General features: G+C 47.3%; 1 protein-coding gene across 2 annotated transcripts; it reads left to right on the top strand.

Moving 5' to 3' along the window:
* Positions 1-30,299: 30,299 nt before the first annotated feature.
* Positions 30,300-107,180, top strand: GNS (glucosamine (N-acetyl)-6-sulfatase). Of its 2 annotated transcripts, XM_075344855.1 has the most exons (14): positions 30,300-30,538; positions 54,984-55,043; positions 57,336-57,539; positions 60,469-60,534; positions 67,676-67,774; positions 68,060-68,227; positions 70,047-70,129; positions 83,841-83,959; positions 84,949-85,052; positions 88,086-88,187; positions 99,523-99,627; positions 100,139-100,249; positions 100,416-100,576; positions 103,189-107,180. In XM_075344855.1, the coding sequence occupies exons 1-14, from the start codon at positions 30,404-30,406 to the stop codon at positions 103,280-103,282; spliced, it is 1,611 nt and encodes a 536-aa protein (XP_075200970.1). In that variant the 5' UTR covers positions 30,300-30,403; the 3' UTR covers positions 103,283-107,180. The 2 variants fall into 2 exon arrangements, with proteins under 2 accessions (XP_075200970.1, XP_075200971.1); XM_075344856.1 differs by lacking the exon at positions 99,523-99,627.
* The last annotated feature ends 9,971 nt before the right edge of the window (positions 107,181-117,151 follow it).

Below are 117,151 nucleotides of genomic sequence, written 5' to 3'. Positions count from 1 at the left end.
ACCGCCTGCGTCGCAATAATTTAAGAATTCTGGGAATGCCGGAGAGGGCAGAAGGGAGCGACCCATGTAAGTTCATGGAAACATGGCTCTCTGAAACTTTCCCTGATGCGACGCTGTCAGCGGCATTCGCTATAGAAAGAGCCCACCGGGTACCGGCCAGACCTCCTCCCCCGGGAGCGCAGCCTAGACCTCTCCTGGCCCGACTGTTGAGCAGCAGGGATAGAGATGCGATCCTTGGTGCGGCGCGACGCAAAGGCCCGATCCTACATAATAACGCTCCCATACTGATTTTTCCTGACTTCTCTGCGTCTCTCCAGAAAACGAGAGCCTCCTTCATTCAGGTGAAAAAACGCCTTAGAGATCACCATATTGCTTATTCCATGATCTTCCCGGCTCGTCTCAGAGTGGTTCATCAAGACCGATCCTTGTTCTTTACATCTCCTGTGGAGGCGGATGACTGGATCAATACACTGAAGAGGAAGCGCTGATGCGTTACAGCCATGAGCGACGCCGAGAGGATCGCTGTTGTGATGGCATCGAGGTTCTGATTGTTTATTTCATCTCCTTTGGATTGAGGTCGGTGATACGATTCCTTTTCCTGGGACGTCTGAAATCGCTGTTGCGATAGTTTTAGGATCATCCTATGCAGATATTCGGCGTCCCTCGATATTGAAGGCGCGATATATTTTTGTTCTTCCATCCCTCCTACCATGCGAGTGGAGCGATGTTCGGGATCGCAGTTGCGTCTGCGTCCTGCTCCTTTGGTTCCAGTTTGTGGAGAAATTGACGATTCCATCAGGATGCGCTGGTGCGCTTGCGTCCCCCGGAAGCATGTGAGTTACTGGATGTGTTTATTATTGGCCTTCCATTGTGCCGGTTTCCAGGTTGGCCCCCCCCTCAAGGCTGGGCAGCTGGAGGTGGTGCCTCTGAGTGGGTCGGGACCGGAGCTCACTGCGATTATTACTAAGCCCTGTTTGAGTTCTGGAATACTCGTCGCTGGTGGGACCGGATTGAACTGTCTTCAGGCGGGACATGTGCCAGAACGCTGCTGCGGCGCCGTGACCACTGTCATGCGATCCTGAATTATCCTGCATCTTGCGATCCAAAAGGGGACTTTACTCCGGGTTTGCAGTATTTGGCAACGCACTTAAGTTCAGGATGCTGAATTCTGTCTTTAGAGCTATACTAAGGTTTTTTTGGGGTCACCATACATGATAGTCAATTATAATTTGAGATTGCCTACAAATTCTCCTTCCATTTCCTTTACATTCCTCTCTCTTCTTCCCCCCTCTCAGTCTCAATTACTTGTTTAATCCCTCAGCCCCTTTATCTCATCCTCATACCCATCTTTGCTATTCTATTCCTATCTACCTCTAAGTCTTCTCTGCTATTTTCTCCAATTTCCCTCCTCAACCTCCCTCTCTCTTCTTCAGTTTCCACCCAGTATGCCCTCCGTTACCTCTCTTCTTCTTATATTTCTATATTCCCTCCTCCTCACACTCTCTCTTCTTCCGCCCATCTTAATTTCTTTCCTCTTTCTTCTCTTCTCTTACCCCTTTCTCTCTTCCTTACCCCTCCCCCCTTTTTTTTTTTTTTTTCTCTCTCTCTCTTTACTACTTTCCTTCTCTTCTTTCTTCTCTTCCTCTCTTCCCATATTTCTATGCCTACTCACTCTGGGTTCTCTTACCTACGTACGATTAAAGGTTATGTTGCAGGATAACTCAATACGTTGGACTGCAGGAGAAGCTTAAGTCCTTGTTTGAGGACACCCCCGTACCAAGTACACCATCTTGCCACGTTGGTTCACCCTGGTCGTTACTAGGGACACCCTCTCCTGGTCACACTACTGGATCAGTTCTTTCGGCTGTGTGTTTGCAACCGATAGTTTGTATTTAAGGGTACGTTTACCCAAGTTCTACTGTGGGTTAAGTTTTTGACATTTCCCTATTAATTCAGTACGAGATACATTTCAATGGCTTTAAGCTTGATGACATGGAATGTTAGGGGGCTGGGCACATCCAGGAAACGGGCGGCAGTATTTGCACATATCAAAAAATCCAAAGCTCAGATTGTATGTTTACAAGAGACCCATTTGTTGTTGGAAACCACGAGAGTGCTCCAGAAGCCTTGGGTTCAATGGTCAGCTCACTCTGTTCATTCCTCATATTCGAGGGGAGTATCGGTACTAGTCAATAAAGCATTGCGGTGGGACCCGGGTAAGATTATAAAGGATAATGATGGGAGGTATGTGTTTATCCAGGCTCACATCGATGGGATCATGATAGTGATCTTGGCCATATACATCCCCCCTGCGATGGGAATCTCAATTTTGTATGAAGCGGCTAAGTTTGCCTCACAATTCCCACAAGCCTTGGTGCTCTGCATGGGGGACTTCAATTTGATTAGTAACACAGGGCTGGATAGATTCAACACCCGACAGGTCCCGATCTCCCCCACGATGCAAACTAGACTGAGTGCATTCCTACAGGAGGTGGGGTGGTGTGACATGTGGCGGTTTTTTAACCCAGTACTAAGAGAATATACATGTTATACCCCAGGGAAAAACTCATTGTCTAGAATTGATTACATCTGTGGAAATGAAAGAGTCTGTGCCCATATACATTCGGTGTGTCATCTACCCAGATCAGTCTCAGACCACTCTCCGGTATTTGTCAGCATTAAGTGGGAGGGTTGTAAGTCTCGTAAAGTGTCACGGAAGATTAACCCTTGGTGGCTGTCACTCTTTGGTACCAATGATAGGATTCCTGATCAGCTCAGGGCATACACCGAGACGAACTCCGTGGAAGAGAATCACTCGGCCTACTGGGACGCGCTTAAGGCGTATTTGAGGGGATGCTGTCACTCTTCTATCTCTTATGTCAAGAAACAGGCGGCCAGGGAGGAGGAGGAATTGGCCACTCAAAATAGAATGCTTGAACATAGATTTACCTCAGACCCTTCTGAAGGAAACAGATTCCAGTGGCTACAGGCTGGGAGGAAATATCTTTTGTTCCTGCAGGATAAGGCTAAGAGGCATGTCTTCTTCATGAACCAGAGATATTTTGAGCAAGGGAACCAATCTAGTAGTTTACTAGCGTTCCTGGTGAGCCAATCCACTAGCTCACCTGCGGTCCTTAAGATCAGAGACTCCGGTGGCGAATCAATCACCTCCGTCACTGGCATCCTGAAGGTGTTTCTGGACTTCTATAGGAACTTATATGAGTCCAGGCTGACTGTGTCAAGGGAGGAGATCACTGAATACTTGCGGGATCTGGAGCTTCCCAGATTGACTTTGGCCCAGAGGTCGGCCTTGGATGAGCCCATTAGCATGGAAGAGATGGTGGAGGCGATGGGAGCCCTCAATAGGGGTAAGGCGTCTGGCCCGGACGGACTCCCGATTGAGATATTCGATAAATATAGGGGGGAGCTGATTCCAGCTCTCCTGGAGACGGCTGAGGCTTCGTTCCGCAGGGGACGGTTGCCTGATTCCTTCTATGAGGCAACCATCGTGCTACTATTGAAACCAGATAAGGATCCGCTGGATTGTGGCTCATACAGACCGATCTCTCTGTTGAACTCTGATTACAAAATTCTTACCAAAATTCTAGCAACTAGACTCAATAAAGTGATCTCCTCCATAATACATGAGGATCAGTCTGGATTCATTCCGGGTAGAAGTACCTCGGATAATCTGAGGAGGGCACAGGTGATTCTACAGATGGGCACCAAGTTAGAGGAGGATTGGGCTTTGGTCTCCTTGGATGCGGCCAAGGCCTTTGACTCTATAGAATGGCCATACCTGCTGGAGGTACTGCGGGCATTTGGTTTCGGCAACGATTTTATTAGATGGATTGAGATTATTTATAAAGCCCCAACGGCTAACATTCAGGTGGGAGGCGGAGTATCGGAAACCTTCCATTTGGGGAGGGGAACTAGGCAGGGATATCCTCTATCCCCTCTTCTGTTCGCCCTCGCCATGGAACCGTTGGCAGTGCGCATTCGGACGGACCCAATCTACCGGGGAGTGAGACACCGTAAGGGAGATGAACGTTTGTCTCTGTATGCAGACGACCTGTTATTGTTTGCTTCTGATCCGGATTCCTCCATTCCTAGAGCCGTAGAGTTAATCGACCGATTCGGGGAGTTCTCGGGCCTGTCAATAAATTGGTCAAAATCGTACCTTCTCTTCCTATCCCGGGACCGGGAGGAAATGATGAATACCCACATCTGTAGAGTTCCAGTGGTGGATCATTTTAAATACCTGGGGATTATATTGTCGGGAAACCCTTCGGAGATGATAGCAAGAAACATTGCCCCCTTATTATCACACCTCGGGGAGAAATTTAATAGATGGAGCCAACTCCCGCTCTCAGTGGCGGGAAGGATTAATCTTCTTAAAATGATAGTGCAACCAAAGTGTCTTTACATAACCCAACATGTATTCGTACAGATTCCCCGCTCTTTCTTTCGGTCCCTGGAATCTTTGATGATCACCTTTGTCTGGGGTCCTTCCAGATCAAGGGTCCAGTTGGCCAAATTGCAGAGACCCAAGGACATGGGGGGTATGGCCCTTCCTGATCTGTACTTATACTATTTGGCCAGACAATTGAAATATTTGGGACATTGGACACTTCCTGGGGTGAGGGGTTCTCCGGAGGGTCTTCTGGCAGAGTTCACAGGTATGGATCTCCTATGGCCATTGTTGACGGACCACAAGAGGGCTCCTGAGGGTCGTGTCCTCCCAATACACAAACTGGGGGCCAGGGTCTGGAGGGAGGCTAAAACCATTTTTGGTTTCCATGATATGCCAACTGAGATACCAATATGGGATAACCTGGACCTTCCACACTTTTGTGGGCTGCCGGGGTTTGGCGAATGGAGGAATCGAGGAATAGTCTCCTTGGGATCACTGGTCCGGGATGGTGATCTCCGCCCCTTTGCGCAGCTGCGTGCAGAATTTGACTTGCCGGAATCTCATGGGTTTCAGTATCTTCAGATTAGGCACGCCTTTCGGGCTCAGTTCTCTGGTCGTGGGATTAGATTCTCTTCCTTTCCAGTCATTGGAATTATCAGATCACAGGGCCCTGGAGGCCTCATTTCCAAACTGTATTCCTCCCTTATCCGGGCCAAGGCCATGAACAGTCCTCTTTCTGTCCGGGAGAGGTGGAGTGTCAGGATCCCTGAAATTGATGATGTAGTGTGGGACGACATTGTCGAATCCCACACGCTAGTCTCTCCTGCAGTCAATAATAGACTGATTCAGCTATACATAATACACCAAAGTTATATGACTCCTCAAAGATTGAACAAGATGAAAAAGGCGAATAATCTGGTGGGGGTGGGTTGTCCAAGATGCGGGAGAGACGGTGCTGATTTCTGGCACATGATATGGGATTGCCCGGTCATTCTCTCCTATTGGAGCGAGGTTGTAACGACTCTATCCACCATACTTCAGAAGGGAATTGCTCTGTGCCCAATCCTGTGTCTGTTTGGGGTGGTGGACGTACGCTCCTGGTCCCAAAATGAAAATTTACTAATAAAAAAGGTATTATTTTTGGCCCAGAAGGGCATTATACTAAACTGGATGGGCATCCACCCGCCAACTAGAGCCTCATGGATTGCGTTGGTAAATGCTATAATTCCGTCAGAACACTATGTTTATAAGATAAGGGGATCATTAAATAAATTTGACAAAATATGGGGTGGATGGATGGGCTCGCCCTTGACCGGTGGATCGCCCGGCTCCCTAGCTGATAGCCTACAGTCGGTACTGGCGTGATAATAACTAATGGTATTCTGATGGGTGGAAAGGAGAAATACGTGATTTATGATATACTGTATTGGGGATATTACGAGACCTCTGTAATCTGGGTTGCGCTTCTCTTATTGAGGTGGGCTTCTCGCCCCAGAATGGATATGTTTCATGAACTGACACCTCTGCAATGATTAATATGCTAAGGCCAGATTGAATGTAATAGTTGTGGATTTAATTGATGTTGCTTTATTACTATGCTTATCAAACGGTATACGTGTATACTTGTAATGTACAAATTGCTGACTTATCCTATAATGTAATGTCTTACTTAACCTTCAATAAAACGAGTTTAAAAAAAAAATATATATAATGGCCAGGGATGAGGTGACTAGGACTGCCTAGGCACAGAGTTATATATGTCTCTGCTGGCTTCTTCTTTTCATGCTCAGCTAGACTGACTAGTCTCTCCTTACACACACACACACACACACACACACACACACACACACACACACACACACACACACACACACACACTTCAGAAGATACTTGTCAAACTAGATGAGCAAGGCAGGGAGAAGCCAGTGAGGACATGCCTTTGTGACTACTGATCCTAGTCACCTCGTCCCTGACTCCATAATAAACTATGTTTTTATACGTAATAGCGGAGCTGGTCTGTGCTTCATGCTGTTCATGGTTCAGGCAGGATAGATCAGCTAACAGGATCTATTAATCAAGTTTGCAAATTTATTATATTCTGCATCAAATTAAAGTGTTTTAGAAGAGTCACATCACTCCCCACTCTTAAACATGCTTTAGAACAAAAAAATACTACCTCAAGGCAACATATTTGTGGTATTGTCATAAGATGTATTTTTCTAAAGGATTCGTATGGTTCCTTGTGATTGAATAGCATTGCTATAGCTACAAGAGGCATGTGTTACAATAGATATCATTAAACAGCTTTCATAATCATATACTTATTGTGCTAGTTTCTTTTATAGATTTTTTCTTTTCATTGCAGTCTGATTAAAAAACATAAAAATATATTGGTATGTGGCGCCCCTGACCTGGTCAGGCACCACTGAGTACTGCACCCATGCTGGGGACAGTACAATACAGGTAATCCAGAAGGCTGACCGAGGTGTGACTACACAGGCGCATAGTGACCAGGTCTCACACATGTACCTTTGAGAGGACCCCTGGGGATCCCAGGAGGGGGCAAAGCCTTCACCTCCACTGGAATAGTGGAGGGGGCCAAAAGCCTCCATCTCCACTCAAGGGGTGTGGTAAGAGAGCCTGGTTGCTAGGTGGCGTAGGCAAGAACAGGAGAGGAGGAGCAGTGAGCCGGTTCAGTGCAGAGTCCAGGGAGCTCCGAGAGGAGCAGACCCCTACCCCTGGGGCTGTTGCAGTCTGACAGCGTCCGCGCAGTGGCTACCGACGGGGGAGAACGGTCACCTAGGAGTGCTACCCGAAACCCATCTCCAGCTAGAGAGAGAGCACAGAGTGGGAAGTAAGGAGACTGCTAGGGAGAACCAGGCCCAAACGGGCGGCAGATCCCGGAGCGGGGATAGATCCACCTTTCCCTGCTAAACCTGCCGGTGTGGGGCCCTCAAAGCCCACACCACAACACCCAAAAGCCGCAGCCACGTAGCCACAGTTAGGGCCCATAGTTCACAGGAGGCAAGTAGCTGGAGTGATCTGGTCCAGGCGACAAGCAAACGGCAAACGAAGGGGAGAGAGGCTTCAGCAACTTCCCTGGGTGACCCCCATAGGGACTAAAAGTCGGGGTTACCCCAAACCACCAAGGGCTAAGGAAGGCGAGTTGGTAGTCACCATCAGAAGTCAGCCTGAAGGATACCTGGTTCCAGCCTGGTTCATCCCAGCTACGCCCGGGTTACTCACCCTGCCATCTAAAGTGAGTAAAACCCCTGAAAGCCAATCTGCTTGTGTGGAGTTATTCTGCGCCTTGTGGTTCTACACACCTACACAGGGCCCTGGGGCTTGCCTCACTCTCAGGAGGCTATTACAACCGACTGCACCCACCATCAGCCCCAGGCATCCCTTAATCTGCAGTGGCGGTCCCCACTGACCGCAATTCTGAGAGTGGCGTCACGACAAATAGAAGATTCCCTACCTGTAACAAGATCCAGCCGAGTGGAGTCCCTGAAGGTAATGCACCGACACAACACCTGTGGGGCTTCACATCTGGCGTCACGAACAGGATAAGGACTAGACCTGTTCAGACAGGTGACCATGTGCCTGGGCGGTCCGCTTGAAAAATTGGAAGCGCCGCCATATTGCCACCATGAAAAGCGCGCTGAAAAACAACAGCAGCCCGCGCTGGGAGAAGTTACCGCCCACGAAGAGGTGTGGCTACCCAGAGATCCCCTGCAGAGTTCTGACCTCGCTGGTGAAGAGAGCGGAAGCGTCCAGAGACGGCGGAACGGAAAAGAAGCCAGCAGCTTGTTGTTAGAGAAAATGGCGTCTGAATGCAGAGACCCAGAGCCAGGCTCCGCTGCCTGGTGGTGTCGGGAGCTCGCCGAGTTCTGCGATCAACTGGAGGCCAGGGTCGGAAGGCTGATCAGAGAGGGACGTGCGGAGTTCCTGGGAATGACCGCGGCGGTGCAGGCCTATGAAGAGAGAGCCGCGCGCCGAGTGCCAGACCGGGCGGTGACGACTCAGACCCCGATGCTGCCACCGATGGGTGAGTCCAGTGATGCCCCTGCCCGCGCGAGTGCCCCGACCCTTGCTGCCACGTCCGCAGTCCCTGAAGAGGCGTCCGGCGCGGCGACGCTGAAGCAGGCCGCAGCCACGCCAGGTGCAGCCCGCCAAGCCCAGGCCGCCGCAGCGATGCCCTGCTCGGCTCACCAAGACCCGGTCCCTGCAGCAACGCCCAGCCCGGCCCGCAAAGATCCGGCTGCCGCCGCGACCCTAATCCACGCCGCAGGCGTAACGCTGACCCAGGCCGCCGCCATGCTAGGCCCGGCCCGCCAAGCCCAGACCGCGGCAGCAACGCCCAGTCCGTCCCGCCAAGATAAGAAAGTATCACCGTTTACCCCGGCCTGCAAGGCCAGAGCAGACACCGCTCCCCAGTCTAAGGAGGTCCCTGCTAGGAAGTCCCTGGTAGGTGAGGACCCCGCATACTGGCAGCTGAAGGCTGACCTGGAGGCCAAGTTCCCACAGGAGATGGTGGATCGGTACATGCTCCCTCCGCATACCCCCAAGAGGATTCCGGCAACCCCTGCAGCAACCACGCCAAAGAGTCCCCTGCCTGGGCCTGCTGAAGAAAGTCCATCCCCAGCACTGCCACCAAAGGAGTGCTCAGAAGAACTAAGGGGGAGGGGAGGCCAGGAAGCTGAGGAGCTGACTCAGGAGCCACCAGCAGTGGATCCATGCCCAGAGCCGGAGATGTTGCCATATTCCCGCTGGGATGAAGAAGACCTGACACCGTCTGCTGCAGAAGATCTGCCCAAAAGCCTCACCTGGGAGCTTGTAAGCTGTACCTCGCAGAATCCAGTCCGCAAGACACGGCGCCGTAGCAGAACCCAGTCTTTCCCTGCACCGCCATCCCCAGAGCAGAGAGAAGTCACGGCCAGAGACCTAGAAGAAAAACGGTTCCTGAGAAGAGCCAAAGCACAGGTCAGAGGACCCCTTTGTAGAGGAGTTGTGGAAGACTTTAATTTGAAGAGCGGATATGGCTTTATAGTGGCACCAGGTATGAAAGAGGGCATTTTTGTCAACAGAAGAGACGTTAGAGCTCATTTGCCCAGAGGACATCCGGGAAGAAATCTGCGAACAGGAGACACAGTGCAATTTACCATCCATCAAGGAGAAAGAGGCTGGTATGCGCTTGATGTAACACCATGTCCTAAAGAGAAAGAAACAGACACGGAAGAAGAAAGGAAAGACAGAGATAGAGAAAGACCAGACAAAGAACCTACTGACGAGACTACCACAGATGATGAAAGAGGTCAAGGAAGCAACAGGTGCCGCAGCCCTACAGGCCCAAGCCCTGGTGAGGAGGAGTCTGCATAAAGTTCATGTAAAGTAAAGCAAGTTACCAGTTTGAAAAGTTTGTTTTGCAACGTTTTACAAGTTTAAGAATGTGCCCACATAAACTAATGTGAGAAATGAACCTTAAGGCTATGAACTGGCTATAGCCACAAACTCTCGCAGTGTAAATAGTTACACCAGAGGGCACCACCACCACCAGAGTCAGCCTGTTTAGGGGCTTGGCTCGTCTGCAACCAGGGAGCACGTCCGTATATAGGGCCTTGGCTCACCTGCAACCAGAGAGCATGCCTGTTTATGGGGCCTGGCTCTCCACCACAAAGAGGGTACCTGGTCAGCACCAACTGTGAAGGCCGCCTCTGGATCCTGCCAGAAGTGGCTGAAGGCGCGGCTTCACCAGGCCAGGTATGCCCTGAAGACCACCAGACCATGAAAGCCGCCTCTACATCCTGCCAGAAGTGGCTGAAGGCGCGGCCAACGTGAAAGGGTTTTGGGTGGGTTAACGAACTTGTGGGTGGAGAGTGGTGATGCATGGTACCTGGTGCTTTTAAAAATGTTTTACATGTTTTAATGTTTTATGCATTTTAAAATGTTGTCTTGCAGCCCGAGGACGTGCTGGTGATAACTAAGGGGGAATGTGGCGCCCCTGACCTGGTCAGGCACCACTGAGTACTGCACCCATGCTGGGGACAGTACAATACAGGTAATCCAGAAGGCTGACCGAGGTGTGACTACACAGGCGCATAGTGACCAGGTCTCACACATGTACCTTTGAGAGGACCCCTGGGGATCCCAGGAGGGGGCAAAGCCTTCACCTCCACTGGAATAGTGGAGGGGGCCAAAAGCCTCCATCTCCACTCAAGGGGTGTGGTAAGAGAGCCTGGTTGCTAGGTGGCGTAGGCAAGAACAGGAGAGGAGGAGCAGTGAGCCGGTTCAGTGCAGAGTCCAGGGAGCTCCGAGAGGAGCAGACCCCTACCCCTGGGGCTGTTGCAGTCTGACAGCGTCCGCGCAGTGGCTACCGACGGGGGAGAACGGTCACCTAGGAGTGCTACCCGAAACCCATCTCCAGCTAGAGAGAGAGCACAGAGTGGGAAGTAAGGAGACTGCTAGGGAGAACCAGGCCCAAACGGGCGGCAGATCCCGGAGCGGGGATAGATCCACCTTTCCCTGCTAAACCTGCCGGTGTGGGGCCCTCAAAGCCCACACCACAACACCCAAAAGCCGCAGCCACGTAGCCACAGTTAGGGCCCATAGTTCACAGGAGGCAAGTAGCTGGAGTGATCTGGTCCAGGCGACAAGCAAACGGCAAACGAAGGGGAGAGAGGCTTCAGCAACTTCCCTGGGTGACCCCCATAGGGACTAAAAGTCGGGGTTACCCCAAACCACCAAGGGCTAAGGAAGGCGAGTTGGTAGTCACCATCAGAAATCAGCCTGAAGGATACCTGGTTCCAGCCTGGTTCATCCCAGCTACGCCCGGGTTACTCACCCTGCCATCTAAAGTGAGTAAAACCCCTGAAAGCCAATCTGCTTGTGTGGAGTTATTCTGCGCCTTGTGGTTCTACACACCTACACAGGGCCCTGGGGCTTGCCTCACTCTCAGGAGGCTATTACAACCGACTGCACCCACCATCAGCCCCAGGCATCCCTTAATCTGCAGTGGCGGTCCCCACTGACCGCAATTCTGAGAGTGGCGTCACGACAAATAGAAGATTCCCTACCTGTAACAAGATCCAGCCGAGTGGAGTCCCTGAAGGTAATGCACCGACACAACACCTGTGGGGCTTCACAGGTACATGCAACTGCAGATAAAAGGTATAAATCCCAACAAGAACAGCCTCTGTAAGAAGTTTGTATGTTCTCCCCGTGTTTGCGTGGGTTTCCTCCGGGTACTCCTATTTCCTCCCACACTCCAAAGACATACGGATAGGGAATTTATATAGTGAGCCCCAATGGGGACAGTGATGATGATAAAGCATGAAAGCATAGGGCAATACACTCCACAGAGTCCAGGGAAAGCAGAGTCAGGAACCGAGAGGGAACGTTAAATACTTTGGGGAGTGCGGAAACCAGACTAAGGCCCTGTGCGCACTAGAAAATGGAATTTTCTTATTAAAATTCCACAGGCATTGAAAGATTTCCGCACCCACAGAAAAAAAAAACGCAAAAAAACGCACCGAAATCCACATGCGCTTTATTGCGGTTTTGTTGCGGTTTTTCCGCAGGTTGGTACATATGTTTTAATGCATTCAATGCAATAAAGCACATTGAGAAGAAAAAAAAAAAAGTAATTTCCTTCTGAGATAGATAGAGAGATAGAGTTAGATAGATAGATAGAAGGATAGATAGATAGAGAGTTAGATAGATAGATAGATAGATAGATGTATGGATAGATAGATAAATAGAGGGATAGATAACAGATCAATCAATAGATAGAGTCCCTGTGAGGACACACTGCAGTTCTCACGAGCGGTAATGTGTTCACATTACCGACTGTGAGAAATTACCTGTGGTTACCTCTGCAGGCTTGTTATGAGGCTGCATTAAGTACAGTGTGTCAAACGCGGCTGCAGCAGTCTGCAAGCGTCGTGGGACCTCCGTGGATTACGCTGGAGCTGTGTGTTGGGAGGGGTTAATAAAAGGGTGAAAGACTAGGCTTTATTTAAAATAAAGGGATTTTTCGGTGTGTTTATTCACTTTACTTACGGGTTAATCATGAAAGCTATCTAACAGACGCTGCCATGATTAAGCCTGGACTTAAATGGCAGCGATCTGCTGCCATTTAACTCGTTATTACCTGGATTGCCACCGCATCACGGCAATCTGGAAGAGCCAGGGACACTCCGGGACTGTCGCAAAATGGATGCGACAGTCTAGGGGCAGCTGAAACGGGCTGAAATTCTCGGCTGTGGGAAGGAGGGGCATTAACCCTGGCCCTCGCCCTCCCCAGCCTGAGAATACCAGGTCGCCGCGTGTTTACCTCAGCTGGTTGGTAAAAATAGGGGGGAGCCCGCGTTTTTTTTTTTTTATACAAACGTTTGATTTGTATGTGTATTCTATATGTCTGTCTGTCTGTGTGTGAGTGCAATATGTGTGTGTATTCTATATGTATGTGTCTGTGTGTGAGTATGATGTGTGTGTTTACTCTGCTCCACTTCCTCTTCCTGTCATAATGACATCACTTCCCTGCAAAACGCAGGGCAGTGATGAACATTATGTCCCGAAAACGCAAAATACCCCAGGGAATAACGCAGGAAAACGCAATGAACCGCACAGAATTTGCTACCTGCGTTATTCCCTGCGGGATTTCACGATTATATTACAGTCAATGGAGTGAAATCCCGCAGCTATCTGCGGAAAAGAAGTGGCATGCAATTGTTTTTGCTGCGGGTATCCCGCAGCAAAACATGCAACTGTCAAAATCCACCTAGTGTGCACAGCATTTTTTTTTCCCATAGGATTTGCTGGTGAATCTCTGCAGCGAAACATGCAGAAAATCCGCGGTAAAATCCGGCAAGTGCGCACAGGGCCTTAATAGACAAGCTGATGTCGGGACCCGGGAGAGCAGGTAATAGCAGGGAGTACAGGAGGATGGAACAACAGAGGAGGGAGGATTGGAGTCAGAGAGAAACAGAGGCGGTCAGGACGGACAGTAGGGAGAATGTACACAGGCAGGACAGGAGGTGGGGGAGCGGACACGGTCAGGACGGGAGGCAGGGAGGATGAATGTAAATAGGGCAGGAGGCAGGATAAGAACTCACAAGGGACCAGCGGCACACTGCAGAGCAGAATTATAACTGGCATCGAATGAACGGAAGTGCCCAGAAGATAAAGGCACTGTGAACCCGAGAACAAGGAATGGCGGGGGGGGGGGGGGACACCCTCCGGGGACCTTTCCCCTGGCCACTCTCCAGGAAACACTGACAGCCGGTGGAAGCTGGTAAGATTGTGTCATTATCCACAGTGAAATGAGTACTGTATCAACATGGGTTGAAAGGCAACTGTGCCAGGAAGAAGCCATTACTCCAAAAGAAACATAAAAACCCAGATTAATGTTTTCAAATGCACACAGGAACACAGACCTTAATTTTTGGAGATATGTCCTCTGGTCTGACAAAATTAAAATTGAACTGTTTGGTCATAATGACCATTGCTACGTTTGCAGGAAAAATGAAGAAGCTTTGAAGCCTAAGAACACCATCCCAACTGTGAAACATGGGGGTGGCAGCACCTGTCAGGAGGAATGGGCTCAAATTTTTACTAACTATTGTAAGAAACTTGTGGAAGGATATCCAAAATGTTTGACTGAAGTCATAAAGTTTAAGGGCAATGGTACCAAATACTAATCAAAGTATGTAAACGTTTAACTATGCAGAAATTAATAAAAAATGCTTTAAAACATTCTCTCATTATTTTGGTATTTAGCAAATATAAAAAAAAATTGGTAATCCTAATTGACCTACAACGGGAAAGGTTTATTCTGATTTCATGTCAGATAGTGAGTGTCTTTTTAGATAGTGTGTGTGTGTAGACTTCTGGTTTCAACTGTAAATTGTATTAGTCTTATTGTTATTACTACCAATGCATCTCAATAAAGTAAGATATCATCAAAAAGTTAATTTATTTCAGTAACTGTATACAAAAAGTGAAATGCATATATTATATAGAGTCATTGCACACAGAGGGATCTATTACAAGTGTTTATTTCTGTTAATGTTGATGATTATGGCTTACAGCCAATGAAAACCCCAAAGTCATTATCTCAGAAAATTATAATATTATATAAGACCAACTGAAAAAAGGATTATAAACTCAGAAATATTGGCCTACTGAAAAGTATGTACAGTAAATGCCTCAATACTTAGTCGGGGCTCCTGTTGCATGAATTACTGCAGCAATGCAGCGTGGCATGGAGGCGATCAGCCTGTGGCACTGCTGAGGTGTTATGGAAACCCAGGTTGCTTGGATAGCAGCCTTCATCTTGTCTCCATTGTTGAGTCTGGTGTCTCATGTTCCTCTTGACAACAATCCATAGATTCTCTATGGGGTTTAGGTCAGTCGAGTTTGCTGACCAATCAAGCACAGTGATACTGTGGTTATTAAACCAGGTATTGGTACGTTTGGCAGTGTGGACAGGTGCCAAGTCCTGCTGGAAAATTAAATTTCTATCTCCAAAAAGCTTGTCAGCAGAGGGAAGCATGAAGTGCTCTAAAATTTCCTGGTAGACGGTTGTGCTGACTTTGGTCTTAATAAAACACAGTTGACCTACACCAGCAGATGACATGGCTCCCCAAACCATCACGGATTGTGGAAACTTCACACTAGACCTCAAGCAGCTTGGATTATGGCCTCTCCACTCTTCCTCCAGACTCTGGGACCTTGATTTCCAAATAAAATGCAAAATTTACTTTCATCTGAAAACACCACCTTGCACCACTGAGCAACAGTCCAGTTCTTTTTCTCCTTGGCCCAGGTAAGACGCTTCTGGAGTTATCTATTGATCATGAGTAGCTTGACACAAGGAATGCGACATTTATAGCCCATATCCTGGATACATCTGTGTGTGGTGGCACTTGACGCACTGACTCCAGCAGTAGCCCACTCCTTGTCAATTTCCCCCAAATTTTTAAATGGCCTTTTCTTAACAATCCTATCAAGGCTGTGGTTATTCCGGTTGCTTGTGCATCTTTTTCTACCATACTTTTTCCTTCCACTCAACTTTCCATTATTATGCTTCGATTCAGCATTCTGTGAACAGCCAGATTCTTTAGCAATGATCTTTTGTGTCTTACCCTCCTTCTGGAGTGTGTCAATGACTGCTTTCTGGACATCTGTCAAGTCAGCAGTCTGTCACACTCGTCTCTCTGCTGTAAGAGATTAGTGACAGATCTTGGATCTGAGTCTCACTTTACCTTGTGAGAAACTGCTATTTAAATGTGGTTTTCATTCCTTTGGCATAGAGAGGGTTAATGTCAGTTTGCTTTCCAGCAGCCTCCGATTCCGATCAGATGTTTCCAATTTGGACCACTCCCAGTCCCTTTATATACCCTCTACTACCAGCAGAGGATGCCAGTTTTTTTTTTATTAATTTGGATTCTGGTCTTGGAGGAAGGAGCTGCTGAAACCCTCTCTTGGAGTTTCTGGTGTGGCTGCAGTCTTGGTTCTGACTGGAGCAGTCTATTGTGGTGTTTCCCCTGTCTGTCTTCCTTTCCCAGTGTGTTTCAGTGCAGCGGTGAGGCTAGCGTCCTATACCTGCCCACTCCTCAGCCAGGGACTATTGTACAGTCATCTCAGGGATTCAGGTTCTGCCTCGGCGACAGGTGAGAAACTTGTATAGGGACTGGCTAGGAATGCAGGGTACAGTAGAAGGTAAGTGAGGAGGTGCACATCTTTCCTCTCACTAACGCTAGTGCCTACCGATGTTTAATTTTCCCAGGTGTACCCCTTGTTTCTCATGGTGTTACCTCTGTTTTATTGTGTTTTTTACCACACGCCGGACCTCCTCTAGTCAGAGCATGACACAGTCTTCCCCATGATTGTGTGGCCTACCGAACCAGACTAAGGGACCATTTTAAAAGCTTAGGAAGCATTTCCAGGTGTTTTTTAGTAATTATTCTAATTTTTTGAGATAATGACTTTTGGGTTTTCATTGGCTATAAGACAATCAACAATATTAATAAACACTTAATATTAGATCACTTAGATCATTGTGTGTAATGTCTATAATATATGCGTTTCCCTTTTGTATTGAATTACTGAAATAAATTAACTTTTGGATGATATTCTAATTTATTGAGATGCATTTGCATTTTGTGTAAGAATATTTCACCTTTTTGTGAAAGATGTGGTGTAAAAACGTTTCACAAGGTCTGTGGTGTTAAACAAACACTGTGCAGACTGGGGAAGAAATAATGGTCTACTGGGAAGGACACTCCTTTGTAGATTTCCGCCATTTCATCTGCTTAGCTTGATTATATTGTTTGCCTTCCTTCATTATGTTATTTGTTATTAACCACTGAACACAAGTCTGTCAATGATTTAAATAATGTTTACCGTAGCTTTCCAGTCCAGTTTCACATGAATGGGGTTTTAACAAAGGATCCTTGTTTCACTTAGTATTGTCTGCCAGGCGTCATGTGACTGGAGCTTTCTTTTGACAGCTTTATTATATCTTTGAAATTAAAGCCCATTTAACGTACTTTAGTAGTAAGTCATTTTCTACTTTGAGAATGTTCTGAACTTACAATCATTAATAAAGTATATCTCAATAGAACGTTTGTGTTGTGATTTTTATATTACCCTTTACAGTTTTACTATACAGTTGCGCATCATGGTGCTTAAAGGGCAGGCGCTGTGATTATTGTTTTGTATTAATAATTATTGATTATATACTGTAATCAATTATTTTAAATACAAAGTTACATGTGCTGGTTGAACAGTTATTTATTCAAATTTTTCTGCGGACACTGGTGGCTGCCATTTTCGTTTGTTGCTGTGTGTCTAAGTGTGACACTTACCGCAAAGATGACAGCCCCTTCACATAGGAGACTGATTAGTGTCAAAACGCATCTCAGGCATTGTGACTGCCTCCAGCTGTGACATGGTCACGTCTCCTGGGCTGTCCAGGTCACAACTGTAGGAGGAGATGGACATCATATTTTACCTTTGCCACCCCTCAGAGTTCCAAAGAAAGTGACATCTTAGTACTACTGAGTGTAACTATGTGTAGCAATGACTATAGACAAGCAATACTGCTATGGAAAACATGTACAAATTGAGATACTTAGCACACAAAAATGGCCAGTTCTATGTGAGACCAACAGCCACGGCGACCTCTTATTGTTGGGTCTCTATCAATTAGCCTCTCTTTGGGTTAAAAAAACCCTACAATTTATGGGCAGTTAGGAAACTGCTAATAAAGAATTAAAATCGCCTAAGGCTGAAGAGCAAGAGTGCTCAATCAGAAGGCATGACCCCCTCAGTGTTCAGCATAAGCATTGGCGGGAGGTGCAGGAAAGTGAGTGGTGACAGGTCACATAGGTCTGGGATAAGATGAGTATTGGTGGTGGAGAGCGGTGTTGTTCAGCCTGATATTAGTAGGAGAATACCAGATTGCTGATCCCACCTCACTGCTGCTGTCAACTCTGTGTTCAGAGCAAAGTAGTTTAATTATCACTCTGCTGTGTTCTGAAAATTGATTCACCACTGCTATGACAGGAGGCTTACACTGACATAGCAGAGCTGTGTATCTAAGGCCCATCATGCATGATACAACCTAGAGCCTTGTATGTAATGTCCATTATTTCTGATACAACCCGGAGCCACTAATCTTATCCCACAGACATGTGATAAAACCAAGAGCTGTGCATCTAATCCCAAAGGCGCATAATATAGCCCAAAGCATGCAGGTGTGATACACTCTGCATATTAAACATTACACCACTACCCCCATAGAAGCAGATGGAATGGAGTCACACATTATACTACAGCTCCCATAGAAGTGGACGGAGCTGAGTCACATTAGACTTCTGCTCCCATAGAAATGGCTGAAGCAGAGTGACACATTACACTACTGCTTCCATAGAAGTGGATGGAGTGGGACACACATTACACTACTGTAGTAGGTGGCCGAGTGTTATGGGTGACAAGGGGAACACAGGAAAACCTATACTGGCCCTAAGGCTGGGGTCCCTGCGCTCACCCTAACACCCGGACGTACCCTTAAAGGTAGGAAGGTCGGGCCTCTAACTTAGGCTCTATCTCCTGTCCTTGTCCCTGATGACAAGACCCCCCTCCACAACCCACCACCCGGAGGAAAAAGCTCAAACTCATACACACGGCAACCACACACAAAGGAGCCACTAAAGGTGCACAAGGGAAAAGAACATAAAAGGGGGGAGTAAACAGACTACTGAGTAACTTCCATACCTTAGCAAGCACACCTAGAAATGCTGCAGGAAGAACCAATGTTGAAGCCAAAAGCACAACTGAGAGAGGGTTTCACCAGGCCCTTACACCTCCTGGCCAAGCTTCCAAATGAAGGAAAATAATAGGCACCCTGTGGTGGAAGTTGAGGGTATTTATAGGACCTGGCCATGGTACTAACCTGAAACACCTGACCAGGAGTCAGGAGATGTTGGAAGGAAAACTGACATTAAACCACCCCTCCCCAAAGGACAAGGAATCCATTTAATAAAGAGTCCCACAAGATAAAATGAGACTCAGACTCAGAAACTGTCACTAAAATCTGCAAAAGAGGAACGTCTGTGACATTCCCCCCCACTTTACCGAGAGGCCTCCGGACTCTCAAGGTGGAACCATCCGACCTGCTGTTCATCTCTAGTGCAAACAGTACCTTACCAAAAATGCATGTGGGCTGCAGAGACACCACACATCTCCCAGAGCCCCAAACCCGGACACACTACTCCAAAAGATGATACTAGTGGAAATCCGTACGAGCTGATTTACACTCAGGTCTGGTCCTGGATGTTTATTAACACTAGAAGTCCCAGAGAGGGGTCATTTAACATTTCTACCTTTGGAACTCAGGGTGCTCGAAATTTCTGGGACTTCTAGTGTTAACACACACACACACACACACACACACACACTTGAAAACAGGCACACACCCAACTGAAGAGCCATACTCTCAGGTATCACAACCTCCTCCCTCGGACCACCACCACAGGGAAAACACCAAGGTCTAAGATTAACCTGAGGAGAGGGATGATTTACCCTGCCTCTCTCCACAAGAGGCTTAGAGACCACTGAAAAAGAGACAGGAGTAACGGAATAGAAATATATGCCGAGACCGTCATTCTCCAAACAGGCTGGGGAATTAGTAACCATACACTCAGGGGAGACCTGAAGAGAGGGAAGGGAATCCTCTCGAGACGCCAGAGAATCCTGGGCTGGCAAAGAGGGGATAATGGAGGACACATAGAAGCTCTGGTCGCCTTCCTCCATACGACCAGGGAGTGTGGCTTAAGGGCAGATGACGAGCTATTGGAGATGGATGAAAAAGCGCCAACATAATGACCCTTAAGATCACAGAAAAAGGCCAGGGCCCCAAAAACCTTGTCTGCTGACCGCAAGACAACAGAATCGGTCTGTAGTGAAAAGGCCCAGGTCAGGGGATCTCCCTGTAACCAGGAGACCACAAACCCCACCCACTGTTCCTCACATGAAAAAGAAAGAGGGCAAAGTTTAAAATATAGCCTGCATGCGCCCTCAAAGATGTTAAACTTGTCGCGCTCCCCAGAAAACCTGTGTGGGAGGGCAACTTCAGGTTCAGGCAGCATCTGACTCTCCACCAACAGACCCGCCACATGCTGAAGATGCTGCACCACCTGTGCATGCATCCCAACCACCTCCTGTGACTGGGTCTGCAAAGCAGCTGCCTGACCCATAAGGACGCTACAGGAAAAGTTTGGGCCAGTTATTATGTCACAAATGTCTAGGGGAACATCAGAGTAGCCTATGCTGGCCCTGAAGCTAGGGTCCCTGCACTCACCCTAACAGCCGGAGGTATCATTGAAGGTAGGGAGGTCCAGGCCCCAAAACTATGTCCTATCTCCTGACCTTGTCCCTGATGGTAAGACCCCCCCTCTGCAACCCAACACTAGGGGGAAGGGACAAGAACTGAAGGCAACCTTCCTACTGATAAATATAGACAAGACAGAGGTAACTACTACAACAACTTGTACACACGCAACCACACACACAAAGGAGCCACTAAAGGTGCAAAAGGGGAAATAACGTAAAAGTGAGGGAGTATACAGACTACTGGGTAACTTCCTTACCTTAACAAACACACCTAGAAATGCTGCAGCAAGAACCAATTCTGCAACAGAAAGCACAACTGAGGGAGGGTGTCCCCCGCCCCTTACACCTCCTGGCCAAGCTTCCAAATGAATGAAAATAACTGACACCCACTGGTGGAAGTTAAGTGTATTTACAGGACCTAGGTGTGGTCCCAACCGGAAACACCCGACCATGAGTCAGGACCTGCTGGAAGGAAAAATGACATTAACCCTCTCCTCCCCAAAGAAAAGGGAATCCATTTAATAAACAAGAGTTCCACAAGATAAAGTGAAACTCAGACTCAGAACCTGTCGCCATAACCTGCAACAGAGGAAAGTACATGACAGCAAGCCTCAGTAACATAAATAATGCTATTGTTCTGTATGTTATGTTTGTGTAATAAAGCATTATGAATTTATGTATAAATTATATACAGTGGTTAGACAGGTTTTACATGAAGTAGAGTTTAGAATGTATTTTATAAGAAATGTTGCAACCTAGTGGTTATGTTAGGTAATGCAAACGCAGGACACAACGTAGTAATGGTGTAATTATGATTTTAGATAAGGTAGGGTTAATGAATGGTAGTGAGAGGAAGGGAAAGAGTATCAAAACCGACCATCTTGGGGTTGAGTGGTAGAGTGGGTTCAAATAGGAAAAAGAGAGGATGTGTGCCTGAGTGCGAGGGCCAGTCCCGGAATCCGAGGCTACCTCTAAACGGTCCGGAACCTACGGCTCACCCAAGCAGCCTCGGTTAGGCTGTCCGGAGGAGAACAGACAAGGTGTGGGATGAGGGACAGGAGACAGTCCAGGAGTTCAAAAGACTATGTCAAAATGGTGAGGGAAGCTGAGAGAGAATATCATGCAGTGACCAATATACCCATATTGGGAAGCTTAGGTGAGGAGAGAAAAGGCTACTTTACACACTGCAATATCGGTCCCGATATCGCTAGTGTGGGTACCCGCCCCCATCTGTTGCGCAACACGGGCATATCGCTGCCCGTGCCGCACAACAACGCCCACAGCCGTCACACATACTTACCTGTCCGGCGATGTCGCTGTGACCGGCGAACCGCCTCCTTTCTAAGGGGGCGGTCCGTGCGGCGTCACAGCGACGTCACTGAAACGTCACTGAACCGCCGCCCAATAGCAGCGGAGGGGCGGAGATGAGCGGGACGTAACATCCCGCCCACCTCCTTCCTTCCACATAGCGGCCGGGAGGCAGGTAAGGGGAGCTTCCTCGTTCCTGCGGCGTCACACGCAGCGATGTGTGCTGCCGCAGGAACGAGGAACAACCTCGTTACTGCTGTAGTAACGAGATTTGAGAATGGACCCCCGTGTCGCCGATTAGCGATTTTGCACGTTTTTGCAACGATGCAAAATCGCTTATCGATGTCACACGCAACGGCATCGCTAATGCGGCCGGATGTGCGTCACGAATTCCGTGACCCCAACGACTCCGCATTAGCGATGTCGTAGCGTGTAAAGCCCGCTAAAGAGTATTCCACCAGCTAGGGTGTGAAAGATGTTGGTTACCATGTCTGCCATGAAGGTGTTAAGAACAAGTAAAATAGGTATGGTTAAGATATCGCTGGTGTGGCGTGGTTTCCTCACAGTGGTCTCTGCATCTGAGCACAATAAGGCGAATGGAACACCCCACACAGAGATGTACCCACACACAGGGATCTCTAAGAATAGGAGCGCTGTAACAGAGCAGCCTGGTGCTGTCTTCCTACATTGCTACTCCCTTAGAGGTAGATGGAGCATGGTCACACATAACACTATTACTCCCATAAAAGTGGATGGAGCAAGGTCACACATTATGCTATGGCTCCCATAGAAGTGGAGGGAGTTGGATCACACATTTCACTAAAGCTCCCATAGAAGTGGAGGAGCAAGGTAACACATTACACCACTGCTCCCGTAGAAATGGATGGAACGGTGTCACACATTACACTACTCCCATAGAAGTGGAGGGAGTGGGGTCACACATTACACCACTGCTCCCATGGAAATGGATGGAGCAGGGCCTCACATATGTAATCTCATACTGTGTGAAACACTCCGCTAATCCCTGTATCTAATTCAATCATATGTGATACACTGCGCGTATCTAATAGCAGCGCATGATACAGTGAGCAGCACCAACTAAAAGAATCTACACTGACAGCCATCCTAAGGCTACTTTCACACTTCCAGTTTTTGCTCTGCGGCACAATACGGCGCTCTACAGAAAAACCGCAACCGTTTTTTTTGCCGCCGGTTGCGTTTTTTGCATAGACTTACATTAGTGCCGTATTGTGCCGCATGGGCTTGCGTTCGGTCCGGTTTTTGCCGCATGCGGCAGATTTAGCCGATGCCGCGGCCGGATGGAACGTTGCCTGCAACGTTTTTTGCTCTGGCAAAAAAACCGCATCGCGCCAAATCCGGCCGCTGCGGCGCATTTTTCAATGCATGCCTATGGACGCCGGATGCGGCGTGATGTGGAAAAAAACGCATTCGGCCGCCGCATGCGGTTTCTTCCACTGCGCATGCTCAGTAGCATGCCGCAACCGGAAAAAAACGGACGGGCCGCATGTAAAAACTTATGCAAAGGATGCGGTGTTTTCGCCGCATCCGTTGCATAGGTTTCACAGCCGGATTGAGCCGCACTGCTCAAACCGGATGTGTGAAAGTAGCCTAAAGGCCCCATCACACTAAGCAACATCGCTAGCAACATCGCTGCTAACGAACAACTTTTGTGACGTTGCTAGCGATGTTGCTGTGTGTGACATCCAGCAACAACCTGGCCCCTGCTGTGAGGTCGTTGGTTGTTGCTGAATGTCCTGGGCCATTTTTTTAGTTGTTGCTGTCCCGCTGTGAAGCACAGATCGCTGTGTGTGACAGCGAGACAGCAACAACTAAATGTGCAGGCAGCAGGAGCCGGCTTCTGCGGAGGCTGGTAACCACAGTAAACATCGGGTAACCAAGAAGCCCTGTCCTTGGTTACCCGATATTTACCTTTGTTACCAGCCTCCGCCGCTCTCACTGTCAGTGCCGGCTCCTGCTCTGTGCACATGTAGCTGCAGGACACATCAGGTTAATTAACCCGATGTATGCTGTAGCTAGGAGAGCAGGGAGTCAGCGCTAAGCATTGTGCGCTGCTCCCTGCACATGTAGCTGCAGTACACATCGGGTAATTATCCCGATGTGTGCTGTAACTAGGAGAGCAAGGAGCCAGCGCTAAGCGGTGTGCACTGCTCCCTGCTCTGTGCAGCTGCACCCTGTACTCTATACCCTATATATGTACCCTGTGCAGCTGCACCCGGTGTGCGCTGCTCCCTGCTCTGTGCACATTTAGCTGCAGCACACATCGGGTAATTAACCCGATGTGTGCTGTAACTAGGAGAGCAGGGAGTCAGCGCTCAGTGTGCGCTGCTCCCTGCACGTGTAGCTGCGTGCGCTGGTAACCAAGGTAAATATCGGGTTAATTACCCGATATTTACCTTAAGGCTACTTTACACACTGCGATATCGGTCCCGATATCGCTAGTGTGGGTACCCGCCCCCATCTGTTGCGCGACACGGGCATATCGCTGCCCGTGCCGCACAGCATCGCCCAGAGCCGTCACACATACTTACCTGTCCGGCGACGTCGCTGTGACCGGCGAACCGCCTCCTTTCTAAAGGGGCGGTCCGTGCGGCGTCACAGCGACGTCACTGAACCGCCGCCCAATAGCAGCGGAGAGGCGGAGATGAGCGGGACGTAACATCCCGCCCACCTCCTTCCTTCTGCATAGCAGCCGGGAGGCAGGTAAGGAGAGCTTCCTCGTTCCTGCGGCGTCACACGCAGCGATGTGTGCTGCCGCAGGAACGAGGAACAACTTCGTTACTGCTGCAGTAACGATTTTTAAGAATGGACCCCCATGTCGCCGATTAGCGATTTTGCACGTTTTTGCAACGATGCAAAATCGCTTATCGGTGTCACACGCAACGGCATTGCTAATGCGGCCGGATGTGCATCACAAATTCCGTGACCCCAACGACTCCGCATTAGCGATGTCGCAGCGTGTAAAGCCCCCTTTAGTTACCAAGCGCAACATCTTCCACGCGGCGCTGGGGGCTGGTCACTGGTGAGCTCACCAGCAACTCGTGTAGTGACGCTCAAGCGATCCCTGCCAGGTCAGGTTGCTGGTGGGATCGCTGGAGCGTCGCAGTGTGACATCTCACCAGCAACCTCCTAGCAACTTACCAGCGATCCCTATCGTTGTTGGGATCGCTGGTAAGTTGTTTAGTGTGACTGGACCTTAAGTGACACTGTTCGCATGTCAGTATCACTTTGCTGAAACCAACACAATATCTTATCTCTGCATATAAAAGTGGGTGGAGTGGAGTCAAATTACACTTCTGCTGCCATACAAACAGAATTAGTAAGGTAACACAAGTAACACATTACACTATTGCTCCCATATAAGTGGATGGAGCGGAGTCACACATTACACTACTACTCCCTTAGAAGTAGATTGAGCTGAGTCACATATAACACTACTATGCCCATAGAGGAGGATGGAGTGGGGGTTACACATTACGCTATGGCTTCCAGATGTGGTGGGAACAGGGTCAAACATTACACTACTGCTCCCATAGAAGTGGATCACATACTGTGCGATACACTCCGCTAAGCCCTATATCTAATCCAATCATATGTGATACACTCTGTGTATCTAACTGCAGTGTATAGTACCACGAGCAGCAACAAGTAACAGAATGCGCACTGCCAGCCATCCTCAGTGACAATGTCCACGTCCGTATCACTTTGCTATCACCAACAAAATGTCTTGGCACTGTCATCCTAATCTTCATCCTCCCTTGTCCTTTTGAAATTACCCAGAAGTGGAGGACAGCAGACATTCAGGGCTGGGACAAGGTACTTTGGTGCCCTAGGCAGATGAAGCCAGTGGCACCGTCCTCACTCCAAAACAAATGAATAGGTCAGAGTCAAAGGTAAGGCCTAAGCCACACGGCAAGAAAAACGGTGCGAGTGGAGTGCGATAAAACATAGCATTCCACTCGGACCAATTCAACCCTGTATGTCAGCACACATGAGCGATTATTTTCTCAGCCCTAATCGGACCGAGAAAACAATCGCAGCATGCTGCGAATGTAATGCGTTCCTTTTTTCTCTCGCACCCATTCAAGTCAATGGGGCGAGAGAAAAATCGCACTACACTCGCGGTACACTGGTGTACCGCAAGTGCATTGCGAGAATGGCAACAGCCTTCTATGGAGGAGAGAGGGAGGGAGATAAATCTCTCCCTCCCCTCCTCCGTGTTGGTCTGCCCCTCTGCAGCGCCAGCCCACCCCTCGGCAGCACCGGCCCGCCCCTCCTGAGTGCCGGCCCGCCCCCCGCAGCTGAGGTCCGCTCGCACGATCGGACCTCAGTCGCAGGGACGCTCGCATGACACTCAGATCTGCTGTACTGCCAGCGTGAGCCGAGTGTCATGCGAGGGGATCGCAGTAAACCCCATGTGGCTCCAGCCTAACAGGATTCCTAACGCACCCTCAATCCCCTCCGATGGGTCAGGTAACAAGTTATGATGACCACTTACACTAGAAATATTACATTTTCACAAAAAAATACCAGCAAAAGTAAAAAAATGTATGTACTTTAAGGGTGAGGATTAACAGAGAGTGCAATTTAAAGTGCTCACTACAGTTCTAGATAAATTGCTCAATGTGTAGTTTCCGAAATGGGGGTCACTTGTGAAGGTCTCCACTGTTAAGGCACATCAGGGGTTCCCTAAACATAAAAGGATGTAAAATATCTATTCTAGCCAATTTTGTGTTCTAAAAGTCAAAGGGCACTCCGTGCCTTCCCAACCCTGCCTTGAGCCCAAAAAGTAGATTTCCACCAAGTATGGGGTATCAACGTACTCAGAAGAAAGTGCACAAAAAATTGTATGGTCCATTTTCTCCTGATACTCTTGTGACATTGCAAAATTAGGGGCTAAATCAACATTTTTGTGGGGTAAAAGTACTGTAAAATGTTCATTTAGCCTTCCACATTGCTTTAGTTCCTGTGAAGCAGTTAAAGGGTTAATAAACGGTTTAATGTGGTTGTGAGCTCTTTGAGAGGTGCCTCACTTTTTGGTACTTTGTCACCAAATGTGATGTGGTCCCTCAAACAATTGGTTTTGTAAATTTTGTTTCAAAAAGGAAAAATTGTTGATAAACTTTTAAGCCTTCTAACTTCCTAACAAATTAAGGCTGCTTTCACACTACGTTTTTTTAAAATGCGTCCTGAACGTTTTTTTAACGCAAAAACGGATCCAGTGCAAATGCGTTTTCATTTCAATGCATTTGCAATGGACTCGCGTCAGCATGCGTTCCCCTGCGTTTGCGTGCGTTATAGTGAGGATCCAGCGACTTGCAGTTTTTTTACTTTTTTCAAAAACGCTACTTGTAGCGTTTTTGAGCTGCGTCCAAATACTGCAAATTGCTGGATCCTGACTAAACAGCACACAAACGCATGTGAACGCTGCATGCTGATAGACAGGATCCTGCTTGCTCTACTGAGCATGCCCAGAAACCAGCCTCGGGTGATCAGTCTCTCCCTCCCCCTCCCTCTCTGTCTCTCTCCCCCGCCTGAGAGCTGCGGACACTCGTAACCAAGGTAAATATCGGGTAACCAAGCAAAGCGCTTCACTTAGTTACCCGATATTTACCTTGGTTAAGTGTGCAGACGCTCGTAACCAAGGTAAATATCGGGTATCCAAGCAAGTTACCCGATGTTTACCTTGGTTATGAGCCTCCGCAGCTGTCAGATGCAGGCTCCCAGTCTGTCACGTTCAGTTCCCCTCACTCCCGATCACATGACTCCAATGCCTGCCCCTAAACATCCAGTGACAGGATCCTGCAAAATAACACATGCGTTTGCATGCGTTTTTCTTTGTAAAAGCAGGATCCGCTTTTACAGCAAAAAAATGTTCATGACGCATGTTAAACAAAGGTAGTGTGAAAGCAGCCTATGTTTCAAAAATTGTGCTGATGCAAAGTAGACAAGTGGGAAATGTTGGCAGTACAGCAGGAGCCGAGTCTCATGCAAGTGTCACTGCGACTGAGGTCCGACTGTGCGATCAAACCTCAGCTGCGGGGGGCGGACAAGCAGTGGAGGGGTGGGCCAGCGCTGCGGAGAGGAGGGAGGGATTTCTCTCCCTCTCTCCTCCGTAGCCGGCTATTGCCATTCTCGCCCTGCACTCGCACTGGTGTACTGCGAGCGCAGTGCGATTTTTCTCTCGCCCCATAGACTTGAATGGATGTGAGAGAAAATCTCGCATTACAATTGCAGCATGCGGTGATTGTTTTCTCGGTCCGATTAGGGCTGAGAACATAATCGCTCATGTGTGCTGACACACAGGCTAGAATTGGTCCGAGGGGAATGTTTTATCGCACTCCACTCGCTCTGATTTTCATGCCGTGTGTCTTAGGCCTTAGAGAAAACATTTTATGGCTGCAATATCAACAGGAACCAGGATTGTGCCATCTCCATCCTATTATCTGGTTCACACCTGGAGACTGATGGAAAGAAGGAAAGAAACATAAAATAGCTGCTGGAATCGGCTCTGAAAACACAAAGATAAAGTCTGCATAGAAGAAACAAGGCGCACAGGTACGACAGCTGAGGCTGATGTGACACACTCCCTGCACACACCCTGTGCCAACCCCTTGCACACCACATCCCTGCCCACACTCGCCTGTACACTCCATCCCTGCCCACACCCGCCTGTACACTCCATCCCTGCCCACACCCGCCTGTACACTCCATCCCTGCCCACACCAGCCTGTACACTCCATCCCTGCCCACACCAGCCTGTACACTCCATCCCTGCCCACACCCGCCTTCACACAATATTCATGCACACACCCCATCCCTGCGCGCGCACACCTACCACACTCTCACCTCGCATGCACACACTACCCCTGCACACCCTCATACCCACACACACACTCGCTCTGCATTAACCCCTTCCCACCGCACACATCCTCTGCACACTACTCCTGCACACTCCACCTGCACGCACATGCACACACGCCCCCCGCACACTCCTCCTGTACACTCCACCTGCACGCACACCCCTTGCACACACGCCCCCCGCACGCTCCTCCTGTACACTCCACCTGCACGCACACCCCTTGCACACACGCCCCCCGCACGCTCCTCCTGTACACTCCAGCTGCACGCACACCCCTTGCACACACGCCCCCCGCACGCTCCTCCTGTACACTCCACTTGCACGCACACCCCTTGCACATACGCCCCCCGCACGCTCCTCCTGTACACTCCAGCTGCACGCACACCCCTTACACACACGCCCCCCGCACGCTCCTCCTGTACACTCCAGCTGCACGCACACCCCTTGCACACACGCCCCCCGCACGCTCCTCCTGTACACTCCAGCTGCACGCACACCCCTTGCACACACGCCCCCCGCACGCTCCTCCTGTACACTCCAGCTGCACGCACACCCCTTGCACACACACGCCCCCCGCACGCTCCTCCTGTACACTCCAGCTGCACGCACACCGCTTGCACACACGCCCCCCGCACGCTCCTCCTGTACACTCCAGCTGCACGCACACCGCTTGCACACACGCTCCTCCTGTACACTCCGGCTGCACGCACACCGCTTGCACACACGCCCCCCGCACGCTCCTCCTGTACACTCCAGCTGCACGCACACCCCTTGCACACACACGCCCCCCGCACGCTCCTCCTGTACACTCCACCTGCACGCACACCCCTTGCACACACGCCCCCCGCATGCTCCTCCTGTACACTCCACCTGCACGCACACCCCTTGCACACACACGCCCCCCGCACGCTCCTCCTGTACACTCCACCTGCACGCACACCCCTTGCACACACGCCCCCCGCATGCTCCTCCTGTACACTCCACCTGCACGCACACCCCTTGCACACACACGCCCCCCGCACGCTCCTCCTGTACACTCCACCTGCACGCACACCGCTTGCACACACGCCCCCCGCACGCTCCTCCTGTACACTCCACCTGCACGCACACCCCTTGCACACACGCCCCCCGCACGCTCCTCCTGTACACTCCACCTGCACGCACACCGCTTGCACACACGCCCCCCGCACGCTCCTCCTGTACACTCCACCTGCACGCACACCCCTTGCACACACGCCCCCCGCACGCTCCTCCTGTACACTCCACCTGCACGCACACCCCTTGCACACACGCCCCCCGCACGCTCCTCCTGTACACTCCACCTGCACGCACACCCCTTGCACACACGCCCCCCGCACGCTCCTCCTGTACACTCCACCTGCACGCACACCCCTTGCACACACGCCCCCCGCACGCTCCTCCTGTACACTCCACCTGCACGCACACCCCTTGCACACACGCCCCCCGCACGCTCCTCCTGTACACTCCACCTGCACGCACACCGCTTGCACACACGCCCCCCGCACGCTCCTCCTGTACACTCCACCTGCACGCACACCCCTTGCACACACGCCCCCCGCACGCTCCTCCTGTACACTCCACCTGCACGCACACCCCTTGCACACACACGCCCCCCGCACGCTCCTCCTGTACACTCCACCTGCACGCACACCCCTTGCACACACGCCCCCCGCACGCTCCTCCTGTACACTCCACCTGCACGCACACCCCTTGCACACACGCCCCCCGCACGCTCCTCCCTTCCTGTTGTGAGCAGGCATGTGACTGCGGAGAGCAGCTGACCAGCTCCCTTCACTTCCTCTTTGTATGTGGTGTGAGGAGCAATGAGATAGACGGAGGGGCTGACATTGCTGTGCTGCACCATGTGTGATCGCGGCTCCCCCCCGGCGTGGCTCTGCCTGCTGCTCCTGTGCCCTGCGCTGGTGGCAGGGGAATCCCGGAGACCCAACGTAGTGCTGATCCTGACCGATGACCAGGATGTGACCCTCGGTGGCATGGTAACTATACAGCCCGGGCTATGTGATGCACAGGGTACAAACATGTCTTATGCCAGGTACCCAGGATACACTGTGCCACAGATATACACAGAGGGCATACATGTCATATGCCAGGTACCCAGGATACACTGTGCCACAGATATACACAGGGGACATACATGTCATATGCCAGGTACCCAGGATACACTGTGCCACAGATATACACAGGGGGCATACATGTCATATGCCAGGTACCCAGGATACACCGTGCCATAGATATATACAGGGGACATACATGTCATATGCCAGGTACCCAGGATACACCGTGCCATAGATATATACAGGGGACATACATGTCATATGCCAGGTACCCAGGATACACCGTGCCATAGATATATACAGGGGACATACATGTCATATGCCAGGTACCCAGGATACACCGTGCCATAGATATATACAGGGGACATACATGTCATATGCCAGGTACCCAGGATACACCGTGCCATAGATATATACAGGGGACATACATGTCATATGCCAGGTACCCAGGATACACTGTGCCACAGATATACAGGGGACATACATGTCATATGCCAGGTACCCAGGATACACTGTGCCATAGATATACACAGGGGACATACATGTCATATGCCAGGTACCCAGGATACACCGTGCCACAGATATATACAGGGGGCATACATGTCATATGCCAGGTACCCAGGATACACTGTGCCACAGATATACACAGGGGGCATACATGTCATATGCCAAGTACCCAGGATACACTGTGCCATAGATATACACAGGGGGCATACATGTCATATGCCAAGTACCCAGGATACACTGTGCCATAGATATACACAGGGGGCATACATGTCATATGCCAAGTACCCAGGATACACTGTGCCATAGATATACACAGGGGGCATACATGTCATATGCCAAGTACCCAGGATACACTGTGCCATAGATATACACAGGGGGCGTACATGTCATATGCCAGGTACCCAGGATACACTGTGCCATAGATATACACAGGGGGCATACATGTCATATGCCAGGTACCCAGGATACACTGTGCCATAGATATACACAGGGGGCATACATGTCATATGCCAGGTACCCAGGATACACTGTGCCATAGATATATACAGGGGACGTACATGTCATATGCCAGGTACCCAGGACACACTGTGCCACAGATATACACAGGGTACATACATGTCATATGCCAGGTACCCAGGATACACTGTGCCACAGATATACACAGGGTACATACATGTCATATGCCAGGTACCCAGGATACACACTGTGCCGCAGATATACACAGGGGACATACATGTCATATGCCAGGTACCCAGGATACACTGTGCCGCAGATATACACAGGGGACATACATGTCATATGCCAGATACCCAGGATACACCGTGCCGCAGATATACACAGGGGGCATACATGTCATATGCCAGGTAGCCAGGATACACCGTGCCGCAGATATACACAGGGGGCATACATGTCATATGCCAGGTAGCCAGGATACACCGTGCCGCAGATATACACAGGGGGCATACATGTCATATGCCAGGTAGCCAGGATACACCGTGCCGCAGATATACACAGGGGGCATACATGTCATATGCCAGGTAGCCAGGATACACCGTGCCGCAGATATACACAGGGGGCATACATGTCATATGCCAGGTAGCCAGGATACACCGTGCCGCAGATATACACAGGGGGCATACATGTCATATGCCAGGTAGCCAGGATACACCGTGCCGCAGATATACACAGGGGGCATACATGTCATATGCCAGGTACCCAGGATACACCGTGCCGCAGATATACACAGGGGGCATACATGTCATATGCCAGGTACCCAGGATACACCGTGCCGCAGATATACACAGGGGACATACATGTCATATGCCAGGTACCCAGGATACACCGTGCCGCAGATATACACAGGGGGCATACATGTCATATGCCAGGTAGCCAGGATACACCGTGCCACAGATATACACAGGGGGCATACATGTCATATGCCAGGTAGCCAGGATACACCGTGCCGCAGATATACACAGGGGGCATACATGTCATATGCCAGGTAGCCAGGATACACTGTGCCGCAGATATACATCAGGTACACAGTATATGCCGTACCCATATACATGTGTCTGCTGTACTTTGTGCCAGTTTTCCCCCTCTATCCCAGTGATGATTGTGGCTGAGCATGCTGCATAGTCCTAATATAATCCTCCCCCGCGGAGACTCTCATCTAGGGAAATATTAGTGAGAAGCCTGGATGAAGAAGGATCTCGCATTAGTATGGATATTCTGAGACGTATGAGCTGCCATAAGGCCCTCCCTTGTGTGTATGGGCGGCTGTCCGTTGTATGGCCTGCAGCCACTGCCCTGTTCCTGGCCTGGACTTTACGTCATGTTAAACTGGCAAAAATGAAGGCCAATTTTGAGAAGACTAAACTCGTAAAGTGGCAGCAGTCGCCTGACAGCCAGGCAGATCGCTCCTTTGTTGGGTGCTCGGATATTTGTGCAGCGCGTCGGCCCGTATAGACAGAGAATACCGGTGCTGTATGGCGACGTGACCATTCTGTTCCTGTCGGTTTGCATTGGCTGTGTAAACACTATTATAGCTCGGTAACAGACAGGAATCGGCCCATTTAAACACCCGATTAGCTGGTGGTGGTGTCATTGTGGGTGACAGTAATATAAGCTAAGGGGAAAAAAATAGTACAGAGCTGTGCAATCTATGAGAGAGCCACTGCCCAAATCATCTGCCCGCAGCATAAAAGGATCAACGGTTGAAATTGAACAGGCCAGATCCTTCACTCCGCCAACGTCACTCATGATGAATGCATACATATCTGATGGGAGGTAACATGGAGGACAAGTCTTCCTGGGGAATATCCTGCCATACAGTAAGGCTATATGCACACTTGTTTTTGTCGCGTTTTTTGGTGCAGTTTTGTCAGCAAGTTCTGACTTTTGACTTCCCAGCAAAGTCTATGAGAATTCAGATTTGCTGTTCGCACATTGCAGTTTTTTTTGTCTGCAGTTTATATTTATCAAAACTGACTAAAAGCAGCATGTTCATGGTAGCACAAGGCATATTCAAATAACCATTTAAATTGATAACTTAAATAACTATATAAATAAATAAATAGACACAGACAGAATGTGGATGAAAAGTGGCCGTGATGGTTTATTAAGAGTAACCAATACAATCAAATAAACATTAACCCCATAGCGACGGCCTAACGTCTCAAGACGTCGGAAAAACAGGGTACTTATTCTGTTCCGACATCTTGAGACGTCAGGCCGGAAAAACCCTGTAGCGCCCCCCAGTGACGAAAAATCTCGGGGGTTTCAGCTACCGGGGGTAGCTGAGACCCCCCAGATTATGAATCGGGGTGTTTTGTATGCACCCCGTTAATGCGATCGCCGGTATACACCGTATACCGGCGACAACATAAAAAAAAAAAAAATGGCTGGTAAAATTTATTTATTTCTCATCTGACGTGATCAAACATGTCAGATGAGAAATAAATGTGAGCCCTTAGTGCCCCCAAAGCCCCCGGTACCGGAGAAATCCATCCAACCCCCCCCCCCCCTCCGGAAAATCCAAGATGGCGCCGACGCGCGCTGAAAACTCCCGCCGCCGCCGCCTCTGCATTCATTTCCCTCCGATCTGAAATGATCAAACATTTCAGATCGGAGGGAAATGTCCCCCTCCTGACCTCTCCTCCGGTACACCGGAGCTCTTTGGTCCCTGGAGCCCCCTCCAGTTCTTCAGAGCCCCCCTCCGGAGCGTGCAAGATGGCGCCGACGCGCGCTGAAAACTGCCGCCGCCGGCTCTGCATTCATTTCCCTCCGATCTGAAATGATCAAACATTTCAGATCGGAGGGAAATGTCCTCCCCCTGACCCCTCCTCCGGTCCACCGGAGCCCTCTGGTCACCGGAGCCCCCTCCGGGTCTCCAGAGCCACCCCCCTCCCCCGCATTCATTCTGCTCTTTCTGCCGCATGTGACACGTCACATGCGGCAGAAAGGTGTCCCCAGGTCCCACTAGGTCACCCCCCATCACCCCAGCCCCCGAGCCCCCGGTCATACGTTACCTGGCTGGTGATCCGTCCCGCGATCACGCCGCCTCCTTCTTGAATGCTGACGGCGCATGCGCAGACAGCGGCTGTCAGCTGGATTCCTCCCCCAGTCCACAGTGGAGCAGCCTGTGCATCAGCGACGTCAGTCTTGCAGGGACGCTGACGTCGCTGATGCACAGGCTGCTCCACTGTGGACCGGGGGAGAGTGAGTGCAGTAATCAGCAGTCTCTCCATGTGAGGAGTGTGGTCCTCACATGGAGAGACTGCTGTTCCAGAAAATGGGGGGTACGTTCTGTGAGCGTGCCCCTCATATTCTGGAATGAGGTTACTGCAAGTCACTCTGCCCTAAGTTGGACCGGGGCAGTGTGAGTGCAGTATTCTCAGATTACTGCACCCACACTGCTCATGGAGAGCTTGCTCTTCCAGAAAATGGGGGATACGTTCCCTGAACGTGCCCCCCATATTCTAGAAGATCCAGAGTCGGCGTGGGACCTCACGGATTACAGCGGATTACAGCGACCGTAATTTCTTTATTTTCAATAAATTGGGGAAAGAGGAATGTTTCGGGGAGTTTTTTTTTCAAATAAATTTTTTTTTTGTCTTTTTTTTTTTTTTGTCTATTACTTGACTGGGTTAGTGATGTCGGGTATCTGTTTAGATGCCGTGACATCACTAACCCCAGGGCTTGATGCCAGGTGACATTACAGCTGGTATCAACCCCATATATTACCCCGTCTGCCACCGCACCAGGGCGCGGGATGAGCTGGGGCGAAGCGCCAGGATTGGCGCATCTAATGGATGCGCCACTTCTGGGGCGGCTGCGGCCTGCTATTTTTAGGCTGGGAAGAGTCCAATAACCATGGCTCTTCCCACCCTGAGAATACCAGACCCCAGCTGTCCGCTTCACCTTGGCTGGTGATCTAATTTGGGGGGGACCCCACGTTTTTTTTTTTTTAAAAAAAAACGCCTGGGGAGCCCTCCAAATTGATCACCAGACAAGGTGAAGCTGTCAGCTGTGGTTTGCAGGCTACAGCTGTCTGCTTTACCCTAGCTGGCTATCAAAAATGGGGGGGACCCCACGTCGTTTATTTTAATTATTATTTTTTTGGGGGGCTAAATACAAGGCTAGGCACCCTTTAGTGCCACATGAAAGGCACTAAAGGGCGCCAGCTTAGAATATGCAGGGGGTGGGACGTTATATATGTTTGACATGTATCCATTCATCCATTGTAGCATTTTAGGCTGTGCGCCCACAATCGGGATTTGCAGCGTTTTGGGCGCAGAGTGTTTTCCCTGCGTCCATAACGCTGCATTTTGCAGTAGAAGCACAGTGGAAGGATTTTTAGAAATCCCATGCCCAATGTGCTTGCCCAATGTGCTTCTTTTCTCCGCCACATAAACTGACCTGTGGCGCAGCTTCCTGAGCCTCAGCATGTCAATTTATGCTGCGGAGATCAGTGTTCTCTGCAGGTAGCATAGAGCTCCACAGCGGCCTGAACCCAAATCGTGGGCATGGGCAGCTGCGTTCTCCCGTGGACAACACTCACATCTCTGCAGGAGGCTGACACTGTGTACTAGACGCCGTGTCGCTGGCTCATGGCCACATAGCCTAAAAGTGAGACATTGGTTGCTACAGCAACATTTTTGTGAAGTACCTGTGGATTCAAAATGCTTATTATACTCCTGAATAAAATCCAGTTTCCAAAATGGGGTCACTTGTGGGGGTTTCTAATGTATAGGTACCCAAGGGGCCCTGCAAATGTGACATGGTGCCCGCAATTTATTTCAATTTTTCCAGAATTCAAATGGTGCTGCTTCCATTCCAAGCCCTCCCATTTATCCAAACAGAGGTTTTTGGCCACATGTGGGGTATCCCTGTGCTCATAAGACATTGGATAACAACCTGTTGGGTCCACGGTTTGTTGTTGTCTCTTGAAAAAGTGAGAAATTTTGATGCTGAAGCAACATTTTTGTGAAAAAAATGAAAATTTTCAATATGGCAACCTAAGCTTATCAAATTCTGTGAAGTATTCGTGGATTCATACTGCTCACTATACACCTAGATAAAAGCCTTGAGGTGTCTTGTTTCCAGAATGGAGTCACTTGTGGGGGACCTCCACTGTTTAGGCACCTCAGGGGCTCTCCAAATGCAACCTGGCGTCCGCTATTGATTCCAGCCAATTTTGCAGTCAAATGGCACTCCTTCCCTTCCGAGCCCTGCCATGCGCCCAAACAGTTGATTTCCACCACATATAAGGTATCGCCAAACTCAGGAGAAATTGCACAATAAATGTTATGCTGAATTTTTTCCTTTTACTCTTGTAAAAAAAAAAGCTACCTGGTTGAAATAACAATTTTGTGGTAAAATTTTTTTTTTTTTTTTTCATGGCTCAACGTTATAAAATTCTGTGAAGCACCTGGGGGTTCAGGGTACTCACCAAACATCTAGATAAATTCCTTGAGGGGCCTAGTTTCCAAAATGGGGTCACTTGTGTGGGGTTTCTGCTGTTTAGGTACCTTAGGGGTCCTCCAAATGTGACATGGTGCCCGCAATCTTTTTCAGCCAAATTTCCTTTCCAAAATTCAAATATTGCTCCTTTCGTTCCAAGCCCTCCCATTTGTCCAAACAAAGGTTTCAGACCACATGTGAGGTATCACCGCGCTCATAAAAAAGTGGTTAACAAACCTTGAGGTCAAATTTTTGGAATTACCTCTTGAAAAAGTGAGAAAATTGATGCTAAAGCAACATTTTTGAGAAAATTATTAAAATTTTCAATATGACAACGTAACATTAACAAAATCTGTGAAGTACCTGTGGATCTAAAATGCTCACTATACCCCTAGATAGAAGCCTTGAGGGGTCTAGTTTCCAAAATGGTGTCACTTGTGAGGGGTTTCTTCTGTTTAGGTACCTTAGCGGACCTGTAAATGCAACATGGTGCTCGCAATCTATTTCAGCCAAATTTTGCTTTCCAAAATTCAAATATTGCTCCTTCTGTTCCGAGCCCTCCCATTTGTCCAAACAGAGGTTTCTGACCACATGTGGGGTATCGGCGCACTCATAAGAAAGTGGGGAACATGTTTTGGGGTCCATTTTGTTGTGTTAGTTCTTCTAAAAGTGAATAAATTTGGGTTAGAGCAACATTTTTAGGTAAAATTTAATTTTTGCTTTTTTTCATTCCACATTGCTTTTGTTCATGTGAAGCACCTGAAGGGTTAATAAACTTCTTGAATGTGGTTTTGAGTACTTTGGGGGGTGCAGTTTTTATAATGGTGTCACTTTTGGGTATTTTCTGTCACCTAGGCCTATTGAAGTCACTTCAAATGTGATGTGGTCCCTAAAAAACTGGTTTTGTAAATTTTGATGTAAAAATGAGAAATCGCTGATAAACTTTGAACCCCTCTAACTACCTAACAAAAAAAAATTTTGTTTCCAAAATTGTGCTGATGTAAAGTAGACATGTGGGAAATGTTATTTATTAACTATTTTGTGTCACAGAAATCTCTGGTTTAACGGTATAAAAATTCAAAAGTTGAAAATTGCTAAATTTTCAAAATTTTTGCCAATATTCAATTTTTTTCTTCAATAAACGCAAAAAATATTGTCCTAAATTTGGTACTAACATGAAGTCCAATATGTGACGAAAAAACAATCTCAGAATCACCGGGATCCGTTGAAGCGTTCCAGAGTTATAACCTCATGAAGTGACACTGGTCAGAATTGCAAAATTTGGTCTGGTCATTAAGGTGAAAATTAGCTCCGTCACTAAGGGGTTAAAGATACCAACAAACCTATAAATATCTTTTAAACAAAATTGCATGATGTTACACCATCATGCCACCAAAATAAACCATTACCAAGCAAATCCACCCAGGCGAGCTGGGTGATTTTTCCACAAGGACACGACTAAACAGTCGTGGCCCCCCCCAAACCACTCAGCCACTTCTCAACCACAGACTGTAAACCCACATTAAAAATATCTAAACCGATCTCGGACAGATGAACCCAATCAAGCCTAAATAACCCTGGAGTAAAGCCCTCTAAATCAATGTGCCGATAAGAGAAACCACCCAAAACCATAAACAATTTTTCCAGCTCCCTATTAATCCTCTTTCTAATCTTATTCATGAACGAACACCCCTCCTGACTCCACACTAACCGCGGTATCATCTCCGAATACACCAAAGTAGTGTCTGGAAAAACAGTTTTTATACTCATTAAATCCCTACGCATACTAAATAACATTTCAAGAGTATTCATTTTACTAATGTCGTTTCCTCCCAAATGAATAATGATTAAATCCGGAAGAGGGGCCTTCAAGATCAAATCATTCAAAACATGAACTAAGTTTAACCACCGGAGGCCCCGGTATCCAAACCAAAAAATTTGAATAGATTCCTGCTGGAATGATAAATTTTCGGTGTAGCTCCTGTGCTTGGCTCTCTTCTGAGCCCAAAAAATGTAAGAGTGTCCTACAATCCATACCGTCAAAGGTCCTAAAAAATTGAAAATGATTAAAACAATAAATTAGGACGAATGTACCCCTTAAACCTCCTTGATTCCCAGCGGCCAATACACTTAATTGTGTCATCGCCTAGCCCGAGCATTGCCGCTTCAGTGGCAGCTCCTATCCTAAACGAATGCGAGGAAATTTTTTGAGAGCCAATGTGCAGTTTAGCAAGACATTTCTTTAGCACGCTATTAAACTGAAATATGGTAGCTGGCTCCCCATTGGCATGAACCAAAAAAGAGCCAGGCACCATAGAACGAAAGTGGAACCAGTCACGAACATTACTTACCGGACATACCTCCGCCAGCACTTTATTTAATGAAATGATACGACCCTTACCCAATTGATCCGTTTTTGAACTCCGAAGAGTGATCAATAATCGTTCATTTGATAATACTACATCGCTCAATAGTAAACCAGATAACCGATTCTTACTACGAGCTACTAACTCACTGATTCTTAACGCTGCAAAAAACATCAGGACGAAGGCCGTTCTGAATAAACATGTTTCAAAAGAGTCAAAACACACAAATGGTAGTACTTCCCATAACTTCCCGAGTAAATCAAACGAAATTGGACATCTTGTATCGGGGTGACACCCTGCTCTTTTCAAACCCTTTAAAACCTGCTTAACTGCAAAGAAACTATTCAGTGGGGGGCTGCCATGTAGTTTTAGAAAAAATGAAACACCAGCAATAACCCTTGCAAGTGAAGCATAACTAATATTCTCATTTAATAAACCACTTATGAATAATAAAGCTGCGTCCATATTTACTGCATCAACCTTCACCTTTTTTAGAACACAAAAATCACACCATTTTTTCCATGCGACTGAATAACCAGCCCATGTTCTACTAGCCACTGAATTCATAATTGCCCCACTAATGCCACTCATAGAATGTCCCACAGATGACAAGGGCAAGGAGTGCCGTCTTGATCGGCATCGGGAACCAGATGCCGAAACTTCGCCAACTGCTGGTGAGAGAGACAATCAGCCACAGTATTCCGATTCATCTTCATATCCAATGCTGCTTTTAACCAAATATTAAACTTTAAGCAAATTAAAACGAGATGCCTCAATATCTTTGACGCCCAACCACATTTTGACGATAATGTGTTGATACAGAAAACTAACCCTTGGTTATCGGAGAGAAAAATAATCCTTTTATTCGCTAAAATTTTACCCCAGATCACTACTGCTACAAGAATCGAAAACAGCTCCAACACCGTATCATTCTGAATCACCTTGTTCTGAACCCATGACTCGGGCCAGCAACCAACCGACCAGTGGTTATGAAGAACAATCCCATAACCCAGAGAACTATTGACCCCAACAAAAAAAGACAAAGCTTCGGATGACTGAAACTGTTCCTGCCAACAAGCTACACCGTTAAAATCCTGAAGAAAATCCAACCAAATAGCCAAATCCTCTTTCATGTTCCTAGTAAGCCGAATGTGAGCCCTTGGGGATTTCACCCCTTTTGTAGCGTCATAAAGGTTCCGAGAAAACACCCTGCCCATCGGGATGATCCTTAAGGCAAAGTTCAATGACCCAAGCAATGACTGTAATTCTTTTAGCACTACCTTTTCTTTTACTGACATATCACCGATCAAGCTTCTAAGCTTAGTAACCTTTTCTTCAGGTAACCTGCATTCCATTTTTTCAGAATCTATCACGATACCTAAAAACTCCAACCTGCGGCACGGGAACACCGTCTTCTCATCCGCAAGTGGAACACCAAACAACTTAGCTATATCTATGAACTTCAATAATAACTCCAAACACCCTGACGACTGACTACAACCAATGAACAAAAAATCATGTAAATAATGAATAGCTCCCCCTACTGACATCTCATATTGTAACACCCATTGCAAAAACGAAGAAAAAGCTTCAAAATACAAACAAGATAAAGAAAAACCCATCGGTAAACACATATCAAAATAAAACTTCCCTTCAAAACAAAAACCTAAAGAATTAAAACCTGAAGGATTCACTGGCAACAAACGAAATGCCGCTTTAATATCAGCTTTAGCCAATAATGCATTCCTACCGAAACGTCTGAGCAATTCTACCGCCATATCGAAAGACGCGTATTTTACAGACGTACTAGCAGTATCAATCTCGTCGTTTAAAGACCCACCCGCCGGGTATGACAGGTGATGAATAAGTCTAAAACTCCCTTTTTCTTTTTTGGGCACTAATCCTAATGGGGAGACTCTAAAACTATCAAACGGAGGAACACTAAACGGCCCAGCAACTCTGCCGGCCTCCACTTCCTTTTCAATTTTTTCTTTTGCAATATGAGGAAGCTCCTTTACCGAAGCCAAATTTTCGAACATACAACAACCTAAACCCTTAAATTCTGGTACAAAAAATCCCTCCGTGAAACCATTCAGCACCAAATCACGCTTCACCTTGTCTGGGAAAAGGTCGAGCCATGGACGCATTTTTTCCACCCTCACTGGCGTCAACGCTTTTACTAAGTTGCTCTTTAAGTGAAGTTCCTTGGGCACTGGTTTGGGCAATCTTTTTAAAGCACTTAGCCATGGGATGTGTTCCCCCGCAAAATGAGCACTCATGTCGAAATCGACAATTGTTTAACCATTTACATGTCGTCTCATTATACGCGAAACACACCCCTTTTTTCAAACCCTGAGAATTATGTCTAACCGGATTATTTCTTTGTGGGAGCATCAGATTCAACCATAGGCCTACATCCTTTACACCCCATTTAATGTGTGAATGAACCGCCATCTTTTGTCTGAATGATTCGTCATAGATCAACCATGCTGTGCCACCAAAATTGCGGTAGGCTTCCAGTATGATGTCCACATGTTGAAATAAACCACTACACCATTCAGACCTTTTTTCCCCTAGAACAGCAGCATAAATCGAAAAAGCCTGGATCCAGTTGTTAAATGATTTAAAAGGCTTTTTCTTGTCATCAGCCTCCTGTTTATCATCCCTCTTATCCGACCTATGCTGCTGTTCCCTACCTATTGGTAATAATGTAAACAAATCAATAAACTCCCCATTCCAGATTTTTTCCCTAACAGAAGCGCTCAAATGGAAGCCAAGCGGCGATAAATCACATGTGATTGCTTCCTTAAGGAAAGAATCAGGAATGCCCTGAGTTCTAGAACTATTCAAGGAGTTCACTAAAGATAACTCCTGACTATTACCCTTTAAAATGTCCACTAGTGTTTTAAACACCACATCTTTTAAATTATTAGGGAAAATGTTCTGCACAGGGAAAGGGGTAGAAGGCATCTCACCCCTCCTGCCGTCCTGTTCCTGAAGGCTTGCATCCGACCCGTCGTCGCTGGACCCCGTCCCAGAAGCCGATCGATCCGCTTCAGGGCAACACCGACCAGGCTCCTCTTCATGCCCCGCCGCTGGAGCAGGCGTACCGCCTACCCAAGCCCCGAGTGCCGCCGCTGCCCTAGAGCTGCTCTTTTGCTTGGGCAGCGGCTGAACACTCCGGCCTTTGCTGCGCCCCCGTTCTCTGGGCGCCGCCATCTTCTTCCTGTTGACCGCGTCAGCTGACTCGCCGCGACTTCCTGTTGCGGCCGCGCTGGTCCCGGATTGATGACGCTGCTGTTCTCGCGATGACGCCCCGCGAGACTTGACACCCGACGTCTTCTTCCGCTCCACGGCACTCCTCCGCGATGACGCTGTCGGCGGTGAGTATGCTTCTTTTCTTCTCCTTTTCCTCCGCTGCGTCTTCTCCGCCGACTCCTCCGCTGCCGACTCAGGATTCATGACCGGCGGCGACTCCGCCGGCCGCTCCGCTGCCTCTGGCTCAAACGATGCCGACGGCTCCACGGCTTTCAGGCAGGATCTCAGCCATTCCTCGCCGCCTCGTTCTCCGGCTCTTCTCAACAGCTGCTGCAGGAGGTCTTCCATGAGGTATTTCTTCAGTCTTCATCAGCTGGACTGCCAGCTGACCGATTAGTCACTCATATATATACCAAAATTCTCCCGCACAAAGACACTAACCACCAATCATATTACAGTAAAAAAGGCGCGCAACAGCTGGTTCAAACCAGTTTCCTCAGCTGTCCGCGTTACATCACCTCACTTCACCCTTATCTAATAAGTTAACTCTTTCTTTACCAACTTAAACCTCACTGAACTTTTTCTCTGCCTGTGCGACCATGGCAACCCCTCGATATTGGCTATGGGGTTTTTTCATTCTTATTGCGTTTTGGCCATGTTTTATGACCCATTGAAATTAATGAGGGGGTGAAAAACGCAAGGAAAACGCATGCTACCAAATTTGTGCGTTTTTCATGTGTTTTACTTACGTTTTTGTCACAAAAAAATGCAGGTCACCCACATTATTTTCGGATAAATTCATTTTCTCTCGGTCTCTCCAAGCGCTTCATACTCACCGATCACTGGCGTGGCTGTCATACTGCTCCTGCAGCCTCTCATTCTTCTTTCGGAGCCGCTCATTATGCTCAAACATATTCACTGCTTCTTCCGGCCACCGGCGTCTGTGATTAGTTGCAGTGAGACCCGCCCCCATGCTGAGAGACAACTGTCTGACTGCAACCAATCACAGACTCTGGTGGGCGGGTCTATATCGCACAGTAAAATTAAATAATAAAAAAAAAAATGGCTTGTGGTCCCCCTCAATTTTGATACCCAACCAAAATAAAGCCTCACAGCCGGGGGCTGGTATTCTCAGACTGGGGAGGCCTATGGTTATTAGGCTCTTCCCAGCCTAAAAATATCAGCCAGCAGCTGCTCGGAATTGCCGCATCCATTAGATACGACAGTCCCAGCACTTTATTTGGCTCTTCCCAATTGCCCTGGTGCGGTGGCAATCGGGGTAATAAGGAGTTAAATGGCAGCCCATAGCTGCTCCTAAGTCCTAGATTAGTTATGGCAGGCGTCTTGAGACACCCGTTCATCACTAATCTATAAGTGAAAGTAAATAAACACAAACTTCATTAACCCTAATAATAGCTCTGCAGGTCTGACGTAATCCACACGAGATCCCACAACGCTTCCAGCACTGCTACATCTGACGCTCACAGCGAGCACCATAGAACATGACTCCCCGCTGTGAGTTCCACACAGCAACTGAAGTGAGCCGCGCAGTCAGCAATGACGTCGCTCATGTTGGCCGGTGTTACACCTGGCGTCATCCACCTATGATGGCAATTCACCAGAGTGACTGAAGTGAGCCTCGCAATGAGAGGTGATGTCACTTAGATTTGCAGTCACAGCTGGAGTCCTTCATCTGTGATCGCAAATCAGGGTGTGACTGAAGTGAGCCGCAGGTTGAGGACTCACCTGAGTGACGTCACCACTGATCGTGCGGCTCACTTTAGAGACTGCCTGAATCTCCCAGCGGTGAATCCGTGGCATCACTGCCGCGAAACATGTAGTATTGCGGGGCCCGCAACGGTGATGTCAGGGGTTCACCCAAGTTCATTCTGATCACGGGCCTCTGTCTGCACTCACACCGGGCAGTCATGTTCTATGGTGCTTGCTGTGACAGGACAGGGTTGTTGCAGAGCCGAATCACCGTGGGACCTTGTGTGGATTACGTCGGACCTGCAAGTGTGTTTGGGAGTTAATAAAGTAGTGAAGGAGTGTGCTTTTTGTGTTTTTTATTTTTTTCTTAAAAAAAAAAAAATTTTTTGGGGTGTTTGTGTTTATTTTCACTTAGATTAGTGATGGGGGCGGGTGTCGGACGACTGCTATCACTAATCTAGGACTTAGTGACATATATTATCCCGATTGCCACCACACCAGGGCAACGGGAAGAGACTGATCCAGCGCCAAAATTGGTGCACCTTATCAAATCATTAAAAAAAAAATAAAGTGTGGGATCTCCTCTATTTTTCATAACCAGCCAAGGTACAGCAGATATCTGAGGGTCGCAGCCTTCAGCTGCTGCTGTTCCTGTGCTGGATATGAAAAACGAAGGGGGGCGGGGGGCGTTGGCTCATGTCGTTTTTTTTTGTGTTTTTTTTTATACCCCCACAAAATTTAAAAAACAGCTCGCCAAGTGAGCAATTCCTCTATCTAGCTATTCTGTTATTTCTTTCTATCTGACCTTTCTTATTATCTATTCTATATGTTCTTTCTTTCCATCTGTCTAGCCTTTTTTTTTTCTTTTTTATTCTAGCTATCTATCAATTATCCTATCATAATGCATTCTTTTAAGGAGAAACAAAATTGCAGCAAAACCGGATCATCATTAGACTGCTTTCACACATCCGGTTTTTGCAGTGCGGCTCAATCCGGCTCAAAAACCTATGCAACGGATGCGGTGGAAAAAACGGATCCGTTGCATAAGTTTTCCCATGCGGCCCGTCTGTCTTTTGACAGGTGCGGCTTGATACTGAGCATGCGCAGTGCAAAAAAATGCATCCGGCCGCCGGATACGGGTTTTGCCGCAGGCTAGCATTGTAAATCGCGCCGGATCCGGCGCGATGCGGTTTTTTTCGCCGTACAAAAAGTGCCAGGCAACGTTCCATCTGGCCGCCGCATGGGCTAAGTATGCCGCATCCGGCAAAAACCGGACGCAACGCAAGGCCATGCGGCACAATACGGTGCTAATGCAAGTCTATGCGGGAAAAAACACAACTGGCGGCAAAACAAAATGGTTGCGCTTTTTCTGCAAAGCGCCGTATTGTGCCGCACTGCAAAAACCGGATGTGTGAAAGCAGCCTTAGGCTATGTGCGCACAGTGCGTTTTTCCGCGGCGTTTTTGCGTGTTTTTCGGGTGCAGTTTTATCCTCAAAACTGCATGACTGCTTCCCCAGCAAAGTCTGAGTTTTCAATTTTGCTGTCCGCACACATCTGTTTTTTTTAAGCTCCGTTTTTGAGCTTGAAAAAAAAATGGACATGTTAATTCTTTCCTGCGTTTTTCTGCGTTTTCCCCTCATGCAATGCATTGGAAAAACGCACCAAATCGCGGTAAAAACGCATGTTTTTTTACGCGTTTTTCGACGCAGGTGCGTTTTTAGCGACCAAAAACGCAGCGTCAAAAAGACGCAGTGTGCGAACCTAGCCTTACAAGTGGTTTTTTTTTTACATTTCCAGGCTCTGTGACAATGTGCAGTTTTTGTTGCAGTTTGTGTGCAGAAAAAAAAACTGCAGTGTGCTCATGTTGCCTGATGCCCCTGCAGTCAGGTCTGTTCTTCCTCAGCTTTCTGCATTTAAGAGGGTTAACTCTTACATCCCATTCGGCATTCAGCTTGGGAGGTTTTTCATGTGTTGTCTGGTCCTTGTGGCTTCTTTTCGTCAACCCATGCCCTCCATAAAGTGCAATACTGATTATTTGACCCCCGGCCTGTCGCCTCCTCTCGGCTTCCCAGTTTGACCAGTTTACAAGTTAATAGAAATGGAAGGTAGAACCATCTTAGGTATGTTCACATGTATTGGATCTGTCCCTAGAGGGAGAGCCGCATGACAAATCATGCAGATTTTAGTGTGAATTTTTTGCATGTTTGTCCATGAAAACCAGTCTAACAGGCAAAAAAAAAAAAATTAAAGCCACATGGAACACCACCCTACACTTAGGTTATCCAGGAACATTTTTCTTTAATTTTTTTATTACCATTATGTGCTGAAATCTTAGAGCAGGCAGGTTGTTAGCAACTGCCTGTCTATCTGGTGCTGGCTCAGAATGGTCACCGACCCCTCCTACCGGCGATTCAGCTCCTCCACGTTAACAGAGCTGCCCTTCGTCCCTCTTCTCGGCTGCTCTGCCCTTCGTCCCTCTTCTCGGCTGCTCTGCCCTTCGTCCCTCTTCTCGGCTGCTCTGCCCTTCGTCCCTCTTCTCGGCTGCTCTGCCCTTCGTCCCTCTTCTCGGCTGCTCTGCCCTTCGTCCCTCTTCTCGGCTGCTCTGCCCTTCGTCCCTCTTCTCGGCTGCTCTGCCCTTCGTCCCTCTTCTCGGCTGCTCTGCCCTTCGTCCCTCTTCTCGGCTGCTCTGCCCTTCGTCCCTCTTCTCGGCTGCTCTGCCCTTCGTCCCTCTTCTCGGCTGCTCTGCCCTTCGTCCCTCTTCTCGGCTGCTCTGCCCTTCGTCCCTCTTCTCGGCTGCTCTGCCCTTCGTCCCTCTTCTCGGCTGCTCTGCCCTTCGTCCCTCTTCTCGGCTGCTCTGCCCTTCGTCCCTCTTCTCGGCTGCTCTGCCCTACGTCCCTCTTCTCGGCTGCTCTGCCCTTCGTCCCTCTTCTCGGCTGCCCTGCCCATGTCATGCTGATTGATAGCCGGCTCCCCATAGTTAGGTTGTTGATTAGCATGACGATAGCAGTCATGCCTTGTCAACAGAGCGGAGAAGTAGTCGCTGAATCTCCAGAAGGAGCGGTTTGTGGTTTCTTTGTTACAGCATAGATAGGCGCCAGGCACAACAGGCAGGTAGTTAGCAACTACTTTCTTCTTAGTTCTTATTCCCATAGTAATAAAAAATAAATTTAAAATTATTCCATATAACCTGTTCTACTTGGCTCCTCTGTCAAAATTGCCCTGGTTCTCTGCCACTCCCCCCCCCCCCCCCCCTCTTTATGGCCTTCAGAATTGACGTGTCCACCCTCAAAATAATAAATGTGGGATACCAGCATAACAAAACTGCACTTGAGACTTCTCTGTAAGCCAAAACAGTGTAGTAGGTTGTTTTTTGTTTTTTTTTTGTTTTAACTTCCATGGTGTGGATTATTGGTATGCGGACATCCTATCGTACAACTTTTTTTTTTTTTTAACACTATTGTGTGGAGGGATCTATTTGATGGCTTTATGCATCACTGTTGATTTTGTCGCTGCTTCATATTCTTTTGATTGGCATTATGTATTGACATATGAAGTAATTGTGTAACAACACATTAGGCCTGGATACAGAGTAGCGCTGCTACAGAAGTGCCAGTAAAGAAGGGGGTAGTGTTTTTGGTTTGTCTTTTTATTATTGTAAAATTCAGACTGTTTTGTTTTTTTTGGTTAAAATCTAGATTTTATTTTTTGGCCCCATCACGTTAGGCTTTTGTGACTTAAGTGGTTATGGATTTTCTGAAATTTGCATGTTGTTCTCCGTAATTTAATCCCATCTTGGCAAGTATCATCAGGATTTTGTTAAAAATTCTCGAGAGCCCCCTCCTCTCTCCGGTCTAGATTGGCCGTTTATAGAATGTCCTATCATCATTTCTCCCAGCCCCTCAGCTTCCTGATTTGCTAGGGGTGGTGTGCTCCTGTAGACTAACGGTTCTGACTTGGTCGATCCTTTGGTCAGAGCTGAGTTCTCTCCACAATAGCAGTCAGCTTTGCCTCTTCATCATGAGAGACTCCTAGGATTCTAACCAGTTCCAGATCGCCATGACACGGCTGTAAAGACTAGATCTTGTGGAAAAACGCTTGAGTTCCCCATTGACTTCCATTATACTCCGTAAACGAGTCGCATCCAACTGCTTGTTACAAGTACTGAGCACCCACACATGGTAGTGCTCTCTCATCACTAGTAACCAACCATTCTCAGACTACAGAGTAGTCTGTAACCTAGGCAACAAGATATAAACTTTAAAATTAAGTCCTTTTTTTGTTCTTGACAAAAAAAGTTTTTAATAGGATGTAAATTGCAAAGTTCCTTGTTTTGGCAAGCTCTTTGAAGTTTTACCTATTTACGGTCTTGAGACAACTCCTCTAAGGCCTTGTTCACACGTTAAACGGACAATGTCATCAGGTTTCTGCAATGTAATCTGAAGACAGCGTGCTGTAAGAGTTAAAACAGAGAATTCAGCCCTGTGTGTCTTATGCGTCTTTTTTTTTTTTTTTTGTTAGTTTTTGGCTCTTATCGTTATTGTTAGACCTCGTCCGACTCTGCCCCCCCTCTGCGATTAGCAGCTTCTATCTATTGAAATGTGCACTGAGAGCCTGGTGTGGGCGGGGATAGGTCTCCCAGCTCTGCTACTTACAAAATCTTTCACTGTGTCAGAACGGCTGCAGCCACTAATCTAAGTGATACCTGATTGAACTCAGGGCCTCTTGACCCACATGATGCTGCTCTGAGATGAGGTAGCAAAAACCTTCTGACAGTCTCTTTAAAGTTGGCAGCAATTTGAATGAGGTTTGTTCCAGAAAAAGAATAATCTACAGCAACACGAGAGCAAGCGTCAGATTTTCAAATCTGCAGTATGTTCAAGGGCGGACAGGGGGTCGCGACCGGACCCGGGGGTTCAGGGAGCCAGAGGATCTCAACCAGTGGTGTACTGCCAATGGCAACAGGCCACGCGACCGCTATGGGGCCCGTGAGTCAGTTACGCCAATGAATCTGTTCAATCCTGTGTGGATTTCTCAACCTATTTCACACTGTACAATTCTTTTTAATAGACTTGGGTAAAATCCACCGACAATTCTGCAACGAAATCCACAAGTACCGTGCAGATTTGTTGCTGATTTGAGCTATAAATGGGGTGGTATGACCTTGCGCCCCTGGCAGCATGAAATGAGCGGACAGTCTCCCTAAGTGCAGATGTATATAATCTGTGTGTCCAGGGTAGATTGTAAAATCTACACATTTCAGATTTCCAGTGTGGTTTCTGTATTATAGGACCGTTGTTGTGGGGGACAGGTTGTATGGTTTGGGAATCATATCGGATTTAGTATAACCTTAGTGACTTTGCACAATGACGGCTGTAGATGGGACATAACAAGCTCTTCTATATTTACCAATGGGGAAATGAAACTTTAGCGCAAGCTATATAACAGTCACGACTTCTGCTCTCTGGGTGCTTTTATAATTAAAGGGAATTTCCAGTTTTGGAAGAAAAATCTGCAAGTGTGTAATGATTCCTCTGTATTCCCGTGTCGGTGGCTGGTCATCTGATTTGCTTACATGCCATATACACAGTTGCGATCACATGGCAGCAGTTGGCACAAATGGTGACAGCGTGTGATGATGATTCCTATGTATTCACATGCCAGTAGGTGGTCACCCGATTGCTTATATGCCATATGCTCACCTGCGATCACATACCAGCAGTAGGCACCAATGGTGTTGGTGTGCACACAGTGGCTGCAGACCGTTCTTCAGAGACTAGACAGCCCCTTTAAAGGAGTTGTCCGACATTAGCTTAACAAAAATGTTTGAGTTTATCTGTGCTGTATTGTCATATAAAACACCCCTACATTGTTATTTTTTGTTTTCTAACTTTTGTTCCTCTTGAATTATCCCTTTATTCTCTGCAGCACCTTGTTTACATTCAGCTCTAGCAAACTGACCACTTCCTGTGCTGAACCTCAGTCAGAGCTGTCACCACCCACCCCAGTGTCCATCCCCTCCCCAGTGTCCAGCCTCGCCCCCTGCACACACATTCCCTGTCAGTATTCTTCCCCACCACCTGACCTGGTATCACTACAGCATTGCAAATAACAACCCCACATCGGGCTCTGCACCGCACACATATGGCTCTGTACCGTACACGTATGCTCTGTACCGCACACGTATGGCTCTGTACCGCACACGTATGGCTCTGTACCGCACACGTATGGCTCTGTACCGCACACGTATGGCTCTGCACACGTATGGCTCTGCACACGTATGGCTCTGCACACGTATGGCTCTGCACACGTATGGCTCTGCACACGTATGGCTCTGCACACGCACACATATGGCTCTGCACCACCCCCACCCCCCCCACCCCCTCCATAGGGAACACATGTAGGGAGTACATGCTCACCCATCCTCGGTCCCCGCCGCTCCTGTACGTTCGCACGCTGTCTGTGCTCTGGACATATCAGCACAGTAGTGACGTCACCGCTGTGCTGAAGAGAGCACAGACAGTCGGGCAGTGATTAGAAGCGCTGCGCTGCTTCTCATCATGGAGACAGGAGGACTATGGGAATGGTAGTCACGGGGTCAAAAACTGACCAATTCAAAATAACCACAATTACTGCTTTTTTGCAAAAATATAACAAGTGTTTTATTCATATAATAAATAGCAAAAAAGAGACATCGAAACGTGCGCGTCGGGGCACGTTTTACTCGGGTACCACCTTCCTCATTATGGGTGAGTGCAGCACAGGGACTTTGTGCATAGTAATGTGTTGTATCTTTTAATGCCTGTCTCTGTTATAATTGTGGTGTGGTTAATGGTCTGACTCTTCGGATATTGGACCCCTTATGTATGCTGATCCTCTTTGGTGCACACTTGATAGGTGTGCACATTCCGGATCATTGATGTTTATTTGGGCCCAGTATCCGTTGTTGTTTCTTCTGGCCATGTCCCACCTATTATTTTGGTGATTCTGCTTCCCCAATGAAGGGTGGACTCCTGGTTCTATTGTGTCAGTGACACCTCCTTGCTGTAGCCTGATCACTGTGTAATGTTGTTTTTATCATGTTATGTCACTTTTTTGCTATTTATTATATGAATAAAACACTTGTTATATTTTTGCAAAAAAGCAGTAATTGTGGTTATTTTGAATTGGTCAGTTTTTGACCCCGTGACTACCATTCCCATAGTCCTCCTGTCTCCATATCAAGTAATAGGGTGTAGTCTTTATTGGTACCTTAATTATTGGTCACATCTTGCCCTCATTCTTTTATATTCGCTGCTTCTCATCAGCACTCTCAAATGTACCGGCATCGGTGATCTGCGATGCCGGTACATTTGAATGTGTGATCCTGAGCAGGGGCCCGGTGCTGGCGCTGACACCACGGCAGCCGCCGCCAGGCCCCGCCCCCAGGTCACGGACCCCACAGCAGTGCAGGGGGAGGTTACTGGAGAGTAAAAGAGGTGCGGGGGAATGTGTGGGAGGGTGCAGGGAAGGGGGCGGGGCTCATCGCACTGTACCCGCCCAGCAGGGAGGCGACATGCTGTTCCACATTTGCATGTCAACATGGCCCTGCCCATGTTGACATGAAATGACCGGAAGCAGCAAAATCGTGGCAGGAGCGGTCACATGACCACTCTGAGCCGGGGGAGAGGGGCTGACAGCAGGGCAGGTAAGTGGTCTCTATCTACTTACCTGCCCCAATGTAGCCCAATAGGGAAATAATAAAAAAAAAAAGTCAAAAGAAGCCAGATAACCCCTTTTAACAGTATTGGTTTTTACTAGGTAAAGTCTAAAGCCTACATTGTTAGCTTTTGTTGGCAAAAGTAAACCTGAAGTTATATAATCATTGATTGCACTTGGATTCTGACCTATAGGAAAGTGCCGAGAGAGGAGTCACGTACTGTGAATGTTTGTGGGCTAATTAATGGATACCATGTTCATCCTGAGAGTGTTTTGGAAGCTTTTTGGATTCGTACCATCAATTTTTTTTTTTGTGTTTATCACAAGGTAGAGACTTGGTGACCTAATTGCATGCAATGTAACAATTATTAATGGAAGACATAAATACAAGCTTAATGACAGGTCCTCAACTTATTGTTATACTTAACCCCTTAACACCCAGTGCCATAAATGTATGGCGCTGATTGGCAGAGAATGAATATAGAGGGCTGAGGAGCTGAGCCTGCCCCGTTCCAGGCAGGTGATGGCTGTGTCATTACAGCCATCGTCTGCCTCTTAACACAGGGTTACCAACCGACCAGAAATTCCAGAACCTGAAGAAGGTTATAGTGAATTCAGCCAATGTTTTCATATCAAAATTATGGTCTGTATGTGTCACTTATAATCCATAATGATTACTTGGGGTTTTACAATGTGTCCATAAAAAATATTCTTTGATTATTTTATTTATTTTTTTATTTTTTTTTTTTTTCATAAGCTGTCCAGCAATAATAAAAAGTTGCATTGTCAACCCCTTGCCAACAGCTGCATATGGAGCAGAGCTCAGTTTGTGGCTGTTAACCTTTTAAATGCTGCTGTCATTCTCTGACAGAGGCATTTACAATGTGTATCGTAGGGGGGCATCATTCTAATTGCTCATATGGTAGAAATCACCGTGCCTGTTATGACTGTACTCCTTTGAACATCAACTTCTGTCTGGCGTTTATAGGAGACCATGATTTGTGCTATGTACAGTATTGCTCTAAATAATACAACAAGCGATCAGAGGATTCCAGGATCAAGTCAACTAAGAGGACTAACAAGCACAGTGAAGAGTGTGATGATTTTATTTTTTATTTTTTTTTTTTTTACAATTAAAATCACCCCCTCCATTACTGAGAAATCAGCGTTTGAATTGATGTGCAAATGAGGCTGAAGAACTATTTGTAGATCTGAAGCCTCTGTCACTCCGGCTCTGTTCCCCACACGGCGCTACCTCCTGCTTCACTGATGGCTTCTTTGCCTGATATCACACAGCGGAGACTGTCAGTCAAGTAGAAGGAGGTGGTGATGGGTGGGAATAGAGCTGGAGTGACAGAGGCTTCAGATCTATATTCTCATTTGCATATCACGCCAAGCACTAACTTCTCAGTAATGGAGGAATGAACTGGTCATGTAAAGGTCTTGCTAGACTTAATTTTGAAAGAGCTAAATTAACATATAAATAATTTGGGTGAAATCTTTTTGACAGATTTGCTTTTCACTGTGATGTTTCCTCATTGGCATTAACACCTGACATGCTGTAATAGAAAGGAGGATATCATTAGTTGTCTATACATTTCCAATAAGTCAATCAAATGCTGCATTTCCAAAGGGGGAGAGAGAAGGTCTCTAGCAATGGTTTGTCACCTGGAGAACAAAAGGGTTCGACATTTCACTGCAAACTGTCCGATCCTTTTGGCAACCAACATTATCGATTGGGAGAAGAGTTTTGAAGCCCCCATCCACTTTGGTGGGCTGCTGTTTAGGGTTTTGACTACTTTAAAGGGCTGCTGTCAGTTATTCATGCTGCCTGCACCATGGGCAGCATGATTTGGAGACGTGCCCCAATATCACAGCCATGGAGGTTTTACTCCGAAACACACATTTAGAGGCCACAGAAGACCATGCAGCTAGGGTGACTAGTCCAAGAGGCATGTCCCCAGCAGCTACTCCGTGTCTCTCTCCCCTGTATGAGAATATAGAGAGACCAGTCACTTGTGAGTGGCCCCTGGGGACCTGCCACTTGATCCTATTCACATTGTCCCTGCTGCCTTGTAAAATTATATATGACCTAAATATATTGGTTTGGTTGCTTTTGGCATCTCACAGCACATATGGGAATTTTACGGTACAGCAACTCTATGTAACTGGAGCTCACTTTTAGCTGGTCATAGATGAGGCAAGATTACCCATACCTGCCCAACAGATGCTTTACATTTAGGATACTAGTCATAAAAAGAGCTAATGGTGATTTGATTTGCATGCAGTAGATTGCATATATAAACCGTACAAATTGCCTCTTCAGGGAGGTAGAAACTTTAGTGCCACTTATTGGAAGTGGCAATCCTAAAAGTAAGTATGGAACCTTAACAAACCTTTCCATATGACTTAGGATAAAAGCCAAACCAGAGTATTTTCAGGGTGTTGCCCCTCCTTGGTGAAAAGCAAGATATCTGATTTGGCTGTATGAGAGGCCTCTGGCTGGGAGCTCTCCTTGTGGAGACTGACATGTCAGTGTAAGGAGACTTATAGGCCACATCCAAAAGGTGGCACTAGAGTTCAAGTCCTCCTCTCTGAAGAGTAAATTTGCATATTTAATTTCGTAGACTAGCATTGCATGGCTTATAAGTTTCCTTACACTGGTATGGGAGGCATGTCACTCTCCATAAAAAGTTGTTTCCCCTTATACATGTTTATGCTAATGTAGTCCTGTTCAGGATTTTCATGAAGCTTGGTTATTTCTGTTGCAGCCCTAAAAATTTATTTCTTAATACTTACCATATAATCCAAACAAGAATGATTCTAAAACATTAAAAAAAATCTTTCTATTTTTTTTTTTCCCCTAGACGCCATTAAAAAAGACTAAAGAACTCATTGGTGATCTTGGTGTGACATTTACAAATGCTGTAAGTATATTGTTCTGCGTTACAACTCTATTAATGGGATGTCCCACCCAGTACAGTGATCGCCTCTAGATAAATGTTTGATCCCTGGGATTCCATCACTGGGACCTGCACCAACACCAGGGGTCCCTTTTATTGAGGCGCACTGTTATTCTATTTTGTAGAGGTTAAAGGTGGTGTCACACATAGCGATGACAACAACGACGTCGCTGCTAAGTCACCATTTTCTGTGACGTAGCAGCGATGTCCCGTCGCTGTGTGTTACATCCAGTAACGACCTGGCCCCTGCTGTGAGGTCGCCGGTCGTTGCTGAATGTCCTGCTTCATTTTTTGGACGTTGCTCTCCCGCTGTGAAGCACACATCGCTGTGTGTGACAGCGAGAGAGCGATGAACTGAAGCGAGCAGGGAGCCGGCATCTGGCAGCCTGCGGTAACCTGTAACCATGGTAAACATCGGGTAACCAAGAAGCCCTTTCCTTGGTTACCCAATATTTACCTTAGTTACTAGCGTCCGCCGCTCTCACGCTTCCAGTGCCGGCTCCCTGCATACGTAGCTGGAGTACACATCGGGTAATTAACCCGATGTGTACTCTGGCTAGGAGTGCAGGGAACAGGGAGCCGGCACTGACAGCGTGAGAGCGGCGGACGTTAGTAACTAAGGTAAATATCGGGTAACCAAGAGAAGTGCTTTCCTTGGTTACCCGATATTTACCTTAGTTACGCTTCCACGCGTCGCTAGAGGCTGGTCACTGGTCGCTGGTGAGATCTGCCTGTTTGAAAGCTCACCAGCGACTATGTAACGACGCAGCAGCGATCCTGATAAGATCAGGTCGCTGGTCGTGATTGCTGCTGCTGCGTCGTTATGTGTGACACCATCATAAGATTGGGGTAAGATTTTTGTAGATTAGATTGGGGAGGGGGACAAATGTGGATGATTATGGGTGTTCATTTACTTTTTATTTAACTTGTAAAACTCTAAAAAAATGTTTTAAAAAAATAGAACCGGCGTCCCAAAGATCCTTGTGTGGAGCAATATAGCATGTTGCAAGCTATTAGTCGCCTTCTGAGGCCTTAAGGCCACTTTACACACAGAGATAAATCTTTGGCAGATCTGTGGTTGCAGTGAAATTATGGACAATCAGTGCCAGGTTTGTGGCTGTGTACAAATGGAACAATATGTCCATGATTTCACTGCAACCACAGATCTGCCAAAGATTTATCTGTATGTGACGGGGCCTTTAGCCAAAGTCTACAACTCTATTCAGATGGGGAACTTGGGCACCCATTATCCTGTGATCAGAAGGGTCCCTACAGAGGAGGCCCCCGCAATTATAGATTTATTACCCCCCTAGAAACCGCTCATTTAATGGGATCTTTCAGCACGTTTTTACTATATAATCTGAGTGCAATATAATGTAGGAAAAGAGATCCTGATTCCAGCGGTGTATCACTTACCGGACTGCTTGATAGATTTTTGATACAATCCCTATTTTGCCTGATGCAGATGAATCAGAGTGAAGACTTCTGAGCTGTGTATAACGCCGCCCACACTCCTCCTTGTGTACACTGGAAACTGTCAGTGAGCTGCCTATCAGTGGTGGGGGTGGGGTACACAGATTAGCTGGCTTTATCTCCACACTAATGTAGTCCTGTAGTGTTAATGATTATAAAACTCTGATTATATGGACAGAACAACGCACATCCTAGTAAGTGACACATCACTAGAATCAGACTTTCGTGTCCTATATTGTGCTGCTCCCAAAACAAAAGTTAAAAATCTGACAGATTCCCTTTAAAGTCATGTTGATTTCGGATGCTTTGGTGTTCTACAACAGCAATGTATAGGTCAGTCTCGGACTACCATATTGAAGCCAGTCAATAGGATTCCAGTTCTTGGCCTCTGTCAGATAAAGGGGTCTAGGGATATCTTTGACATATACCGCACAGCTTTCCTGGTGGATGCTACTTCCATACTATCTAACTGCACCTATATCTAGTGGATGTATAGGAGCTGATAACCGAAACATCTGGGAAGGGAAAGATGATGTACTTATTAATACATAGGGCTTCCTGTGTGCGACATATGGCCTGTTAACTTAATGACTAGATTGTGGTTAACGTAGATCAGATAACACAACTGTTAGAGTTCAAAGAATGACAGACACATTAAACTACTACTGAAGCACAATCACGCATGGTGGAAGATGACCATTGCTGTTAGATCACTGATCCAGGTATTTGGTAATTTTGGAGGGGTGTAGGCAGTGAATGAAAAGTTTTCTGTTTTCTTTACAGTATGTTGCTAGTGCCCTTTGCTGCCCCAGCAGAGCCAGCATTCTGTCCGGCCGATACCCTCATAACCATCATGTCGTCAACAACACAATAGAAGGAAACTGCAGCAGTACAGCATGGCAGAAGACGCAAGAGCCATACACGTTCCCTGCACTCCTCCATTTATCTGGTTACCAGACATTTTTTGCTGGGAAGTACTTAAATCAGGTACTGTCTGTATAGTGTGAAAATTAGGAGTTGTCACTTCTATCTTGTGTATGATTTATATTTACAGTGGGTACAGAGTATGCAGACCCCTTTAAATTTTTCACTTTGTTTCATTGCAGCCATTTGGTAAATTAAAATGAGTAATTCTTTTTTTAAGTCATTAATGTACACTCTGCACCCCATCTTGACAGAAAAAAACAAATGTAGACATTTTTGTTAATGTATTAAACAAGAAAAACAAAGCTCACATGGTCATAAGTATTCAGACCCTATGCTCAGTATTGAGTAGAAGCACCCTCCTTTTGAGCTAGTACAGCCATGAGTCGTCTTGGGAATGATGCAACAAGTTTTTCACACCTGGATTTGGGGATCCTCGGCCATTCTTCCTTGCAGATCCTCTCCGATTCCGTCAGGTTGGATGGTGAACGTTGGTGGACAGCCATTTTCAGGTCTCTCCAGAGATGCTCAATTGGGTTTAGTTCAGGGCTCTGGCTTGGCCAGTCAAGAATGGTCACAGAGTTGTATTGAAGCCACTCCTTTGTTATTTTAGCTGTGTGCTTAGGGTCATTGTCTTGTTGGAAGATGAACCTTCAGCAAAGTCTCCCTTCTCCCTACTGTATCTCTGGATCTCAGCCACACTGATCTTGGGGTTCTTCTTTACCTCTCACCAAGGCTCTTCTCCCATGATTGCTCAGTTTGGCTGAATGGCGTGGTCTAGGAAGAGTTCTGGTGGTCCCAAACTTCTTCCAATTAAGGATTATGGAGGCCACTGTGCTGTTCAGAACCTTGAGTACTGCAGAAATTCTTTTGTAACATTGGCCAGATCTGTGCCTTGCGACAATTCTGTCTCTGAACTCCTTGGGCAGTTCCTTTTAACTTCATGATTCTCAGTTGGTCTGACATGCACTGTGAGCTGTGAGGTCTTATATAGACAGGTGTGCGCCTTTCCATATCAAGTCCTATCGGTTTAATTAAACACTGCTGGATTTCAATGAAGGAGTAGAGCCATCTCAGGGAAGATCACAAGGAAATGGACAGCATGTGACTTAAATATGAGTGTTTGAGCAAAGGGTCGGAATACTTATGACCATGTGATATTTCAGTTTTTATTGTTTAAAAAATTTGCAAATATTTCTACATTTCTGGGGGGGGTTTCTGTGAAGATGGGGTGCAGAGTGTACATTAATGAGAAAAAAATGAATTTACCAAATAGATTCAATGAAACGAGAGTGAAAAATTGAAAAGGGTCTGAATACTTTCCATACCCACTGTATGTACATGACCATTTAAACAGCAATAAAATTTGGACTGCACTATTTAAGGGCTCATTCACATGACCGTTCCGTTTGTCCCGGTCAGTTCCTGTTTTTTTTGCGGACCCACAGACAGGACCATCTTTTCAATGTCTTTTGTGTAGGATCGAATGGCACACGGAAAAACTTCCGTATGCATCCGATCCTACAAAAAAATACATCTGATGCCGTATGTCCGTTCCATTATTATGGAACATGTCCTATTCTGTTCCGTAATAACAGACCATGACTCAATACAAGTCAATAGGCCCGCAAAATCCCTGCAAGCCGCACGGAAGCACTTCCGTGTGACCTTCGTCGGATACCCGTGCAGTCTGGGTCCCGCTCCCTGCCAGCCCCGCGGCTGCCCGCACTGCAGTATCCGTTTTCACACTGCAGTGCGTGCAGCCGCGGGGATGACAAGCGCTGCTGTCAGGAGGATAGATGAGCTCATTACATGCTGTGACGATCTTCTGCTCTCCTGACGTCAGCCCTGTCACTGCCTTCTATGAGGCAGTAACGATCAGCGACCTGTATAACGATCTGCTGTCATTGGGACCCTGTCACACAGTGTCAAACATAGCCCAGCAGGACATCGCCTTTGAAGAAAAGAAACCAGAGCAGTGTGTAACAATTTCACAGCAGGCGCCAGGTCGCTGCTTAGTGTCACACTTAACGAGATCGCTTGTGAGACCCCTATTACGTCTCAAAACCTGTGACTCAGCAGTGATCTCACTAGCGATCTCGTTATGTGAGAAGTACCCCTTATGCTAGTGATTAACAGTTCTCATAAAAGGAAGACTATCGATCACTGAGTAGGACCGCCCACTGGACTCCTATGCATACTAACACAATGGATTTCAATGAATAAAATATAAGTTGCACTAAAATGTTTCCCACAAAAATGTACATCAATCCCTCCCACTCTATATAACATCCTACCTGCCGAGCAGCATGACGGAATCCCTTTACTGCACTAAAGATTTGGCTACAGCTCTAAAGGAGCACTAAATAACTAAATTGAACAAAAAATATCCCAGCAAATTTCCCCCCTTTAAATTTCTATTTTTTAATCCTATTTTGTCTCAAATTACAATTAAAACAGAGAAGTGTGCAAAGAAATCTGTGTACCTCACGGTTTTCTGCTTGGAGATGAATCCTTTTATGAGTCGCATTATTTCTATTAGACCGTTTTTCAGTAACATGCAAAAAATTCTGCATCCTGACAAATTAGCAAACAAGTTGTTTTTGATTCTGTGTATGTTTAACAATGGTGTCTAGGTTTAGTTTTCCTTTAAAAAGTCCAATATCTCAGTGAAGTTTTATATCATTTCATGACCTGGAGAGAGAAAACAATAGTCACTTCATTTTAAAGATTTTGAAGTAGATTTGTGAGTGTCTTGACATCTGCTCATCCATAAAAAAGAAATTTGATTACCTCAGCGGAGTGATATGAAGAATTACATTTTCTGTATGGAGCAGTCTATTTTAGCTCACTTAAGATTAGTTTCGCTTGTGATGGGAAATTTGTCGTAGCCAAAAATATGAAGTGATGGAGTGGCAATTGTGAAATTTTGTATGTTGCGCTGCTTTTGTTGGTTTGCCATGCTATAATGTATTACTGTTTTATTGTCTAGTATGGATCAAAAGATGCCGGTGGAATCAGTCATGTGCCTCCTGGATGGAGCTATTGGTTTGCATTGGTGAGTAACATTTTAATAAAAATTTTATACCACGTTACTAACATCTTCTAAAAAAAATTGTTTAAAAGAACTGCGAGTCCTCAGTAGTTGATACCTTTTTAATGGCTAACTGAAAAGATGGTAATAGCAAGCTTTCGAGACTACGCAGGTCTCTTCATCAGGCTCAGTATAACACAAAATCTGAAGTCACTTATTTATACACAACAGGACATAGAAAGGAGCAGTAAATAAGACAAGTTATGTGAAGCAGAACTATAGGCCCCTTTACACACTGAGACTTTCAGCGATTCCAACCTGGCCGGGATCGCTACAAAGTCTCTGGTGAGTCTCTGGTGAGCTGTCAAACAGGCAAACCTGGCCAACGACGCAACAGCGATCCGGACCTGCAGAACGACCTAGCTAGTCAAACACTGGAAACGAGTGATGTGTCACAATATCTGTCAATCACTATTCTCTGTCAGTCGGTCTCTCCCTCTTGGTCTCTATTCTCTCTGTCGGTCCGTCACTATCTCTGTCCCTCTCTGTCTGTCGGTCATTTTCCCCTCCTCTCTCATACTCGCCGATCCCCCGGCGCGGCGCTGCACGGCATTCACACTGCTGCGGCGGCTTTTACTATTTTGAAAAAGCCGGCCGCTCATTAAACAATTTCGTATTCCCTACTTTCCCCGCCCACAGGCGCCTATGATTGGTTGCAGTGAGACACGCCCCCACGCTGAGTGACAGGTGTCTCACTGCACCCAATCACATCAGCCGGTGGGCGGGTCTATACTGTGTAGTGAAATAAATAATTAAATAATTAAAAAAACCGGCGTGCGGTCCCCCCCAATTTTAATACCAGCCAGATAAAGCCATACGGCTGAAGGCTGGTATTCTCAGGATGGGGAGCTCCACGTTATGGGGAGCCCCCCAGCCTAACAATATCAGCCAGCAGCCGCCCAGAATTGCCGCATACATTAGATGCAACAGTTCTGGGACTGTACCCGGCTCTTCCCGATTTTGCCCTGGTGCGTTGGCAAATCGGGGTAACAAGGAGTTATTGGCAGCCCATAGCTGCCAATAAGTCCTAGGTTAATCATGTCAGGCATCTCCCCGAGATTCCTTCCATGATTAATCTGTAAATTACAGTAAATAAACACACACAACTGAAAAAAATCATTTATTAGAAATAAAAAACACACATTCCCTCATCACCAATTTAATCAGCCCCAAAAAGCCCTCATTGTCCGGCGTAATCCACGGACCTCCAGCGTCGCATCCAGCTCTGCTGCATGCAGGTGACAGGAGCAGCAGAATACACCGCCGCTCCTGTCACCTCCACGCAGCTAATTAAGGCAATAGCGCGATCAGCTGAGCTGTCATTGAGGTTATCCGCTGTCACTGGATCCAGCGGTGGATTCTGCGGTGGCCGCAGGTAACCTCAGTGACAGCTCAGCTGATCGCGCTACTCACCGCCGCTCCTGTCACCTCCACGCAGCTAATTAAGGCAATAGCGTGATCAGCTGAGCTGTCACTGAGGTTACCTGGATCCAGCGGTGGATGCAGCGGTGGCCGCGGGTAACCTCAGTGACGGCTCAGCTGATCGCGCTACTCACCTCAGTTGCTGCGTGGAGGTGACAGGACTGGCGGTGAGTAAGCGCGATCAGCTGAGCTGTCACTGAGGTTACCCGCGGCCACCGCTACATCCATCGCTGTATCCAGTGACAGCGGGTAACCTCAGTGACAGCTCAGCCGATCGCGCGGCTGTCTTCATTAGCTGCGTGGAGGTGACAGGAGCGGCGGTGTATTCTCCTGCTCCTGTCACCTGCATGCAGCACAGCTGGAAGAGACGCTGGAGGTCCGTGGATTACGCCGGACATGGAGGGCTTTTTGGGGCTTATTAAATTGGTGATGAGGGAATGTTTGTGTTTTTTATTTCTAATAAAGCATTTTTTCGTGTGTGTGTGTGTTTATTTACTGTAATTTACAGATTAATCATGGAAGGAATCTTGGGGAGACGCCTGACCTGATTAATCTAGGACTTATTGGCAGCTATGGGCTGCCAATAACTCCTTATTACCCCGATTTGCCAACGCACCAGGGCAAATCGGGAAGAGCCGGGTACAGTCCCAGAACTGTCGCATATAATGTATGCGGCAATTCTGGGCGGCTGCTGACTGATATTGTTATAGGCTGGGGGGCTCCCCATAACGTGGAGCTCCCCATCCTGAGAATACCAGCCTTCAGCCGTATGGCTTTATCTCGCTGGTATTAAAATTGGGGGGGGGACCGCACGCCGGTTTTTTTAATTATTTATTTCACTGCACAGTATAGACACGCCCACCGGCTGCTGTGATTGGGTGCAGTGAGACACCTGTCACTCAGCGTGGGGGCGTGTCCCACTGCAACCAATCATAGGCGCCTGTGGACGGGGAAAGTAGGGAATACAAAATTGTTTAATGAGCGGCCGGCTTTTTCAAAAGAGTAAAAGCCGCCGCAGCAGTGTGAATGCCGTGCAGCGCCGCGCCGGGGATCGGTGAGTATGAGAGAGGAGGGGAAAATGACCGACATGCTGTGAGAGAGGGACAGAGATAGTGACGGACCGACAGAGAGAGAATAGAGACCGAGAGGGAGAGACCGACTGACAGAGAATAGTGATTGACAGATATTGTGACACATCACTCGTTTCCAGTGTTTTAAGTCCCGTTTACACACTGAGACTTTGCTGCACAGCGGAAACAAAGGACAAAAGAATGGTTCTGAACGATTTGTAGCGATCAGCAACTTCACCGCAGGGGCCAGGTCGCTGATGTGTTTCACACACTGCAATGTCGCTGGGCAGGTCGCTATTACGTCACAAAACCGGTGACGTTACAGCGATGTCGTTTGAGATGTTGCAGTGTGTAAAGCCACCTTATCACTATGGCAAGAGGGCAAACTGTTGTGGCCATAAATATTGCAGCAGTTCATAGATAAGGAGTGTTAAAGTTTTTTATTGTCCTCTGATTGGGGTGTCTGGTCCGGGCTGTGATGCCTCCAGATGCTCTGAGGAGCACATTTCTTAATTGATGTAAAAATACATAAATCCATGTGACACATTAATTCCTGCTCTGAATGTGTCAAAGGTCATCATAAGTTTGTATTCCCAAACCCCTCTGTCTGTCTGGGACTTGAAATTTCCTTTTAGTACCAGCAATTTCATGTCCATGATGCTGTGATCAGGGTTACAAAAATGTTTGGCCACAGATAGATCTATCCTTTTTTTCTCATTGTATGGCGGGAGAATTCATCCTTGTCCTGAGCTGTTGTCCGGTCTCCCCTACATACAGACCCCCAGTTGGACATTTGGTACATATAATTAAGTACACCACATTAGTTGTGGTGCAGATGAAGGTACCTGGGATCTTGTAGTCCTGATGTGATCTGGGGATCTTTATCTTGTCCGTTGTCAATATAAATGGACATGTCTTACATTTTTTTCTGGTTGCAGGGAAGTGTTCCTGTTGTTGTTGGACAGGGAGCTTCTGACAATGATGCTTCTTAGATTCGGGGGCTGCCTAAAACACAGAAGTGGGGGGGTCTGGAAAAATAGATTTTAATCGGGCATGTTTTTGAAGTAATGGTTGCAGTTCCCGTGCCGCTTCTCTTAACACCTCCAGATTTGGATTGTAGGTGATCACAAGAGGTACGCGGTTGTCTTCTTCTTTAGTTTTATAATGTAGGAGATGGTTTTTTGATGTTCTGGTGGCTCTTGTTATCTGGTTTACAATTGTTCTTGGGTTTTAGCCTTGATTCAGAAAGGTCTTTTTGAGGCCCTCAAGGTGATTGTCTCTATCTGTAGTGTTGGAACATATCCGATTGTACCTGATGGACTGACTGTACACTATAGAGGGGTTTTTTTTTTTTGTGTTTTGGATGAAAACTGTCCCATTTCAGGTATGTTGGACTGTCAATTGGCTTCTTGTACAGGGATGTCTCGATTTCATTGTTCTGTAGTTTAATGATGGTGTCCAAAAAGTTGATTTCAGTGCAGGACTAGTTGAGTGTTAGGTTGATGGTGGGATGAAACTGATTAAAGTGTTCATGGAAGGTCTTCAGCTGCTCCTCAGACTCTATCCAGATGATTAAAATATCATCAATGTAACGATAGTAGGCCATTGGCCTGATAGGACAAGAGGATAAAAAGTCACTCTCAAGCTTGGCCATGAAGAAATTTGCATATTGTGGTGCCATTTTGCTTCCCATTGCAGTCCCAGTCTCCTGTAGATATGTTATCAAATGCAAAGTAATTATGGGTGAGGATTAATTTTGTAAGCTTCACCATAGGATCGGCATTAGTTCATGTATTTTCCAGGAAGACTTTGCAGGCATTCAATCCATCCTGGTGTGGAATATTCAAGTACAAGGATTCCACATCCATGGTGGCAAGGATGGTTCCCTCTGGAAGAGGACCTATTGCTGATGTTTTTTTTCAATAGGTCAGTAGTGTCCTGGATGTAGCTGGTTGGATGCTTTTACCAAGGGTTTTTAAGGATACCCTCGACCCATCCAGAGACTTTTTCAGTGAGGGTGCCCACACATGAAATGATGGGTCTTCCTGGGTTTCCAGACTTGTGAATTTTGGGAAGCATGTAGAACGTGCCTATTCTTGGACTTACCGGTATCAGTTCATCAGCTCTTAAGGATTTGTCAGGCAGACAAGAGGCCAACTTGTTAAGTTCCTTGTAATAGTCCTGTGTAGGGTCAGACCCTACGCAGGACTTTGGTATGATCAGACTATGTCTCAGTACGGTCAGACTCTGCCATTAAATAGCAGGGGCACATTTATTACATTATCCCAGCACAGGCACATTTTTATTAAACACCTCCAACTATGGAAATGTATTATTATTCTAAGATCTATTGATTAAAATCAACTTTTAAAATTAATTTTGAGTGTCGGAAAACCCTTTTAACTCATTAAGTGATTGGCAGTGCCTTTTTAAGAAGCTAAATAACAGCGATCAGATGTCTGATTGCTACTGTAAGGCCTAAGCCACACGGCGAGAAAAACAGTGCGAGTGGAGTGCGATAAAACATCGCATTCCACTCGGACCAATTCTAGCCTGTGTCAGCACACATGAGCGATTATTTTCTCAGCCCTAATTGGACCGAGAAAACAATCGCAGCATACTGCGATTGTAAGCTGAGACTCTTTCTCTCGCACCCATTCAAGTGAATGGGGCGAGAGAAAAATCGCTAGTGCAGTGCGAGAATGGCAATAGCCGGCTATGCAGGAGAGAGGGAAAGAAATCCCTCCCTCCCCTCCTCCGTGCTGGCCCGCCCCCGCAGCTGAGGTCTGCTCGCACGAACGGACCTCAGTTGCAAGGACACACGCATGACACTCGGCTCTGCTGTACTGCCAGCACGAGCCGAGTGTCATGCAAGTGGATCGCAGTAGTGCCCGTGTGGCCCCAGCCTTAAAGGCATGTGTTGGGTGGAGAAAAGGTTACGCTGGCTTGGCTCCACACACCCTAATCTACTCCATGACTGCTATATACGTTATGTAACGTGAAAGAGTGAAAATATTGCAACTCATCCCACAAAATACAAACCCTCGTTTTTGAACAATGAAGAAATATGACTCTTGGACAATGAGGATTGAAAGAAACTAAAGCTGGCTGCAGCGGGAAGGGGTTAAGCAGCAAACAGAACATTGTGTAACCCATAGCTGAACAAGTGGACCATGATTGCACCAGTGTTTGCTGTACGGAGTACAGGTAGGAGAATGATGTAGAATGGCTTGCGTCACATAGTCTAAGTGAAGGCTTGTACAAAGACATCAATTATTCATTGTTTCCTTGTATCATCCTTAATCGGCTGGTGAATTTATTACTTATGTGGTTTCCATCTTTAGAGGGGATGTCCATGGGAAGAGAAGTGCAGCAGTAATGATCCCATCTGCATGTGCGTTCTTTATGTACATGGCATGCTGTTATTTGCCCACCCAAAAACCAGCTTTTCACATTGAGCCCAATAAACATGGCACAACATTGGCATATCCTGAAGGAGTTTTGCTTTTTAATTTGAACATAACCCCAACCAGTGGCATTTACTATTTGTGTATCAAGCCAAGTGTGAGAAGTGGGTAATCTGAAAACTTCTACTGAAGAAGAGTACAAAATTCTGAGCCATCACTAGTGATGTACAATAAATGGGGGCGGTCAACTAGTTTCCAAGAGCAAAATAATCCACAGGTTAAATACTCAAAAAAATGACAATCATGCTAATCAACAATAATAGCCTGGGGAAGGTCCAATTGGGACCTGTTGGGTAACGCTGACAGTGACCCCCTCGATTTTAAATCGTGCATAAGGACTACACTGTAAGATATATAGAGTTCCTCCTAAATCATTAATAAACGTGACTTTATTTCACAACTGTAATGTATAAGAATATCCTATAGTCCAAGATGTGCTATGAAGTGTAACATGGTCCTTCTGAGATCGCTAATGCACTGAGTCGGATCATAACTCTTATCACAGAAGTACCATTGGGACTCCCCGAGACTTGGAAGTTCCTCGTTTCGTGATGGGTGAGAACGTTTCCCTCTTTCTGCCACTATTGTATCTACCATTGCTGTATACTGGAACAATTGTCCCTCCTTTTTCTTTAACGATGCATTATCAATTTGAGAAGTATCATCTCACACTTCATAGCACAATGGGACTATAAGATGATATATATTATAGATGTTTGTTGAATATTTATACTTTGGACGAACCTTTTATATACTTCACTGTATATTTCTTGTGTGTGATTTAAGCTGGGGTCACCGTCACCAAACAACTCCCAGTCGGAAGCTCCTCCATCCATTATTGTTGGTGGACATTGGTGTTATTTCTTCAGTATTGGACCATTGGGACATACTGCTTTTGTAAATGAATTGACCATCTGATTTTATTGTGCATCATTAGTGAAGGCTCTGATTTATTTTTTTTTCATTGTCCTAAGTAAGTTAAAATGTAAGACTAAGCGCTTCACACTTCGATACATACTGGAAACGAGTAACCTGAATTTGTTGGTGAAATAATGATCTCCTGGTTTTATTGGTATTTATCATCCATGTATTTTGCTATGGCAAGAAGACCTACTAAACGCCGAGCCGCTTTTTTTTTAATCCTAGGAAAAAAATTCAAAGTATTACAATTATACTCTCTCAGAAAACGGACGGGCGCGGAATTATGGACAAAACTACAGCGTGGACTACCTGACAGATGTCTTGGTGAGCATTATTTCCCCAGAATGAATGTGTATGGCGTCTTAGTCCGAGTTATCGTATGAGTTGCGGGTCCAGTATCTGAGAAGACCTTTCATTATTTTTTGTAAAACACATTTTTTTTTTTTTCTGCATATTTTTCTAAGTTGTAATGGGCCCTATTCTTTATCTTCCTGGGAAACGAAATCCTGGTTACCGCCTAAATCGTCAGGAAAAGTAGGACTTCATGCAGCATAATTTTTTTCCTCTATTTTTATATAAATTCTGTGTCCTATTTCTTTTCATGATTAGGCCAACATCTCCTTGGATTTTCTAAACTACAAATCTAATAACGAGCCTTTCTTTATGATGATTGCCACTCCAGCTCCGCACTCTCCTTCAACTGCAGCCCCTCAATATGAAGACTTTTACAAGAACGTCACTGCACCTAGAAACAGCAATTTCAATGTCCATGGCAAGGTGAGTGTCAACAGGAGCTTAGAAGATGGCGTACACGGGGTGCAGTATCAAGATCTGTCGCCAACCTTTATTGTGTGGCAGATTGATCTGTCCAAGCTGCGTGCGTGATGTAAGCTTTTGTTAGTCTTACGGAAGTTTTAGATAGTGAAAACCTTTTTACAATATTCTTTTGAAAGAGTACTGTCGAACTATAGAACATCGTCACTCGCATAAGTCTTGTTTCTTTTCTATTTTAATTCATTTTCAAAAAAATTTACAGTGACGCATTTTGGTCTTGTATGTCACATTGTTTGAGAGGTCTGACATGCGAGACTGAAACGCGTCACTGTAAATTTCTTTGAAAATGTAATTTAAAATTCGAAAAGGAACAAGATTTATGTGAGTGCCGATCTTCTATAATTTGATTATCTTGACGTCCATTCTAGGATCCATGCACCACAATAGAGAAGTGCCCGCCTGATTTCTTTTGAACTTGAAAGACTACTAGTGATGAGCGAGGACTAGCCTGCTCGGTACTCATAACCAGCACTTGGTGCTCAGATGGACGCGACTGGAGTACCCCAAATATAATGGAAGTTAATGGGGGACTCAAGCATTTTTACGGAAAAATGCTCAAATTCCCTATTGATTTCCATTATACTCAGGTGCTCGAGTCTCGCCCATCCGAGCATTAAGGGGAATCTGTCAGCAGGTGTATGCTACCTCATCTGGGAGCTGCATAATTTAGACACCCTGAATCTTACGATGTAACCCTTAGATTGCTGGCTGCAGCCGTCCTGATATATAATATGACGTTTTACATTTTGCAAAGCAAGAGATGATGATGCTGCCCACGCCAAGTTCACAATAGAGATTGCACGTTGGCTGTGAGGTGTCAATCACAGCAGGGGGTGTGTCGAACAACATGTTACAAGCCACCTTGTCACTGCAATGATAATCACCAACTGATTAAGCCTTTAATTTAAGTAAACCACAGCACTGAGCCGGATAAGAGATGCACAATTTATTTTTCTTTTTAACCCCTACTGCATGCTGTCCTCAGCCTAGATAGCAAAAATCTCTTGACCGATTGCCTTTAACTGCTCGTTATGAGGACCGAGCATGCTAGAGCTCGCTCATCGCTAAAGAGTACCTATTGTTTAAAGATGATATTGGGCCCACTTACCTAATAAACCCTTGAGCAGCCGGTATGTTTGCCCTTGTGGTAACTATAGTCATCTATGTAAATGTGCAGAATTCTCTGTCAAGCATGTGAAGTTATATAACTGTACTTCCATAATTCCAGTATATAAAGGGTACCTACCTTTTTTACTTTATATTTTACTACATTTTTTGTCCCTTCCTAACATGTAGCTGATCCCCCACCGATTGCTCTTAAAAAAACCGGTCAGTAGCATGCTGCTCAGCAGGCAGGAGAGAGTGCAGGCTCAATAGAAGGGCTGTGCGTCTATATCGAGAGTGTGTGCCCAATAGAAAGTCTAGGAGCCCATAAATCGCTTTGTGTGGGCGCTAATTGTCAACTTAAAGTGGCTTCCTGCTGTTTATTAGATGGCCTGTAAGAGTCGACGTTAATGAATTTGTTGCGGAAAATCACTGTTTGTGAGTTACTGTTCTTTGCCAGGGGCTTCTGCTGATTTTGTCTGCCCCTCTGGCATATCCATAGACTGCTTGCATGTGCAAGCAAAGCCTGCCAAGGAGTACGGTTTGCTTGTGCAATTTTAACTAAATGCATAAAATATCTTGTATATGTATAATGAGAAGTAGGCGTAATATTATACGTTTAATAATAGAAAATCTGATGTAACTTCTCCTCTTTCAGGATAAACATTGGCTAATACGACAAGCCAAGACCCCCATGTCTAACACTTCTATACAGTACCTGGACAATGCTTATCGCAAGAGGTAGGCATATTGACACGGCTTTGACTGGCATCTGTCTCTTCTATCACTCTTATATCATAAGAATAAGCTGACGATATTAAAGGGTTTCAGATTTTTATAAAATTTGGGGCAAAAGCTCCTAAAGCCCTAAAAATATGACCAAAATTCATCTACTGAAGTCCTTTCCATTCTAGTGCCACTTCTGATGCTCTGTTTTGTGTTTTACAGGGAGGCAGCAATGATGTCTCATCTACAACATGTAAACGATGGAGCCAATCACTGGTTTCTGTCTACCCCAGGGATTGACTCCATGATCACGTCTTGTGTATGAGACATAATTGCTGCATCCTTATAAATAAAGAACAAATATGTACAACTCAAGAAGACTGTACACTGTGTGCAGAATTATTAGGCAAGTTCTATTTTAGAGGATTTTTTTTATTATTGATCAACAACTATGTTCTCAATCAACCCAAAAGACTCATAAATATCAAAGTTTAATATTTTTGGCAGTTGGAGTGTTTTTGTTTTTTGTTTTTTTTTAGATTTGGCTATCTTAGGAGGATATCTGTTTGTGCAGGTAACTATTACTGTGCAGAATTATTAGGCAACTTAATAAAAACCAAATATATTTCCATCTTACTTGTTTATTTTCACAAGGTGAACCAATATAACTGCACAAAATTTAGAAATAATTTTCTGACATGCAAAAACAAAACCCGCAAAAAATGAGTGGCCAATATAGCCACCTTTCTTTATGATGACACTGAGCAGCCTACCATCCATTGATTGTCAGTTGCTTGATCTATTTACGATCAACATTGCGTGCAGCAGCCACCACAGCCTCCCAGACACTGTTCCGAGAGGTGTACTGTTTTCCCTCCCTGTAGATCTTACATTTTATGAGGGACCACAGGTTCTCTATGGGGTTCAGATCAGGTGAACAAGAGGGCCATGTCATTATTTTTTTCATCTTTTGACCTTTACTGGCCAGCCACGCTGTGGAGTAGTTGGATGCATGTGATGGATTACTGTGCTGCATGAAAATCATGTTTTTTTTTTTTTTTCTTTTTTTAACGATACCACCTTCTTCCTGTACCACTGCTTGAAGAAGTTGTCTTCCATAAACTGGCAATAGGTCTCGGAGTTGAGCTTCACTCAATCCTCAACCCGAAAAGGTCCCACAAGTTCATCTTTGATGATACCAGCCCATACCAGTACCCACCTTCACCTTGCTGGCGTCTGAGTCGAAGTGGAGCTCTCTGCCCTTTACTGATCCAGCCTCTGGCCCATTAATCTGGCCCATCAAGAGTCACTTTCATTTCATCAGTCCATAAAACCTTTGAAAAATCAGTCTTAAGGTATTTCTTGGCCCAGTCTTGATGTTTTATCTTATGTTTCTTGTTCAAAGGTGGTCGTTTTTCAGCCTTCCTTACCTTGGCCATGTCCCTGAGTATGGCACACCTTGTGCTTTTTGATACTCCAGTAACGTTGCAGCTCTGAAATATGGCCAAACTGGTGGCAAATGGCATCTTGGTAGCTTCACGCTTGATTTTCCTCAATTCATGGGCAGTTATTTTGCGCATTTCTTCGGCGCTCCATTGGGAGACCCAGACGATTGGGTGTATAGCACTGCCTCCGGAGGCCACACAAAGCAATTACACTAAAAAGTGTAAGGCCTCTCCCCTTCTGGCTATACACCCCCAGTGGGATCACTGGCTCACCAGTTTTCTGCTTTGTGCGAAGGAGGTCAGACATCCACGCATAGCTCCACTGTTTAGTCAGCAGTAGCTGCTGACTATATCGGATGGAAGAAAAGAGGGCCCATATGGGGCCCCCAGCATGCTCCCTTCTTACCCCACTTGTGGTTTGTAAGGTTGAGGTACCCATTGCGGGTACGGAGGCTGGAGCCCACATGCTGTTTTCCTTCCCCATCCCCCTGAGGGGCTCTGAGGAAGTGGGATCTTACCGGCCACCAAGCCCTGAGGCCGGGCTCCATCCACAGACCCATAGAACCTGCTGGATGTGGAGCGGGAGTGCCGTTCAGGGACAAGGCCCTGCAACTTTCAGGTACTCTGTGTCCCCGTATGGCAGGCCACGCACACCCCAGGCTTGCTGGGTGTGCTAGTGCGCCGGGGACGGTAGCGCTGTGCGCTGGGCTTATAGTCCCCGCAGATTACTGGGGGACTTTATGTGTGGGGATCGCCGCGCCGACCGCCCCTGGAGCGGCGGCGCAGCTGCGACTTGTAGTGCGCCGGGGACGCGCCGACCGCGCTTTTACGGCGGCGGCGCTTCTAACTTTAGTCCCCGGTTTTTCTGCGGCCTAGCTCCGCTTCGTTAACGCCCCCCACCCTGTCAATCAGGGTAGGGGAGAGACGTTGTTCAATCGGCAGCGCCGAGGGCTGGAGCACGATTTACATGCTCCAGCCCTCTCACTGAGCACAGTAGGACACAGGCTTCGCGCTTTTTCTCTGTGCACGCCCTAGGCCCGCCCCCAGGCTTGCAGCTCCCCAGGACGCCGGCAGCCATTATACACATGCAGTCTGGCTGGAGAACGGACGCAGGCTCTGGGGGACCCAGGCTAGGGGTTTCTGGCGACCACACACCCGCGCTAAGCGGGCGGTAAGCAGCACATACGTGCGGCCCCACTAGTGCCACAGTGTTATATTTTTCGCTGTACCAGATATATTTATATACTGCACTGTAAGGTCGCTTCTTGGCTGTACACCCTATATTGCTTTGAGGAGACAACAGCATGTCATCCGCAAAACGCAAGGGTGCCAAGGCACGGGCTGTATACACGGCTTGTACAGCATGTGGGGCTAATCTACCAGCAGGCTCCAACGACTCTCATTGTGTGCAATGTTCAGTCCCAGTGGCACTTCGGCAGCCAGAGTCTATGGTGATGGTAGCCCAGGCAGAGACGCCTGTGAACCCTGCCCCGGTGACGGGGACAGAATTTGCAGTCTTTGCTGATAAAATGTCTGTGACTATGACAAAAATCCTGGAGACCTTGCAGTCCAGGCCAGTTGCTCAGACCATAGACACTGCTGTGTCTATGTTCCCCGGTCCCCCTCAGTTGGAACTAATCCGTACTTCAAGGGGGTCCCAGGCATCACAGGCTGAGGGCTCTGACTCCGATGACAGTCCCAGTCCGCCTAAGCGAGCTCGCTGGGAGAGACCCTCCACGTCATCACGCGGATCAGGGTCTCAGCGAGAAGGGTCCCTATATGATGGTTCAGAGGTGGGTGATCAGGAGTCTTGTCCTGACGCCGCACTCAATTTGGATACGCCAGATGGTGACGCCATGGTAAATGACCTTATAGCGGCCATCAATAGGCTGTTGGATATTTCTCCCCCAGCCCCTTCTGCAGAGGAGGCAGCTGCACAGCAGGAGAAATTCCATTTCCTGTATCCCAAGCGTAAATTGAGTACTTTTCTGGACCACTCTGACTTCAGAGAATCCATCCAGAAACACAATACTTATCCGGACAAGCGTTTTTCTAAACGCCTTAAGGATACACGTTATCCTTTTCCCCCTGACGTGGTCAAACGCTGGACCCAGTGTCCAAAAGTGGACCCTCCAATATCCAGGCTTGCAGCTAGATCCATAGTTGCAGTGGAGGATGGGGCTTCACTTAAAGATGCCAATGACAGACAGATGGACCTTTGGTTGAAATCTGTCTATGAAGCTATCGGCGCGTCGTTTGCTCCAGCATTCGCGGCCGTGTGGGCGCTCCAAGCTATTTCAGCTGGTCTGGCACAGGTGGACTCTCTCATACGTCCAGCAGTGCCGCAAGTGGCGTCCCTAACTACGCAAATGTCTGCGTTTGCGACCTACGCTATCAATGCGGTACTGGACTCTACGAGCCGTACCTCAATGGCATCCGCCAACTCTGTAGTTTTGCGCAGGGCCTTGTGGTTAAAGGAATGGAAAGCAGATTCTGCTTCTAAAAAATGTTTAACCAGCTTGCCATTATCTGGAGACAGACTGTTTGGTGAGCAATTGGCGGAAATCATTAAACAGTCCAAAGGTAAGGACTCCTCCTTACCCCAGCCCAGATCAAGCAAACCTCCACAGAGGAAGTGGCAGTCAAAGTTTCGGTCCTTTCGAGGCTCGGGCAAGCCCCAATTCTCCTCGTCCAAAGGGACTCAGAAAGAGCAAAGGAGCTCTGATTCCTGGCGGGCTCACTCACGCCCCAAGAAAGCAACCGGAGGTACCGCTTCCAAGGCGGCTGCCTCATGACTTTCGGCCGCCTCCCTCCGCATCCTCGGTCGGTGGCAGGCTCTCCCGCTTTTGCGACATTTGGCTGCCACAGGTCAAAGACCGGTGGGTAACAGACATTTTGTCTCACGGGTACAGGATAGAGTTCAGTTCTCGGCCTCCGCCTCGGTTCTTCAGAACTTCCCCACATCCCGACCGAGCAGATGCCCTTCTGCAGGCGGTGACTTCTCTAAGAGCAGATGGAGTGGTGGTCCCTGTTCCTCTTCAGGAACAAGGTCAAGGTTTTTACTCCAATCTCTTTGTGGTGCCAAAAAAGGACGGCTCATTCCGTCCTGTTCTGGACCTAAAACTGCTCAACAAGCATGTGAACGCCAGGCGGTTCCGATGGAATCCCTCCGCTCAGTCATTGCCTCAATGTCTCAAGGAGATTTCCTAGCATCAATAGACATCAAGGATGCTTATCTCCACGTGCCGATTGCTACAGAGCACCAACGCTTTCTACGCTTCGTGATAGGAGACGACCATCTTCAGTTCGTAGCTCTGCCATTTGGTCTCGCGACAGCCCCACGGGTGTTCACCAACATCATGGCGGCAGTGGTAGCAGTCTTGCACTCTCAGGGACACTCTGTGATCCCTTACTTGGACGATCTACTGGTCAAGGCACCCTCTCAAGAGGCATGCCAACTCAGCTTGACTGTTGCACTAGAGACTCTCCAGACGTTCGGGTGGATCATCAACTTTTCAAAGTCAAATCTGTCACCGACCCAGTCACTAACGTATCTTGGCATGGAGTTTCATACTCTCTCAGCGATAGTGAAGCTTCCGCTGGACAAGCAGCGGTCTCTACAGACTGGGGTGCAGGCTCTCCTTCAAGATCAGTCGCACTCCTTAAGACGCCTCATGCACTTCCTCGGGAAGATGGTGGCGGCAATGGAGGCGGTTCCGTTTGCGCAGTTTCATCTGCGCCCACTTCAATTGGACATTCTCCGCCAATGGGACGGGAAGTCAAAATCCCTGGACAGGAAAGTCTCCCTTTCCCAGACGGCCAAGGACTCTCTGCAGTGGTGGCTTCTTCCCACCTCATTATCACAGGGAAGATCCTTCCTACCACCGTCTTGGGCGGTGGTCACGACAGACGCGAGTCTGTCAGGGTGGGGAGCAGTTTTTCTCCACCACAGGGCTCAGGGTACGTGGACTCAGCAGGAGTCCACCCTTCAGATCAATGTTCTGGAAATCAGAGCAGTGTATCTTGCCCTACTAGCCTTCCAGCAGTGGCTGGAAGGAAGGCAGATCCGAATTCAGTCGGACAACTCCACAGCGGTGGCATACATCAACCACCAAGGGGGGACACGCAGTCGGCAAGCCTTCCAGGAAGTCCGGCGGATTCTGATGTGGGTGGAAGCCACGGCCTCCACCATATCCGCAGTTCACATCCCCGGCGTAGAAAACTGGGAAGCAGACTTCCTCAGTCGCCAGGGCATGGACGCAGGGGAATGGTCTCTTCACCCAGACGCGTTTCAGGAAATCTGTCGCCGATGGGGAAGGCCGGACGTCGACCTCATGGCGTCCCGGCACAACAACAAGGTCCCAACCTTCATGGCACGGTCTCGCGATCAAAGAGCGCTGGCGGCAGACGCCCTAGTGCAAGATTGGTCGCAGTTCCGGCTCCCTTATGTGTTTCCACCTCTGGCACTCTTGCCCAGAGTGCTACGCAAGATCAGATCCGATTGCAGCCGCGTCATACTCGTCGCTCCAGACTGGCCGAGGAGGGCGTGGTATCCGGATCTGTGGCATCTCACGGTCGGCCAACCGTGGGCACTACCAGACCGACCAGACTTACTGTCCCAAGGGCCGTTTTTCCATCGGAATTCTGCGGCCCTGAACCTGACTGTGTGGCCATTGAGTCCTGGATCCTAGCGTCTTCAGGATTATCCCAAGGGGTCGTTGCCACCATGAGACAGGCTAGGAAGCCCACGTCCGCTAAGATCTACCACAGAACGTGGAGGATATTCTTATCCTGGTGCTCTGCTCAGGGAGTGTCTCCCTGGCCATTTGCATTGTCTACCTTTCTTTCTTTCCTGCAATCTGGGTTAGAAAAAGGTTTGTCGCTCGGCTCCCTTAAAGGTCAGGTCTCGGCGCTATCCGTCTTTTTTCAGAGGCGTTTGGCACGCCTTCCTAAGGTGCGCACGTTCCTACAGGGGGTTTGCCATATCGTACCCCCGTACAAGCGGCCGTTAGATCCATGGGATCTGAACAGGGTACTAGTTGCCCTCCAGAAGCCGCCCTTCGAGCCTCTGAGGGAGGTTTCACTTTCTAGACTATCACAGAAAGTGGTTTTTCTGGTAGCGATCACATCTCTTCGGAGAGTGTCTGAGCTGGCAGCGCTATCATGCAAGGCTCCCTTCCTGGTCTTCCACCAGGACAAGGTAGTGCTGCGCCCCATTCAGGAGTTTCTCCCGAAGGTGGTATCCTCTTTTCATCTTAATCAGGATATCTCTTTGCCTTCGTTTTGTCCTCATGCAGTTCATCGGTATGAGAAGGATTTACATTTGTTAGATCTGGTGAGAGCACTCAGAATCTACATTTCCCGCACGGCGCCCCTGCGCCGCTCGGATGCACTCTTTGTCCTTGTCGCTGGCAAGCGCAAAGGGTCGCAGGCTTCCAAAGCCACCCTGGCTCGATGGATCAAAGAACCAATTCTTGAAGCCTACCGTTCTGCTGGGCTTCCGGTTCCATCAGGGCTGAAGGCCCATTCTACCAGAGCCGTGGGTGCGTCCTGGGCATTGCGACACCAGGCTACGGCTCAACAGGTGTGCCAGGCAGCTACCTGGTCGAGTCTGCACACTTTCACCAAACATTATCAGGTGCATACCTACGCTTCGGCGGACGCCAGCCTAGGTAGAAGAGTCCTGCAGGCGGCAGTTGCCTCCATATAGGGGAGGGCTGTCTTGCAGCTCTAACATGAGGTATTCTTTACCCACCCAGGGACAGCTTTTGGACGTCCCAATCGTCTGGGTCTCCCAATGGAGCGCCGAAGAAGAAGGGAATTTTGTTACTTACCGTAAATTCCTTTTCTTCTAGCTCCTATTGGGAGACCCAGCACCCGCCCTGTTGTCCTTCGGGATTTTTGGTTGTTTTTCGGGTACACATGTTGTTCATGTTGAACGGTTTTCAGTTCTCCGAGGTTACTTCGGAGTGAATTTGTTTAAACCAGTTATTGGCTTTCCTCCTTCTTGCTTTTGCACTAAAACTGGTGAGCCAGTGATCCCACTGGGGGTGTATAGCCAGAAGGGGAGGGGCCTTACACTTTTTAGTGTAATTGCTTTGTGTCGCCTCCGGAGGCAGTGCTATACACCCAATCGTCTGGGTCTCCCAATAGGAGCTAGAAGAAAAGGAATTTACGGTAAGTAACAAAATTCCCTTCTTTTTGCCCAACACGCTTCTTGCGACCCTGTTGGCTATTTGCTATGAAGCGCTTGATTGTTCTGTGATCACGCTTAAAATGTTTGGCAATTTCAAGACCGCTGCATCCCTCTGCAAGACATCTCACAATTTTGGACTTTTCAGAGCCCGTCAAATCTCTCTTCTGACCCATTTTGCCAAAGGAAAAGAAGTTGCCTAATAATTAAGTACACCTTATATAGGGTGTTGATGTCATTACACCACACCCCTCCTCATTACAGAGATGCACATCACCTGATTTACTTAATTGGTAGTTGGCTCTCAAGCCTATACAGCTTGGAGTAGGACAACATGTATAAAAAGTATCATGTGATCAAAATACTCATTTGCCTAATAATTCTGCACACAGTGTATTTATTTCAAGGCTCAATGTTTGAGATGAGATGGGCTATTAGTCTGACTTTTGCAGATTAAAGAGGAAGTGAAATTTAAACACACAAATCAATAATGCAGGCAATCAAGATACATTACACAATTTCTTTCATCAAAGAAATCCGCTTCCTCATAAACCTCATAAAAATGCTAAAAATTCCTACTAGAGCTTATTTTTAGGGAAACTGAAACACTATTATATTCATTTGGTTGCGTACACCTCCTATAAGTCTGCGGATGTTTAGGTAGGATTATATCAAAGAAATATATGCCTTTGTTGTGGCTGGTGTGCATACATGAGTTATCCAATTTGTGGGTTAAGTACCTTTTTACTTTATAGTCTATTTGGTATTAATTTGCAAATATCTGGGCACACACTGATTGCTGCAGTATTATTTGGTTACTATATAAGTGTGTGTGTGTGTGTGTGTGTGTTTTATATATATATATATATATATATATATATATATATATATATATATATATATATATATATATATATATATATATATATATATATATATATATATATATATATATATATATATATATATATAATTTTATTTTTTATTATATATTATGTAATAAAAAATAATAAAATTTATATATATTATATATAATAAATTTTATTTTTATTTATTACATAATATATATAATAAAAAAATAAAATATATTATATATAGATAGATAGATTATATATCTATCTATCTATCTCGTATTTTTCGGACCATAAGACGCACTTTTTCCCCCCCAAATGTTGGGGGAAAGTTGGGGGTGCGTATTATGGTCTGAATGTGGCTGCGGGGAATGAGGGTGGAGCGGGTCATCGGGGGCACGAGCAGGCTGTAGCAGCCTGCCGTGACCACGTGGACCCGCTCATTTAATATGCACGCCCATCATCTCTCAGCGCTGACAGGTGGGCGGGATGATGGGCGGGGGATAAACAGCCGGCCGTGATCACCCCTGGCAACTACAGCCTGGAGTGATCATGTGCGGCTGTATTCATTGCCCCCCTTGCATCATTATCAGCGCGGGGTGCAGTGAATCAGTACACTCACCCGTCCCCGTTCCCCTGCAGCACCGCGATGTCCTCCTGTGCCAGCGGCGGCCGCTGAGTGTGGAGACTAGCGGGTCGCACAGCGATGACGTCATCGCTGTGCGCACGTTTCCACACGCAGACGCCAGCAGCCAGGAGGACATTGCGGTACTGCAGGGGAACGGGGACGGCTCCACTCAGCGGCCGCCGGCAGCCAGGAGATCGCAGTACTGCAGGAGAACGGGAACGGCTCCACTCAGTGGCCACAGGCAGCCAGGAGGAGATTGCGGTACTGCAGGGGATCTGGGACGGCGACGGCTAGTCTCAGCGGCGCTGCCGCTGACACAGACTGGAGGAGGAGCGATGCTGCAGGGAGTGAGGTAAGGTGAGTATGAACATTTTTTTTTTTTTAGGTGCCACAGGATGCGGGCCATATAGAGTGGGGGTATATTACGAGCAGAGTGGGGGTATATTACGAGCAGAGTGGGGGTATATTACGAGCAGAGTGGGGGTATATTACGAGCAGAGTGGGGGTATATTACGAGCAGAGTGGGGGTATATTACGAGCAGAGTGGGGGTATATTACGAGCAGAGTGGGGGTATATTACGAGCAGAGTGGGGGTATATTACGAGCAGGATGGGGGTATATTACGAGCAGGATGGGGGTATATACTGTATATACAAGGCATGAGGATCATTACCAGGACAGGGTATCTTAGTAGAGAATTTGGGGACATTACCCCCATAACAGTGTCAGCAGCAGCGCCTGCCCCATAACAGTGTCATGACTCCATTGTTTGCTTAAAATTTTATTTTCCGATTTTCCTGCTCTAAAACCTGCGACTTATAGTCCGAAAAATACAGTGTGTGTGTGTGTATATAATATATTATATTATATTTATATATATGTATCTATTATATGTAATGTAATAAAAATATATATATATATAATAGATATATATCTATTATATATATATTTTTTATTACATTACATATAATGGATACATATAATATAATATAATATATATATAATATAATTTATTTTTATTATATTAGTACGTATGTGAGTATATGCCGAACATTCATCAGACAAGCATGTATTTCTTGTATGGCGCTCATACTTGATACTGCATAAATTGAGATGTTTTGAAATTTGCGACCCTAAATTTATTAGTTATCAAATTTTACTTTTTTTCTGTTTTTTTTGTTTTTTTTCTGGGCTAAAGTAATACAAATTTAAAGGGCATATTAGAGCCAGCACTAATTAAACACAGCTTTATCTTAATTTCTCACATATACTGAATATATATAGTGGGTACGGAAAGTATTCAGACCCTTTTAAATTTTTCACACTGTTTCATTGCAGCCACTTGGGAAATTCAAAAAAGTTAATTTTTTTTCTTAATGTACAGTCTGCACCCCATCTTGACAGAAACAAAACAATTTATTAAACAAGAAAAACTGAAATATCACATGGTCAGGAGTATTCAGACCCTTTGCTCAGTATTGAGTAGAAGCACCTCTTGAGCTAGTACAGCCATTAGTCGTTTTGATAATGATGCAACAAGTTTTTCACCGCTGGATTTGGGGGTCCTCTGCCATTCTTCCTTGCAGATCCTCTCCAGTTCCGTCAGGTTGGATGGTGAACGTTGGTGGACAGCCATTTCCAGGTCTCTCCAGAGATGCTCAATTGGGTTTAGGTCAAGGCTCTGGTTGGGCCAGTAAAGAATGGTCACAGAGTTGTTCTGAAGCCATTCCTGTTCTATATTTCTGACAAGATGGGGTGCAGAGTGTACATTAATGAGAAAAAAAAAATGAACTTTTTTGAATTTACCAAATGGCTCCAATAAAACAGTGAAAAATGTAAAGGGGTCTGAACACTTTCCATACCCACTGAGTATATAATATTTTTTTTCCTTCTGTTATGTTGAGAACCAGATGACTACTCTTTGTTGTCTGCAATTTGCATTTTCCTATTGTTTAGTTTTTGTTCTTCTCATTCAATGAATAAAGCTGTTAAATACAGTAACAGACTTTCTTAAGGTGGCTTTACACACTGCAACATCGCTGTAACGTCATCGGTTTTATGACGTAATAGCGACCTCCCCAGCGACATTGCGGTGTGTGAAACACATCAGCGACCTGGCCCCTGCTGTGAAGTTGCTGATCGCTACAAATCGTTCAGGACCATTCTTTGGTCCTTTGTTGCCCGCTGTGCAGCAAAGTCTCAGTGTGTAAAGGGGACTTAAAACACTGGAAACGAGTGATGTGTCACAATATCTGTCAATCACTATTCTCTGTCAGTCGGTCTCTCCCTCTCGGTCTCTATTCTCTCTCTGTCGGTCCGTCACTATCTCTGTCGCTCTCTCACAGCATGTCGGTCATTTTCCCCTCCTCTCATACTCACCGATCCCCGGCGCGGCACTGCACGGCATTCACACTGCTGCGGCGGCTTTTACTATTTTGAAAAAGCCGGCCGCTCATTAAACAATTTCGAATTCCCTACTTTCCCCGCCCACAGGCGCCTATGATAGGTTGCAGTGAGACACGCCCCCCACGCTGAGTGACAGGTGTCTCACTGCAACCAATCACAGCAGCCGCTGGGCGTGTCTATACTGTGCAGTGAAATAAATAATTAAATAATTAAAAAAAAACGGCGTGCGGTCCCCCCCAATTTTAATACCAGCCAGATAAAGCCATATGGCTGAAGGCTGGTATTCTCAGGATGGGGAGCCCCACGTTATGGGGAGCCCCCCAGCCTAACAATATCAGTCAGCAGCCGCCCAGAATTGCCGCATACATTATATGCGACAGTTCTGGGACTGTACCCGGCTCTTCCCGATTTTGCCCTGGTGCGTTGGCAAATCGGGGTAATAAGGAGTTATTGGCAGCCCATAGCTGACAATAAGTCCTAGATTAATCATGTCAGGCGTCTCCCAGAGATACCTTCCATGATTAATCTGTAAATTACAGTAAATAAACACACACACCCAAAAAAATCATTTATTAGAAATAAAAAAACACAAACAAATTCCCTCATCACCAATTTAATCAGCCCCAAAAAGCCCTCCTTGTCCGGCGTAATCCACGGACCTCCAGCGTCGCTTCCAGCTGTGCAACATGCAGGTGACTGGAGCAGCAGAAGACACCACCGCTCCGGTCACCTCCACGCAGCTAATGGAGACAGCCGCGCGATCGGCTGAGCTGTCACTGAGGTTACCCGCTGTCACTGGATCCAGCGGTGGATGCGGGTAACCTCAGTGACAGCTCAGCTGATCACGTTACTCACCGCCGCTCTGTTCAGCTCCACGCAGCAACTGAGGTGAGTAGCGCGATCAGCTGAGCTGTCACTGAGGTTACCCGCGGCCACCGCTGGATCCAGTGACAGCGGGTAACCTCAGTGACAGCTCAGCTGATCACGCGGCTCCCTTCCTTTGCTGCGTGGAGGTGACCGGAGCGGTGGTGTCTTCTGCTGCTCCTGTCACCTGCATGCAGCACAGCTGGACGCGACGCTGGAGGTCCGTGGATTACGCCGGACAAGGAGGGATTTTTGGGGCTGATTAAATTGGTGATGAGGGAATGTTTGTGTTGTTTTTTTTTATTTCTAATAAATGATTTTTTCAGTTGTGTGTGTTTATTTACTGTAATTTACAGATTAATCATGGAAGGTTTCTCGGGGAGACGCCTGACATGATTAATCTAGCACTTATTGGCAGCTATGGGCTGCCAATAACTCCTTATTACCCCGATTTGCCAACGCACCAGGGCAAATCGGGAAGAGCCGGGTACAGTCCCAGAACTGTCGCATATAATGTATGCGGCAATTCTGGGCGGCTGCTGACTGATATTGTTAGGCTGGGGTGCTCCCCATAACGTGGGGGTCCCCATCCTGAGAATACCAGCCTTCAGCCGTATGGCTTTATCTGGCTGGTATTTAAAATTGGGGGGACCGCACGCCGTTTTTTTTTAATTAATTATTTATTTCACTGCACAGTATAGACACGCCCACCGGCTGCTGTGATTGGGTGCAGTGAGACACCTGTCACTCAGCGTGGGGGCGTGTCTCACTGTAAACAATCATAGGCGCCTGTAGGCGGGGAAAGTAGGGAATATGAAATTGTTTAATGAGCGGCCGGCTTTTTCAAAATAGTAAAAGCCACCGCAGCAGTGTGAATGCCGTGCCGCGCCGGGGATCGGTGAGTATGAGAGAGGAGGGGAAAATGACCGACATGCTGTGAGAGAGGGACAGAGATAGTGATGGACCGACAGAGAGAGAATAGAGACCGAGAGGGAGAGACCGACTGACAGAGAATAGTGATTGACAGACATTGTGATACATCACTCGTTTCCAGTGTTTGACTAGCTAGGTCGTTCTGCAGGTCCGGATCGCTGTTATGTCGTTGGCCAGGTTTGCCTGTTTGACAGCTCACCAGCGACTCACCAGAGACTTTGTAGCGATCCCGGCCAGGTTGGGATCGCTGGTGGGATCGCTGAAAGTCTGTGTGTAAAGGGGCCTTTATTCACGCTGCTCTAGATTTCCCTGCCTATATAGTGTAGCAATGAATAATTTATAGTATTTTAGACTTGATTGCGTTGTTTGGCTGTGTGGTGGTAATACTGTGTGGTTTGCTGAACAGGTGGCAGTCGCTGCTGTCTGTTGATGACCTGGTGGAAAAACTGCTCAAGCAACTACAGGCACGTGGTGAACTGGAGAACACCTTTATCTTCTTCACATCTGACAATGGCTACCATACAGGTAAACACTGTTTTTTCATGTTGGTCTCTCTGATGTTGCCATACTGGTTGAAGTATATGGATTATAAAATGCATAATTTCAGAATCCGTACTATTGGGAAAGTTATTAGACAGTAATTTTCCTAGATTAGTTAGTATTACTCCAGTAATCTCTGCAGACTAAGGCTAGTTTCACACTTGCGTTGGGTTGAATCCGCTGGGTCTGTTGCTGCGTCGTTTTGACGCATCCGTTATTTTTGTGTTGTCAATGGATGCAACGGGTCCGTTATTTCACAGGAATCCCTTAGCTGATTCCTATGAAATAACGGACTCGTTGCATCCGTTTTGGCGTCCGTCTAACTGAATGCGTCAGCTCCGTTTTTGTGTTTGTTTTTATTTCCATTTTTTTCATTCTGGGCATGCTCAGTAGAAATTAGCGGAATCCAGTGGCGGATTCCGTTGTAAAGCACTTTGCAACGGAACCCGCCACCATAGGGATCCATTATAACTATTGACGGATGTAACGGAATCCGCCGCTCGGCGTCATTTTAACGCAAGCAATTAACGTTGCATGCTGCGTTTCTTCCGCTCAGCGGAAGCAACGCAGCGTCAGACAGCGGAAGCGACGCAGGTACTTTTGGCACAATCCGTCATCCATACAAGTCTATGGGAAACAGCGGAATCCGTTAACGGATTCCGCTGTTTTCCAAAAGGGCGGATTGCAACTGAAGGAAAACGCAAGTGTGAAAGTACCCTAATACACACCTTGTCCTAGAAGTAGACCCAAGATTGGATTGTTTGGAGCTGAATTCTGAAACCTTTTCTGTAATTTTCAAGCTCCTCTTATTTTATAGGTTTTCCAGGCAGTCAATATGCAATCAATTCCTAATGTCAGATATTCAGAGAGTTGTTGTTGCAATTGTTCCACTCTTGTGAATATGGTTTGGGGTACGCTCTGTAAGTGCCGGTCATAGCATCTACTGTAGCACATTTATCTTGTCTTTGTTGTAGGGCAGTTCTCTTTGCCAATCGATAAAAGACAACTCTATGAGTTTGACATTAAAGTCCCATTACTTGTCCGTGGACCTGGGGTAAAGCCTAACCAGACAAGCCAGGTAAATTCAATGGACTAGAATAAGTTTTAAACTTTTTGTGCATTTACTATTGGAGTTATGTTTTCTACCCATGAGTAGTCGGTGGGGAGGCCCTCCATAAATGTGGGCTAGAAGAATAAAGGTGCTGCCATAACTAATTGGGTTCCATCTGTCACTGCCCCATTCTGATGTCCGTTTTTCATGTACATGTTGTATGTGGCTTTTCATCGAATGTATACCCACTTTAGTCTGAGCTTGTTCACATATCTGTTTTTGTTTTTAAGGGTACCTGTCACCAGATTTTTCATATGTGAACCAAAACTAGCACCTTCAGCAGCACCTGAGCTGTGTTCCATAAAGGCTTATATTATCCCCTGACTCCCCTTGTACACCTCCCAAAAACCTTTTTATATTCTCCGACGCTGTATGTAAATCTGGACAGTCCGGTCCGATGGGCGTCCTTGCGGCTGTGTCTACCCCTCCTCTCCACCGCTGATTGCCATCCTTTTCCTCTTGCTTGACGTGGATGACACCTCCTGCGTCATCCACATAGCCCGGGGAAATCTCATGCCTGCTCCGAAACATCGCCGGCTTGTGCATGTGCACTTTGTTTTAAGTTCTGCCTATAGTAGGGCTCCTCTGCCCTACTCTAAAGTGAGCAGGCACGGACCAGCAATGTGTATGAGCAGCCATGAGATTTCCTCCGACTGTGGATGACGCAGGAGGTGTCAATTAGAGGAAAAGAAGGGCAATCAGTGGAGGAGAGGAGGGATAGATGCAGCAGGAAGGACGCCATTCAGCCTTGACTGTCTGGATTTACAATTCTGGTTACAAATACGGCACTCCCTATAAACCTTGTTGGTGCTCAGATAGGGTCCAACTCAATAAACAATTAAGTAAGATCCGGCACTCAAACTTGTAGAATTTGCAAAAAAAAATTTGTATTATTTTTTTGACAGGCGTAGTATTCTGTGTGACAATCAATATTCAATATAACGTTTCGGTCATATGTGACCTTCTTCACATTATTTCACACAGGCTGCCTGTGTCAAGGGTCTCTCCACTGATAAGTGCCACTTTTTGCTATTCTGATATGCTGCCACTCAGGTCCTCAAAGTGGCACTTATCAGTGGAGAGACCCTTGACACAGGCAGCCTGTGTGAAATAATGTGAAGAAGGTCACATATTCAATATAACGTTTCGGTCATATTGATTGTCACACAGAATACTACGCCTGTCAAAAAAATAATTTTGCAAATTCTACAAGTTTGAGTGCCATATCTTACTTAATTGTCTGGATTTACATACAGCACCGGAGAATATAAAAAGGTTTTTGGGAGGTTACAGGGGGATTCAGAGGATAATATACACCTTGTATGGAACACTGCACAGGCGCTGATGAAGGTGCTAGTCTTAGTTCACACATGACAAATCTGGGGACAGGTTCACTTTAAGCAAATGAGAAAATTACTGATGAAATGCTGTTGCTAAAAATTAAAACGGAGACTAATCATTGAAAATCTGACCCAAAACACACGAAAATAGTTTTCTACATATGAGAGAAATTCCTGATTTCTGAATGATAAACGTATCTTATTTTACACTTTTTTTTTTTTATAGTGCACTATATACGGAGGGAGAGGGAGAGACGGAGGGAGAGGGAGAGACGGAGGGAGAGGGAGAGACGGAGGGAGAGGGAGAGACGGAGGGAGAGGGAGAGACGGAGGGAGAGGGAGAGACGGAGACGGAGGGAGAGACGGAGACGGAGGGAGAGACGGAGACGGAGGGAGAGACGGAGACGGAGGGAGAGACGGAGACGGAGGGAGAGACGGAGACGGAGGGAGAGACGGAGACGGAGGGAGAGACGGAGACGGAGGGAGAGACGGAGACGGAGGGAGAGACGGAGACGGAGGGAGAGACGGAGACGGAGGGAGAGACGGAGACGGAGGGAGAGACGGAGACGGAGGGAGAGACGGAGACGGAGGGAGAGACGGAGACGGAGGGAGAGACTGAGACTGGGAGGGAGAGACTGAGACTGGGAGGGAGAGACTGAGACTGGGAGGGAGAGACTGAGACTGGGAGGGAGAGACTGAGACTGGGAGGGAGAGACTGAGACTGGGAGGGAGAGACTGAGACTGGGAGGGAGAGACTGAGACTGGGAGGGAGAGACTGAGACTGGGAGGGAGAGACTGAGACTGGGAGGGAGAGACTGAGACTGGGAGGGAGAGACTGAGACTGGGAGGGAGAGACTGAGACTGGGAGGGAGAGACTGAGACTGGGAGGGAGAGACTGAGACTGGGAGGGAGAGACTGAGACTGGGAGGGAGAGACTGAGACTGGGAGGGAGAGACTGAGACTGGGAGGGAGAGACTGAGACTGGGAGGGAGAGACTGAGACTGGGAGGGAGAGACTGAGACTGGGAGGGAGAGACTGAGACTGGGAGGGAGAGACTGAGACTGGGAGGGAGAGACTGAGACTGGGAGGGAGAGACTGAGACTGGGAGGGAGAGACTGAGACTGGGAGGGAGAGACTGAGACTGGGAGGGAGAGACTGAGACTGGGAGGGAGAGACTGAGACTGGGAGGGAGAGACTGAGACTGGGAGGGAGAGACTGAGACTGGGAGGGAGAGACTGAGACTGGGAGGGAGAGACTGAGACTGGGAGGGAGAGACTGAGACTGGGAGGGAGAGACTGAGACTGGGAGGGAGAGACTGAGACTGGGAGGGAGAGACTGAGACTGGGAGGGAGAGACTGAGACTGGGAGGGAGAGACTGAGACATATATATATTTTATTTATTTATTTTTTTTCCTGTTCTCATTTTCGTTAGAAACCTGATGAATGGGGAGATGTTCTTTTTCAATTTATTCTTGGCTTACAACTTTGTGTGTTCACCATAACCTTAAATGAGCTGACATTACCTTCAGTTTATTGGCTTCCACTACTTGGACTATGCATTGTTGCTGTTCAGATCAAGCTTTAACATGGGGCATGCCAAGAGATGTTTATTGGCACCTCCTCTGTACCTGAATGTTTGGGGTTTTTTTTTCTATTTTAGGCACTCATTGCAAACATTGATCTTGGTCCAACCATCTTGGATATTGCTGGATTTGACCTCAATAAGACCCAGATGGACGGGATGTCGTACTTCCCCATTTTGGCAAGTAGAGGCATTGTCTTGTATTGTGATACCTACAACTAGTGCTACAGTAATATTGTAATATAGATTGATTGAATTGATTGGAATAAAAAAAGAACTTATAAGACTTCATGTCAGGTTTAGGGTAGATTAATAAAATGTTATATCAATTTTTTTTTTTTTATGCACTCTAGCGGACAACACATACCATTGAGCTTTATGCAAATGACATGATAATTTTTGTGGACCAAATTAAAGATACCCTACCTCGTTATTTCTACCATTGATCTTTTTGGCCAGTATTTCGGACTATCCATTAACTGGGACAAATCTGCATTAATGCCCCTTGGACATGAATCTATTGGCCACTTGGTCTCACAATCACGTCTTATTGTATTGAATCACGTCAAATATTTAGGGATTATTATTTCAAAAGACACCAAGAAGGAGTTGTCCTGAAATATTCTCCCCATACTGGGTTATGTCAAACACACATACATTCTCTCTCCAGGGTAAACTACCCCAATCCGTATTGGGTCGTATAAATCTAATCTTTGAAAAGGTATTTAGCAAAGGTACCAGACCGTAACTGCTTATTGGGCTTTCTGGAACTAGATAGTCCCTCAGCCCCTAAGATGTTGCCCATACTCAGATTGGCAAAGTTGGTTTGGAGACAATTTTAAGAGTGGTTAATTTTAGTCATACCATAGCCAAGATGCCTCTGTGGTAAGATCATCATTTTCCAGTACTGGTTTCTCGCCCTCTTCTATTTTTGGTGTACTTATATGTTATTTAGGGCTGCTTCTCACTTGCGAGTTTCTCGCAGTAGAGCAATGCGAGAAAAACTCGCATTAGAATCGGACACATGTTAGTGAATGATTCAGCTCTCATCTGCGATTTTTTTTTTTTTTTTTTTTTTTTTTTTTTTTTCTCTTCTCAGTCCAAATCGGACTGAGAAAAAAAATCGCAGCATGCTGCTTTTTTGCGAGTTTCTACTGTGAGTCTCTCCAATGCAAGTCTATGGGAGCGTGTAAAAAATCGGATGTCACGGGACGGCACTCACACCATCCTAGTGACATGCGATTTTCTAAATACATTTCTCACATGTTTCCTAAAACACTGGAAACGAGCGATGTCTCACAATGTCTGTCAATCACTATTCTCTGTCAGTCGGTTTCTCCCTCTCGGTCTCTATTCTCTTTGTCGGTCGGTCACTATCTCTGTCCCTCTCACAGTCTGTCGGTCATTTTCCCCTCCCCTCTCATACTCGCCGTTCCCCGATCCCCGGCGCGGCGCTGCATGGCTTTCTCACTACTGCGGCGGCTTTTACTATTGTGAAAAAGCCGGCCGCTCATTTAAACAATCTCGTATTCCCTGCTTTCCCCGCCCACAGGCGCCTATGATTGGTTGCAGTGAGACACGCCTCCACGCTGAGTGACAGGTGTCTCACTGCACCCAATCACAGCAGCCGGTGGGCGGGTCTATACTGTGCAGTGAAATAAATAAATAGTTAAAAAAAATGGCGTGCGGTCCCCCCCCCAATTTTAATACCAGCCAGATAAAGCCATACGGCTGAAGGCTGGTATTCTCAGGATGGGGAGCTCCACGTTATGGGGAGCCCCCCAGCCTAACTATCAGTCAGCAGCCGCCCAGAATTGCCGCATACATTAGATGCGACAGTTCTGGGACTGTACCCGGCTCTTCCCGATTTTACCCTGGTGCGTTGGCAAATCGGGGTAATAAGGAGTTAATGGCAGCCCATAGCTGCCAATAAGTCCTAGATTAATCATGTCAGGCGTCTATGAGACACCCTCCATGATTAATCTGTAAGTTACAGTAAATAAACACACACACATGAAAAAATCATTTATTAGAAATAAAAAACACAAACAAATTCCCTCATTACCAATTTAATAAGCCCCAAAAAGCCCTCCATGTCCGGCGTAATCCACGGACCTCCAGCGTCGCTTCCAGCTTTGCTGCATGGAGGTGACCGGAGCTGCAGCAGACACCGCCGCTCCTGTCACCTCCAAGCAGCAACTGAGGTGAGTAGCGCGATCTGCTGAGGTGTCACTGAGGTTAATCGCGGCCACCGCTGGATCCAGTGACAGCGGGTAACCTCAGTGACAGCTCAGCTGATCGCGATACTCACCTCAGTTGCTGCGTGGAGGTGACAGGAGCGGCGGTGTCTGCTGCAGCTCCTGTCACCTTCATGCTGGAAGCGACGCTGGAGGTCCGTGGATTACGCCGGACATGGAGGGCTTTTTGGGGCTTATTAAATTGGTAATGAGGGAATTTGTTTGTGTTTTTTTTTATTTCTAATAAATTATTTTTTCATTGTGTGTGTGTGTGTGTGTGTGTGTGTGTGTGTGTGTGTGTGTGTTTATTTACTGTAACTTACAGATTAATCATGGAGGGTGTCTCATAGACGCCTGACATGATTAATCTAGGACTTATTGGCAGCTATGGGCTGCCATTAACTCCTTATTACCCTTATTTGCCAACACACCAGGGTAAATCGGGAAGAGCCGGGTACAGTCCCAGAACTGTCGCATCTAATGTATGCGGCAATTCTGGGCGGCTGCTGACTGATAGTTAGGCTGGGGGGCTCCCCATAATGTGGAGCTCCCCATCCTGAGAATACCAGCCTTCAGCCGTATGGCTTTATCTGGCTGGTATTAAAATTAGGGGGGACCGCACGCCATTTTTTTTAATTATTTATTTCACTGCATAGTATAGACCCGCCCACCGGCTGCTGTGATTGGTTGCAGTGAGACACCTGTCACTCAGCGTGGAGGCGTGTCTCACTGCAACCAATCATAGGCGCCTGTGGGCGGGGAAAGTAGGGAATACGAGATTGTTTAATGAGCGGCCGGGTTTTTCAAAATAGTAAAAGCCGCCGCAGCAGTGAGAAAGCCGCGCCGCGCCGGGGATCGGTGAGTATGAGAGAGGGCTGCTAACTTCAGTCACTCAGGGGATTAGCGGTCACCGGTGAGCCCTTCACGGGTGACCGCTAATCAGGACGCGGCACAGACAGAGCCGCAGCATGACAATGAAGTCGGGTGAAGTTCACCCGAGTTCATTCTGATTGTGCGGCTCTGTCTGTCTGCTGTCATCTGCCATTAAGCTCTGCTACATGGCTGTCTGTGTCTGCTGTCAGCAGCCATGTAGCAGAGCTGAATGGCAGATGACATAGTAAAAAATACGCATTACACACGCATTACACACGCTAGTAAAATCATTAATTTATTCAGAAAAAGCATCGCACTTGCGTTGCACTCGGACCTAACGTGAACTAAAATCAGCCGAGTTTTTTTCAGCCCAGTCGGACCGATTTTACTCGCATAGATGCGTTTCCAGCCTTAGTGAAAAAATATTATATGACCAGAATGTTCTATTGTCCTTTGAACAAATGCAATCTAAATATACCAAGGTCTCAGTTTTTTAGAATTTCCCCAAAACTTCTCTAAAATTTGGAAGTTATGGAAATCTTTGTATATAACAATTACCTAAAGCAGATAATTATACTTCTAGTTTAGGTACGGGCTAACATGAGTGAGATCCAGGGGCTTAAAGGGAACCTGTCAGGTACAATATGCACCCAGAGCCACGAGCAGTTCTCGGTGCATATTGCTGATCCCTGCCTAATTGTCCCTGTATACACTAGGATAGATAAAGGGATCTTTAGAACTTCAAACTTCAGTTTGAAGCCAGGACGCGTACACCCGGCTTCATAGTGAGCATGACCCAAACTCTGGGGTCATGCGCCCTGAGCCGAAATCCAGCGTCGGACACAATGGTGGTGGCAGAGAGGTGAGTGAGATCATCCACTGACACTGCATATGCATTAGCATGTTAGCACGCCCACAGGGGTGTATTAACATGCTAATGGAGCCAACTAGCCAGGGGAACTAAAGCCCAGGGGACTAGTCCCTGCGCTCGTTAGCATACAATAAAAGATCTTTAGAAAACGTTTTCTAAAGATCTCTTTATCCTAGTGTATACAGGGACGGTTAGGCAGGGATTAGCAATATGCACCCAGAACTGCTCATGGTTCTGGGTGCATATTGGACCTGACAGGTTTCCTTTTAATATAGTTTTTTCAGATAGCACACTTGGGGATGGTTGTGGGGTAAATACAGCCATGGTAAGATACGCACACTATATGGAAAACTTTCCCTGGGCCCTTTTCATTTTTTTTTTCCTTTCTTTTTGGGTGGGGGGCGTGTGCAGGCCATTGTTTTTATCTGTTTAATTTGATCTTTACACATTCTTTATTGTATATCTCTCTATGGTATTTTCAGGCTTGCCTAGTTATTAAGATACAGAAGTCTTTAGATACCTACTGGTTGTGTCTTTATAGAGAAATGTGGGATGCTTTGGTGTATTTTGTGCTTGGTATCCTATGCAAGAAATGTAACTAACACACACACACACACACACACCTGGGATTGTATAGTTTGCTTTATTATACTTGAGCTGCATGTAACTTTTCCAGCAACAGTAGTCATTGAAAAAAAATAAAAAAAAAGTGTGTGACAGAGGGGTTTTCCAGAACGTTGATATTAATGGCACATCCCAGGGATAGGTCATCAGCATCAGATTGGTGAGTTCAACGCTCGGAACCACCTATCGCTCTGTTTGGTCAAGTGTACAGAGCCGCAACATCACACCACAGCTCCGTATGTTGTGTTATTTCTGTTCTCAGATGCTGCAACCTGGCTCCCATTCACTGTAGATGATGATCTGCAGCATCTGACAGCAGCCACTACACAGTGGACAGAGCTGTGCTATTCGGCGGTGTACATCCAGCCACTGGTGCATCTGTAAGTGGCCGTTTGCTGGGGGAACCAGACCTTTTCCGATCTGTTACTTTTGTTCTAAAAGAAAAAATGGAACCCGGATGGACCCCAAAATAATTGGTGGAACACATTTGCATAAGAGATCCATTGGATCATCGATTTGGTTTCTGTTTCTTACACACATGAACAGTGCTCTATGGAAGTGTAAACCACTGAGGACCCACAAGTATATAACACAAAGTAATTCGACCTTTGTTTAATATGTTTAGGGCTTTTCTTTTTCGCTCCTAATTGGGAGACCCAGACAGTGGGTGTATAGCTACTGCCCTCTGGAGGCCGCACAAAGAACTACACTTAAAAGTGTAAGGCCCCTCCCCTTCTGGCTATACACCCTCCCGTAGGAGTACAGATTCCTCAGTTTTAGCTTTGTGCGCAAGGAGGTCAGACACGCACGCATAGCTCCATTGTTTTTAGTCAGCAGCAGCTGCTGACTATGTCGGATGGAAGAAAAGAGGGCCCATAAACAGGGCTCCCAGCATGCTCCCTTCTCACCCCACTGTATGTCGGAGGTGTTTGTAAGGTTGAGGTACCCATTGCGGGTACGGCGGCAGGAGCCCACATGCTGATTCCTTCCCCATCCCTTTTTACAGGGCTCTGGGTGAAGTGGGATTTACTGGTCTCCAGGCACTGAGACCGGGCTCCATCTACAGCCCCTGGAGAAGATGCTGGATGGAGCGGAGTACATCAGGGACATGGCCCTGCTTCCTCAAGGTACTCTGTGTCCCCGTGCATTTGGCGCTCACACCGCAGCATGCTGGGTGTTGTAGTGCGCCGGGGGACATCTGCGCTACGGCGCTTGTGCCATGGCCTCATTCAGCTTAGCTGAAGCAGGCACACTTCCAGGAATCGGTCGCGCCGGCCGCTGGGACTGCGGCGCGGCTGGCACTTGTGGTGCGCCGGGGACTTCAGCGCGGCCCGCGCTTTTACGGCGGCCGCGCTGATAACTCGAGTCCCCGGCTTTTGCGGCCTGCTTCCGTTCGTTCCCGCCCCCGGACCTGCCAGTCAGGAGAGGGGCGGGACGCTGGCCACGTTTAGGAATCGGTCATGCCGGCCGCTGGGACTGCGGCGCGGCTGGCACTTGTGGTGCGCCGGGGACTTCAGCGCGGCCCGCGCTTTTACGGCGGCCGCGCTGATAACTCGAGTCCCCGGCTTTTGCGGCCTGCTTCCGTTCGTTCCCGCCCCCAGACCTGCCAGTCAGGAGAGGGGCGGGACGCTGGCCAGTGCATCAGCGCTGAGGGCTGGAGTCGTTTTTACATACTCCAGCCCTCCCAATCGGCACAGAGGGGACACTGTTTCCCGCACTTTTGTTTGGGAACTCCCACGGACCGCCCCTCTCCACAGACGCCGGCAGCCATTCCTGCTGACACGCTGAGCTGCAGAGGGGAGCCGGGGAGACCCAGACAAGGAATTCTGCAGCCTCTTACCCGCTATTCAGCGGGCGGTAAGCAGCCCTCAGGGCTCACCCCCTCTTGTGCCAGTACTATTCTTAGTATTTTGTTGCTACAAATACTTTGTATTGCATAGCGCTGGTCGCCCTTTGGCTATAGACTCTCTCACATTGCAGAGAGCCAGCAGCATGTCGTCCGTAAAACGCAAGGGTGCCAAGGCACAGACATTATATGCTTCCTGCACCGCATGTGGGACTTTTCTACCGGCAGGCTCCACGGACCCCCATTGTGTGCAGTGCTCGGCCCCTGCGGCGCTTGCACAGTCGGGACCTCTGCTGGACGTGACCCAGGGTGTACCACCTGTGAATGCTGTCCAGGTGACAGGAACTGAGTTTGCAGCTTTTGCTGACAGAATGTCTCTCACTATGTCACAAATTCTTGACACATTGCGAGCTAGGCCTGTACTTCAGGCCACGGACACTGTGCAATCATTGCCCCCTGGTCCCCCTCAGCTCCAAGCTCCGGGACGGGCATATACACCTCAGGGTGAAGACTCTGACTCGGATGATGGCCCCGGGCAGCCTAAGCGGGCTCGCTATGACGGGCCTTCACATTCATCTCAATGGTCAGGATCCCAGCGAGATGAATCTATGGGTGATGAGGCGGACGTAACTGATCAGGATTCTGATCCTGGGACCGCTCTCAATCTAGATACACCAGATGGTGACGCCATAGTTAATGATCTTATATTTAACATCAATAAGATGTTAAATATTTCCCCACCAGCTCCTCTTGTGGAGGAGTCAGCTTCGCAGCACGAGAGAATCCATTTCAGATACCCTAAGCGTACTTTAAGCACTTTTCTGGACCACGCTGACTTTAGAGACGCAATCCAGAAACCCCACGCTTATCCTGAAAGGCGTTTTCCTAAACGGCTTAAAGATACACGCTATCCTTTTCCCCCTGAGGTGGTCAAGGGTTGGACCCAGTGTCCAAAAGTGGATCCTCCAATTTCCAGGCTTGCAGCTAGATCCTTGGTTGCAGTTGAAGATGGAGCGGCACTTAAAGATGCCACTGACAGGCAGATGGAGCTCTGGCTGAAATCCATCTATGAAGCGATTGGAGCGTCATTGGCGCCTTCTTTTGCAGCCGTATGGGCACTCCAAGCTATCTCAGCCGGGCTTGCGCGAGTTGACTCCGTCACACGTGCATTTGCCCCGCAGGTAGCACCATTGACCTCGCAAATGGCGGCATTCGCGTCGTACGCGATTAATGCTGTTCTTGACGCTACAAGCCGCACGGCAGTGGCGTCAGCCAACTCCGTTGTTTTGCGTAGGGCCCTGTGGTTGAGACATTGGAAAGCAGATTCTCATTCCAAGAAGTGCTTAACCAATTTGCCTTTTTCTCGTGACCGATTGTTTGGAGAGCGTTTGGATGAAATCATCAAACACTCCAAGGGTAAGGACTCATCCTTACCGCAACACAGACAAAACAGACCCCAACAGAGGAAGGGTCAGTCTGGTTATCGGTCCTTTCGAGGACCGGGCAGGTCCCAATTCACCTCGTCAAAAAAGACTCAAAAGGACCAGAGACGCTCAGATTCTTGGAGGTCTCAGTCACGCCCAAAAAGGGCAGCCGGAGGAACCGTTGCCAAGACAGCGTCCTCCTGACTTGCGGTCTCCGATTCCCACACCCGCGGTCGGTGGGAGGCTTTCCCACTTTGGCGACATCTGGCTGTCACACGTCAAAGACCGTTGGGTGAGGGATATTCTGTCTCACGGGTACAGGATAGAGTTCAGTTCTCGTCCGCCAACTCGTTTCTTCAGAACTTCTCCCCCACCAGACCGAGCCGATGCTCTGTTGCAGGCGGTGGCCGCTCTAAAAGCGGAAGGAGTGGTGACCTCCGTCCCTCTTCAGGAACAAGGTCACGGTTTTTACTCCAATCTGTTTGTGGTCCCAAAAAAGGACGGATCGTATCGGCCCGTCCTGGATCTAAAGTTGCTCAACAGACACGTAAAAGTCAGGAGGTTCCGGATGGAATCCCTACGCTCCGTCATAGCCTCAATGTCTCAAGGAGATTTTCTAGCATCAATAGATATCAAAGATGCGTATCTCCACGTGCCGATCGCACCAGAGCATCAGCGTTTCCTACGCTTCGTCATACACGACGAACACCTGCAGTTCGTAGCGTTACCTTTCGGTCTGGCAACAGCCCCCCGGGTCTTCACCAAGGTCATGGCAGCAGTAGTAGCTGTTCTGCACTCGCAGGGTCACTCGGTCATCCCGTATCTAGACGACCTGCTTATAAAGGCACCCTCTCAAGAGGCATGCCAACACAGTCTGAAGGTGGCACTAGACACTCTCCAGAGTTTCGGGTGGATTATCAACTTTCCAAAGTCTCATCTAACCCCGACCCAATCTCTGACTTATCTTGGCATGGAGTTTCATACTCTCTCAGCGATAGTGAAGCTTCCACTGGACAAGCAGTGCTCGCTACGGACTGGAGTGCAATCTCTCCTTCAGAGCCAGTCGCACTCACTGAGGCGCCTCATGCATTTCCTAGGAAAGATGGTAGCAGCAATGGAGGCAGTCCCGTTCGCGCAGTTTCATCTGCGCCCTCTACAATGGGACATTCTACGCCAATGGGACGGGAAATCGACGTCCCTCGACAGGACTGTCTCCCTCTCTCAGACTGCCAAGGACTCTCTGCGTTGGTGGCTTCTCCCCACCTCATTGTCACAGGGAAAGTCGTTCCTTCCCCCGTCCTGGGCAGTGGTCACGACGGATGCGAGCCTATCAGGGTGGGGAGCGGTGTATCTCCACCACAGGGCTCAGGGGATGTGGACTCTGGAAGAGTCCACCCTGCAGATCAATGTTCTGGAAATCAGAGCAATCTATCTTGCCCTGCGAGCCTTCCAACAATGGCTGGAAGGCAAGCAGATTCGGATTCAGTCGGACAATTCCACGGCGGTGGCGTACATCAACCACCAAGGGGGAACACGCAGTCGCCAAGCTTTTCAAGAAGTCCATCGGATTTTGACGTGGGTGGAAAGCAGAGCGTCCACCATATCCGCAGTTCACATCCCAGGCGTGGAAAACTGGGAAGCAGACTTTCTCAGTCGCCAGGGCATGGACGCAGGAGAATGGTCCCTTCACCCGGACGTGTTTCAGCAGATCTGTTGCCGCTGGGGGACGCCGGACGTCGATCTGATGGCGTCACGACACAACAACAAGGTCCCAGTTTTCATGGCACGGTCTCACGATCACCGAGCACTGGCGGCAGACGCCTTGGTTCAGGATTGGTCGCAATTCCGACTCCCCTATGTGTTCCCACCTCTAGCATTGTTACCCAGAGTTCTCCGGAAAATCAGGTCCGACTGCCATCGAGCCATACTCGTCGCTCCAGATTGGCCAAGAAGGTCGTGGTACCCGGATCTGTGGCATCTCACGGTAGGCCAACCGTGGACACTACCAGACCGTCCAGATTTGCTGTCTCAAGGGCCGTTTTTCCATCTGAATTCTGCGGCCCTGAACCTGACTGTGTGGCCATTGAGTCCTGGATCCTAGCGGCCTCAGGTTTATCTCATGAAGTTGTTGCCACAATGAGACAGGCTAGAAAACCATCCTCAGCTAAGATCTATCACAGAACGTGGAAGATATTCTTAGCGTGGTGCGTGGCTCAAGGGTTTTCTCCCTGGCCATTTGCATTGCCAACTTTTCTTTCCTTCCTGCAGTCTGGGTTGGAAAAAGGTTTGTCGCTTAGCTCTCTTAAGGGTCAAGTCTCCGCGCTATCCGTATTCTTTCAGAAGCGCTTGGCACAGCTTTCTAAAGTACGCACGTTTCTCCAAGGAGTTTGTCATATTGTTCCTCCTTACAGACGGCCATTGGAACCCTGGGATCTGAACAAGGTTCTCATTGCTCTCCAGAAGCCGCCTTTCGAGCCTTTGAAAGAGGTTCCCCTTTCTCGGCTTTCACAAAAGGTAGTTTTTCTTGTGGCGGTCACGTCTCTTCGAAGAGTGTCCGAGCTAGCGGCGTTATCTTGCAAATCTCCCTTCCTGGTGTTTCACCAAGACAAGGTAGTACTGCGTCCAATTCCAGAGTTTTCTCCCAAGGTGGTTTCTTCCTTTCATCTCAATCAGGATATCACTTTACCATCTTTGTGTCCGCATCCAGTTCACCAATTTGAAAAGGGTTTACATCTGTTGGACCTGGTGAGAGCACTCAGGATTTACATTTCTCGCACGGCGGCTCTACGCCGTTCTGATGCGCTCTTTGTCCTAGTCGCTGGTCAGCATAAGGGATCGCAAGCTTCCAAATCCACCCTGGCGCGGTGGATCAAGGAACCAATTCTTCACACATACCGTTCTGCTGGGCTTCCGATTCCATCTGGACTGAAGGCCCATTCTACCAGAGCCGTGGGTGCGTCCTGGGCATTGCGGCATCAGGCTACGGCTCAGCAAGTGTGCCAGGCGGCTACCTGGTCGAGTCTGCACACGTTTACCAAACACTATCAAGTGCATACCTACGCTTCGGCAGATGCCAGCCTAGGTAGACAGGTCCTTCAGGCGGCGGTGGCCCACCTGTAGGAAGAGGCTGTCTGACAGCCCGTTCATGTGGTATCTTTTTACCCACCCAGGGACTGCTTTTGGACGTCCCACTGTCTGGGTCTCCCAATTAGGAGCGAAAAAGAAGAAGGGAATTTTGTTTACTTACCGTAAATTCCTTTTCTTCTAGCTCCAATTGGGAGACCCAGCACCCGCCCTATTTGTTCTTAGGGTTTCGTTTTTCGGGTGCACATGTTGTTCATGTTGTTTCTTAAGTTCTCCGATCATGTTATCGGATTGAATTTGTTTTTGAAACTGTTATTGGCTTTCCTCCTTCTTGCTTTGGTACTAAAACTGAGGAATCTGTACTCCTACGGGAGGGTGTATAGCCAGAAGGGGAGGGGCCTTACACTTTTAAGTGTAGTTCTTTGTGCGGCCTCCAGAGGGCAGTAGCTATACACCCACTGTCTGGGTCTCCCAATTGGAGCTAGAAGAAAAGGAAATTACGGTAAGTAAACAAAATTCCCTTCTTTCTGAATGGGATATTTGCTTATGTTTTCAGAAAAACAGCAATTGCACCTGGAGAACTGATCTTTTGGTTGAATATCAAGGAGAAGGTGTTAATGAAACTGATCCATCATGTCCTTCTTGTGGACCTGGAGTGTCTGTATGTAAAATCGATGACCTAATATTGTAAAAACTGCTTGACAAATAACCCACTTTGTTGTTAGCACCTATCCTTGTAATAAGTATGGTGATGGTAATGATGTAGAAGTAAACACACACATAGAGCAGAAGTGTGTGGCCATATAATGACACAAAGCACCTGTGACTTTTTCTTCAGAGCTGTGGGGGTGATAGATGCCATTACATGGTACTTTATGCAATCATGGGGAAGATGGTTACAACATAACAGTAGTGCCCAACGAGACATGGCAGAAGATACTAAGGATCTATATCTTTTGAAGTCCTATTCATATATTATGTTGTAGGTCTCACCCAATGTGCTTTTTCATAATATGGTGAAAATTCTAAAGTTATTGTTAAATCTAGTCCCCAGTTCTCATGCTGCCCTCATGGGTTGGGTGGGTGGTTCTCCCGTAGGTTTTTGTAACTTGTACAGAAGCCTCGCTCCACACCTCCTATTGATATCAAACTTCAATTTCTTTGACTTCCAGCAATGTTTCCCAGACTGTGTGTGTGAAGATGCGTATAACAACACTTATGCCTGTGTGAGGACGATTTCCAAAGACCACGACTTGCAGTATTGTGAGTTTGATGATGCAGAGGTGAGTTGACCTGTACCATTTGCGTTTTGTCAAATCTGGTAGACCTTTATCTTTTAACTTGTAAAGCATTTCAAGAATATACCACAATGTTTTGATTTACACTCTTAAAACATGAGAAAGTTTGTGTTTTTAAATACTTTTCTATGTCTTAAATATTGGATGCCAGGTTTTTGTTGAAGTCTACAATTTAACGGCAGATCCAAACCAGTTGACCAACATTGCTAAAACCATAGACCAAGAGATCCTAGAAAAGATGAACCATCGGCTTATGGTCCTGCAGTCCTGTTGTGGGGCTTCCTGTCGAAGTCCGGGGGTCTTTGATCCTAGGTAATGCATCTGTACAATGCTATCAACAGTTGGAGAAATATTTTGGTTGGAGATGTCTACATTATAGGACTTAAAGGGAAGGTGTCGCGTTTTTTTATTTTTGTATTAAAAAGTGATTATATAAAGTATTTTTAATACAAAATTAAAATCACCGCTTATTTAGTTTTTTTATTTAATTCTATTTTTACTGGAGGCACTGGGGGCTGCCATGCTGGATTTGCTGTGTGGGTAACGACAGTAACTCACTCCTTTTATGGCAGCTTCTGTGCATAGAAAACAGTGGTCGGGATCCGACCCCTTCAGTAACGTTACAGTAGGCGTCTGCTGTGACCTGGACGCGCCCCCCGGGCTGTCCAGATCACAGCAGGGGGAGGAGATCAGCGCCATCATTGTGGAGCTCACAGCGTATGCCGTTTGCTCCACTTTACCCCTGTCAACCACCAGGATGAGAGTACGGGCCGCCTACCCTCCCCCCGCCCCGCCGTTACCGTCTCCAATGACACCCCCTCCCTCCACTCTACCCAACCCCCGCTACTGCCGCCCCTCCCCCGACATTACAGTCTCCAATGACAGTCCCTCCGCTCTACCCAGCACCCACTCTGCCCGCCGCCGCTGCGCCGTGTATGTGTGATGTGACTCATGTGAGTACCGCCGCTGCAACCATGTCCAACACCCCCCACCCTCCTTCTTCCTGCCACCTTTCGGCCTGTGCGTGAACCGGTGATACTGTATGCAGGGCTGTGTATCTAATCCTATCCTGTGTGATACTGTATGCAGGGCTGTGTATCTAATTTTGTCCTGTGTGATACTCCTGCTGTCCTTGGTGATCCTTTAGACATTTGTGGTCACCAACAAAATGGCTCCGCACTGTGTCCCTACATTTCATTCTTTCCTATCCTTTGTAAACACCCAGGTTGGGAGGGGGAGGTGTGATGTGACACAGGAGAGCAGACTCCGCCCACTTTACTGCAGCTGTAATGTGAGCTATTTCTACAGTGGGATTTCTGAAGGATTTCAGCAGCTGCTCCCCCTAGTGTTTAACAGTGGAAAATATCAAACTTTTTAATTTTTTTTTATATTTTGCTCAATTAAAAACAAATAATATTTAAATAAAACATTAAAACATTAATTACATTTTTTCAGTTATTGAATTTTTTTTTTTTTTTGACGACACCTTCCCTTTAAGATCATAAATGTAAGCTGTTGCTTTTAATGTAATGGTTGTAAGCAATATAAATTCATGGCTTAAGATGGCTGTCAGTGGTGAGGAGTCTTATAGCTGCAATGCTGCTCTGGGAAATATTCAAATCGTCTCTTCAGGAAGGAGACTAACTCTAGTGCCACCTATTGGAAGTAGCAATCCTAAAAGTCAAAAGTGGCTCTGCAAGGAGAAAAGTTCTTCCCTTTGACTCCACTTTAGCTTCTCATAAAGCCAGATCAGACCTCATACTTTGCGCTGACGAGGGACAATCATCCCGAAACACTGTGTCTGCAAATTGAAGTTCTGATCTGGCATAAATCCTAGGTCATATGAAAAGGCTTGTGAAAGAGCCACTTTTAACTTTTAGGATTGCTACTTCCAATCGGTGGCACTAGAGTTTGTCTCCTTCCTCCCTGAAGAGACAATTTGGCTTAAGATGTCCATTAACCCTAGAATGCATACCTGGGGCCTCACAGGCCTGCTAGGTTACTTGTTTTCTATGGTAGATTTCTATGGTTGCGTGTTCTAGGGTTAAATGAAAATCAAATATTCGAAAGTTCATATCCTACAATATCTGAAAGTTTTTCTGCAGTTTTACCCCAGAACGTTGAATACTCCCAGCTGGCCGGTTATTTTTTTTTTTTTTATAGCAAGTGTGATCTGAAAAATCTGTTCTATTAAATATTTTGCAGAGACCATTGTGGCCAGCTCTTTTGATTTATCAAGTGTGTATTATGTTTTATATGTACTAAGCTAAGCAACTCTGAAAAAGGACCACCAAGAACACGCACATCGGCCATCCAATACATCTAAAGGCCCATTTACACGCAACGACATCGCTAACGAGATGCCGTTGGGGTCACGGAATTCGTGATGCACATATTTGGCCTCATTAGCGACGTCGTTGCGTGTAACGCCTACGAGCGAGTGTTAACGATCAAAAATACTCACCTAATCGTTGATCGTTGACACGTCGTTCATTTTCAAAATCTCGTTGGTCGTTTTGGACGTAGGTTGTTCGTCGTTCCTGAGGCAGCACACGTTGCTACGTGTGACATCCTAGGAACGATGAACAACACCGTACTTGTGTCCTCCGGCAATGAGGTGGGCGTGTCTTTCATGCGGCTGATCTCCGCTCCTCCGCTCCTTTTGGATGCCTGCCGTGTGATGTCTCTGTGACGCCGCACAAACCGCCCCCTTAGAAAAGAGGCTGTTTGCCGGCCACAGCGACGTCACTAGGAAGGCAAGTCCGTGTGATCGGGCCTAGCGATATTGTGCGCCACGGGCAGCAATTTGCCCGTGACGCACAAATGACGGGGGCGGGTGCGATCGGCAGCAACATCGATAGCGATGTCGCTGCGTGTAAACCAGCCTTAAGGCAAAACTAGACTAATATGATTTCTTTCTGCAGGTACCAGTTTGACCCAAGGATGATGTTCAAAGATCAAGATGACCAGGGCCATATGTTACGGAGAAAGTCTTTGAAGCAGAGCAGCTTCCTTTAGCGGGTGGGAGCTGCGTCACTCTGAAGTAATAAAGCTGGTCTCTTGATTGCCAACACCCAGCCTTGGAGACTGCCACGATCTGTCTTATTGCTGTCATTTTTGTGCAGGACTTAATCAAAACCTGGCTATCCCTGTTGAAATCTGTGAATTGTGGCAACAATGGCCATGTCAATGTTTTCTTCCCAGAAATGTTACTCTGTAGGCCTCCATGTGGCTGAGTGTCACCACGGTGGATGGTTGGTTGGAGTTATTGTACGGCCACGTCCACACATTGAGTATTTGGTGAGCTTTTCCCTCTGTATTTGGGTGAAAAATGCAGAAGTAGTGCCCGTGTTTCTATTATACTTTTCCTCTGATTTGTTCCACTCCTTGTTTTGGCTACAAATACTGAGGTAAAAATTTCACCAAATATTCAATGTGTGAATGTGGCCTACTGGTGATTATTTCTAAGATAAAGGGAAAAAATCTCATCCTGTTCCTGTATTCTAGTCAATCTAAAAAGCAATGACGCTTTGTTTGATTACGAGCAGATCTAGATATCCAAACTAAACTTTAATGCTTGGCACTAATGTAATAAGATTATTTTTCTAACAAAAATATTTTTTTATTTAGAAATGCTGAACACATATCAGGCTTTCAGGACATCAGAAGACAGCAGAGCTAGTTTAATCTTCAAATTTCTAAATTGTGGTCCCATTTTCTATATTCCATTTGATCTTGTCTTTATCATGTGGTCATATGCATTTACATAGGTGGGTGCCTGACCGGTGGTAATTTCCTGGCCTAGTGGCTGGTCTGGGCTCAGCTATTGAGGATCTGACAAGTCCATGACACAAGACAAAGATTTACATGCCATAAACTGACACTAGGTTACATGATGGTCGCTGATGATGGCTATAGTCATCTGTTACCATCTCTAGAGGAAGACCGTTCTTCCATGCTAACTTTTCATGAATGATTCCTAATAGCATGGCCAGCAATTTAGACTGATTTTCCAGAATTTTAATAAAACCATGGTTGCTTTCGGTTTAAAAACAATGCCATATCTTTCAGTTTATTGACGTTAATAAGGCTGCGCTGCAATACCACATACAACCAGTAAACAGGCGTGGCACTGTTTTTGGAAGCAGATTTTTCTAATCCTGGATCACCACTTTATTCACAGAATCTTAGAATTCTGCATATTTAAGATGCAAAATCTGAAATAAATAAGCATACCCTGCATTATTAACGTTTGCACAACTGACATGCCAATGCATTTATTTGGATGCCAAGAGAGTCAAGATTTATCATTTTGCACAAGTCCGGTTTTGTACAAGTATCTTCATCTCGAAAAGTCAACGTACTTTTGTTTCCTTATGAAGCGCCACAAGAAAATTGAGCAAGAAGATCTTTCACCAGTTTGAGCATATAAAACTGGTCACATTATGGAATAGTGGCTGCTGAGCTGAATAAAATGGTAAAACGTGGTTTTTATTTTTTAATGTCTCGCCTCTGTTGCAGAGAGAACGTGTAATGTTTGTTATAATTTTAAGTCCTAGGGGACGTTGTGAGAGGTCACTGGGGGCACGTAATTATTTTTTGACGTTGACCAAATATACAGGGGAGGAAAATTTAACACACCCCCACAATAGCTTGGAACTGGTTTAGTGTGAGACATGTAATGACAGTCCACTGTCCTCACGGTAATGAAGCATACAATTAGACCAGAGTGCCGGAAGTTGTAGTACTAACATCTTCATCTCACAGGGGTCTATGTAGGCAGAGCAGTACAGCGGAGTTGAGCTTTGTTATATTACAAGCACAGCTGCAGCTCCCCTCACTCAGTGCTGTCAGCTCTGCTGTACTAATCCCAACCCCACACAGAAAAGAGAGAAGGGCTGTGTGTCATTTATGGCTTTCATAGGAGGCAGAATGCTCTTAGTTTATGTGGGGATGTATATTTTTTTTTTTTCTCCCCTGTGAGTTGCTGCCTACTTATGATTGGTCAACCTCATGCAGGGGAAGACGTACATGCCCCCAGAGACAAATCTTGGGTTATAATTTGGTATAGTTCAACTGGATGTTACCAAAACTTTATAAGCCAATATCTCTGCAACGGAGAGGAGAAATTAAAAAATAAAAACTATTATTTTATATAGCTCTGCAGCCATTCTATGATGTGACTAGGTTAGCAACCTCAAATTTGTGACAGGTCCTATTTACTTTAAAGAGAACATTATGGGCATCCAAGTACCTTCTAGTGAAACTTGATGGTATGGCTCTGAATTTATTTTTTTGTCAAGGTCAAATTAAATATTTGTAGAAGAAAGATAGGAAATCTGTTCTTTATGAAGTGTGTTCCTAAATTCTCCTGGGATCTCTCCCAGTTTTTAGCAAATGTAAAAAAACCCCAAACAAACGCAGACGCTAACTGGGTGTGAGCTAAGAGTCCACTGCCAGTTGTTTTCATCACTGTACTGTCTAGTAGCAGCTTGTAAATGTTTGCCCTATCAATTAAAACTTCAAATATATCGTCATAATTTATTATTTTTTTTATTTTTTTTTTTAGTTTAATCATTTATCAACATGAAAGAAAAGCATAAACCACTAAGAGGTATTAAAGGGGTATTCTCACGTTATTAAATTACTTTAGTTACTTTGAAAATAAGGCTGGTTTCACATTAGCGGTATTCTGCCGCATCCGGCACAAATGCTGTAGAGTTCACAGGCATCGCGGCAAGCTCCGGTCACATGCTGTCACATGCTCCGGTCACATGACCGCTTATGACCAGAGCTTGCCAGTGAACTGTATTGAACTGTACTGTACTTATGCCGTATCCGGCAGTGCGGCAGAATACCGCTGATGTGAAACCAGCCTAAGAGAGAAAATCAACTCAATAGTAAACCATCTGCTTTCATACTCCTGCTATGGGAGATTTTATATTTGATAGTGTACAGCTTGTTTCCAAGGGGATCAACAACCAGAGTCTGGCCACTATGCGCAATAGTTACATTCAGGCTGAGGCGTTAACTCATGAGATTCCAGTCGGCTCTCTCCAGCCCACTCATTGACTGCTCACCTTCCCTTTGTCATCTCCTGACTGAAATGCTCTGATTAGTCCTGCATAATCACAATCCCTGGCTAAGGTGACTAAGAGTGTAGACTCAAAACAATAACAGCTGAAGAAACTTCTCTAAAAGAACTCAACGTAATAACGTTAGTATATCACTTATTCCAAGGGGGGTGGGGGGGTTGGCAAGAGTTGTCAATGCTGATTTATGAATCAATATGTAAGAAAAGGTTATCTGCTAGAACAGAACATGGCATTACCGAAAGACATGATGTTCTGCCATTTTTTTCCCCCAACACCGGGATAGCTCATGCACACAGCTGGCCATAGAGAAAAGTATTTACAATAAAGTATACCGATTTATTAAAGTTTTTGGGGTTTTTTTTTACTTTAAAAATGAAGAAATTGTGCCATGTCTGTTCATTTAAGAGCATAAACTGCAGTATGACAACATGGATACAGCTCTTGAGAGCACAAATAAGCACTTTTTATTTTTTCCTTCAATCCTGGAACCCTTTTAATGCCCTAGCAATGATGAAAAGTTTTGTCTTGTGAAGTTCTTGCCTGTCATTCAGGTACGGTGATGCTGGTTCACTTTTAGGGACTCCTCAAAGTATAAATGAACAAGGCCAGTTTTAGCGCTAAATGTATCCAGTCATGTAAAGATACTTTGCACTGGTATTTTAGAGCTGCTCATTGCATTGTATTGTTTTCTTTCACTGTGGTCTTTATATACCTGTAATTTGCTTTGCCCTGTGTGGATTTGGATAACTTGTTTAGAAAGTGACCTTTAACTTGACCCTGTTCACTGCTGCACTTTTCAATAAAATTGAATTTCTCTGTAAGTTTTAAACCTTTTCTGTTATTGTGAAATTCATAGTGGCCTTGTGATGGCTGTGCTACAATCAACCACATCGGTCTATACTCCTGCATACACTCTACAGTTACCATACGTGCCTCCACATATGTATGAGGATATTGTATAAATGGCAATTATCTAATCTGTATCTATTCTCAAACCTGTCCAAACATCAGTATCTGGATAGATTACGGTACATAGTTTTTTCCAGAACCCATGACTGCACCACGAGAGAGGGGATACACCCTTCAAGGACAGGAAACCTCCAGAATAAAAAGGGGCAGCACCTCTCCCCGCATCAGTTGGTTTCCTGTCCTTGAACAGGGAGCCTCCAGGGATCCACTAGATCCAGGATGGTCCTGATGGGCCGAAGATTTAAATCCGGCGCCCGGCCGGTCGACTCTGGCAGCGGCGCGGGTCCTGCTGCGGTCGGCCGAGGTGCTGTGGAGCTGCCGCAGCGGACCCGTGGTACATTGTTTTCCTGCAGATCGCAATTTACAACACACTGTTCTACATATAGAAGCCTGTACACTTCCCCCGTCATCTCCATGTTACATTGTGTCTACTGGTCTACTGATTTAGTAAAAGTAGAAAAATGGCCAAAGGCTACAAAGTCCTAACCATCTCCAGCTTCTTCTTTTTCTCTCTAGTCAGAAGACAGGTAACCCATGAGAGGTGCAGGGAGTGCTTAAGTTTTTTGGGACTCCTGGTGTCTTTTTTTTTTTTTTTTTTTTTTTTTTTTTTTTTTTTTTTCCTTCCCTTGTCTCTTGCTAACTAAGGGCAGAGTCTCATATGGTGGCATCTCCCTCCTGACTTCAGCCATTGCTACAGGCTCAGGTTTTCCTTCCAGCGACTGCCCATGGTGGAGTGTTAGGGAGATGGACACATGCTTGGTGATGCCGGATGTCACAGGACAACAATGAGGATGGCACAAGGCCAACTGTAGACATGTCAGACAGTGACTCAAGAAATACCTCCCCACATACACTGATGACACTTGCGCCCCCCACCATTGCTAGTATATTTTTGGAATATTTATATAGGAGATAAAAGCAGACTTTCCGATCTGTGAACCATAAAAAACAAACTGTTCAAAGTTTTAGATTACATCCTGGAAATAGCTTCAGACTATTAAAAGGATTTTCCAGTGGAATACTCGTAGCCACTGAAAAAAGGCAGAGATTTTTTTTCTTTTTTTGTGGTTCTGGACAATGCAAACCAGAAAGGCATCTGTAAGATGGGTAAATGCTAGAAGAAGGAAAATCTAAAACGTTACCTTTTCTTTGTCGCTCTATTGGGAGACCCAGACAATTGGGTGTATAGGCTATGCCTCCGGAGGCCGCACAAAGTATTACACTCAAAAGTGTTAAGCCCCTCCCCTTCTGCCTATACACCCCCCGTGCTCCCACGGGCTCCTCAGTTTTTTGCTTTGTGCGAAGGAGGTCAGACACGCACAGCACAGCTCCACAGATTAGTCAGCAGCAGCTGCTGACTGTGTCGGTTGGAAGAAAAGTGGGCCCATATAGGGCCCCCAGCATGCTCCCTTCTCACCCCACTCTTGTCGGCGGTGTTGTTAAGGTTGAGGTATCCATTGCGGGTACGGAGGCTGGAGCCCACATGCTGCTTTCCTTCCCCATCCCCCTCAGGGCTCTGGGTGAAGTGGGATCCTATCGGTCTCCAGGCACTGAGACCGTGCTCCATCCACAACTCCTGGGAGCCTGCTGGATAGGAGCCGGGTACCGTTCAGGGACATGGCCCTGCTACGTGAAGGTACTCTGTATCCCTGTGGGGACCGCGCACGGCAACACCTCAGCTTTGCTGGGTGTGCTAGTGCACCGGGGGACCGGGTTAAACTGTGCCATTACACACTCAGCGTCGCTGAGTGTGTTTATATGTAGGGGCTACCGCGCTAACCGCCGCTGCCATGGGAAACTGCGGCGCGGCTGGGACTTGTAGTTCGCCGGGGACTTCGGCGTTGGCCGCGCTTTTACGGCGGCCACGCTTATACTCGAGTCCCCGGCTTGGCTTGCGGCCTAGTTTCCCTTTCTCCCGCCCTCAGCCCTGACAGGCAGGGGAAGGGCGGGACGCTGCACGGAAGAGCAGCACTGAGGGCTGGAGTATGATTTCCATACTCCACCCCCCTCACTGTGCACAGTGTGAGCACCTCGGCTACGCCCACGGCTCCCTCCTCTCGTCAGGACGCCGCAGCCATTTCCTGTCAGCTCCTACGACGCTGCAGAGAGGGACAAACCCTGAGAGACCCAGACACGGTCTCTGGTGGCCTCATAACCGCTTTAGGCGGCTGGTAAGCAGCACCTGTGGTGCTAGCCTCATGGTGCTGTAGTGTACTGATACATTATTTGTTTTTAGTATATATTTTACACTGTATGAGCACAGTTCATTCTGGCTGTATACCCTAGTGTGTTACTCAGGGAAAACAATAGCATGGCGCCCACAAAAGGCAGGGGTGCCAAAAACACAGGCTTATTATGCTGCCTGCGTCGCTTGTACGACCCAGCTGCCGGCAGGTTTCATTGACCCTCATTGTGTGCATTGTTGGGCCCCTGTGACAATTCTTCAGCCAAGGCCTCTGCTAAGAGGGGCCCAGGGGGAGCCACCTGTTGACACTGTCCTAGTGACGGGGACGGAGTTTGCAAAACTCTCTGAGACTATGACTAAGATACTAGAAGCCTTGCAGTCCAGGCCGGTATCTCAGCAAAGGGACTCTGTTGAATCATTGTTCCCTGGCCCCCCTCAGTTGGACCAACAATGTCCTCCCGGGGTATCTCATACATCCCAGGCTGAGGGTTCTGACTTAGACCCCAGCCCCAGACCGACTAAGCGGGCTCGCTTAGAATTTCCCTCGACATCATATTGTTCAGGGTCTCAGCGGGGGGAATCTCTGGTTGATAATGCGGAGACAGCTGATCAGGATTCTGATCCTGAGGGCGCTCTCAATCTTAATACTCCAGACGGGGACGCCATACTGAACGTTCTTATTGCGTCCATCGATCAAATGCTGGATATTTCTCCCTCAGCTCCTCCGGCGGAGGAGTCAGCTTCTCTTACACCGAGTATGTTTCTAGACCACTCTGATTTCAGAGAGGCAGTCCAGAATCATCATGCTTGTCCAGATAAGCGTTTTTTCTAAGCGCCTTAAGGATACACGTTATCCTTTTCCCCCTGACGTGGTTAAAGGTTGGACTCAGTGTCCCAAAGTGGATCCTCCAATCTCCAGACTGGCGGCTAGATCCATACTTGCAGTGGACGAGGGGGCCTCGCTCAAGGATGCCACTGACAGGCAGATGGAGCTCTGGTTGAAATCCATCTATGAAGCTATCGGAGCTTCTTTTGCCCCAGCATTCGCAGCTGTATGGGCGCTACAAGCTATCTCAGCAGGTCAAGCACAAATTGAAGCAGCCACATGCACGGCCGCGCCACAAGTGGCATCCATTACGACCCAGACCTCGGCAATTGCGTCTTACGCTATTATTGCTGTCCTGGACTCTGCGAGCCGTACGGCGGTTGCGGCCGCCAATTCGGTGGTACTCCGCAGGGCCTTGTGGCTACGGGAATGGAAGGCAGATTCTGCTTCCAAAAAAGCGCTTAACCAGTTTGCCAATTTCTGGCGACAGGCTGTTTGGCGAGCGTCTGGATGAAATCATCAAACAATCCAAGGGAAAGGATACATCCTTACCCCAGTCCAAACAGGACATACCCCAACGGAGGAGAGGGCAGTCGAGGTTTCGGCCCTTTCAGGGCGCGGGCAGGTCCCAATTCTCCTCGTCCAAAAGGTCTCAGAAAGTACAAAGGAACTCTGATGCATGGCGGTCTAAGTCACGTCCTTAAAAGGCCACCGGTGGCGCCGCTAACAAAGCGGCTTCCTCATGACTTTCGACCTCCTTTAGTAGCATCCTCGGTCGGTGGCAGGCTTTCCCGCTTTTGCGACACCTGGATGCCACAAATAAAAGACCGCTGGGTGAGAGACATTCTGTCTCACGGTTACAAGATAGAGTTCACCTCTCGTCCCCCGACTCGATTCTTCAGGTCATCCCCGCCTCACTAGCGAGCCGAGGCTCTTCTGCAGGCGCTGCGCACTCTGAAGGCAGAAGGAGTGGTGATCCCGGTTCCTCTTCAGCAACTGAGCCACGGTTTTTACTCCAACTTGTTTGTGGTCCCAAAGGAGGACTGGTCTTTCCGCCCGGTCCTGGACCTGAAACTGCTCAACAAACATGTAAAAACCAGACGGTTCAGGATGGAATCCCCCCGCTCCGTCATCGCCTCAATGTCCCAAGGAGATTTCCTTGCGTCGATCGATATCAAAGATGCTTATCTCCACGTACCGATTGCTCCAGAGCACCAGCGCTTCTTGCGCTTCGCCATAGGAAATGAACACCTGCAATTCGTGGCACGGCCGTTCGGCCTGGCAACAGCTCCACGGGTTTTTACCAAGGTTATGGCTACTGTAGTAGCGGTCCTCCACTCTCAGGGTCACTCGGTGATCCCGTACTTGGATACTGATCAAGGCACCCTCTCAAGAGGCATGCCAACGCAGCCTCGATGCTTCCCTGGAGACTCTCCAGGGTGTCGGGTGGATCATCAATTTTAAAAAGTCAAATCTGACACCTGCCCAATCGCTGACATATCTTGGCATGGAGTTTCATACCCTCTCAGCGATGGTGAAGCTTCCGCTGATCAAGCAGTAGTCACTACAGAAAGGGGTACAATCTCTCCTTCAAGGCCAGTCACACCCCTTGAGGCGCCTCATGCACTTCCTGGGGAAGATGGTGGCAGCAATGGAGGCAGTCCCTTTCGCGCAGTTTCACCTGCGTCCCCTTCAATGGGACATCCTACGCAAATGGGACAGGAAGCCGACGTCCCTCGACAGGACCGTCTCCCTCTCTCAGGCGACCAAAGCTTCCCTTCGGTGGTGGCTTCTTCCCACTTCATTATCGAAGGGGATATCCTTCCTACCCCCATCCTGGGAAGTAGTCACGACAGACGCGAGTCTGTCAGGGTGGGGAGCGGTTTTTCTCCACCACAGGGCTCAGGGTACGTGGACCCAGCAAGAGTCCTCGCTTCAGATCAACGTTCTGGACATACGGGCAGTGTATCTTGCCCAGAAAGCGTTCCAGCAGTGGCTGGAGGGCAAGCAGATCCGAATTCAGTCGGACAATTCCACAGCGGTGGCATACTTCAACCACCAAGGCGACACACGCAGCCGGCAAGCCTTCCAGGAAGTCCGGCGGATTTTGATGTGGGTGGAAGCCACGGCATCCACCATATCCGCAGTTCACATCCCAGGCGTGGAAAACTGGGCAGCAGATTATTTCAGTTGCCAGGGCATGGACGCAGGGGAATGGTCCCTTCACCCGGACGTGTTTCAGGAGATCTGTTGCTGCTGGGGGGTGTCGGACGTCGACCTCATGGCGTCCCGGCACAACAACAAGGTACCGACGTTCATGGCACGGTCTCAAGATCACAGAGCTCTGGCGGCAGACGCCTTAGTTCAGGATTGGTCGCAGTTTCAGCTCCCTTATGTGTTTCCTCCGCTGGCACTGTTGCCCAGAGTGTTACGCAAGATCAGGACCGACTGCCGCCGCGCCATCCTCGTCGCTCCAGACTGGCCAAGGTGGTCGTGGTACCCGGATCTGTGGCATCTCACGGTCGGCCGACCGTGGACACTACCAGACCAAACAGACTTGCTATCTCGAGGGCCGTTTTTTCCATCTGAATTATGCGGCCCTCAACCTGACTGTGTGGCCATTGAGTCCTGGACCCTAGCGTCTTCAGGGTTATCTCAAGACGTCTTTGCCACTATGAGACAGGCTAGGAAACCAACGTCCGCCAAGATCTACCACAGGACGTGGAAAATTTTCCTGTCGTGGTGCTCTGCTCAGGGTTTTTTCTCCCTGGCCTTTTGCCTTGCCCACTTTTCTGTCCTTCTTTCAATCTGGACTGGAAAAGGGTTTGTCGCTCGGCTCCCTTAAGGGACAAGTCTCAGCGCTCTCTGTGTTTTTCCAGAAGCGCCTAGCCAGGCTTCCACAGGTACGCACGTTCCTGCAGGGGGTTTGTCACATCGTTCCACCTTACAAGCGGCCGTTAGAACCCTGGGATCTAAACAGGGTTCTGATGGTTCTTCAGAAACCACCATTCGAGCCAATGAGAGATATTTCCCTCTCACAACTTTCGCAGAAAGTGGTTTTTTCTAGTAGCAGTCACTTCTCTTCGGAGAGTGACTGAGCTAGCAGCATTGTCGTGCAAAGCCCCTTTCCTGGTGTTTCACCAGGACAAGGTGGTTCTACGTCCGGTTCCGGATTTTCTCCCTAAGGTGGTATCCTCCTTTCATCTCAATCAGGATATCTCCTTACCTTCTTTTTATCCTCATCCAGTTCACCAATGTGAAAAGGATTTGCACTTGTTAGATTTGGTGAGAGCACTCAGACTCTACATTTCTCGTACGGCGCCCCTGCGCCGCTCGGATGCACTCTTTGTCCTTGTCGCTGGCCAGCGTAAAGGGTCACAGGTTTCCAAATCAACCCTGGCTCGGTGGATCAAGGAGCCAATTATCGAAGCTTACCGTTCGGCTGGGCTTCCGGTTCCATCAGGGCTGAGGGCCCATTCTACCAGAGCCGTGGGCGCGTCCTGGGCTTTGAGGCACCAGGCTGCGGCTCAGCAGGTGTGTCAGGCGGCTACCTGGTCGAGCCTGCACACTTTCACGAAACACTATCAGGTGCATACCTATGCTTCGGCGGATGCCAGCCTAGGTAGACGAGTCCTTCAGGCGGCGGTTGCCCACCTGTAGGAAAGGGCCGTTTTACGGCTCTCTTACGAGGTATTATTTTACCCACCCAGGGACTGCTTTTGGACGTCCCAATTGTCTGGGTCTCCCAATAGAGCGACAAAGAAGAAGGGAATTTTGTTTACTTACCGTAAATTCCTTTTCTTCTAGCTCTAATTGGGAGACCCAGCACCCGCCCCTGTTTTTTTGTGTACACATGTTGTTCATGTTGAATGGTTTCAGTTCTCCGATATTCCTTCGGATTGAAGTTACTTTAAACCAGTTTATAATTCTTTTTCCTCCTTCTTGCTTTTGCACCAAAACTGAGGAGCCCGTGGGAGCACGGGGGGTGTATAGGCAGAAGGGGAGGGGCTTAACACTTTTGAGTGTAATACTTTGTGCGGCCTCCGGAGGCATAGCCTATACACCCAATTGTCTGGGTCTCCCAATTAGAGCTAGAAGAAAAGGAATTTACGGTAAGTAAACAAAATTCCCTTCTTTAAGGCCATGTGCGCACTTTGCGTTTTTCATGCGTTTCCGCAGCGTTTTGAACTGCAGCATTTTAATGACAAAATGCCTGCGTTTTGATTTCCAAGCAAAGTCTGGGAAATAGGGATTTCTTGTGCGCACAATGCTTTTAAAAACACGACTTCCGGATCCTGTCCTGGCTGAGGTGACAGCATAGAGGGGAAGCTCCTGCCACCCCCCGGAGAAACCGACAGAAAATAACTCACCCGGACACGTGGATGAGACAAAAAGACCTTGGAGGGGAATTAGAAGTCAGCAGGCATGGAGCGGTACCTCCTGAGAAGTGCTGGCTGCAGCGAGATGTCCCGGAGAAGCAATGATCCTGAAGTGCCATGTGTGGAGGAAGAAATTAACATGGCGCCGGAGAGTCTGGTGGAGGAGGGGACGGAGTCCCAGCTGCAAGCCGCGGTAACACAGATTAGGAGAGGGGGAGATAAAGGAGATGCGAGCTTTGAGACAGAAGAGGAGGGGGCTGGGGAGAGATGGATGCAGGGGACAGAAGAGGAAGGATCTCAGTGGGAAGATGAAGGCGACATGGACATGGAAGAGAGAGGGGAAGGAGGAATTAGCAAGCAAAGATTGCACAGTGGAGCAGCAGGAAGAGAAGGGAAAATAATTAAGCAACATGAGGGACCTAATCCTGAAAGACCTCACCAGAAGCTACATGCCAGAAACACTAGTACCCCCTGTAAAGAAAACAAGAAGCAGCCAGGGACAGCAATGTCTCAAGCATGCAAATTACTGCTGGCAGAGAGAGGGAAAAGCTCAGTGCAAAATAAGAAATATAAGACAATAGCACCACCTGGAGGCCAAAACAAGTACAACCAGGAGCTCAATATAGATTATAAGAAATTAGCTGTAGAAGTGACATCACATCTGTCAAAAGAGATCAAAGTGGTCATTGAGACAGCCATACAAACATCATTGGCTGCTATGCAAAATCAGATAAACGTCCAGGCATCTAGATTGGCAGAAACGGAACAGAGAATATCTGATTCTGAAGAAACAATTTTGGCTATGCAAGGACAAATAGCAAGTCTAGTGAAGTCTAATGAATATCTGAAAGACAAGGCTGAAGACTTGGAGAATCGGTCGAGACGAAATAATTTACGTATAGTCGGGCTGCCAGAATCGGTCTCATTGGGGCAACTGGACAATATATGTGAGCTGGAGCTACCTCAGGCCTTAGGCATAAAGGCAAAATTCAGAGTAGAAAGGGCTCATAGAGTGGGACCACTGCGACAACAAGAGGCGAACAAGGGAGAGGATCAGAATCTCAACAAGAAAAACCCGGTGAGGGCTAGACAGGTGATAGTTAAATATCTAGATTACAAGCACAAGGAGGAAATACTGAGGGCCTTTAGGGAACGTAAGCGCCCGTTACATTACCAAGGCAATAGATTGCTGATTTTTGGTGATTACTCGGCTGAAGTGTCCAGAAGAAGAAAAGATTTTAGCAAAATTTGCACATTTCTGTATAACAAAAAAATAAAATGTCAGCTGATGTACCCTGCTACACTAAAAGTTAAAAACCCCAATGGCTCGTTTGCTTACTACAAAGATTATAAAGAAGCAGAAAATGCTATCATGGCAGAGCCAGACAAGTCCCGGCCAGATGGACAGGGGAGAGGATCTAGTGAAGAAGGGAGCAACAGAAGAAGATTCTCCATGAGCCCAGGAAAAGATCCGGAACATCTCGGAGGGCAAACGCAAGTTGAGAGCAGAAAGGAGAGGAGAACAAGCCCAGGATTACAACAACCTACTCCTCTCACGGATCACAGAGACTAACTCTTGGGGAAGATTCAGGAGAACTGAAATCAAATAGATCCCTTTCGTATTTTTTGTCAAGGAGAGAGGGGCGAGGGGTCGTGAGAGGTGGAAGGGGAGGCTATGTGCCAATTTTTGGGCCTCCTCCTTTTACTCCCTGCTTCACCTTCCCCCCTCCTTTTTTTTTTTTTTTTCTCCTTTCCCCCCTCTTCCCTTACCTCCTCTTTCCTTTGTCCAAGATCGGCATGCAGACACAATTGAAGGGGATCTAATCTGAACGTCAGGATGGTTTCCAGGACTCAGAGCTAAGTTGGACTTGAATTTCCTTTTTTTTTTTTTTTTTTTTTAATTTTCTCTTCTTCTTGAGAGGTTTTAACATATTGTCTCAATCTCCTCATATCATTCGGGGCTCGTTCATGATGGTCCGGGGATAAAATGTATACTTTAAGGGGGGGGGGGACTAGGGAGCTTAATGGTTTGGTCAGGAAAAGTGGAAGTCACTAACATGGCGAAAAGTGCCAAAAATTTCTCGATAGGGAAAACATGTTTCACAGTTACTTGTTTTTTGTTACTTTTGTTATACTTACAAGGTGGGGAAGGGAAGTGTCAACTTTGGGGGGCTAACAAGGTATTTAGTGATGATTGTCTCGCCTATCGGGAGGCTAGGGCCCACAGGAGAGGGACCAGCAAAAGCAGAATGCATTAGTAACCATGGTACAAATAATTACGTGGAACGTTAAAGGTCTGAGATCTCCTAACAAACGAGCAATGATATTGAGACACCTGAAAAGACTTAAAACAGACATTGCACTATTACAGGAAACGCACTTGGGGAAGGAGGATTTTTTCCGCATGAAGAAACACTGGGTGGGCACCGTATA

This window comes from Anomaloglossus baeobatrachus, chromosome 4 (assembly GCF_048569485.1).
Source record: "Anomaloglossus baeobatrachus isolate aAnoBae1 chromosome 4, aAnoBae1.hap1, whole genome shotgun sequence".
Taxonomy (NCBI): Eukaryota; Metazoa; Chordata; class Amphibia; order Anura; family Aromobatidae; genus Anomaloglossus; species Anomaloglossus baeobatrachus.
This window is presented reverse-complemented; position numbering and strand designations above follow the sequence as displayed.

Bases quoted from the DNA above. Each gene is read 5' to 3' on its own strand.
- GNS (XM_075344855.1), top strand. From the start codon at position 30,404: ATGTGTGATCGCGGCTCCCCCCCGGCGTGGCTCTGCCTGCTGCTCCTG. The intron at 70,130-83,840 runs GTAGGCATATTG...TTTGCTGAACAG, and splicing joins GACAATGCTTATCGCAAGAG to GTGGCAGTCGCTGCTGTCTG. The intron at 100,250-100,415 runs GTGAGTTGACCT...ATTGGATGCCAG, and splicing joins GTGAGTTTGATGATGCAGAG to GTTTTTGTTGAAGTCTACAA.